The sequence below is a fragment of the Drosophila rhopaloa genome, unplaced genomic scaffold, assembly GCF_018152115.1.
Source record: "Drosophila rhopaloa isolate 14029-0021.01 unplaced genomic scaffold, ASM1815211v1 contig_36, whole genome shotgun sequence".
NCBI classification, from domain to species: Eukaryota; Metazoa; Arthropoda; class Insecta; order Diptera; family Drosophilidae; genus Drosophila; species Drosophila rhopaloa.
The window spans coordinates 849,218-993,396 of NW_025335130.1; the positions used below are offsets into that span (position 1 = coordinate 849,218).

At 37.4% G+C, this 144,179-nt stretch overlaps 3 protein-coding genes across 7 annotated transcripts; 2 read left to right on the forward strand and 1 right to left on the reverse strand.

The window, feature by feature from the left end:
- Window positions 1–10,062: 10,062 nt before the first annotated feature.
- Window positions 10,063–114,041, forward strand: LOC108052006. 5 transcript variants are annotated; one of them, XM_044461482.1, is made up of 8 exons: window positions 10,063–10,298; window positions 26,415–26,588; window positions 26,654–30,228; window positions 80,538–81,142; window positions 82,711–82,905; window positions 87,754–87,977; window positions 89,173–89,307; window positions 112,386–114,041. In XM_044461482.1, exons 1-8 carry the CDS (start codon window positions 10,220–10,222, stop codon window positions 113,699–113,701), a joined length of 6,303 nt encoding a protein of 2,100 aa, XP_044317417.1. In that variant the 5' UTR covers window positions 10,063–10,219; the 3' UTR covers window positions 113,702–114,041. The 5 variants fall into 5 exon arrangements, with proteins under 5 accessions (XP_044317417.1, XP_044317418.1, XP_044317419.1 ...); XM_044461483.1 differs by having other exon boundaries at window positions 89,173–89,317; window positions 112,386–112,416; XM_044461484.1 differs by lacking the exons at window positions 87,754–87,977; window positions 89,173–89,307; window positions 112,386–114,041 and adding an exon at window positions 82,954–83,323.
- LOC108052007 lies at window positions 56,424–57,488 on the forward strand. The gene has a single exon (XM_017134318.2). It carries the CDS (start codon window positions 56,496–56,498, stop codon window positions 57,303–57,305), a length of 810 nt encoding a protein of 269 aa, XP_016989807.1. The 5' UTR covers window positions 56,424–56,495; the 3' UTR covers window positions 57,306–57,488.
- A 15,008-nt stretch (window positions 114,042–129,049) lies between the features above and the next one.
- Window positions 129,050–133,048, reverse strand: LOC123038042. The gene is made up of 3 exons (XM_044461494.1): window positions 130,805–133,048; window positions 130,084–130,741; window positions 129,050–130,023 (listed from the first exon to the last, which is right to left on the reverse strand). Exons 1-3 carry the CDS (start codon window positions 133,046–133,048, stop codon window positions 129,050–129,052), a joined length of 3,876 nt encoding a protein of 1,291 aa, XP_044317429.1.
- Between the last annotated feature and the right edge of the window lie 11,131 nt (window positions 133,049–144,179).

Below are 144,179 nucleotides of genomic sequence, written 5' to 3' on the forward strand. Positions count from 1 at the left end.
AATTCTTCCTTCAGTCTACTTCTGATGCTTGCCTTTTTATACCCCTGCATATGGTATTATAATTTTGGTGAGAAGTTTGTAACGCAGTGAAGGAGACGTTTCCGACCCCATAAAGTATATATATTCTTGATCAGGATCAATAGGGAAGTCTATATAGCCATGTCCGTCTTTCCGTCTTTTTCAATAACGTTTGCGAGCTCAGCTTAAAAGCTAGCGATCTGAAACTTTCACAGTCGTCCTTAAATACGTGTACGCAGATCAATTTTGAAAATCGCCCCGATCGGACGTCTATATCCTATAGCACCCATAGGGACAATCGGATATACCTTGCAATAATTTATGATATTTCGCGCTGTGTAAAAGCTATTGACATGAATCTTTCCGAATTGTTTTTTATGCATACCTTGAACTTTTACCCTGATGATGCATACCTTGATCAGTGTAAAAGCGCGTGCCGATCGGAAGTCTCCCATAGGAACAATAGGGTGAAATCGGTTAAAATTTTATTAAATAGGGTGAAATCGGTCCAAATTTGATGTTTTTCAGGATATTTCGCGCAGTGTATAAGCTAATGACATCAATTTGCCAAGTCTTATTTATTTACGCATACCTTGATCAGTGTAAAAGGGCTTGCCGATCGGACGTCTATATCTTATAGCTTCCATAGGAAAAATTCTTAAAGGCTGCGAAAATATACCAAAACCAAATTTCATAAGGATCGGACGACTATATCCTATAGCCGCCATATAACTGATTGATCGGAAAAACCATAACTTTGGTGTTTGTAAAGATAGGAAGTATTTTTTATGAGTATTAAGAGTGCATCATATGAATAATTTTGGAGAATATAATTTACAGAATATTCTGCAAAGGTATATAAACTTCGGCTCCGCCCAAAGTTAGCTTTCCTTTGTTGTTATGCATGGATTTTAAGGTAATTTCATTTGATTTTGCTGGATTGAGAGGTCAAGATGGGTCGAGGAAGCGAAATTCCACTTGGAACGCGAAAAACAATTTTAAAACATTATTTGGAAGGAAAAGGAGCTTTGTCAATAGGATGCTTCAGAGGCCTCCATCTAGCGTGCAAACTATTATTAATTCCTACGGGAACTCTGGAACCTTCCAAGTAAAGCCAAGATCAAAAATTGACCGATAGGGATGAAAGCCAAATTCTGGGCTCAATAAAGGCCAATCCTAAAAATTCACCACCGAAAATACAGGAAGAAATTTTTCGAAGCTCAGGCACCCTCAAACTGTACGAAATGTGCTACACAAGGAGGGGTACAACGCACGAACACCTCGTAGACAGCCGATGAAGAGGCTGGATTTCCCATACAAATATGTAAACGAGCCGGAATCATTTTGGGACAACGTTATCTGGAGTGATGAGTAAAAATGTAATATTTTTTGTTTCAGATGGCTCCCAAAGGAGTAAACCGTTGGAGCCTAAAAATTTAACACCAACCGTTAAGCAGGGCAGCGGTAACGTGATGGTCTGAGGGTGTGTTGGGACATTTGAACTTGGGAAACTTGTTGAATGAAACTACATTTCTGTTTCGACAGGACAACAACCACAAACACACCTTATATTAACAATTTCCAAATAAACCTGGAATTGATAGTTTAGGTTGATAGTTTAGGTCGACAGCAACACAATTCAGTTGTTCTTTTGGCAATGCGCCTTATTATACCCGTTACTCGTAGAGTAAGAGGGTATATTGTATTCGTGCAAAAGTATGTAACAGGTAGAAGGAAGCGTTTCCGACCCTATAAAGTATATATATTCTTGTTCAGGATCACTAGCCGAGTCGATCTAGCCATGTCCGTCTGTCCGTCTGTCTGTCTCTCCGTATGAACGCTGAGATCTCGGAAACTATAAAAGCTAGAAGATTGGCATTTTGCATGTAGATTTTAGGAGTTCCTACGCAGCGCAAGTTTGTTTCAAAATGGTGCCACGCCCCCTCTGACGCCACAAGCAACAAGCTGTGGCCACAGTTTTGATGCTATTATGAAAATTTTAATTGATATGTATTTGTTTCATCAATACCTATTGATTGGCCTAATAAAAGTTTGCCACGCCCACTCTAACGCCCAAAAACCCATTAAACGCTTAAGCCTGACTAGCGCCTACATTTCCGCCTTACATGGCCCGTGGTACAAAGCGCCATCTAACGGATGACTTTGGAACAGCTGGCCAAGGTGCTAATTCGAGCGGCGAAAAACATTCAAGAAGGCATATTTAAATTAAGTTGTTTAGCTGAGTAACGGGTATCTAATAGTCGAGGCACTCGACTATAGCGTTCTCTCTTGTTTTGGTTAAGTTAGGACAAATAATCTTATTAATGACATATATAACTACTAGCTGTACCCGGCGCTACTTCGTTCGCTTAAAATTAGTTTTGAGTACGGTTGTCAAAACTTTTCCAATTCCACACCACCCCTGAGGTAGAGAAATTGGCTCGTTTTTTTTATGTGGTATCTCCAATTAGACCTATTCCACTGAAACTTTCTAGGTTTAATAATGTTAATTAATATGATTACTTTAAAACCTCTGTGTAAACAAAATTTTTCGAAGATCCCTTAGGAGCGAGAATAATAAGGCTACTGGCAGAGCCAACTCTAGAGCAGCCAGCTTCAAAGTTAGTTATTGCAAAGCAAACTTTTAGAGGGAATTGTAGCCTTTTAAACTGAAACGGCAGACTGGATGGTATTAATGGGATCCTGGGTATAAACACTGTTTCCCCCTTCGCGCACCCCGTAAATACTGTTGCTTCGATTACATTCTTATGAAGACCTTTTATCTGCAATCGTGTCCCATTGCATAACTTTGGGGGACTTACATTTCGCAATAACATTACGGGTGCTCCAATCCTAAGAGACAGATTATGCTGAGGAATTCCTGGAGGATTCAAGGAATTTAAAAATTCAACAGGGTAATGAACAGCATTATCAGCATCAGGAACAGAGTCGACCGATTTATAGGAGACTTCTAAACCATCAAATGAGTTTAGCAATAAATTATTAATAGTGGTTGCTCTTTCATTTTTCGTTGTCAAAATGGCGCGCTCAGATAGCCAATCTAAGCTTTTACATGATATGTTGGAAATGTCAGGAAATATTTTGGATGTAAGGTCTTGAACGTTTTTGACTACTTTTCCTAAGCGTGATGTTATAACTATTTTTCCATCAACTGTTGGATGGACGCCATTCCCAATTTTTAAAAGAGTTTCGGCAAAAATTCGTGCAGAACTGTCTCCTTTTAAGTGCACTCGCATATTTTTCGTGAGCGCTAGTTTTTTTATCTGTGGCCATAAAAATGAAGATTTTAAACAGGCTTTGTACCTCTTGGCACAACAGGAAGGGTTTGGCGAAAGTCTCCAGCTAGCAGGACTGTAATACCACCCATCAACATAGTATTCTCATTAATATCTTGCAGGGTTCTATTTATGGCTTCAAGCCCACCTTTATGTGACATTGTGCACTCATCCCAAACAATTAACTTACAATCTTTAAACATCGCAGCCATATTACATTGCTTTGAAATAGAGCAATGAGGTGTTTCTAAATTAACTAAATCCAAAGGAAGTTTAAATGTAGAATGAGCAGATCGACCTCCATTGAGCAGGGTAGCAGCTATACCGGAAGATGCTACAGCTGGGGCTATTTTTTTTTAACTTCGAACTTTTGCCAACAATAAGTTTGTCAAGAAGGTTTTACCTGTCCCTCCAGGTGCATCCAAAAAAAATATTTCACCCATCTCAGCCCCAACGCTTTGTAAAATGGTATTGTATACGACTTTTTGCTCGTTCGCTTAATATTAGTTTAGAGTTAGGAAATTGGGTTGTCAGGACTTTCTTATTTCTTATTTGGGCGTTTTTTGAAAACCTTTGTGTAAACAACCTTTGTAGAAGATCCTTCAAGAAAGAGAATCAGAAGGATACTGGCAGAGCTATATAATAAATGAAAGTGATCCAAGTAAAAGTCGTGAGCTAGTATACTTTACAATGTTATCAATGCAATTTTAATTTGCGCACAAATATGTATACTTGTTTGTAAATTGGAATTTGTTGTTTTCAAATTTCTTGTTTTGAATGAAACGAAAACCTTTGTACACACAGTAAAAGATTGGCATCCAATACAAAAACAGCAAAGTAACGTATTATTTTCAGATTCCACATTTGATCGATAAACGGGTATAATAAATCATTTTATTTGTATTTAAGCACATTATCTACTTTCGAATAGAAACATACACACACATTGTATGTATGTACATGTATTGTACATATAAGCAAATCAAAACATATCCAAATATACATATGTACATACGTATTTGGTCAAAAGTTCGAATCTTAAGATTAATATTTAACTTGGAAACATTTTGGCTTTGCTTACAGAATTTGTAGTAATTTTCTATTTTCTTCCATGGTTGAAATTAAATAAGGCTCTTACATCTGCTACAAAATGAAAAATAAAACCTAAGCATTTGATCCACAGGACTGACTATTGATCGAAAATCCTATTGATCGGAGCAGCAGTTTAAGTTTTTAAAATCCAAAACAAATTTAACTTAAATTGCCTCTTTCCCCTCCCCTTTCCCTGCAGCACTACCCCTCCCCCTCATCAGTTTTCTTGGCTGTTGCTCTCTCGGCCGTCGCTCTCTTGGCATCCGCTCTCTGGGTTTCGCTCTCTCGACAGGCTCACGCAAAATGCAACGCAATAACTTAGAAAATCTAAATAATATCGTTAAAAATACTTAAAAAAATGTTAAAAACTTGAAAAATTAAACTTAAGCATTTGGGCCATAGAATAACTATTGAGCGAAAAATCATCTTGATCGGAGCAGCGGTTTAGATTTTTTAAATCGAAAAGTTAATTTTAAGTGTAGCCCTTAAATTATGGGGGATATCGAAATTTCTTTTAGATTTCTAATTAGGCCTTTTCAAAACCTAAAATTTGGAAAAAACCAAATATCGAAATTCCAACCACTTTAGAAGTTAAGCTTAAATACATCAACTTTTTTTGCTCAGAATAATGGATGTTGGAGCTGTTTGGGGCCACTGGGGGGACATATCGGATCTTAGTGGGCGCCCACGCCCCCAATGGAATACTGTGAAAATTTGGCTGCTCTTGCTCTTACGGTTTGGGCTGTGGCCGTATCCCCTTAAAAATCGGTCTTTCATTTTATAATCTTTAGGGATAACTTACATACGTTACATTCAACTCAAGGGACAAATCCAAAATAATTTAAAACAAGAAAGGAAAGCTAACTTCGGGTGGAGCCGAAGTTGATATACCCTTGCAGAATACTCTGTAAATTATATTCTCCAAATTTATTCATATGATGCGTTCTTAATACTCATAAAAATCCCAACTTCCTAACTTTAAAAACACCAAAGTTATGGCATTTTCAATCGTTCAGTTAGGATATAGTCGGCCGATCCTTATGAAATTTGGTAGGTCGGATTGATTGGCCAAATATAAAACCCATAGAAAATCGCAACATCCTAATTTAACAAACACCAAAGTTATGGCATTTCCGATCAACCAGTTATATGGCGGCTATAGGATATAGTCGGCTGATCCTTATGAAATTAGATAGGTCGGATTGATTGGCCAAATATAAAACACATAGAAAATCCCAACTTTCTAACTATACAAACACCAAAGTTATGGCATTTCCGATCAATCAGTTATATGGCAGCTATAGGATATAGTCGGCCGATCCCGGCCGTTCCGACATATATACTGCGTGCAGTATAGGAAAGGAAAGAAGGGTGTGTGCAAAGTTTCAATTCGATATCTTTAAAACTGAGAGACTAGTTCGCGTAGAAACAGACAGACGGACAGACGGACATGGCTATATCAACTCAGGAGGTGATCCTGATCAAGAATATATATACTTTATAGGGTCGGAGATGTCTCCTTCACTGCATTGCACCCTTTTGACCAAAATTATAATACCCTCTGCAAGGGTATAAATATTATATTAGGGAAAGAGCGCTAGATGAACGCATAACTCTGCGCAAAACGACTCATTTTATGACTACTATATGATAAAGTCGGATGTCTTTAGCGCCATTTTCAGAGTAGATCTAAATAAAACTAAATTAATACATTGCCAATTATACTGGTCTGAAAGGGGCTGCACTTTTTATACCCTTGCAGAGGGTATTATAATTTTGGTCAAAAGTGTGCAACGCAGTGAAGGAGACATCTCCGACCCTATAAAGTATATATATTCTGGATGAGGATCACCTCCTGAGTTGATATAGCCATGTCCGTCTGTCCGTCTGTCTGTTTCTACGCAAACTAGTCTCTCAGTTTTAAAGCTATGGAATTGAAACTTTGCACACACCCTTCTTTCCCATATAACTGAACGATCGGAAATGACATAACTTTGGTCTTTTTAAAGTTAAGAAGATGGGATTTTCTACGGGTTTTATTTTTGTCCAACCAAATAGTAGCGAGCTAGGAGTTTATTTTATCTTAGGTGTACTTAAACTTTTTTGACATTAAATATGAAGTAATTTTATGATTTTATTTTTTTTATACATATATTACTTATTTATTATTTTGTAAAATAAGGAAAAATAAAGACTTTTATGTTCTAAAAATATATAGCCTACCAACCAGAAATTATTTGAAAATTGTATCTGTTAATAGCGTGTTGACTGCATTAAGTTGCACAGCTATGGTGTACTTAAACATTTAAAATAAATTAGTTATGCATACCGTGCATAAAAAGTAATAAAGCTGAGATTCCTTCGTTGAATGGGCCGCATGTCGACTATTTTAAAACCAGCAGGAAGAAGTTATTTTGAGTTATTTTCCAAATTAACTACTTGAAACTTTTATTATTGTTTTGGGTGAATCCATTAACGCTTAGTATCAAAAAAAAAAATGGAACATTTTTTAAAAAATTTTGTATTGAACTAGTTTTATTAATTTATTCCAACTTCGCTGTCTTTAATAAGTCGAAAGGGAGGGCTTTTTTGAAATGTAAAAACTTACAAAACTGCAGAAGGACAGCATTTAGCTTTTAATTAAACAATTTTTATTTTTACTTAGCTTTAATAGAAGCCTTTGAAGTCAATAATTTTAGTTTTGTTCTCCTGGCTATAGGATACATTTTTATACCCGTTACTCGTAGAGTAAAAGGGTATATTGTATTCGTGCAAAAGTATGTAACAGCTAGAAGGAAGCGTTTCCGACCCTATAAAGTATATATATTCTTGATCAGGATCACTAGCCGAGTCGATCTAGCCATGTCCGTCTGTCCGTCTGTCTGTCCGTCTGTCTGTCTGTCCGTATGAACGCTGAGATCTCGGAAACTATAAAAGCTAGAAGATTGGCATTTTGCATGCAGATTCTAGGAGTTCCTACGCAGCGCAAGTTTGTTTCAAAAAGGTGCCACGCCCCCTTTAACGCCCACAATCGCTTATATACGATTTAAAAAACTTAAATATTTCGGAAAAGTAAAAATGCAGTTTTATTGTGTTTATCAATACCTATCGAAATGTAGAAGAAATTTTTCAAATCGGACCATTCGTTAAAAAGTTATGCGTGATCAAAGTTTCTATCTCCATCTCCCTCGCACTCCCTTTACCTGAGTAACGGGTATCTGATAGTCGGGGCACCCGACTATAGCGTTCTCTCTTGTTTGGTACTGAATTCCCGTGAATTCACCACGCTTACCGGCTCACAAAGGAAATGTACACCAAACTCATGCGCTAGGTGATGTTTAAAAAGTTCATGAGGGTCCTCATGCGGAAAGGTCCGACTGGGGATCTATATAGTTAGGTGGTATGGATCTTAAGTTACGTAAATTGAGAAGTTTTTAATAGACAAACGCCTTCTGGATTTAAAATAAACGTCCTAAAGAAGTGTAAACGTGGTTGACTTTGGAAAAAGCAAGCAAGTCGTCATAAAGTTTTAAAGCCACGATCAGCATTCGAATCAATTGCACAAAGTTGACGTAGGAAAAAGTCCTGCATAACATCTTAGACAATTTAAAATATATTTTAATGAAATACGACGTCCTTAAGCATTATCACAGGGTTTTGTTTAAATTGGATTTGAAAAAAAAAAATTTGCTTGCTTTTTAAGTACGCAATAAATTGTTTGTGTTTTAATAAAATACATTCGAGGCCACTTCTAACCCTCGCGGATACAAGTTTTAAAATTTAATAATAACTAGATTGGATTTGCATAGTTCTTGGGATATAGTTCGGTATTGACAAATGAAAACAAGAGAGAACGCTATTAGATACCCGTTACTCAGCTAAACAACTTAATATAAATATGCCTTCTTTTATGTTTTTCTCCGCTCGAATTAGCACCTTGGCCAGCTGTTCCAAAGTCATCCGTTAGATGGCGCTACGGGCCATGAAAGCGGAAATGTAGGCGCTAGCCAGGCTTAAGCGTTTAATGGGTTTTTGGGCGTTAAAGTGGGCGTGGCAAACTTTTATTAGGCCAATCGAGATCTCAGCGTTCATACGGACAGACAGACAGACGGACATGGCTAGATCGACTCGGCTAGTGATCCTGAACAAGAATATATATACTTTATAGGGTCGGAAACGCTTCCTTCTACCTGTTACATACTTTTGCACGAATACAATATACCCTTTTACTCTACGAGTAACGGGTATAAAAATAATAATTAAATATGGCAATCCAATGATTCCAATTTCGAAGTAACAATTTTTTTAAATGTGCCTATATTACTAAAAACCATGAAGCTATGTAAATTTTGAGCTGAACTTGCCATCGTTTATATGCTGCTATATGACATTGTTGTCCGATTTTGACAAAACTAAAAGCGTAATTCTGATATTGTAAATAATAACTATATCTTAAAGGAATATTTTGATAAATAGAAAAACAGCAAAATAAAAATTTTGTTTCATATTTATTTTTTTAATTTTTTGATTTTAATCATTTTTATACCCGTTACTCGTAGAGTAAAAGGGTATATTGTATTCGTGCAAAAGTATGTAACAGGTAGAAGGAAGCGTTTCCGACCCTATAAAGTATATATATTCTTGTTCAGGATCACTAGCCGAGTCGAACTAGCCATGTCCGTCTGTCCGTCTGTCTGTCCGTCTGTCCGTCCGTCTGTCCGTCTGTCCGTCCGTATGAACGCTGAGATCTCGGAAACTATAAAAGCTAGAAGATTGGCATTTTGCATGCAGATTCTAGGAGTTCGTACGCAGCGCAAGTTTGTTTCAAAAAGGTGCCACTCCACCTTTAACGCCCACAATCGCTTACATACGATTTTAAAAATTTAAATATTTCGGAAAAGTAAAAATGCAGTTTTATTGTGTTTATCAATACCTATCGAAATGTAGAAGAAATTTTTCAAATCGGACCATTCGTTAAAAAGTTATGCGTGATCAAAGTTTCTATCTCCATTTCCCTCGCACTCCCTTTACCTGAGTAACGGGTATCTGATAGTCGGGGCACCCGAATATAGCGTTCTCTCTTGTTTGACCTATGTATATAATATAGATGTCCGATTTTAATTTCATTAAAACCGTAATTCCATAGTATATAAATATTACAAAATCCCAAAGAAGAACACAAAAAAAAAAACTACAAAGTTATACTTTTTTTCCCCTTTTTTTCCTATGGGAAAAAAAGAAAAAGTATAGCCTTAAATCTGAGAGACTAGTTTGCCTAGAAACGGACAGACGGGCGAACGGACAGATGGACATGGCTAGATCGACTCTCCTGGTGATGCTGATCAAGAATATATATACTTTATATGGTCGTAAATGTCTCCTTCACTGCGTTGCAAACTTTTGACTGAAATTATAATACCCTCTGCAAGGGTATAAAAATATAAAGCTTACGAGTTCCAACTTATTTGATAGGTTAGATTTCTAAGCAACTATGGTTTACACCAAAATTGCCCTGCAGAAAAATATTTTTTTACGTGGTTAACTATGAAAAGGGCTTTATATCTATTTATTACGCGACTAAAACTACCATGATAATTTTTGAGATGTACATATGTTATACCTGTTAGTCTTAATTTAATAATTTTGTTTGTTACAGATTTTGATAACGCTTACAAAAATGTTTTGAAAAAAGATAAAATAACTTTTTATAAAGAATGTGGAAATGTGAAAGGGGAAACTAATGAAACGATATCGGAAGACCATTGACAAGCAGCATAGCAGCACGTGAAAATTCAAACATTTTTACTTTGGAGATGGAGCATCTGGATCTGGCGCGATGTCTTGGCAACACAAACCAAATTTTGAACAGTCTAAGCACATTTGAACAGCAAGGTGAGTGCCAATAAGGAAGTTGTCAAGCAAAAGAAGCTACTGCATTGCAACCAAAATGTACAGGCATCTTAAACGCGATGACACATTCTGTCGGAACTGAAAAGATTTAATATAAATAAAATGATGCAAATGTTTTTCGTATAGATTGACCGTAATGCTGTATATCTGGTTCTATGCGTACATAATTTTTCTTTTGTCAAAAGTAAACTAAATGATTTCGAAAGTGGAATTCGACATTATATTGTACCAATAAATTGAGATAACAAGAATTATGAGGAAGTGTTTAGTTGAAAGTAGCGTCTTAAGTAATTTCAATAAGCTTAGTTTGTGCTGCCCGTAAATTGTGACCTTTATAATAATTTCGTTCCTGATGAAATTGCCAAGTAAGTCTAGTTAAGTTAAAAAAAAGCCTGATTGGTGAAAAGAATCACAATATTTTAATAATTTAAACTGATTGTACCTTAAAAGAAAATTGTTCGCTCCGCTACAAGTTGCTTTTATTAAGCTGACCGTTTCTTTGTAGCATACTTTTAAGTCCATAGTTTACAATAACTTTTTATACGACTTTAAGACACCAATATTCCTATGGATTTGCCCTGATGCAGACGCTGCACTATGGGGAATTTGCCCGATTTTTTGGAATAAATTAATAACTCGCGAACTATGTAACATATTTCAGTGAGGTTTTTTTTATAGTGTTCTACATAACTATACACACCTGTTGGAAAAGTGAAAATATACCACCCCCCCTCCCCCCATTTTTAAGAATTTTTTTAAACAAATTTAGAGCTAAATGCTCTTTATTTTCAATTTCAATGTTGTACAAAAAATTATAGTCGTTTTCTTCTTCATAATTATCAACATCTAGAGACTCGTCTCCAGGTTCATATTCGCATAATAACAATTGAATGACTTCTGGTGGAAGAGCAAGTAGCTTATGTTTTCGGACGCGCTTCTTCAAATTCATTGATGAAATGATGGGGTCTGAAGTAACCATGGCTCTCTGAAAAACATCTGTAAAGTTGGAGATTCGACTGTGGGATCAACTTGCTTGCTAACAAAAGTGAATTCGCCATCTTCTTTTTCTCGAAGACCCTTTTGCTTATGCAAAACTTCCAGCAGGGCTGCGTTTTTCATCAAGAGATTGGTTTCTAAAAAATGAAATTACGCGAAAAGTCGCACGAAGCGCACGATGAGACAACATGTTCTGAATTCGCAATTAATGACTCTACAACATGGATATAGACACTTACTGAACAAAGTTAAACATTTTTGTAAAACTCTATTGAAAGTTTAACTTTCTTTCCAAAACCCAAACGAAAACATCACCTGCTACATTTACAAATTGTTAAAATTGGACGCACATATAAAGCAATATATAAGTATTTTTACACAGAACATACCTTGAGAATTGGTAATCATTTCAAATTTGACTGTCTTACGTCATTTTGTTGCAGAGATAATGATTTGAAAGTGAGCTTCAAAGTTAAGCAAAATGTAAACAAACCATGTGCGCTTGCAACAGCTGACTTTAACAGTTGGTATTTAAATACTAGACTTTTAAGTTAACATTTGCGGTATGTTACCAAACAGCTTGATGTTTTCTTAATGCATTATAAAAAAAAAAAATTTTAAATCGGCATACTTTTAAAAAATACATTTATTCCAAAAAATCGGGCAAATTCCCCATAGTGCGCTGTTTTTCGACTAGTCTTATAATGAAAAATGTATCTACCTTACAGGGTCACAAATGTCTTTTCTGCTTTTCTACCATCTCACTATGGGGCCAACGACCACTTTTGTTGGCCAAAATTAATAACTCGCTAAACTTTAAAGATATCGAGATAAAACTTTGCCGTCGTTTGTCGTTTTTTGGTATTCTTAGGCAACATATATGTTAAAAAGAATATGATTGAACGAAAATATCCCATTTTTCAGATAATCGAATAAAATTTTTTTTTATTATATAGTTTATAAATACACCTATGTAGTAGCTTGACTGTTCTCTGCCTTTGACTAGAATTCAAAATGCAAAACAAAATTTTCTTCGATCCACAAAGGTGCAATGTAAATGCATAAAAATTGGATTAAACAAATTGTATTGATAAGTTTAAAAAAGGCACTTGCTATTAAACCTCTTGCTCTTCAGATTCAAGTCCAATATTGCATGGAAAATCAAAAAGATTATTATAATCAACGAAAATACTGTCAAAGTTGCAAAACTTGAGGTTATGAACTTAAAAAATAAAATTTCGGAATAAGGGGCAATAAGTGGCGATTGTAACAATTTAATTTAATACTCTACAAATCTCAATAGGTTTCAGAAGTAGACTACGCTCAAGTCACTTTGTTTGCTTTACTTAAAAGTTAGTTTTCTAATTAAAAAACGCGATAGATTTCAACCGTTTAAAAACACAACAAGAGAGAACGCTATAGTCGGGTGCCCCGAATATCAGATACCCGTTACTCAGGTAAAGGGAGTGCGAGGGAGATGGAGATAGAAACTTTGATCACGCATAACTTTTTAACGAATGGTCCGATTTGAACAATTTCTTCTACATTTCGATAGGTATTGATAAACACAATAAAACTGCATTTTTACTTTTCCGAAATATTTAAATTTTTAAAATCGTATATAAGCGATTGTGGGCGTAGGAACTTCTAAAATCTACATGCAAAATGCCAATCTTCTAGCTTTTATAGTTTCCGAGATCTCAGCGTTCATACGGACAGACAGACAGACAGACGGACAGACGGACATGGCTAGATCGACTCGGCTAGTGATCCTGATCAAGAATATATATACTTTATAGGGTCGGAAACGCTTCCTTCTAGCTGTTACATACTTTTGCACGAATACAATATACCCTTTTACTCTACGAGTAACGGGTATAAACACTTAGTACACACCACCATTCATCGAAATTATATCCCAAACATTTTTTTGGAACGCTTGTAAGCCTTTTTTTAAACACTTTTCGAATTTCCAAAGCACGAGGCTTGCGTCTTAAACATCTGATTTAAAAGCTGTTATCTTAACTGAAGCCCACGCTATCGAAATTCCTGAAACGTAGCATTGCAGATTGGTCTTCTGTGAATGTATCCTAACACACCTTTTTTGGTTTTGACGACATTTTAAAAATGGTGTTTGGCCAACAAAAGTGGTTGTTGGCCCCATAGTGCATCTGAACAAACCTTATTTTTCTCTGGTGGAAGCATTCGTATCAAAGACCAATGCAAAAAAAAGTAAAATCATAGTTTCAAAATAATTTTTATTACTTGAGTTTTATATTTGGTTGAAAAATATAATTATTATTTTTAATTTATATTTTTTGTTCTCAAATATAGTTTTTTTTTAAAGTGTTATAATAATAAAAGTTAGAAATCATAAAAGAAATAGATTCTCTTTGTTTTTATGTCAATTCCAAGTGATTGATTTTTTGATGCAAAAATCACTTGAACAATATCAAATCGTAAATATAGTCTTAAAAATTTTAATTATTACCCAAAATATTTGAACAAAAAAATCTTTTAGCAATAAAACAAAAGAAAATACCTTAAACTTAGTATTAGTAGTCACCAAGAAAGGTGTTAGAGACTTACATTAAGAAATAAAAAGTTGTTATCCAACTTTTAAAAGTTTCACTCAAAGTTCAACCATTATTCTTTAGGTTTCAAATTCAACTGTTGCTTTTTAATTTAAAAAACTTGGAAATAAATGATAAAATAAATAATTTATTTTGCTGCTTTAAACAATCTTGTTTGTTCATATCCGGTGTAAAAGATTACTCATAAATTAATTTATCGTCGATATTCCCAAAATATTAGTCCTAAAGATTTACATAAAAATCGCGCAATGTAATAGTAATCAAAAATTGTTTAAAACTGCAAAATAAAAGTTGTGGAAGTACGAATATGTACAATAAATGAATTAGTAACCATTATTTATTGTGCCTAATACTTGTGTTCTTACTAAGTTTAATTGATCAGGCAAACAAAAAATATACCAAATTTTAATTTAACAAATTCGTCACGAAGCATCGGTTTTCATGTGTTCAATGATATAGAGAAGGTCATTATAAATCCCTTTAACGAAAATATAAAAGCACTAGCTGTACCCGGCGCGACTTCGTTCGCTTAAAATTAGTTTTGAGTACGGTTGTCAAGACTTTCCAATTTCCACACCACCCCTGAGGTAGAGAAATTGGTGCGTTTTTTTTAATGTGGTAACTCTAATTAGACCTATTCCACTGAAACTTTCTAGGTTTAATAATGTTAATTAATATGATTACTTTAAAACCTCTGTGTAAACAACATTTTTAGAAGATCCTTCAGGAGCGAGAATAATAAGGCTACTGGCAGAGCTAACTCTAGAGCATGTGACATAAAATTGTCCATGAGAGAAGCAATCTTCTCTAAGATCTAGTCCAGCCAGCTTCAAAGTCTGCCCCTGCGATTTATTTATAGTTATTGCAAAGCAAACTTTTAGAGGGAATTGTAGCCTTTTAAACTTAAACGGCAGACTGGATGGTATTAATGGGATCCTGGGTATAAACACTGTTTCCCCCTTCGCGCACCCCGTAAATACTGTTGCTTCGATTACATTCTTATGAAGACATTTTATCTGCAATCGTGTCCCATTGCATAACTTTGGGGGACTTAAATTTCGCAATAACATTACGTGTGCTGCAATCCTAAGAGACAGATTATGCTGAGGAATTCCTGGAGGATTCAAAGAATTTAAAAATTCAATAGGGTAATGAACAGCATTATCAGCATCAGGAACAGAGTCGACCGATTTATAGGAGACTTCTAAACCATTAAATGCCAACAAAAAGTTTGTCAAGAAGGTTTTACCTGTCCCTCCAGGTGCATCCAAAAAAAATATTTCACCCATCTCAGCCCCAACGCTTTGTAAAACTGTATTGTATACGACTTTTTGCTTTCGCACTACATATTTGTGCTACTTGTTTGTAATTTGGAATTTGTTGTTTTCAAATTTCTTGTTTTGAATGAAACGAAAACCTTTGTACACACAGTAAAAGATTGGCATACAATACAAAAACAGCAAAGTAACGTATTATTTTCAGATTCCACATTTGATCGATAAACGGGTATAATAAATCATTTTATTTGTATTTAAGCACATTATCTACTTTCGAATAGAAACATACACACATTGTATGTATGTACATGTATTGTACATATAAGCAAATCAAAACATATCCAAATATACATATGTACATACGTATTTGGTCAAAAGTTCGAATCTTAAGATTAATATTTAACTTGGAAACATTTTGGCTTTGCTTACAGAATTTGTAGTAACTTTCTATTTTCTTCCATGGTGGAAATTAAATAAGGCTCTTACTTCTGCTACAAAATGAAAAATAAAACCTAAGCATTTGATCCACAGGACTGACTATTGATCGAAAATCATATTGATCGGAGCAAGTTTTAAGTTTTTAAAATCCTAAACAAATTTAACTTAAATTGCCTCTTTCCCCTCCCCTTTCCCTGCAGCACTACCCCTCCCCCTCATCAGTTTTCTTGGCCGTCGCTCTCTTGGCTTCTGGGTTTCGTTCTCTCGACAGGCTCCCGCAAAATACAACGCAATGACTTAGAAAATCTAAATAAATTCGTTAAAAATACTTTAAAAAATGTTAAAAACTTGAAAAATTAAACTTAAGCATTTGGGCCATAGAATAACTATTGAGCGAAAAATCATCTTGATCGGAGCAGCGGTTTAGATTTTTTAAATCGAAAAGTTAATTTTAAATGTAGCCCCCAAATTATGGGGGATATCAAAATTTCTTTTAGATTTCTAATTAGGCCTTTTCAAAACCTAAAATTCGGAAAAAACCAAATATCGAAATTCCAACCAGTTTAGAAGTTAAGCTTAAATACATCCATTTTTTTTTGCTCAGAATAATGGATGTTGGAGCTGTTTGGGGCCACTGGGGGGACATATCGGATCTTAGTGGGCGCGCACGCCCCCAATGGAATACTGTGAAAAAATTTGGCTGCTCTTGCTCTTACGGTTTGGGCTGTGGCCGTATCCCCTTAAAAATCGGTCTTTCATTTTATAATCTTTAGGGATAATAAAAATAGCCCTCTTCTAATTGCCTCCTTCTCACTCCCAAAACTCGAATTGTGGCAAAGGAGAGCAAGTGTATTTTTTGCATACGCCTCTTCTAATACTTGCGATATTAATTTGTTAAATCGATGAAAAAATATATCATCTTTTTAGATTCCTTAAAAACATATATTAAATTCAGATTGTTTAAACAAATATAATAAACTAGCTGTACCCGGCGCGACTTCGTTCGCTTAAAATTAGTTTTGAGTACGGTTGTCAAGACTTTCCCATTTCCACACCACCCCTGAGGTAGAGAAATTGGTGCGTTTTTATACCCTTGCAGAGGGTATTATAATTTCAGTCAAAAGTTTGCAACGCAGTGAAGGAGACATTTCCGACCCTATAAAGTATATATATTCTTGATCAGCATCACCAGGAGAGTCGATCTAGCCATGTCCGTCTGTCCGTCTGTCCGTCCGTCTGTCCGTCCGTCCGTCCGTTTCTACGCAAACTAGTCCCTCAGTTTTAAAGCTATCTGCTTGAAACTTTCCCAAAAGTTGTCTTTCTATTGCAGGTAGTATATAAGTCGGAACGAGCCGGATCGGGCGACTATATCATATAGCTGCCATATAACTGAACGATCGGAAAAGCCATAACTTTGGTGTTTTTAAAGTTAGGAAGTTGAGATTTTCTATGGGTTTTATTTTTGGCTAATCAATCCGACCTACCGGATTTCATAAGGATCGGACTACTATATCCTATAGCCGCCATATAACTGATTGATCGGAAATGCCATAACTTTGGTGTTTGTAAAGTTAGGAAGTTGGGATTTTCTATGGGTTTTATTTTTGGCCAATCAATCCAACCTACCAAATTTCATAAGGATCGGCCGACTATATCTTATAGCTGCCATATAACTAAACGATTGGAAATGTCATAACGTTGGTGTTTTTAAAGTTAGGAAGTTGGGACTTTTTATGAGTATTAAGAATGCATCATATGAATAATTTTGGAGAATATAATTTATGGAATGTTCTGCAAGGGTATGTCAACTTCGGCTCCGCCCGAAGTTAGCTTTCCTTTCTTGTTTTTAATGTGGTAACTCTAATTAGACCTATTCCACTGAAACTTTCTAGGTTTAATAATGTTAATTAATATGATTACTTTAAAACCTCTGTGTAAACAACATTTTTAGAAGATCCTTCAGGAGCGAGAATAATAAGGTTACTGGCAGAGCTAACTCTAGAGCATGTGACATAAAATTGTCCATGAGAGAAGCAATCTTCTCTAAGATCTAGTCCAGCCAGCTTCAAAGTCTGCCCCTGCGATTTATTTATAGTTATTGCAAAGCAAACTTTTAGAGGGAATTGTAGCCTTTTAAACTTAAACGGCTTCGATTACATTCTTATGAAGACATTTTATCTGCAATCGTGTCCCATTGCATAACTTTGGGGGACTTAAATTTCGCAATAACATTACGTGTGCTCCAATCCTAAGAGACAGATTATGCTGAGGAATTCCTGGAGGATTCAAAGAATTTAAAAATTCAATAGGGTAATGAACAGCATTATCAGCATCAGGAACAGAGTCGACCGATTTATAGGAGACTTCTAAACCATCAAATGCCAACAATAAGTTTGTCAAGAAGGTTTTACCTGTCCCTCCAGGTGCATCCAAAAAAAATATTTCACCCATCTCAGCCCCAACGCTTTGTAAAACTGTATTGTATACGACTTTTTGCTTTCGCACTACATATTTGTGCTACTTGTTTGTAAATTGGAATTTGTTGTTTTCAAATTTCTTGTTTTGAATGAAACGAAAACCTTTGTACACACAGTAAAAGATTGGCATCCAATACAAAAACAGCAAAGTAACGTATTATTTTCAGATTCCACATTTGATCGATAAACGGGTATAATAAATCATTTTATTTGTATTTAAGCACATTATCTACTTTCGAATAGAAACATACACACATTGTATGTATGTACATGTATTGTACATATAAGCAAATCAAAACATATCCAAATATACATATGTACATACGTATTTGGTCAAAAGTTCGAATCTTAAGATTAATATTTAACTTGGAAACATTTTGGCTTTGCTTACAGAATTTGTAGTAACTTTCTATTTTCTTCCATGGTGGAAATTAAATAAGGCTCTTACTTCTGCTACAAAATGAAAAATAAAACCTAAGCATTTGATCCACAGGACTGACTATTGATCGAAAATCATATTGATCGGAGCAAGTTTTAAGTTTTTAAAATCCTAAACAAATTTAACTTAAATTGCCTCTTTCCCCTCCCCATTCCCTGCAGCACTACCCCTCCCCCTCATCAGTTTTCTTGGCCGTCGCTCTCTTGGCTTCTGGGTTTCGTTCTCTCGACAGGCTCCCGCAAAATACAACGCAATGACTTAGAAAATCTAAATAAATTCGTTAAAAATACTTTAAACAAGAAAGGAAAGCTAACTTCGGGCGGAGCCGAAGTTGATATACCCTTGCAGAATACTCTGAAAATTATATTCTCCAAAATTATTCATATGCATTCTTAATACTCATCAAAAATCCCAACTTCCTAACTTTAAAAACACCAAAGTTATGGCATTTCCAATCGTTCAGTTATATGGCAGCTATAGGATATAGTCGGCCGATCCTTATGAAATTTAATAGGTAGGATTGATTGGCCAAAAATAAAACCCATAGAAAATCCCAACTTCCTAACTTAACAAACACCAAGTTATGGCATTTCCGATCGTTCAGTTATATGGCAGCTATAAGATATAGTCGGCCGATTCTCATGAAATTCGGTAGGTCAGATTGATTGGCCAAAAATAAAACCCATAGAAAATCCCAACTTCCTAACTTAACAAACACCAAAGTTATGGCATTTCCGATCGTTCAGTTATATGGCAGCTATAAGATATAGTCGGCCGATTCTCATGAAATTCGGTAGGTCAGATTGATTGGCCAAAAATAAAACCCATAGAAAATCCCAACTTCCTAACTTAACAAACACCAAAGTTATGGCATTTCCGATCGTTCAGTTATATGGCAGCTATAGGATATAGTCGTCCGATCCCGGCCGTTCCGACTTATATACTGCGTGCAAAGGAAAGAAGGGTGTGTGCAAAGTTTCAGTTCGATATCTTTAAAACTGAGAGACTAGTTCGCGTAGAAACAGACAGACGGACAGACAGACGGACAGACGGACAGACGGACAGACGGACAGACGGACATGGCTATATCAACTCAGGAGGTGATCCTGATCAAGAATATATATACTTTATAGGGTCGGAGATGTCTCCTTCACTGCGTTGCACACTTTTGACCAAAATTATAATACCCTCTGCAAGGGTATAAAAATGTTAAAAACTTGAAAAATTAAACTTAAGCATTTGGGCCATAGAATAACTATTGAGCGAAAAATCATCTTGATCGGAGCAGCGGTTTAGATTTTTTAAATCGAAAAGTTAATTTTAAATGTAGCCCCCAAATTATGGGGGATATCAAAATTTCTTTTAGATTTCTAATTAGGCCTTTTCAAAACCTAAAATTCGGAAAAAACCAAATATCGAAATTCCAACCAGTTTAGAAGTTAAGCTTAAATACATCAACTTTTTTTGCTCAGAATAATGGATGTTGGAGCTGTTTGGGGCCACTGGGGGGACATATCGGATCTTAGTGGGCGCCCACGCCCCCAATGGAATACTGTGAAAAATTTGGCTGCTCTTGCTCTTACGGTTTGGGCTGTGGCCGTATCCCCTTAAAAATCGGTCTTTCATTTTATAATCTTTAGGGATAATAAAAATAGCCCTCTTCTAATTGCCTCCTTCTCACTCCCAAAACTCGAATTGTGGCAAAGGAGAGCAAGTGTATTTTTTGCATACGCCTCTTCTAATACTTGCGATATTAATTTGTTAAATCGATGAAAATATATATCATCTTTTTAGATTCCTTAAAAACATATATTAAATTCAGATTGTTTAAACAAATATAATAAATAGCTATACCCGAAGCGACTTCGTTCGCTTAATATTAGTTTGGAGTTAGGAAATTGGGTTGTCAGGACTTTCTTGTTTCTTATTTGCGCGTTTTTTGTAAACCTTTATGTAAACAACCTTTGTAGAAGACCCTTCAAGAGAGAGAATCAGAAGGATACTGGCAGAGCTATATAATAAATGAAAGTGATCCAAGTAAAAGTCGTGAGCTTGTATACTTTTTATCAGTTACAATGTTATCAATGCAATTTTAATTTGCGCACAAATATGTATACTTGTTTGTAAATTGGAATTTGTTGTTTTCAAATTTCTTGTTTTGAATGAAACGAAAACCTTTGTACACACAGTAAAAGATTGGCATCCAATACAAAAACAGCAAAGTAACGTATTATTTTCAGATTCCACATTTGATCGATAAACGGGTATAATAAATCATTTTATTTGTATTTAAGCACATTATCTACTTTCGAATAGAAACATACACACATTGTATGTATGTACATGTATTGTACATATAAGCAAATCAAAACATATCCAAATATACATATGTACATACGTATTTGTTCAAAAGTTCGAGTCTTAAGATTAATATTTAACTTGGAAACATTTTGGCTTTGCTTACAGAATTTGTAGTAATTTTCTATTTTCTTCCATGGTGGAAATTAAATAAGGCTCTTACTTCTGCTACAAAATGAAAAATAAAACCTAAGCATTTGATCCACAGGACTGACTATTGATCGAAAATCATATTGATCGGAGCAGCAGTTTAAGTTTTTAAAATCCTAAACAAATTTAACTTAAATTGCCTCTTTCCCCTCCCCTTTCCATGCAACACTACCCCTCCCCCTCAACAGTTTTCTTAGCTGTTGCTCTCTCGGCCGTCGCTCTCTTGGCTTCTGGGTTTCGTTCTCTCGACAGGCTCCCGCAAAATACAACGCAATGACTTAGAAAATCTAAATAAAATCGTTAAAAATACTTTAAAAAATGTTAAAAACTTGAAAAATTAAACTTAAGCATTTGGGCCATAGAATAACTATTGAAAAAATCGGTCTTTCATTTTATAATCTTTAGGGATGAAAGTGATCCAAGTAAAAGTCGTGAGCTTGTATACTTTTTATCAGTTACAATGTTATCAATGCAATTTTAATTTGCACAAATATGTATACTTGTTTGTAAATTGGAATTTGTTGTTTTCAAATTACTTGTTTTGAATGAAACGAAAACCTTTGTACACACAGTAAAAGATTGGCATCCAATACAAAAACAGCAAAGTAACGTATTATTTTCAGATTCCACATTTGATCGATAAACGGGTATACTACTATACCCTATACTACTATACTATAGAAACATACACACACATTGTATGTATGTACATGTATTGTACATATAAGCAAATCAAAACATATCCAAATATACATATGTACATACGTATTTGGTCAAAAGTTCGAATCTTAAGATTAATATTTAACTTGGAAACATTTTGGCTTTGCTTACAGAATTTGTAGTAATTTTCTATTTTCTTCCATGGTGTAAATTAAATAAGGCTCTTACTTCTGCTACAAAATGAAAAATAAAACCTAAGCATTTGATCCACAGGACTGACTATTGATCGAAAATCATATTGATCGGAGCAGCAGTTTAAGTTTTTAAAATCCTAAACAAATTTAACTTAAATTGCCTCTTTCCCCTCCCCTTTCCATGCAGCACTACCCCTCCCCCTCAACAGTTTTCTTAGCTGTTGCTCTCTCGGCCGTCGCTCTCTTGGCTTCTGGGTTTCGTTCTCTCGACAGGCTCCCGCAAAATACAACGCAATGACTTAGAAAATCTAAATAAAATCGTTAAAAATACTTAAAAAAATGTTAAAAACTTGAAAAATTAAACTTAAGCATTTGGGCCATAGAATAACTATTGAGCGAAAAATCATCTTGATCGGAGCAGCGGTTTAGATTTTTTAAATCGAAAAGTTAATTTTAAATGTAGCCCCCAAATTATGGGGGATATCGAAATTTCTTTTAGATTTCTAATTAGGCCTTTTCAAAACCTAAAATTTGGAAAAAACCAAATATCGAAATTCCAACCACTTTAGAAGTTAAGCTTAAATACATAAACTTTTTTTGCTCAGAATAATGGATGTTGGAGCTGTTTGAGGCCACTGGGGGGACATATCGGATCTTAGTGGGCGCCCACGCCCCCAATGGAATACTGTGAAAAAATTTGGCTGCTCTTGCTCTTACGGTTTGGGCTGTGGCCGTATCCCCTTAAAAATCGGTCTTTCATTTTATAATCTTTAGGGATGAAAGTGATCCAAGTAAAAGTCGTGAGCTTGTATACTTTTTATCAGTTACAATGTTATCAATGCAATTTTAATTTGCACAAATATGTATACTTGTTTGTAAATTGGAATATGTTGTTTTCAAATTTCTTGTTTTGAATGAAACGAAAACCTTTGTACACACAGTAAAAGATTGGCATCCAATACAAAAACAGCAAAGTAACGTATTATTTTCAGATTCCACATTTGATCGATAAACGGGTATAATAAATCATTTTATTTGTATTTAAGCACATTATCTACTTTCGAATAGAAACATACACACATTGTATGTATGTACATGTATTGTACATATAAGCAAATCAAAACATATCCAAATATACATATGTACATACGTATTTGGTCAAAAGTTCGAATCTTAAGATTAATATTTAACTTGGAAACATTTTGGCTTTGCTTACAGAATTTGTAGTAATTTTCTATTTTCTTCCATGGTGGAAATTAAATAAGGCTCTTACTTCTGCTACAAAATGAAAAATAAAACCTAAGCATTTGATCCACAGGACTGACTATTGATCGAAAATCATATTGATCGGAGCAGCAGTTTAAGTTTTTAAAATCCTAAACAAATTTAACTTAAATTGCCTCTTTCCCCTCCCCCTTTCCATGCAGCACTACCCCTCCCCCTCAACAGTTTTCTTAGCTGTTGCTCTCTCGGCCGTCGCTCTCTTGGCTTCTGGGTTTCGTTCTCTCGACAGGCTCCCGCAAAATACAACGCAATGACTTAGAAAATCTAAATAAAATCGTTAAAAATACTTAAAAAAATGTTAAAAACTTGAAAAATTAAACTTAAGCATTTGGGCCATAGAATAACTATTGAGCGAAAAATCATCTTGATCGGAGCAGCGGTTTAGATTTTTTAAATCGAAAAGTTAATTTTAAATGTAGCCCCCAAATTATGGGGGATATCGAAATTTCTTTTAGATTTCTAATTAGGCCTTTTCAAAACCTAAAATTTGGAAAAAACCAAATATCGAAATTCCAACCACTTTAGAAGTTAAGCTTAAATACATCAACTTTTTTTTGCTCAGAATAATGGATGTTGGAGCTGTTTGAGGCCACTGGGGGGACATATCGGATCTTAGTGGGCGCCCACGCCCCCAATGGAATACTGTGAAAAAATTTGGCTGCTCTTGCTCTTACGGTTTGGGCTGTGGCCGTATCCCCTTAAAAATCGGTCTTTCATTTTATAATCTTTAGGGATGAAAGTGATCCAAGTAAAAGTCGTGAGCTTGTATACTTTTTATCAGTTACAATGTTATCAATGCAATTTTAATTTGCACAAATATGTATACTTGTTTGTAAATTGGAATTTGTTGTTTTCAAATTACTTGTTTTGGATGAAACGAAAACCTTTGTACACACAGTAAAAGATTGGCATCCAATACAAAAACAGCAAAGTAACGTATTATTTTCAGATTCCACATTTGATCGATAAACGGGTATAATAAATCATTTTATTTGTATTTAAGCACATTATCTACTTTCGAATAGAAACATACACACATTGTATGTATGTACATGTATTGTACATATAAGCAAATCAAAACATATCCAAATATACATATGTACATACGTATTTGGTCAAAAGTTCGAATCTTAAGATTAATATTTAACTTGGAAACATTTTGGCTTTGCTTACAGAATTTGTAGTAACTTTCTATTTTCTTCCATGGTGGAAATTAAATAAGGCTCTTACTTCTGCTACAAAATGAAAAATAAAACCTAAGCATTTGATCCACAGGACTGACTATTGATCGAAAATCATATTGATCGGAGCAAGTTTTAAGTTTTTAAAATCCTAAACAAATTTAACTTAAATTGCCTCTTTCCCCTCCCCTTTCCATGCAGCACTACCCCTCCCCCTCATCAGTTTTCTTGGCCGTCGCTCTCTTGGCTTCTGGGTTTCGTTCTCTCGACAGGCTCCCGCAAAATACAACGCAATGACTTAGAAAATCTAAATAAATTCGTTAAAAATACTTAAAAAAATGTTAAAAACTTGAAAAATTAAACTTAAGCATTTGGGCCATAGAATAACTATTGAGCGAAAAATCATCTTGATCGGAGCAGCGGTTTAGATTTTTTAAATCGAAAAGTTAATTTTAAATGTAGCCCCCAAATTATGGGGGATATCAAAATTTCTTTTAGATTTCTAATTAGGCCTTTTCAAAACCTAAAATTCGGAAAAAACCAAATATCGAAATTCCAACCAGTTTAGAAGTTAAGCTTAAATACATCAACTTTTTTTTGCTCAGAATAATGGATGTTGGAGCTGTTTGAGGCCACTGGGGGGACATATCGGATCTTAGTGGGCGCCCACGCCCCCAATGGAATACTGTGAAAAAATTTGGCTGCTCTTGCTCTTACGGTTTGGGCTGTGGCCGTATCCCCTTAAAAATCGGTCTTTCATTTTATAATCTTTAGGGATAACATTCTTGTTATGAGAGGTAACTTTTAATTTTGTAATTTAATTTGTAGTAACAATAAATAAGAATTCTTCAAATTATGAGCAACCTATAAAATGGATATTCTTCAGAGAAGGACGGCCTGATAATGTATTTTTCAAATTAACTTTTCATCAAAAATCAATTAAAAATTCGTTGTTCGGTTCCTTATTGTAAATGTTACTTAAACCTGCGCATTCTTCAGACGAAGAGGAATATTGTGAAAAGTCCGCAGGTTTTTACTTCTGAAACGCAATAGAACAAAACACATAAAAAAATTTTTTCACTAACATTTTGCAATAGTTTTCTATTGTTTTTTATTAGCATTACTTTTTTAAAAAGGTAATTTATTATTTATCATAAGTTATTTTAATGAAACCTGAATTCACTAGCATTACCTTCTTAATGATAATTAAATTTGCAACTGATTACAAATTTAACAAAATTAAAATAAAATTAAATTAGTATAGTATATAGTATATATACTATAGTTGTTGAATACTACTTATCACAATTTAAAAAAATCCAATAAGCTTTTTTATAAATTAAAAACTACACTAAAAAAACTAGTCCGAAGTGAATATGTAATGTACTTAAAAGTTAATTGTCCGGCTTTCAGGTAGGTGGGCGTTAAAGAATGTTATTTGGGAAGAAAAAAATGTTGTTTTTATTTTGCAGAGTATTTTAATTTTAGGTAGAAGTAAGCTACACAGTGCAGGGAACATTTCTAAAATATTGAAGTATATATATTTTTTATCAGCATCATATCAGCGTGTTGAGTCTCTCAGTTTTAATGCTATCTGTGTGAAACTTTCATTTACGTTTATTTTATTATTTTTATTTAATTTTTCATAAAATGTAAAACGTGTAAGCTATTAAAAACAGGACAACAACGTAATTACACTTATTAAAAAAATTAGTTATTAAGGATTTCAAAAATTCATTTTCAACTTTAAAAAATATATAATATGTATATGCCTTAGAATCGACATAAAAGTTGATGAGAAACTTAATTTTGTAATCATATATGGCTGAAACCCGATAAACTGTCCTATTTATAGAATATTACATTGTTGTTATTTATAACTGCAAGGTTATAAAAAAATCAACTTGTCAGAGTATGTTTTCTATATGCAATTTAAGTGTGATTTTTTAATAAGAGACGCTGCTTGTCGATTTTTTTTGTATTAGTTTTATGCGATGCGCAAATGACAGGCGCTAAACCAACTTGAAATTATTGCCTCGATCTTTTGCAGATGCTGTCTACCTATCCAGCTCGAGGCAAATCTTAGAGCCTATCATGGAGGAGACCAGCGAAGACGAGGAACTTGCCCAGGGCACATGGAGTGGCTGCCAAGAGCAGCAATCCAGCCTTTGGAGCTCCACAGAGTCTGAAACGGGCTCAGTGTTGCGCATAGAATTGATGAAGGGTAAGCTGGTGGAAATTTCCTGTCCAATTCTACAGAACCCCATCTTATTGCACTTTTCCTCGTAGAAGTTGATGCTAGGTCTGAGCGGGACTTTGCCTGCCCGGCCAAAAGACCGAGGCACAGTCTGGAGCCCGATCCTGGGCATAGTCTTGAGGATAGCGTCCAGATGCGCCGCCCTCACCGCCAGGATTTCGAGTCCCACAACAGTTTGGAGCGCATACTGGTCATAGATGCATGTGCCCGGGACAGCTGTGGAAGTCAGGGACAGCGGAGCAGCTTAGGCAGTAGGCGCGGTGGTTCTTTTGATGATTATAACTCGGACAACGATTCCTTCCACTCGCTTTCACGCAGCTCTTCCCTGGTTCAGTTCGAGTTCCTGGAGCGGCAGTTTACTCTCCAAGAGCAGCACCAAAGTATGAATAGTCTGGGAAACAGCTCGCCCTCACTCTTCAACTGCGAGCTCAATGTCGCAACTCGGTCTAGTGATAGTAATCCGGAGAGCAGGAGGGGATCTGCCTCGTCGCTTTCATTAATGAAGCGATTTGAGTCTAGCGACTGTCGCCTGCATCAGACGTATTACGAGCTGAACAAGCTCAACTTCGAGGATCATCAACAGCTCTTCTGCAAGAGCTTGCACCAGACTGAACTGAAGTCCGACTCGGAGACCTGCTCCAGTTCCAGCTCCAGCTCGTCCAGCGATAGCAGTAGTCACAGCCTTGTAAGCTCGTGTCTCGGCATCGGAAATGCGAGGGAAGCTCGAAACCAGGGTGAGACGGCCTCACGGCGAATGCCGCCCAACTCAGCCGAAAATCTGTCGGAAGACTCTGGGTACTGCGAACCCAGATTGCTGCAGCTGGAAAAGTCTAAATCTATACCAAAGAATTTCGACAAGCTTTGCGAGGAGGAGGAGAAGCTGCTGCTACTGGAGGAGGGTTCGCCGTTTTCCCGAAACTCCCATGATTTGTGCCACCCGAAAATAGAACAGACTGCCAATATCGCATTAACGCCCTGCTCTCCGTGCTCTCCGTCCTCTCCGCCGTTGTCTATTAATAGTTTCCCTGAGAGGGCATGCTCTCAGTCTAAATTGGATTTGCCGCTCACGTCGCCAACCGGATCGGCCGTATCAACGTCGTCCGCTGCCTCGTTCACTTGGCTGCGCAACAGTTTGCCCGACATCCGCGAGCCGCGAGGTCCACTCTCACTTGCAATTGGCGAACTGGATTCCCTTTACGGCTTCGTTCTGGCCACCAGCAGCCACCGCCGCAGCCACAGCAGGAGTTCTGCTGGCAGCAGCTCGCCCACCACGAACTCGTTGCCCAACGAGCTGCAGCAATTGGGACGGCGCCGCCGTCCGCGCAACATCCGTCCCAATCAACAGAACTATAACAGCAAAAGCAGCGTGAGTAGCAGCTCTAGCGAGGCGCTTAACTTGGAGCGAGGGGAAAGCCGTGACGACTTCTTTCTTGAGTGTTACAGTCTGTCGAAAATACGGCGGAGTTGCAGCTTGAAAGAGCGCCCCAGAAGAGCAGTGAGCGCGGCCAGTACAAGATATCTTAACGCTAGCTACCAGAACCTCACGCTTTTGGATTACACGGAAAAGCGTCCGCTGAAAGATCAGAGAAACCACAAGAGGAGCCAGGCGGAAGTCATGTCGGACGGGGTCTACGAGCAGATTATTTGCAAGGGCAATTTCTTGTTGGATGAGATCAGCAAGATATACGACAAAAATGTTTCCATACTGACGGATAAGCCGGCTCTGGAGGAGAAGTTGCAACCGCCGTCAGAGGATCATATTTCAAATGCACGAGAGGAGCCTTCAGTGCAGCACTTGCAGTTGACTATTAAGCAGCCACCGCGCCAGAAGCGTTCGACTAGAGATTCCAAACAGTGCTTCGGCAAGACCTTTGACCAGGACCCAACCAATCTGCGCACCATGTACGCCCAAAGTTTGGAGCAGTGCCACTTTGATGTGCAGAAAATTCATGCTCCGGGCTACCAACCAACCATCTTGCAGAGGCCCCTGCCGAAGCGCCGGTTCCACTCCGCCAAGCAACGCAGCTTGGTTAGTAGCACGCCAAATCTATCAGTCTGCGACAAAGGCGGGGAAGACCCGGAAGACGAAATTTATGTGAACAGTGCTCACACCTCAATGCACCACTTGCCAAAACCTCTAGGTATCCTACTGCCCGCCGGGTCGCGTCACTCCTTCGGCAAGGAGGTTAGCTTCTGCCCGGTGGTCAGCAAGTACTGCTGGCAAGAGCAGTCCTCAGAAGAGCCGTTCGAAGATCAGTGTCGGTCTAGCGAGGGCGAGCAAGGCCCATCGAACGACGATGAACTGCTGGACAATGCGGACGCCACTGTGGTGCACAACACAAAAGAGAACGAGAACATCGCCGCGCTCTTTGACCAAGAGCAATCGCATTGCTTCAGAGAGCCAGCGATCGAAGAGAGCGTCGCCACCGAACAGAAAACAAAAATCGCCACACCCGAATGCCTTCATCAAAAAACCGAAGCTAAGACCACTCCGGGAAACGAGCTCTCATTAAGCAGCGCAATCAGTCTTGAACCTTGCATCGTCGCGAGGTCATCGTTCCAGTCAGCACATCAAGCGAGCGCACTACCTCTGAGTCTAACCCTGCCTGTTCTAAGTGAGCCGCCCACTAACCGCGCCTTCCACATTCTTTACGCCTCACAGCAGGTGCTAGAGGGTTACGAGGGCCCGAAAATTTGCGAGATGCTGCCGGCCTCGAATTTGAGCAGGACGACCGACAAGACCTCCAAAGGCTTCATCTCCAGGCTCACCCATGGACTCCGCTTCTCGCTGCGCCGAAAAAAGAAACTGCAGAAGCTGGAGCAGCGGGACCAGAAGGGGGAACAAAATCAGTCGACGGTGGTGCTGGCGTCACCTATTAAGTACTCTATGCCAAGCAACGGAAACAGCAAGTGGGACGACTCTGTTCATATCCCTCTGAAGCCACCGAGAAGCTCGCAATGCACCCAACTTCACAATAGCACCGAGGCGATCACTGCCAGTGTACACAGCAGCCGGCAGCTGGAACACCTGAACGAAACACAGCAAAAAGTGGTGACCGGCAAGCCACCGCTGCCCAAGCTGGCGCCCCGAAATGGAAACCAGGCCTATGTGTCTATAGGAGCCAACGCTAGCGCCACCACCACTGCCCATACCGAGGCACTTCTAAGCGCCGAACGGAGACAGTACGAGCCAAGGATGCAAGGCACTGAGTCGCCCTCGACGGCGATTGGCGCACAAAAGACGCATAAGGTCAAGCAACTCGGCGGAAACGGACTCGCGGCCAAGCAAACTGTGGTTACCGCTGTTCCAGTGACTGTTTCTCCCGTGGAAGAGGGAGGTAAGATGGGTTTAATGGAGACCAATCTGGACACTCATGAAACGGTCATTTCGGGGAAGACGCGTTCACTCATGGATATAACATGCAACCCTCTTAGCCTGTCGTACAAGCGATACATCGTGAAGCGGCTAAATGTGACTAGCGCTGCCCACGACGAGGGTGATGTGGACGGGGAAGCTATCATTGGTGGCGTGCAAATAGCATCCGTTCGCAGGCCGCACAAGAGCATGGAGTTTCTACTGGACAAGAAAAACCAGAAGAATATTTTGGTAAGTAGATAACACCAGTTTTATTTAAATATGCCACTTTTTTTATTTGTGTAATGATTTCCCCAAAAATGACAAAAAAACTGGCTTAAATTCAACAAATGCAATATAAAAATAGTTGTTTTATAGAATATTTCATTTTGCCTAGCCTTCCTTTTTGTTTTTTAATTCATGTTCGCATTAATTGGGCCAAACCTTTTATTTTATTATTTTGTTTTGTAAAAAGTAAAAACTGCAGAAATTAATTAATTAATTAACCCACTCTTTTCCACGGTGTCATAAACTTACTTTTTTGGAAATTTTAACTTTGTAGTGAAGCTTTATACCAATAGTATTTTAATATATCTACTATTATTATAACTATAATTCGGTAGCGTTGCTATTCATTGTTATTTTATTATTTGTGGAACTTAAAATAATTTACTATATTTATAAAAATTTCTTCATTTTCGATTTAAAATTATCTATGTTGCAGGGTTTTATAGATAGTTATTGCTATTAAATTTTTAAAATTTAAGAAACTATAGTAGTAGATAATATCATCCTGTATAAATACATAAATAGTAAATAATTCGTTCGGTTTTAGGGAATGTCGTTAAACGCTTTCTATATATTTGTGAACTCACACATATTTTTTAAGGTACATTTGTATACTACAAATTAGAGGCGCTTTTTTCTACTATCTAAAATTCCAAAAAGCATTACATTTTTTCATTTTGTAAGAATCGACACTTAACAAATTATTAAAAAACAACTGGGGGAAAATGGACCTAAAAAAGGGTTTCCAAAAAAACGTTAAAACTAAATTTCGAAACAATACAATAGTTTTTGATAACTTTAACGGTATAAAAAAAGTTACATGTAAGCCAAATATTTAAATACAGACATTTTTTTTGAGTATAAAAGAGAAAAAAATGGAATCAACAACTAAAATACGCACTACTTCTTTTATTGACGTCAAAGCTTTTTTCTGCTTTTTTCTCGAGGACAGTTAATATCAAACAATTAAAAGTTATGTTTTTTTAACGAATACTTAGTATGCAGTTGGGCTTGGAATAGTTTATATAAACATAATTTTAATACAAAACGACTACATTTCGATTATCCTTTTATATATACCTATATTACTATTACTAAAAACAGCGAAGCTACATATGTCGATTTTTCGCTGCATTTTGTCAACGTTTGTCCGATTTTGACAAAACGAAAAGCGTAATTCTGATATAGTAAATAATAACTTTATCTCAAAGGAATATTTTAATAAATAGAAAAACAGAAAAAACATTTTTTATTTTTTGATTGTTTCCATTCGAGCAATATGATATATATGTCCGTTTTTAATTTAATTAAATGCGTAATTCCGTAGTATTTAATTAAAACAACAAAGTTATACTTTTTAAAATTTTTTTCCGATTGTTCCTATGGGGGCTATATGATATAGTCGCCCCATTCGGGTCGTTCCGACTTATATACTACCTGCATACTACTTTTGGGAAAGTTTCACGCAGATAGCTTTAAAACTGCTGGACTAGTTTGCGTAGAAACGGACGGACGGACAGACGGACATGGCTAGATCGACTCTCCTAGTGAAGCTGGTCAAGAATGTATATACTTTATGGCGTCGGAAATGTCTCCTTCACTGCAAACTTTTGACTGGAATTATAATACCCTCTGCAAGGGAATAAAAATAAAAAGTTTTGAAAAGTTTTTTAATAATAGATTAAAAACTGAGTGACTAGTTAGCGTAGAAAAGGACAGATGGTCATGACTGGTGATGCTGACCAATTATATATTTATATTTAATAGGGCCGGAAATGTGTCCTTCACTGCGATGCAAGCTTTTGGTTAAAATTATATTATATATCCTCTGCACAAAAATGTGCTTTTATTGCTTTAAGCATTCCATTAAAATATCCCCATGAGGTAAAAAATTGTGTAAAAAACAGTGATTTAACGATAAGCCTAGACAATAGTTCCACCCAGTTACTACTTTACCATAATTCGCTGACGTATTAAGGCTGTAGGAAAAATCAGATGGAAAGTTAATCGAAATGGATATATATATGTATATGTTTATGTGTAGAAATAACGAAGTTATAATGTTATTTCCCTTTGTTTAACGATTGTTCCTTTGGGACCTATGTATATGATAAAGTAGATTGATCCGGCACGTTCTGACTTTTAAACTACCTGCAACCAAAAACTAAATTAATATTAAACAGAAACAAAAAGTACCGACACATGCAGTTTTTTACAAAGCTCCAAGGGACATGCTTCAAAAACAGATAAAGATGCAAGAAAAAAGCTTAATTGTCTACACTACACGGGCGAAAAAAAAAACGTCTACGCCTATATTACTAAAAACAATGAAGCTTTGTCGATTTTGCGCTGCGTTTTGCCATTGTTTTTATGGCAGCTATATGATATTGTCCAATTTTAGTTTAATTAAGACCGTAATTCCTTAATATTTAAATATTACCAAATCCCAAAGAACAGAAAACAAATTAAAAACAAAAAAGTTATATATTTTTAAATTCTTTTTTCCAAATGTTCCTGTGGGAGCTATATGATATAGTCGCTCGATCCGGCTCGTTCCGACTTATATACTACCTGCAATAGAAAAACAACTTTTGGCAAAGTTTCAAGCAGATAGTTTTAAAACTGAGGGACTAGTTTGCGTAGAAACGGACGGGCGGGCAGACGGACAGACGGACGGACAGATGTACGGACAGACGGACGGACAGACGGACAGAAGGACGAACAGACGGACATGCTTATATCAACTCAGGAGGTGATCCTGATCAAGGATATATATACTTTATAGGGTCGGAGATTACTTTTTCACTGCGTTGCACACTTTTGACCAAAATTATAATACCCTCTGCAAGGGTATAAATATAAAAATGTATGGCCCGTCGGCAGTGCGGTGCTTAGATTTTTGTCTGACTAGTTCTAACCTTTAGGCTACGCGGACAAGGTTAGAACAATTTTATGGTCAGGGTGTGATATTTTAAAAAAATGTTTTCTGTGTTATGGAAAATATTTCTATACTAAGGAAAATATTACCATATTTAAGAAATCATTCTTTATTCAAGAAAATATTTCTATAATTTAGAAAACGTTTCTATTTTTTAGGGCTATCTAATTTTTAGGGTCAATTTGAGAAAATATATCTTTTTTTTGTGGTAAATTATTTTTTAGGGCAGAATTCCTCATTCTAAGAAAAAAAATTCTAAAAGCAAGTACCATTTTTACTAAAATATAAATATTTTTTCTTGGATTTATGTTGATTTTAGTTTATGGCGACCATTTCTTCATTTAAGAAACACTTTTTTTATTCAAGAAAAGTGTTATAGTTTTCAGAAAAATATTCCTTAAAATTTATAAAAATAAAGTTTTTTGCCGAATTTCTAAAATTTAGGGTTAATTTTGCTAAGAGTGTAGGACGTTAATGCACTATTTTCAGCACAAACAAGTGAACCTTTGACACCAAGCAGGGCTTGTTATGCGGGGAGACCTATTCCTATTGAGGTGCAAAAGCGAGATCGCGAGAAATGAAAAAAGTTCAATATAGAAAGGACAGACTAAGTTAAAATACATACTAAACTGAATTTCGTGCTTAATAAGATACAATTAATTCTTTTAAGTTTGGCAAAGAGTAGATAGTAAAAATATAATATTATAGTCTATTTTAGTACTTAAATAAGTAGATCATAGTTATATCTTTACACCACATTTGGGACTCCAAACTGGTAAACAGTGCTCTAGGATTGGACGGACTAGTGAAATAAATAAAATATATTTTTCATATTTTGTTTAGTTAACCTTTTCCTTCCAAGTTAAAACATTCATAATCGTTCAAACTTTTAATGATTTTATTGTTTATTCCTGGGATTGAGTAGGCATAATACCCGAAATTAATCTAATTGTCACCCAAAACAATTATATATAAAATTTGTTTAAAATTGGCGGTTGCAAATATCAATTTATCAATGGTTTATCACAAAAAAAATTTTTTTTTGAACTATACACTAATTAAACACACTTAAAAGTGGAAACAAAGTACGGATTTAAATACTTAAAAACTCCGTGGTGATATCTTCAACAATAAATATAAAAAAGGCGATATTTTCAAAATCAAAGGTAAATTTGAATACTGGTAAGACCAGAAATTCCTAAACAAATTTAATTAAAAATACCATTGATTAACAATAAAAAATAAAAAAATAAAAATATTAACAACTTAACAAATTAACAATTAATAATAATAAATAAATATAACATTAAAAAGAGAATATAAAATATTTTTTTATTTGGATTTTAATGGATTAATTTGAGAATTATAAATTATTATTCATATTATCAATATTTGTTATTTAAATTATTTGAATATCCCATTTGGTTAAAAATGTATGATTCTGGCAAAGAAAAACTAAAATCCCGCCACTGTGTTACCCTTTTTTCAAACTTTCGACTTTAAATACGTATTACTAGCTTATGCAGATATTCGACATTTGGTTTAACACCGCCATGTGAATAATAATAGACCATACCCTGCAGTTCCGAAATTCATCACTACAAAAATTCATCACTGTTTAATCAGCAGCGGACTGCGACGCCGGCAGAGCCAAAGGCAAAGTCGGCAGAGCCGAGTGCGACGCAGGCAGAGCCGAAACTCTCAGTCCCCGATCGTAGGCAACGCAGAAAAATGTCCATCTCCCTCTCTTACTCTGTCTCTCTCCCCATAAAATGAGCTGAGAGGTGGAGGACAATGTATTAAAGTCAGATCGACCTTTATACACCCTTGAAAATAAATTAGCATAAATTTGTATTGTAGTCGTTGATTCTTATTAATTATATTATTTTATGGAAATACTTTTTAAAAATAAAATTATTATGATAGTTTTGAAAGGTTCCTTTTTTAAGTGAATTTAAGTTATGTGATTATTTTGCATAGTCGGACATGCTTTTATATACCCTGCTTTGACGCGAAGCGAAATATGTAAAGACAAATAAGGCAAAGGAAATAACAATAGGATTAACAGCGCCCTTGTTTTCAACTGAAGTTGTTTTCGCGGTTTTTACGTGCACTTGCATTTGAGAGAACGGAAAGAACAGATCGAAGCTGAGATTTTTTGTGAAATTTTATAACTAAATTTATCAGAAATTTAGGTAAGTGTTATTTTACTAATATTTTGAACTGTACCTATGTACATATACTGTTAATATATTTATTCATTATTTAAGGCGAAGCTTATAATAAAACTGTTGGGCCAGCATAAACTAAGCTGGACTTGGCCGGCGGCAAAAGAAGAAACGCAGTAAGTTTTTATATACATTTTATAATAATTTTTCTAGTTTAGATATACATACTTGGTCAGGAAGAGCCAGTACATAAAGCACGAAGTCAAAAAAAGAGCACCGAAACCGAAACATCCTCAACACCTCCGAGACAACTGAAAACGTACATACAGTGGATCGCAGCTTATTTCGTGCAGTTACCTAAAAAAAGTTCAAGTCGTTATTCCTGCTAAACTAAAAAAGATAACAGAAAAATTTAAATGCAGTATTTTATAAGGGAATATAAACTTGTTTATTAAATTAAAACGATTTCCTTAATCGTAAAAACAAAATACTTATTAAATAAAAACAAAATGTGCAGGCTTTTTTCATGCCGCAGCTTATTTCGTGCAGTTCATTCTTCTTAACTTATTATTTGTAATTTAAAAGCTAATATTTGGTATGTCCTCCTATCTGCTTCAGGACAGCTTTGAGACGATTTTCCAAGGAAGAAACTAACTTTTTAGTGGTTTCCACTGGAATTTTTGGCCATTCTTCCATAAGAACACTTTACATGTCGTTTTTGTTCGAAATCTTCCTCTTCCTTATAGCGATGTCCAATATTTCCCATAAATTTTTGATCACATTTAAGTCTGGAGACTATGCTGGCGTTATGACGGCATGAGGGCAGTTCCAGACAAGATAAACCTCCACAATTCCTGCTGAATGCTTCGGATCGTTGTCCTGGTAAAATCGAAATCGATCGCGTATGCCCAGTTTTTCAGCACTTTGGAGCAGGTTTTCCTTATGAATCTGTAGGTATATCTTGGCCATCCATGATAGCTTAAAAAAAAAACGAGGTTGCCCCGCCAAAAGCTGCCATACAGGTCCAAAACCATAACATGACCCCCGCCATGCTTGACTGTAGCTTTTAAGAGTTTGTTTTCGAGCTCTGTATTAGGTGCCGCCAAACATATTAAACCAAAAAGGTTACATTTTGACTCGTCTGCAAATAACACGTCATTATAAATCGAAATCGGAAGAAGAATATGCTCCCTTGTTCCTAATACAGAGCTGGAAAGCAAACACCTATAAGCCACGGTCAAGCTTATAATAAAACTGTTGGGCCAGCATAAACTAAGCTGGACTTGGCCGGCGGCAAAAGAAGAAACGTAGTAAGTTTTTATATATCTTATAATAATTTTTCTATTTTAGATATACTTGGTCAGGAAGAGCCAGTACATAAAGCACGAAGTCAAAAAAGAGCACCGAAACCGAAACATCCTCAACACCTCCGAGACAACTGAAAACGTACATATGTAGATTGAATTAAGTTAAATTAATTAGTTATTTGTAATGAAATAAATGAAATAATAATGAAATAATGTAATAAAATAAAAAGAAATTTATATGAAAATTTACTGAATGAATTTTACTGATGAAAAAAAAGCGATGAAAAAGCGATGAATTGGCGATGAAAACGCGATGAAAAAGGGATGAATTACTGATTAAAGAGTGATGAATTACTGGTGAAAATGTGATGAATTCATCACTCTTTAATCAGTAATTCATCACTCGTTAATCACTATTTCATCGCATTTTAATCACTCTTTCATCGCATGTTCATCAGTAAACGCTGTTCAAAGAGTGATGAATTACTGATTAAAGAGTGATGAAAAACTGAAAAAAAGTGATGAATTACTGATTAAAGAGTGATGAATTACTGATTAAAGAATGATGAATTTTACACTGATTTACTCCTAGGACATGCCAATGTTAAATTCATCACTAATTTGTATGAAGATTCATCAATGATTAATCAGTAGTGATGAATTTTTGGTGATGAAAAAGCGATTAAAAGGTGATGAACGGTACTGCAGGGTAATTACAGCGAGTTGAAATAGAAAGCACAAATACATTAAAAGTCAAAAACAACCGTTTAGTGTAGCGAAATATATATCTGAGTATGATGTAATAGTCCTTTCCTGAAGCAAAAGGCTTACATTAGTTGACTTTTCTAGGAGCTAATCGTTTGTAGACAGCATCATGCAGAGCCTTTTAATATCTTTAAACCAATCCTTCCAATCCTTAACTTTGATATATGTTATACATATGTACACCCTACATTGACTTTCGTATAATCCTTACGCTTTCCCGGCCTCTCAAAGCAATGAATCGGCCAGTGTGCCTTGCATTTTGGAACGGCTCGGGTTCTTTACAATGCTGCAAAGGGCTCCGAATGGTAAAAATGGATTCTGGGCATCATTTCCCCAATCTTGACATTCGATTTGCCTTGATCCTGCTTATTAAATTTTAATTTTTGGACACATGCTTTTGATTTTATTTTTACCTTGTAAAGTCATCAACTTTTCCTTTATTTTAAGGCACTAAAACATTTTAGCTATAAAATTAATCATTATACCATTTAAAGTATAGAGGCAAATGCGATAAATAAAAAGGGGCCAAATCGATAAAAGTTTCAACAAAATAGTTAATTAAATCCAAGTTGTTCAGGGAAATTTGGTCCATTGTTTTGTTTTATATTTTTAATAAATTTTGTATAAAAGATAACTAATGAAGTCACTTTTATTAAACAAAAAATCAATGATGCTATCTAAAAATAGTTTGTTTTATTTAAATATTAGCATATTAGAAAAAGGAAAATAGCCTTAAAGTGCAACATGCTAGCTGTGCTATTAATTAAGTTTCTCACTGTACATAGCCTTGGAGTGTTATTTTCCATTATATGTATGTATTTGCATGTTGTTGGCATTCCCGATTCTCTTTCAGTTACTTCTCTGTGAAGAGGTTGAGCAAAGAGAGCACACCGAGACGTGAACGGCAAAAAGTCAGAAGATTACAACTTTTACAAAGACGCTCTCTTCTCTGCTCTTATTTATAGTAGTATATTTAAGTATTACCAAATCCCGGCACTATATATAACTCGGAAATAGCTCCCATAGGAACAATCGCAAAAAATGGTAAAAAGTATAACTTTGTTGTTTTTAATTTTTTTTTTGTTCTTCGGGATTTGGTAATATTTAAATACTAGGGAATAACGGTTTTAATTATATTAAAATCGGACAGTTTGTTTCCTATCTTGTTCTTATCTATGTATATTGGTTGTTGCTTGATATTTGACCTTGTCATTGCCTTATTAATTCGATCCGTATAATCGTCCCGATATATTTATTGATTTATTTTAAAGTTTCCAAGAAAAACTAAATTTATAAAATTTTCCAAGAAAAAAAAATTGTTTTTATCTTTATATTTTTCAACGTTTTTCAGATTTTGTTGAGCTTTAGCATCTACATTAACGAACCCATTTCCCTATATATGTTAAATATTTGGGAATGTTGAAGTATAGAAAGCTGAAGATAAACCTATTTCCGTTTAAATAACAACCTGACCAACCAAAATCGATGTCCCAGGCTTGAAAATAGGCGAAAAACTTGCTTCAAAAATATAATGGCACCATAAAAAACTTTTGAATATTATTTTAATCATTGAGACCAACTGCACCGAAAAAACAAACATTCATCTATAGAGTAAATTGTCGATTTAATTTTGTAAACTAGTGCTGTTGGAGTAATGAATTTATTAGCAAGGCAACATACATTTTTGCATTGCAATGCCTATATTTTTTAGAGGCGTTTAAATATTGGATAAATTGTATTTCAGCATAGGCGCAATCAAAAGAAATGGATAATAGTTTCTACCCGGGACTTTTTTTTGTATAATACGGTGATGTATTGAGATCTGTTTAACCAAACATTAGAGAGATACCAATTATATAAAACACATAATTCAGAAAATAGACAAACATCAGTTTTGTGTTGGTGATGGAAGATATGTTTGTTTGTTACTTTTACTCAGGAACACCCACACACAACAATTGGCTTATGAACATGTTAGGCTGTATATCTGTTTAAATTGATTACCATTTGTGAAATTTTAGTTTCGGGCCTCTATGAAATAAACTTGCAATCTAAAAATAGAGCATGTGCAAGAAAAAATTCAAACACAAATAAAAAAACCATAAAAATACAATCTTAAATATGTACATTTTAAAGGTGCTTGCAGTCTATCGTTTTTTTTTTAAATATATTGGCTTTTGTATATATTCGCCAAGTGGCGAGCAGCGTTACCCCATATTTCCCTTTCTATTTTGGTTTTTATTTGTTTATAAGACGATGGAAAATTATTTCGTTGTTGTATTTGGAAAAATAACTTTAATTTAGATTATGAGTCACCCGCAAATGGGATCTGACGTTTTTAATTAATTGAGTGATGGGGAAGTTACAAAATGTGGTTTTGTCTGAAGATTCTATGCCACCTTTAAAAAAATAAAAATTCAACCGCGAATTCCTCAGACGATAATAAATATTGTAAAAAGTCTGCAGTTTCACGAAACACAATAGATATGAGATTGTGATTGCTAACGAGGACATTAGGAAAATGCATATGGGCAAGAGCAAAACACTTAACACAAGTATTGTGTGTTACCGCTTATAGTAGCACATCGATTTTTTCATTTTTAAATAAAGGAAACCAATAAGCTACAAATATTTAATATTTTATTTTTTATTTGACAAATTTGTATTACCATTACAATTTTTAATGAAAAACAAGAGAGAACGCTATAGTCGAGTGCCTCGACTATTAGATACCCGTTACTCAGCTAAACAACTTTAGATTTTGCATTAACATAATGTGAATTAGAGTGACCACAGGAAAAAAGGACAAAAAGTTCAAATTATCAATTTGAATTAGGCGATCTCTTAGAGCTGGCAGCTTTACAGCACGAGCATCAGCACCAGCGCTGCTTTAGCGCAGGCAGCTTTTGTCCTGCACCAGCATACAGCATTGTTTGACTCCGACCTCCAATTTGGCTAACTTGATTTGATTTGCATAGTTCTTGGGATATAGTTCGATATTGACAAATGAAAACCATCGCAATTTCCTTTAATAGAAATCCTTATCGAGAATTAACGTTGACTCTTTTGAGCACCTTGGCCAGCTGTTCCAAAGTCATCCGTTAGATGGCGTTATTGTATTGCGCCATCTACCCCAAGACATTGGTACCACGGGCCATGAAAGGCGGAAATGTAGGCGCTAGCCAGGCTTAAGCGTTTAATGAGTTTTTGGGCGTTAGAGTGGGTGTGGCAAACTTTTATTAGGCCAATCGATAGGTATTGACGAAACAAATACATATCAATTAAAATTTTCATAATAGCATTAAAACTGTGGCCACAGCTTGTGGCTTGTGGGCGTCAGAGGGGGCGTGACACCATTTTGAAACAAACTTGAGCTGCGTAGGAACTCCTAAAATCTACATGCAAAATGCCAATCTTCTAGCTTTTATAGATTCCGAGATCTCAGCGTTCATACGGACAGACAGACAGACGGACAGACGGACATGGCTAGATCGACTCGGCTAGTGATCCTGAACAAGAATATATATACTTTATAGGGTCGGAAACGCTTCCTTCTACCTGTTACATACTTTTGCATGAATACAATATACCCTTTTACTCTACGAGTAACGGGTATAATAATCATTAGAATTGTCTTTTTTTCAAAGTAATAAAATATTCTTCCATTAGCAAATCTTTATAAATCCTGGCAAAGGGTATTATAATTGCAGTCAAAAGTTTGCAACGCAGTGAAGGAGACATTTCCGACCCTAAAAAGTATTCTTGATCAGCATCACCAGAAGAGTCGATCTAGCCATGTCCATCTGGCCGTCTGGCCGTCTGCCCGTCAGTCTGTCCGTCCGCTGTCCGTCCGTCTGTCCGTCCGTCTGTCCGTTCGTCTGTCCGTCCGTCTGCCCGTCCGTCCGTTTCTATGCAAACTAGTCCTTCAGTTTTAAAGCTATCTGCTTGAAACTTTCCCAAAAGTTGTCTTTCTATTCCAGGTGGTATATAAGTCGGAACGAGCCGGATCGTCTGAACGATTGGAAATGCCATAACCTAGGTGTTTTTAAAATTAGGAAGTTGCGATTTTTATGAGTGTTCAGAATGATGCATTCTTAATGAATAATAATGAATAATTTTAGAGAATATAATTACAGAATATTCTGCAAGGGTATATCAACTTCGGCTCCGCCCGAAGTTAGCTTTCCTTTCTTGTTTCGTTTAAGAAAAACAAGAGTAAATTATATTAATTGAATTTAAAACAAGAAAGGAAGCAAACTTTGGCAAGCCGATGTTTATATATCTTATCTTATCTTATTTAGTAATTCTTTATTTCATTTAGGTTTTTACAAGCCGAATCTTTTTTAACAATTACAATGTTGAAATAATACAATTGATAGGAACGCAGGCTAAGGAAGCGGAGTTCGGTTTAAAACTCGAGTCCTTCGTTGGGCAGCGCAGTCGCCTAACAACGATAACTCGTTTCAAGAGTGTCGAAGTGTAATCGAAGTGCGCTGTCAGCGAACAATTTGACAATTTCCTCCACTTCTCATTGCGCGTGTTAAATTATACCCTTGCAGATGGTAGAACAATTAAATATTGTATATTTTGATTTCGATGGTTAAAAATTAAATGATGTTCGGTCGATTATCCTATATTTTTTTATGGAAGCTATATAACATTGATTTTTTGTTAAAAATAAAACAGTAATTCGGACGGACGACGTACTTGGCTGGCTCGACTCGCCTACTAATGTGAAATGTGCTACTAACTGTGTTGCAATCTTTGGACTGAAATTATTATACCCTTTGCAAGGAACAACGTTTTTATGTTCTTGATTTCATATTTATACCCTTGCAGAGGGTATTATAATTTTGGTCAGAAGTTTGTAACGCAGTAAAAGAGACGTTTCCGACCCCATAAAGTATCTGTATCTGTATCTTATAGCTCCCATAGGAACAATAGGGTGAAATCGGTTAAAATTTGATGTTTTTCAGGATATTTCACGCAGTATATATGCTATTGACATGAATCTTAATTCGGCCCAAAAAAGCCCTATTTTCATGAATTTTTTCATGCGGTACGGTTAATGTCAGATCAATTTTCTTATAAGCATATTAAAGTACAACATTTAAACTACGTTTTCAAAAAAAAAAAAAAAATGAGCCATTTGCAGCAAAGCTCCGTAGGCGCCTCCAAGACAAAAAGTTTTGCGGTGAACAGCATAACTCGTTACTGGATCATCAGACAAAACCAAAAAAAATTGTTTATTAGTTAATATGTTTCTAGAGGTGAACAGCATAACTCGTTACTGGATCATCAGACAAAACCAAAAAAAATTGTTTATTAGTTAATATGTTTCTAGAGGTAACTAGGTTTTTTTTTTACTCAATTATTGGATTTTTGGTAACACTTTAAAGTCAAAAATGTGATTTTAGCCTAAAAAGTTCAATTTATTTGTTATTATAAAATGAAAAATAATAATTAAAAAAAAAACTCGACGCCAGTACCTGCGGACTTAGGTACAGAAATTCGTTTAGTAGATTTAGCAAGATCGTGTTTACCGACTTTGAAATTGCAACTTTTCAGGAGAGCGTTTTGAAGTTTTGGACACCGAAAAATCGCATACAAAACGAGCTAACTCACCTACTTTCAACTGCCCATAATTTCGGAAGTTTTAGTCGGATGAATCTAAAATTTTAACGCAGTATTCTTCAAATGTTGTGCATTCAGGAAAAAATTTTAAAAAGGTCCAACAAGGGGGGGGCTATCGGTCATTTTTTAAGAATTTTTATTGGCGATTCGGATAGTCTCAGCTCGATTTTTTGCATGTGATAGAGCAACATTGAAACAACATGTGTGCATTTTTTCATCCAAACATATTAAAAATTGTGTGAGATACAGGCAATCTCCGCTGGCGCCTCGAAGACAACATGTTTTGTGGTGTACACGATAATTGGTCACAGAATCATCTAATTTGAAAAAATCAAATTGCATTAGTGAAAGGGCAAGATTCCTCAGGTAACGCTTTCGAGTTTTTTTTCGATTTTTTAAGGCACTTGAAAGTCAAAACCCCGATTTTCACCCAAAACGTCGACATATTTGTTGCTCTAAAAATAATAAATTAAAAAAAAACAAAAAAAATTCCACAAGTAGAGAAATACTGTGTACACCGAATTTGAAATGGCCTCTTTTCAGGAGAGCGTTTTAAAGTTTTGGATACCCAAAAATCGAATACAAAACGAGCTAACTTACCCACGTTCAACTGCCCATAACTTCACAACTTTTACTCGGATCGATCTAAAATTTTAACACAATATTCTCGAGATGTTGTACATTCAAAAAAAAAAAATGTTTACGTTTTGATATATATATAATTTTTTTTAAAAGTGCGTCAAACCTGAAAAGATAATGCTTCTAGAACTTACAAAATATTAATAAGCATCAGAATTTTTATTCTGGGTACTAGAAAAGTTCGGAATACCACCTGCCTCTTAAATAATTTGGTGCGAACAAGTTGGTACTACCCAGGCCTATCCTGGTCTTTCAACATAAGCTGATATGTCTTCGATAAGTTCGGTGAAAAATAAGACGAAGAGGCATGAAAATTAAGTTTTTCCGCCAATTAAATGTATATAACCAAAAACAGTTATAGCTTTAGCAAGTGGTATGTTTTTTAAACGATATGGTAAAAGATGAAAGGGGTACTCAGATGGGAATACTAAAACGTACACAAAAAAAACGAAGTTTTAATAATAAAATATGTGCCAGTGGAATTGCAATGTTAGTGCAGTTTGCGGCACACGTCTTTAAAGCCAATAGCCAAAATTAAAAATAGTGAGCTAAAAATTTAATAAAAATGTAAATCAAAAAAGTTAAACTGAACTCCTCTTTTTCTTTCTTTATTACCCCTGGGCACTACGCCAACAATTACCCATGCAATACGACCTTTTAAACAATAAATCTATTTACGGCATGCGCCTCTTAAACTAGGGAGGGCGAAATAAGGAATGTGTATTTTTGGGCCACTCAGTCACACCGAGTTTGTCGAACCTTACCATTTCGTAAAATGGGCAACCGACAACAAATTTATTCAGCCATTTACCAATTAATAGGCAGACTCAGTTACATGGTACAGACTCAGATATATGGTTCCTGATTTAATTGCTTTAGCTGTGGCGTTTCGCTTACGCGGATGCCTCGATACTTACTAATTGAACATGGGTACCTTGATAAACTTTAGAATATTACAAATTTCACAAATAAAATACAAACAATTACAAAACAGTAATACATTTCTTAGCAAATTTTGTTTCCTTACGACAGTACGTTAAAATCAAAACTGTACCCTCTAGATATTCAGTCCCGCACTAAGGTGTTGGCACACCTGCAATTTTTGACTTTAAATGTTAATTTTAGGATTGTGTAGCATTTTAATGATTCCATTTTTTTTAATTGTTTCAATAAAAGATTTTTTATTTGAAAGGCACCATTAATTTTTAATTTTTTATAACGGTATTAAAGCTATTTTTAACTTTAAATAAAAAGAAAGGAACTTGTTTCGTGACAAAGTAGTCTTGGCACAGTTAAAATATTTGTTTGTTCTATTTCTATATTAATCCGGATCTGGTCATACCTTTTTATGAAATTTATAAAATAACATGTGATCAAAGTTTCAAAGAATTTTTGCTGTGTTGGGTTTTTTATGAATTTTGTTTTGAATTTTTTAAACATGGAGAATAAGCGCAAGAAATCCAACGAAGCTCAAAGAAAAATTGTCATGCATCTCTATAACGAAGGAAAATCCTATGGCGAAATCGTAAACATAATGGAAATAAGCCGATTTTCCATCCGAGTCATCGTGCAACGATTTAAAGGAGCTTCCAGTTTGGTAATTCACCTGGATCTGGACGGCCGAGGATTTTGACTGACCGGGAACGCAGCCAACTGATTCGAAAAGTGAAGGTGGATCCGAAAAGAAGAAGAAGGTTAAGAATGAGTTTGGGAAGGAAGTTAACCCCATGACTGTGCTAAGGGCCCTGCACGAAGCCAACTACCACAGTCCTACATCTCAGATGTCAATAAGATAAAGCGCTTAGCCTATGCCGAGGACTTTTTGGGCAAGCCAATCGAATATTGGGATCAGTTTTCCGATGAAAGCAAATGTAATATTTTTTGATCCGATGGCCGTCAGCAGGTGTGGAGAAAGACAAACACTGCTTTGGAATAAAAAGAATTAGGCGCCAAAAGTGAAAAACGGCGACGGAGTAGTCATGGTGTGGGGATGCAGTCATCTACGGGTGTTGAGGAGTTGGTATTTATCGAGGGAATCATGGACAAGGCTTATTACCTCAATATTTTGAAGGACAGCCTTAAAAAAAGTGCCTCAAACCTAAGCATGCATAAAATTAAAAATTAATGGTGCCTTTCAAATAAAAAATCTTTTATTTAACCAATTAAAAAAAATGGAATCATTAAAATGCTACACAAGCTTAAAAATAGCATTTAAAATACAAAATTACAAGTGTGCCAACAATTTAGTGCGGGACTGTAAATAGCTGTATTCAAAGTTTTTATAGTGTCAGTTATAATTTAAATTATAAGCCTGCCTTTAGTTCTATAAAATTCTATTCTTTTTATACTTTTGCAGAGGGTATTATAATTTCAGCCAAAAGTTTGCAACGCAGTGAAGGACACATTTCCGACCATTTAAAGTATATACATATATTCTTGATCAGCATTACGGGGAGAGTCGATCTAGCCATGTCCGTCCGTCCGACCGTCCGTCTGCCCGTCCTACGCAAACTAATCCCTCAGTTTTAAAGCTCTGCTTGAAACATTCCCAAAAGTTCCGTTCAGACTTATAGGAACGATCCGGATCGGGCGACTATATTATGTAGCCCAAAGGAAGAGTCGAACAAAATTTTAAAAAGTATAACATTGTTTTTAATTTTTTTTTGTTCTTTGGGAGTATTTAATTTTTAAATACTATGGAATTACGATTTTAATTAAATGAAAATCGGACATCTTTATCATATAGCTCCCATAGGAAAATCACAAAAAATAAAAATTAAAACTAAATTTTATTTTGCTTTTTATATATTTATCAAAATATTGCAGAATTACGCTTTCAGTTTTGTCAAAATACATATGACATATAACTGACATAGAAACGATTGCGAAATGCAGCACAAAATAGACATAGCTTCATTGTTTTTAGTAATATAGAAATCGAAATGTAGTCGTTTCATAATTACTGCAAGGGTATATAAACTTCGGCTTACCAAAGTTTGGTTCCTTTCTTATTTTTATACCCTTGCAGAGGGTATTATAATTTTGGTCAAAAGTGTGCAACGCAGTGAAGGAGATATCTCCGACCCTATAAAGTATATATATTCTTGATCAGGATCACCTCCTGAGTTGATATAGCCATGTCCGTCTGTCCGTCTGTCTGTTTCTACGTAAACTAGTCTCTCAGTTTTAAAGCTATCGTGTTGAAACTTTGCACACACCCTTCTTTCCTTTGCACGCAGTATATATGTCGGAACGGCCGGGATCGGCTGACTATATCCTATAGCTGCCATATATCTGATTGATCGGAAATGCCATAACTTTGGTGTTAGTAAAGTAAGGAAGTTGGGATTTTCTATGGGTTTTATTTTTGGCCAATCAATCCAACCTATCAAATTTCATAAGGATCGGCCGACTATATCCTATAGCTGCCATATAACTGAACGATTGGAAATGCCATAACTTTGGTGTTTTTAAAGTTAGGAAGTTGGGATTTTTTATGAGTATTAAGAATGCATCATATGAATAATTTTTGAGAATATAATTTACAGAATATTCTGCAAGGGTATATCAACTTCGGCTCCGCCCGAAGTTAGCTTTCCTTTCTTGTTAAAATAAATTCCAAAACAAATTTGTTCATTTATATTTTTACCTTACAACTCTTAAAACTGGAAAAACACATTAAATCATATTTAAAATTACTGACCACATTAATTTAATTTATAAAATTTGATGCTAATAGTGGCACAGTGAAAATTTCGCTATACCCTAGTAATCAGAATAAAAACAATTACGAGAGTGCATCAGAATTTAGTGTCTTACGGTGTTAATGTCAATCAACTGGGTTGGTTGACAAACAGTTAAAATTTAAAAATTTTATTTGAAAGAAGGAGCTTTTTAAGAGTATTCTCAACTACCTACAACACAAAAAACAATACAATTTAAATTAAAAGTTTTTTTTGCGGGAAAGAGCCTTGAAAGGATATTCTCAACTTCATGTCTGCCGCTATACAAAGAAATTAGAAAACAATATAATTTAAATTGAACACTTTTTTTTAATAATATATATATAATTGGCAATTATTTGGTAATTTAGTTGCCCTAAGTTCTTGCAGTCCATTTTGTTTGTGTTTTTGTTGGGCTTTTCTGTCAATTTTTGACCTAAGAAAGTGTTTTGAGTTCCACAATAGTTGTTTTTGGAAGATGATGTTCTTTCTCAATTTAGAAAAGGTAGTAGATCACTTTTCTGTGACCTTTTTTTAAAGGTATATAACTTTTAAATATTTATTTTAATACTTTAAATGATACAAAAATCTTTTTTTATTTAATTTTACATTTATTTATTTACATTATTTAACGTCAAAGTGGAGTCCACTAAAAAATTATGAGCTGTTTTTGGGAAAGCTCACAACCTTCCGTAGACATCTGAAATAAAAAAATCAAAACGATTATTATTGTGTAGACTTTATTCAAATGAACTAATCAATAATATACATAAAAAAAAAAACAAAATAAAATAACGGTCTTGTGAAAAAAAGTTCCCAAAATGTAATTGTTGTGTTGATTAATTAATTAATTAATTATAACTGGTTAAATTTTGAGTGCAATAGGTTTGAATAATTTCAAAAACATGGTTTCAAGAAAAACAAGTTTAAAGTAACAAATAATACTTACATTTTTTAATTAGCTATATCCGGTGCATACACACTTTCATACACTCTACGGCATACACTCTCTTCATACACTCTCTAACAAATAATACTTACATTTTTTAATCAGCTATATCCGGTGCATACACACTTTCATACACTCTACGGCGCGCTCTATTGTTTTGCCTTTAACATTGAAATAATTCAAAATTTTGGTCTTCAAATTTAAGATTATATTTTTTTAAAATCGTTTTTTCATCACACCGTACTATTCCGGAGGACGAGACCGCCGGAGTACAAAGAAATTATAAAAAAATATAATTAAAATTTAAAAGTTTTTTTTTTATTTACTGAAAATTATTTGATAATTTAGAGTTCATGGATGCAAAAAGTTCTTGCAGCGGATTTTTCTGGATTTTATTGTTGGGTTTTTCCGTCCATTTTTGATCTTAGAAACACTCTGCTTTGAGAACAAACATCTTAAAAGATTACATTTTTTAATCCTTTTGCTAGGGCCTGACGAACGTTCACCCAAACTTCCCTTCAGCAGATTGTCAGCGCTATGCAATGAAAAAGGGCCTGACGAAAAGTGTTTGCCAGCTTTTGGCCTCTCGCTCTCTGTCATAGCTGAAGCACGAATTTCGTCGAACTGAGTAGTAGTGTTTTATCTATATTATCTATTATTATCGATAGGTCGTTACAATACAATTTTAATTTTTTTTAAGTACAAGCAAATGTAAAACAGTTTGGTGACAGTATGTTGACTATTGTCGGCTTTTTTAAATGTTGAATGGTGGTTCTTCAAGAACACGAGTTTCAAATCTTTAAAAAATCATCAATTTTTCCGTCGCACTGGAGACGGCACCGGAATATGACTCAAACTCCAGTGTTGCGCTTTCCGCTACATGATTTTGCTGTTTTCATGGAAGGACCGTGCTCTCGGAGGTGGCCCTTATGCCATTGCCGGCTCGTAAGACATATTAAGCGTGTTGGTCAACAAAAAAAGTTTTTTTATACCCTTGCAGAGGGTATTATAATTTCAGTCAAAAGTTTGCAACGCAGTGAAGGAGACATTTCCGACCCTATAAAGTATATATATTCTTGATCAGCATCACCAGGAGATTCGATCTAGCCATGTCCGTCTGTCCGTCTGTCCGTCCGTCCGTCCGTTTCTACGCAAACTAGTCCCTCAGTTTTAAAGCTATCTGCTTGAAACTTTCCCAAAAGTTGTCTGTCTATTGCATGTCGTTTCTATATAAGTCGGAACGAGCCAGATCGGGCGACTATATCATATAGCTGCCATATAACTGAACGATCGGAAAAGCCATAACTTTGGTGTTTTTAAAGTTAGGAAGTTGGGATTTTCTATGAGTTTTATTTTTGGCCAATCAATCCGACCTACCAAATTTCATAACGATCGGCCGACTATATCTTATAGTTGCCATATAACTGAACGATTGGAAATGTCATAACTTTGGTTTTTTTTAAGTTAGGAAGTTGGGACTTTTTATGAGTATGAATGCATCATATGAATCATTTTGGAGAATATAATTTATAGAATATTTTGCAAGGGTATATCAACTTCGGCTCCGCCCGAAGTTAGCTTTCCTTTCTTGTTCTACTTCATTTTAAATAAGTGTTATGCTACCTTGCTTTAAGGGAAACCAGATTAGGAGGCCGAAATTCGAGTGTTGCTTATGATTTGTTTTCTAAGAGAAAAAATAATTCAAATTCACTTAAAGAGTAGTTTATTCCTATTTTAAACTACACTTTTAAACTTGTGTATGCCATTTCCGCTGGAATTGGTGAAGTTAGAGGCTGGTGTCCATTGACGATCGCTATCAGATTTTACATCTTACGGGACGAAGTTTGAAGTTCGAAGTTTTGATCTAAAAGGCCATGAATTTTTTTTCTCTTGTTAGTAACATATTTTCTAAGAATATGAACCAAACTCTGTTAATTTTCAACTCTTTGTTTTTTGGAGGTGTTTAAACAAAATGTCATGTTTTTATATTAATTTTTTTAACCATGCTTGCATCAATAAATATATTTTACTTAGTAATATCCTTTCAGAATTTGTTTTATCATTTTCAGACTTGAATATTTACACATATTTTCAAAACGATTCGTCAACAACTTTTCAAACTAGGATTCCCGAAAGTTGAAAAAAAGTCGTTTCGAGAAAAACGCATTTGAAAAATGCAACCGCTTGGGTCTAACGACCGCGCGCTTCGTCACTAAATCGACCGGTGCTTACCTGAGTGCTCATATCAACAAATTGAAATTTCGTTTTGAAACTTAAGCAACATATTCTTGAGTATTTGTACCAACAATGTATGCAATAAACAAGAAAGGAAAGCTAACTTCGGGCGGAGCCGAAGTTGATATACCCTTGCAGAATACTCTGTAAATTATATTCTCCAAAATTATTCATATGATGCTTTCTTAATACTCATAAAAAATCCCAACTTCCTAACTTAACAAACACCAAAGTTATGGCATTTCCGATCAATCAGTTATATGGCAGCTATAGAATATAGTCGGCCGATCCCGGCCGTTCCGACTTATATACTGCGTGCAAAGGAAAGAAGGGTGTGTGCAAAGTTTCAATTCGATAACTTTAAAACTGAGAGACTAGTTCGCGTAGAAACAGACAGACGGACAGACAGACGGACAGACGGACATGCTTATATAAACTCAGGAGGTGATGCTGATCAAGAATATATATACTTTATAGGGTCGGAGATGTCTCCTTTACTGCGTTGCACACTTTTGACCAAAATTATAATACCCTCTGCAAGGGTATAAAAATACCAGCAGCACCGCACGTATGCTGGCGTATTGATCGGCGTTCCTATAAGAAACAAAAAAAAACAGTGTAAACAGTGGAGCAAAAACTAACAAAAAGCTATGTTTAGTAGACTTTCGGTGTTTGTATGCCACAGCAAAGTCGAACGGGGAGATAAAACAACAACAAAAATGCAGATCGAAAAATTTGCCGTATTTATTTTTATACCCTTGCAGAGGGTATTATAATTTCAGTCAAAAGTTTGCAACGCAGTGAAGGAGACATTTCCGACCCTATAAAGTATATATATTCTTGATCAGCATCACCAGGAGAGTCGATCTAGCCATGTCCGTCTGTCCGTCCGTCTGTCCGTCCGTCTGTCCGTCCGTCCGTTTCTACGCAAACTAGTCCCTCAGTTTTAAATTTATCTGCTTGAAACTTTCCCAAAAGTTATCTTTCTATTGCAGGTAGTATATAAGTCGGAACGAGCCGGATCGGGCGACTATATCATATAGCTGCCATATAACTGAACGAAGCCATAACTTTGGTGTTTTTAAAGTTAGGAAGTTGGGATTTTCTATAAGTATTATTTTTGGCCAATTAATCCGACCTACCGAATTTCATAAGGATCGGACGACTATATCCTATAGCCGCCATATAACTGAACGATTGGAAATGCATTAACTTTGGTGTTTTTAATATTAGGAAATTGGGACTTTTTATGAGTATTAAGAATGCATCAAATGAATAATTTTGAAGAATATAATTTACAGAATATTCTGCAAGGGTATATCAACATCGGCTCCGTCAGAAGTTAGCTTTCCTTTCTTGTTATAAATAACATTAAGCAACATTAGTTTTAAACCTTATAAATCCATTCTCAGTGTAAGTTTAAAAGTATTGGTATAATATACAATTTTTTATTTGTATCCTATCACCGATTTTTTGTATCAACATTATTCCTATGGTTTATAATTTGCCGCTGAAGAAAATTCTCGCAACCTTCTATGATGCAGATTCAAAACGGTTTTAATAAAGTTTCCTACTTACATTTTTTCTAGCAGTGTATAAAGGTTTTTGTTCCGGTCAACTTGGTTTGGAACTTTATCACTATTTTTTTTGCGCCGCATTCACTGTTGCATCCCGTACCAGCTTGCAATCGTATTATGATTTCCACAAAATAGTTTTTGTGTGTGGGTAACGAATTACAAATACTGGACCGCCAATTAATCTAGTTATGACCACTGGTTGAGCTGCAAATTATTATTTTAAGAGGGGTGGATACTGACGGCCCTTCTGCTCTCCCGATGGACAGGGTGCTGGTGCTGCCAGGGGGGTAGGCTTGTTATCTGCTACTGTCAAATAATAATTAATAATTATGCTGACAGGGAACTGCCCTCATTTAACTACAAGCCTTGGGACTTTAATAGTAATAACAATAATATCAATAATTATTAATAATTTATAATAATATAAGGAGTTAGGATCTGACAGTATCGAATGTAAAACTGAACGGAATACAATTTTAAACTTAAAGCTATAAGAAGCACTTTGATTGATTCTTGGCCCGTACAAGTACCAAATTTTCAGATGGGTGCAATCTTTTCAGTGTTATTTTGTTCATAGGTCTTAAGAGTGTCAGGGCTAGTCGGTGTGTAAGTAAGGGATTTCTTGACTGTAACGTGTGGCAGTTTAGTGATAGATACACAGTAATCTCTAAATATAGTGGAGTTTTGTGTAAACTAGGGCCGTTTATTATATGTCTGAAAATTTCGGCTTGGCATGATTTAATTAAGGCGATATATATTCAGCCTGTTCAGCGAAAAGACTTTGTTTGATTAATTGCGATAATCCACCTCATTTAACATGTTCTACACCATGTCCGTGGCATCCTTTTTCAGTGCACTCGTCGCTAGAAATGCAGCGATATATTCTTGGCAAAGGAAGGTCTGACGCGTATATCGTATAAAGAACTGAGCCCAGAACACTTTCTAAAGGGGGAAGCCTGCTTTAGAAGCTTCAAAAAGTCGATTTTTCCGAGGTTTTATTTGGAATGGAAAAAAATATTCTATTGAAACGAAACTTTCAGGTTTTATTGTTATGTATTTCAACAGTCTTCTCAAATTTTTTTTTTATTAAAATATATGTACAAGCATTTCGCCAAGGCGCCTCAAAACCCGTCTGTCTGTTCCTACGCGAACTAGTCTCACAGTTTTAAAGATATCGAATTGAAACTTTGCACACACCCTTCTTTCCTTTGCACGCAGTATGTATGTCGGAACGGCCGGGATCGGCCGACTATAGCCGACATATAACTGATTGATCGGAAATGCCATAACGTTAGTATTTTTAAAGTTAGGAAGTTGGGATTTTATATGGATTTTGGCCAATCAATCCGACCTACCAAATGTCATAAGGATCGGCCGACTATATCTTATAGCCGCCATATAACTGATTGATCGGAAATGCCATAACTTTGGTGTTTGTAAAGTTAGGAAGTTGGGATTTTTTATGAGTATTAAGAGTGCATCATATGAATAATTTTGGAGAATATAATTAACAGAATATTCTGCAAGGGTATATTAACTTCGGCTCCGCCCGAAGTTCGCTTTCCTTTCTTGTTTTTGTTTCATTTATTTTAGATTTTTCAAAAAGTGAGTTGATCATAAGAATTAAATCCCAAATACAATACATTTTGTCTTGTTTCGATATGACGTTTAAATTTTTTCCTATCTTTCCCGCCAATTAGGAAAAATCGTAAAAATGAAAAGCCAAGAAATCGCACGCCAAAGCAATCCGGCCGGTCGTGTACCTGCTCAACGCTAGCATACTATTGCTCCAGTAACTATAAAAATATTTTGATATCTTTGATTCTAAAATTTTAGGGACACATTCGATTTTTTGAAGTCTTTAAAGCAGGCCCCCTTAAGTATAGATCGCGTTGTATACTTTGAGCAGCGAACATCGATTTGCAACGTTCTGCCAACAATCAAACAAACTGGTGACCGAAATTGAATTCTGGAACGGATCAATAATCAAAAGCTGTATAAGATGAATTCTCTTGAAAATCTTGGAGAAGGTCGGCTTAAAAGATTCGAAAAGAATCAGAACTTGCTTACACTGCACCGCATAATATGAAAAAACTTTCACGTCGTTGTTCGACTTTAGCCGCTTCATTTGATCTTAAATTTAGCGTCATAAATGGCTTTCGTAACGGCTATGACATGATCCAGGAGCTCAACACCTATCGATAATGTCATTTGAATTTATGTTAATGTAGTGCTCAAGCTCAAGACTTTGGCCAGTGAGTCCAAAGTAACAAAATAAAATGCGAATTTAAAGATTAGACATGACTTTTGTGTTTGGACCCAGTTAAAGGCGAGTTGCCGGTTAGATGGTTTTTGACGATGTACTTAAATAGGTCGTGAGATATAGCGGATCAAGTAGCATCTCGATTCACGATCATCACCACATTTAGAAAGGCTCGACGTTCATACGGACGGGTTAATCGACTCAGCTAGCAATCCTGATCAGGAATATATATATTTTAGAGGGTCCGAAACTTAACTTCTACCTGTTACATAATTTCCAACGAAAATAACTTTTTACTCTACGACTAATTGGAAAATTCAGAGAGCTAAGTAAAAATCGAACCGACTTTAGTCTCTAGGTATTGTAATATGCGGGCTTACCGGTATTTTTATTTTACTATTATTTTAATGGTATCTTTAGGTGAATCTATCGATACCTAAACTATGTCATTCATTTAAACCACGCCTTTGCTCTTTAAAAAATGTTCAGCAATATTTCTGTAATAAATCTTTGAAATATGGCTGATTAAGCTATGAGGCGTCCCAAATGAGGCTATCTATACGCTTATATACTCCTTTTTAAGAAATCCACTTTTAAAATCTATCACTAAAAAACACAATTTTCTTTCCAAATACACTACTTCTTGATCTGTCATCTATAATCTAAATTCTGGGTGAAAATCCAATGGTGCAGTGCCTTTTTTCTTGTCTGATGTGGTAGTTAGACTTCTCTTTTTTTGAAAGAAGCACGTCCCAATAAAATGTGTAATGGTAATAGAATGCTTTAAAAATAATAAAACGATTTTATACGTCTTTTCGTGAGAATATATAAGGAATTCGATTTCTGCTAAAAGAAATTAACATATTTTGGAACAAAAGATTTCTTACTAAAGCTTACTGGACTATCGGTACATATAAACTAGATACCATATTTTTACTCATTAGAATGCTGTCAAGTCGTTATTGCCCTTCTTAAGGCAGTACCGATATTTAAGGCCTTGACTGTAGCAGTAATTGACGATTGATTCAACAACTTTATTTTGTCGTAGATGACAGGCACTATAGGAACACACAATAAGCCAAAGCTGCAGTGACTAAAATTTTTTCTTGAAGGCCATTTCCAAAAAAAAATAAAAACAGTAAATCTAACTAATTTTACCCGATCGTTCCTATGGCAGCTATAGGATATTCCACGTATAGGATAGGATATTCCACGGATATTCCACGTACACATATAAAAAGATGGTATAATAACAGATGGACATGGGTATATAAGCTCGGGCTAAGCTAAAAAATTTTTTACATTTTTATTTTTAAACATTTTTATGAAAAACACAAGCCTTTTTGGGTTTAGATCCCGCAACTGCACGCTCTGTAGATAGATATCATCACCAATCGAGGCAAAAGTATTTTGTAGAATATTGGGAAGATTTATCTATTTATTTAGAGGAGGAGCAGATAAATAATTGTATTCTATTTTTGTCATTACCAAAAAGAATGTAAAATCTGTATGATTATATTCCATGGGTTATTAAGCGGTAAATTTATTTTCCACGAAATAGCAAAACATTTTTGCTATTTAAAACTAAAGAATAATTATTGTGCTTGAAGCGCTATGATACTAAAACAATTAAATAAATGTTATTTCGATCACTAAAAATGTTTGTTGTGTCGATAGATATTGAGCGAATACGTTTTCCGCCCAATAACTATATCTACCTTGTATTTAAAGAGTTTTTCGTTTGAGTGGGTATTGCAACATTTTTGCACGCTAAATCCCAAGTCTCAGCTGCGGCATATGACGACGTCCTGCAGCTGGTGGTCAGGTCAAATTGATTGGATTGGTATTTATCTGGGCAGGCCAATTTTACAAGGCTTGGATTAGGAAAACCCAGAAATTAAAAAACAATTAAGGAAATACCCAGGTAACATTGCTTCCCGTTGACTACCTGTGAGACATATAGTAAGATTTCAGGTATGCAGACGCTTAAACAGGCAATAATAATAAAGAGGCCATGATTCGTATAAATAAGCCATGAAGGCAATCCAACAGCATCAGTTGCCCAGCAACCAGCATAGCTACAAGAACCTGTCTTCAATTCTGTTTACAATACCTCACACCAAGATGTCAACATACACTTGCACCCAGTTCCTGAACCTAAACTTAAAGGACCTTCCCTCGATGTCCACTACCGTCACGTTGAGTGCAGCACATTTTGGACAGCGCGACCTGAACCTGTTCATCGAAAGTCTGGAAACCATAACACGCCTGGAGAAGAAGCGGCACGAGTTATGGCAGCTCCGACAGGCGCAAAAGCTTCAACAGTCGCGCATACAAGAGCTGAAGGACGAACGCTGCTCCAGTCCAAGCGCGGAAGAGGCAGCCGATGAGCCGCTTTTGTACCTAGAGGCCAAGTGCATTCCCTATGCGGTGTCAGATTCCTTAAATGTCGAAAGCATGTACTTGGCTGGTCTGCCCGAGTACTATACCTGTGTCGACGAGGCATATGATAGTGGCTCCCTTTCACCACGCAGCAGCGTCATCTACTGTAGCTGCGGGGGGAACCCCAGTCTGGATTCAGTCTCTGACGAATCGGGAGTGTCCGGTTCCGTTTCAAAACCGCCCGTGCGTCCGCGCTCCCATGTGATAAAGCATCGCTCCACGCGATCCCGCATTATCAGCATGGTGTTGAAAAGGGAGTACGCCAAGACTCCCGTCGAGTACCAAAAAAGTGAGCAATGCAAAAAGGATAGGTTGCACCAGTACCCCAGGCTTACAATCACTCCCAAAAATTCGACGGAACAGAGTTTTCTGGACAAGGCCCTGCGCTATCTGACCTTATAGTTGGTGTCGGATCCTAGGTCAGCACATTTCTTTAATATTTATACTTTGAGGCTTATTATTATACATTTACATAAATAAATTTTAAATGCAAGAAATTATAAAGTTTTTGATTATTTTGACTCTTGTGAAATCAGACGTGTTAAGGTAGCTCCCGATATGTTTTCTAATTGTGATTTCACTTCTAGTCCAGTGAATTCTTGGTGCAAAGACCGAACAACTGACACTGAAAGGGTCTACGTCTGATATGCATTCCCTCTTTCTGACTAAAATATCCGTTCTCCTAAGCTGAGTGGCAATAATAAATGTAATAATAAATAATAACAAATGTACTTTAGGAAAATAGAAGAACATAGTTTTAGGCAAGTTGCAAAATGTCTACATTTTAACATCGTGTATAATTCGATAGAAAGGTAAGGACTTTTACTTAAGCTCTGGAATCAAAACAGTTTTCCTCCAATTCGAAGAACGTCCGTTTGATTTTGTATGTGAGATGCTAAGATAGACTCGGTAGAAAAGCTCAATTAAGTCGATAGAATGCTGTTTTGGTCGAGTTCTTTTGCACAGGCTCTAACCGGTCTATATGTACACCACACTGAGGACTCCAAATTGGTGAACAGTACTCCAGGATTGGACGGACTAGTGAAATGAACAGAGTCTTTGTAATATAGGGATCATCGAATTCCTTTGAATTCCCCTGGCTTTATTCGCCATGGAAGTAATATGGTCATAAAACTTAAGTTTTGGGTCAAGAAGGACGCCAAGGTCATCAACATGCGTGATTCTAGACAACGCATCACCAACCAGCGTAAACGAGGCATATTGTGGGTTCACCCTAAAAAATGTCATTACTTAAGTGTAAAGTTATTTTATTTAAATCCAAAAGATTTTCAAAACACAATGTTTGAAAAGCATTTATTTTCGATTGTAAGTCAAACTGCTGGAATTTTCGTTATTGCTAATTGTCCAACGACTAACTTGGGTCTTCGGCTTTTGCGTCTTAACCCGGTTAATACGGTTTTTTAAAACAAGGATCAAGGATTTTAGTATTTAAGATTATAATTTTATTTAAAAGACTGATTTTTAATATTTGTATATATATACAAACAATTATAATAAAATCTTGCCCACATCATTCTGGAAAGTTCATCTTCATATTGGTTCATGGTTAGGAACAATTTTGGTATTTTTTGTTTTTTTAAAAAAAGACAGTAGAAACAAATAAAATGATGTTTACCTAGTTTCCTAGTATTTACCTAATCGTTCATGTTTTTTATGCGACTGGAAAACATACCGACGACCGCCTGTTGCTGCCCTGGATTTGTTTACATTGTCGGGCACAGCGTTGCCACAGGGCCACACCCTACGAACGGCTACATCCTTCCTCACTGCCCTACAGGCAATTTTGAAAAGCTCCTTATGGCTGACATGCGCAAAAGCTGCCATAAGTTGTGACAGCACACTGCTCGGGAACCCATTATAGCCAGTTGGGCCAGTATGTACCACAAGTCCAAACGCGAAGCATACTTTCAGTCGGAGAAAATGGTGAACGGCGCTTAGTCTGTGCCACGGTCGCCGCGAGTGTGTTTGCGTGTCGTTCTTGTGTGTCACGCACCATGTTTGCTAAAGTAAAAGATCAATTTCATTTATTAATTTTATCTAAGAGTATTAAAGAAGAGAGAGGCGAAGAAACTCCAAAAGATAATTTTCAAGACCACCCCATATCAATCGCATTTCTAGCTTGCCAACTAATTAATCAGTACGGGCCCTGCTTTGAAATATTGAATTGTAATGGGTAACAATGTTGGTGGTTGCGTTTGCACTTATTCAATGGCTTTGTGTTTCTAAGTGCTTAGCTAACTCTTTATGCCTTTCTGTGTCATGACCAATATTTTATTAGTAGGAAACCAAACCTTATAAAATAAAATTGGGGCGAGAGGTTTTTTCATCAAATATGTATACTCCAGAGGGAAACGTGCTTTGGGTGTGACTGCCTTGCTTGTAATTTTCACCCTCTCAAACTCCTTGCTTTTTTACTCTTTGCCTTGTGTCAGTGTGTCAGTGGCGGACCCAGACATTGTTTTTTGTAAGGCTTTACCTTTAAAAAAAACTTAGGCGACCCTGTTTCTATTACAGTTATTGTCGAACTTCCCCATATGAAACTTCCCAAATTCGAATTTCCTATAACTATAATCAAACTTAGTTATAGTAATATTTAGCGTTTATACTTCGATTTCGATTTGCAATTTTGTTTCATAAGGCTAACTAATTTCTATATCTGGAGTGCCGCATTTTTGGCTTTAAATAAAAATAGTTGCTTCACGTTTCCATGAAAATATAATTAATTTTCCTAAAATTTTTCCTAAAAATAAATACTTTAACTTTCCCATACTCTATTTTAAAAATTGGTATAATAATAAAGATTGGACGAGCTCCAAATTTGAAAAAGTTTGATTAAGAAAGAAGTCTAAATATCTTGCAGTTAAACAAAAATGTAGTATTCCATAGAACGATAATATCTATTTTTATAACCTAAAAGTTGGCAACGTAGTGAAAGGTACGTTTCCGACGGTATAAAGTACGGTTGGCAACGTATTGAACGGTATGTTTTCCGCGGTATAAAGTATATACATATATTCTTGCTTATCATCTGTCCATCCGTCTGTCCGCCCGTCTGTCCATCTGGCCATCTGTCCGTTCGTCTATCCATTCGCCGATCCGTCCGTTCATCTGTCCGTCGTTCTTGTTGTATGATTTATGTCTAAAAACCATAAAGTTATGTCGATTTTTCGATACATTATTTCATCGTTTCAATGGTAGCTTATCATATATGTAGCTACCATAGTTCGATTTTTAAAGCAACGCAGTTTTGTCGATTTTTCTGTTGCATTTAAAATTAAAATCTGAAGAAATCGCTGTCCAAGAAGGACAATCCTTGTCCTAATGCTTATTTATAATCCCAAACTGAATTACATATATTCATATTTTTATTTTTTAAGGAGACAAGTATATATATTCTTGATTAAATCGCGTCCTGAGTTGATACAATCATGTCCGTCTGTATGTTTCTAAGCGAACTAGTCTCCCAGTTTTAAAGATATCGAATTGAAACTTTGCACACACCCTTCGTTCCTTTGTACGCAGTATATAAGTCCGAACGGACGAGATCGGCCGACTATATAACTGATTGATCGGAAATGCCATAACTTTGGTGTTTGTAAAGTTAGGAAGTTGGGATTTTCTATGGGTTTTATTTGTGGCCAATCAATCCGACCTAATAAATTTCATAAGGATGCCATAACTTTAGTGTTTTTAAGGTAAGGAAGTTGCGATTTTTTATGCGTTTTATTTTTGGACAGCCAATATAATTTACAGAATATTTTGCAAGGGTATAACTTTGGTGTTTCGGCTCCGCCCGAAGTTAGCTTTCCTTTCTTGTTTTGTCTTTTATTGTAGTCGGCGCGGGAGAGATTTATGGTCGTAAGTTAAACCTAAGTTATTTTAGTTCAATAATAACATACCAATAAATATGTAATATTTTAAAGTAAAAAAATATTAGGTACCCGTTACTCAGCTAAACAACTTAATATAAATATGTTTTCTTGTATGTTTTTCGCTGCTCGAATTATTACCTTGGCCTGCTGTTCCAAAGTCATCCGTTAGATGGCGCTATTGTATTGCGCCATCTACCCCAAGACATTGGTACCACGGGCCATGAAAGGCGGAAATGTAGGTGCTAGCCAGGCTTAAGGGGTTATCCGGGTCTTGGAGCACGAAAAAAAACCTATTTTCGTGAATTTTTTTAAAAGATCTTACGACAATTTCACAAATTTCGTTTATTGTACATTAATTGGTATGGTTTGACCAACATTGTGTAAAAATTTGAACCAAAAATTTTTAAAATTGAGCCGTTGAGGCAGGCTTGAACTTGACCTCTTAAAAAATTGTGTCCTTGCGGTAGGCAAAATATCTCCGTCAATTTTTATCTGAAATCAAAAAACCAATATTATTCTGATAGTGTATGTGTCTCGCTTGTCCTCTACGAGCCATTTTTTTTATACCCTTGCAGAGGGTATTATAATTTTGGTCAAAAGTGTGCAACGCAGTGAAGGAGACATCTCCGACCCTATAAAGTATATATATTCTTAGTTGTCTGAGTTGATATAGCCATGTCCGTCTGTCCGTCTGTCAGTCCGTCTGTCTGTTTCTACGCAAACTAGTCTCTCAGTTTTAAAGCTATCAAATTGAAACTTTGCACACACCCTTCTTTCCTTTGCACGCAGTATATAAGTCGGAACGGCCGGGATCGGCCGACTATATCCTATAGCTGCCATATAACTGATTGATCGGAAATGCCATAACTTTGGTGTTTGTTAAGTTAGGAAGTTGGGACTCTCTATGGGTATTATATTTGGCCAATCAATCCGACGTACCAAATTGCATAAGGATCGGCCGACTATATCCTATAGCTGCCATATAACTGATTGATCGGAAATGCCATAACTTTGGTGTTTGTAAAGTTGGGAAGTTGGGATTTTCTATCGGTTTTATATTTGGCCAATCAATTCGACCTACCAAATTTCATAAGGATCGGCCGACTATATCCTATAGCTGCCATATAACTGAACGATTGGAAATGCTATAACTTTGGTGTTTTTAAAGTTAGGAAGTTGGGATTTTTTATGAGTATTAAGAATGCATCATATGAATAATTTTGGAGAATATAATTTACAGAGTATTCTGCAAGGGTATATCATCTTCGGCTCCGCCCGAAGTTAGCTTTCCTTTCTTGTTTTAAATTAAAATTTTAATTTTTTGTAGCGCTTTTCATAAAAAGTGTCTTTTTTTACGTAAATTTTGGCCATATTTTGGCTTATAAAATGAGTTGTAAGTAAAAATTAATTAATGAATTATGCCTAAAAGAAGTGTGCAAAAGCAGAAGTTGATCGGTGCAATAGTTTTTGAGAAATCGTGACTACCGACTTCAAAAAAGTGGTTTTGAGAAAAACGCGTTTAAAGTGCCGCATCTGCCCGACGCCAGAGCCGGAATTGCCTGTTGTGAGGTTCGACGCACTGGTCTTTAAATTTCTCCCATTCCTACATTTTTGCTTCGATCGACTTGAAATTTTCAGACTACATTTCTGAAACTCTGTACTATTATATAAAAAAGTTTAAAAAAAAAGAATTTTTTGAAGTGTCAAGACCCGGATAACCCCTTAAGTGTTTAATGGGTTTTTGGGCGTTAGAGTGGGCGTGGCAAACTTTTATTAGGTCAATCGATAGGTATTGACGAAGCAAATACATATCAATTAAAATTTTCATAATAGCATCAAAACTGTGGCCACAGCTTGTGGCTAGTGGGCGTCAGAGGGGGCGAGGCACCATTTTGAAACAAACTTGCGCTGCGTAGGAACTCCTAAAATCTACATGCAAAATGCCAATCTTCTAGCTTTTATAGTTTCCGAGATCTCAGCGTTCATACGGACAGACAGACAGACGGACAGACGGACATGGCTAGATCGACTCGGCTAGTGATCCTGAACAAGAATATATATACTTTATAGGGTCGGAAACGCTTCCTTCTACCTCTTACATACTTTGGCACGAATACAATATACCCTTTTACTCTACGAGTAACGGGTATAAAAACACCAAAGTTGTGGCATTTCCAATCGTTCAGTTATTTGGCAGCTATAGGATATAGTCGGCCGATCCCGACCGTTCCGACTTATATACTGCGTGCAAAGGAAAGAAGGGTGTGTGCAAAGTTCCATTTCGATATCTTTAAAACTGAGAGACTAGTTCGCGTAGAAACAGAAAGACGGACAGACAGACGGACAGACAGATTGACAGACGGACATGCTTATATCAACTCAGGAGGTGAGCCTGATCAAGAATACTAAGACTAAGATTATAATACCCTCTGCAAATGCACGAAAATAGACAATTTCCAAAACAATATGTATTTCTCATAATATTTTCATCTCAAATTTTTGTCTTTATAATCTTAGATATACCCTTGCAGAATACTCTGTAAATTATATTCTCCAAAATTATTTATATGATGCATTCTTAATACTCATAAAAAATCCAAACTCCCTAACTTTAAAAACACCAAAGTTATAGCATTTCCAATCGTTCAGTTATATGGCAGCTATAGGATATAGTCGGCCGATCCTTATGAAATTTGGTAGGTCGGATTGATTGGCCAAATATAAAACCCATAGAAAATCCCTAATTCTAACTTTACAAACACCAAAGTTATGGCAATTCCGATCAATCAGTTATATGGAATGATGTCTACTAAATAGAGGAATTTTAGCTTTTATAATCAACTTATTTTTGATAAATAATCCCCTAGCTGATAATGGCGTATAGACTTCCTTAAGCTCAGTACCTGTCTTTTTCCCTGGAAGAACTAATGTTTCGAAAAGGCTACCTTGAATTTTGGATATCTCATTTTGTAATTGATTTGGCTTAAAGATGTTTGTGTTTAATCTACCATGATTAATGTCAATTAACAGACTTATAATTTCTGCCTGCACCCTTTCACCTTCTTCAATCAATGCTTTAAGTTGTTTGGTCAGTCATATTTTCAATTCTAGTATGCATATTCTTACAGTTATCGTTAATTTCTTCAGTAGTTTTCTTTAATAAATTTGTAGTGGAATCTACCACTGAAGTTTGCTTCTGAACTAACTCATTTAAATTGTGCTGATTGTCTAATAGATTTCCCATATTTTCTTCTAGTTGTTTCCTATCATCCATTATTCCATATAAAATGTCATATAATGAACCCATGAATTCGAAAGGAGCACGTTTGCTTCTTGATCTCTTTTGCATCATGAATAGATTATTATTTTCCTTAAGTTCTATTAATTGATTTTGCATATTATCTAAAACGATATTGCATTGATCCTCAAAGCTATGAAGCTTCCCGCAAACAATTCTCATTTTTGAATTAGCACATTACTTTTCTGAATTATGTGAAAATAGGCATCCATATTATAGTAAATCACCAGGTTCCATGATGCGCTTATAATTTCTACATCTCTACATTTCTACATAGCTAAATGATTTATTCTCGTCTTTTATTGTTGCTGCTTCTGACACTTGACAGAACAATGTAAGCAATAGCATTACCATGACAGTGCCTAATTTAGAAAATCTATGTGAAACCCTCTTTTCCATAACATCCTCTGCTTGTTTTACACCAATTAAAGGTCTGATTTTTGTTATCGGTCTTTTACATGAAGCTTCTTAGGTCTTAACATTTACAACTCCCACTTTATCATCTGTACCTTCTTCTTCCTATTCCTTTTGATTTAGTGCATCCAGACACTATCCAACCAAAGTCTGTGTTTTGACCAAGAAGACGGTTTATCTTTATTACTCCTTTTTGAAGAATGTTAGCATATAAATCGGCTCCTATAATTAAGTCTACTCGACCTGGCTTGTTAAACTCAGGATCGGCTAATGGGTAGTTTTGCCACCTCGTTTTATTAATGTTTAATGAGCGCATTGGCAATGACTTCATTAATTTTGGGAGGACAATTGCCTCCACTACTAATTCATTTTTCCTTTCTTTTAAAGATTTAATGTTTAGTTTTATTTTATGCTTTGATATGCATGTTTTTATCGAGGAAACTCCACCAATCTCAGTATAATTTTTTATTTTTGGCAACTTGAGAATTTGTGAAGCTTTTTCCGATATCATCGTACTCTGAGATCCACTGTCAATCAGCGCTCTGAGTTTTTCGAAGCCTCCACTAGCTGATTTCACATGAATCAATGCTGTGGCCAATAACACTTGTTCCGTCGTCCTACACGTAGTCACTTGTTCTTTATTATAGTTAATGTGAAGAAGCGTGTGGTGCGGTTTCTTGCAATCCAAGCAAAGAATTTCATTAGTGCACTTATTATTGCTTGAATGCTTGAGACACTTTAAACAAATGTGTCTTTTCTTTGCCCAGTCATTTCTTTCTGCTGGTTCCATTCCCTTAAATTTATAACACTGTGTTATATTATGGGTTGGTACATTACAACAAGAACAATTTTCTTTGCTGCTTTTGATTTGAAATTCTTTTCTCAAAGGTTGGTTTTCCTGTGGAAAAGAGGAAATGGAGCTGAGTCTTTGCTCTAAAAACTCCATGATATCAGGTGTTTGAATTTCCTTTGTCCTTTTAACATGACTATCATATAATTTGGAGAATCCTTGTTAAATTTGCGAAGTATTATGTGGGCAAAAACTGCATCCAGATCTTCGGATAATTATGCCTTTAATCTTATAATATAAATTGACTGACAAGGACAGCAGGGAAGTGCAACAGGACCAAACAGAATGCAGCTTCATCAGCAGGAGTAGGAGAAAGGAAAGCTAACTTCGGGCGGAGCCGAAGTTGATATACCCTTGCAGAATACTCTGTATATTATATTCTCCAAAATTATTCATATGATGCATTCTTAATACTCATAAAAAATCCAAACTTCCTAACTTTGAAAACACCAAAGTTATAGCATTTCCAATCGTTCAGTTATATGGCAGCTATAGGATATAGTCGGCCGATCCTTATGAAATTTGGTAGGTCGGATTGATTGGCCGAAAATAAAACCCATAGAAAATCCCAACTTCCTAACTTAACAAACACCAAAGTTATGGCATTTCCGATCAATCAGTTATATGGCAGCTATAGGATATAGTCGGCCGATCCCGGCCGTTCCGACTTAAAAAAAAAGGGTGTGTGCAAAGTTTCAATTCGATAGCTTTAAAACTGAGAGACTAGTTTGCGTAGAAACAGACAGACGGACATGCTTATATCAACTCAGGAGGAGATCCTGATCAAGAATATATATACTTTATAGGGTCGGAGATGTCTCCTTCACATTATAATACCCTCTGCAAGGGTATAATTATTAACATTTATTTCTTTGGGAATCACAAATTACACAATTAAATATTTAAATAGGTCAGCTTATTGCAATCGGCTCGGGTAGCTCAATGTTTTGTTCGGAGCTTTGAGATTTAATGTTGGAAAAGCAATCTGATCAAAGAAATTCAGCATATTTTTAGGAATATTTTTTCAATTGTGTATGACTAAAGAATTCTTCAGTTGATGGAGTTCTATTTTATTTTTTTAATGTGATAATTTCTTAAGCGAATAATTTTAATGTAATAAATGCAAATCGAAGTTTATACGAGATTATATCCTTGCAGTTATTACAAAACGAATACATTTCTATTTCTATGCCTATATTACTAAACCCAATAAGGCTATGTCGATTTTGACCTGCATTTTGCCATCGTTTCTATGGCAGCTATATAATAGTGTTGTCCGATTTTGACAAAACTAGCAGCGTAATTCTGAATAATTTAATAAACAGAAAAACAGCAAAATATTTTTTTTTTTTTTAGTTTAATTTTTTAGATTTTTCAATTGGTGCAATATGATATACAATTTTAAAAACCGTAAGTCTATAGTATTTAAATGTTACCAAATCCCAAAGAACAAAAAAATTAATAACAACAAACTTATACTTTTTGGTTATTTTTTTCCGAATGTTCCTATGGGAGCTATATAATATATTCGCCCGATCCGGCTCGTTCCGACTTATATATATACTTGCTGCAATAGAAAAGCAACTTTTGGAAAAGTTTCAAGGAGGTAGCTTTAAAACTGAACGACTACTTTGCGTAGAAATGGACGGACGGACTGACAGGCGAACATGGCTAGATCGACTCTCCTGGTGATGCTGATCAAGAAGCTTATGCTATAAAGATGCACATAATCTGTTGTTCGATTTCTTCAAATGACTTGGTTTCCCGAATGCCCCTGTATCATCATTCTCATCAGGCGACTCAGATCTAATTTCTCCATTATCAACATTAATCATACCCTCCACCTATTACACATCGTATCCAATATTCCAATAACTTATTGTTTAAACACAATTGAGGAGGCACAGGAAATTCTTTAACAAGTTATATATCTGCTTCGCAGAGGCTCATTTCCAACGAACCATACATTCTTGCTGGAGAATAGGCAGAAGGCAACGGGAAGTTTCTTAAGTTCCATGTTGTAACCGACTTTGTCAAGCTTGGAAAATGTCTTGTTTAACTTCATACCAATACTTCATGATACGAATATCTACGAAATAAAAGTGTTTTATCAGTGCTCTTAAGAAGCTATGATCCACTTGAACTCGGTCTAATATCTCCCACTCCTAGACAAAGGAAAAATACTCTTGGTAGTTAAGCTATTACCCAAACAGTTATTGTACAGGTGGTTAGAGCTACGCATGGTTCAGAATTTTAAATTCACCAGACTCGCTATTATGGCAAACGGCTATTTGCAATGACATCAATTTTGCTATGTAAGCTTATGGAGCTTATAGTTACTTAAGAGCAGAAGTGTACAGATACGAGCCACTATAGGAACTCGCCTCCAGTTTTCACCCAACCATGTGATTGTTGGTATGAATCATAATGTCACCGGTCTGGATCTATCAGAGCGGAGACAGGTCACTCTGATAAGCTCGGCTTTGATGGATCCCTTCGAGTTCTACTGGGAATAGTAGGGGGAATCATAGCCGCTTGCCACGGTAAGCCTAATTAAAGCGTTCGAGAACTTCTACACAGTTACGACAGAAGTCAAACCACCCGTTTATCCAACTGTAATCCCTGTCCGACGGCAATGAATCAAAATGCCACTAAAATTATCCTAGATCGGATCAATGTTCTCGGAGATATCCAGAAAGCTTTTAAATCGGTTTGAAATCGGGTTTTGAAAATATTAATTGACTGGTTTTTTCGTAAAGTAACTCGTAGTCATTCGATTTATTTTTAATAATATGATTAAAAAGCTGTAAACCCTGGTTTACAAAAATAATTTACAGCAAAGTTGAAAGTTTGTTTTTTCGGTGTAGGTAGGGTCCTAGGAGTCAAAAAAATCTGACTAAACCAATTTTAAATTACTTTTTTTTAAGTTTAAGACACGTTTTTATACCCTTGCAGAGGGTATTATAATTTTGGTCAAAAGTATGCAACGCAGTGAAGGAGACATCTCCGACCCTATAAAGTATATATATTCTTGATCAGGATCACCTCCTGAGTTGATATAGCCATGACCGTCTGTCCGTCTGTCTGTTTCTACGCAAACTAGTCTCTCAGTTTTAAAGCTATCGGATTGAAACTTTGCACACACCCTTCTTTCCTTTGCACGCAGTATATATGTCGGAACGGCCGGGATCGGCCGACTATATCCTATAGCTGCCGTATAACTGATTGATCGGAAATACCATAACTTTGGTGTTTGTAAAGTTAGTAATAATCGGCCGACTATATCCTATAGCTGCTATATAACTGAACGATTGGAAATGCCATAACTTTGGTGGTTTTAAAGTTAGGAAGTTGGGATTTTTTATGAGTATTAGGAATGCATCATATGAATCATTTTGGAGAATATAATTTACAGAGTATTCTGCAAGGGTATATAAACTTCAGCAGACAGCAATGCATCAAATAACGAGGACGGAGCTAACTTCGGCAAGCCGAAGTTTTAATAGTCTTGCAGACTTTGCCGAAATTGCTAAAATTGAAAAAATAGCGAAAGGAATAAGGTATACATAAATAAACTAGATTTGCAGAGTTTCATGTCAATTGCTTTTATACTGCAAAAATGTCACATAAAAATATAACACGAAAGGAAAGCTAACTTCGGGCGGAGCCGAAGTTGATATACCCTTGCAGAATACTCTGTAAATTATATTCTCCAAAATAATTCATATGATGCATTTTTAATACTCATAAAAAATCCAAACTTCCTAACTTTAAAAACACCAAAGTTATAGCATTTCCAATCGTTTAGTTATATGACAGCTATAGGATATAGTCGTCCGGTCCTTATGAAATTTGGTAGGTCAGATTGATTGACCAAACATAAAACGCATAAAAAATCGCAACTTCGTAACTTAAAAAATACCAAAGTTTAGCATTTCCGATCAGTTATATGGCTGCTATAGGGTATAGACGGCCGATCTCGGCCGTTTCGACTTATATACTGCGTGCAAAGGAAAGAAGGGTGTGTGCAAAGTTTCAATTCGATATCTGACTTTATTTCTTCGCTTACGTAACTAACATGAAATTCTTATAATATCCTTATCGATGGAGACCACATATGTAAGCCTGAGCGGGAGCGTTATCAACGGTCTCCCGCAAGGCGACCTTTTGTGCAGTGTGAGAACTATATTTATGGTCAGGCTCAAGTGGCCTGTACTTAAGATTACAATTGTTCGGCACTGCACCCTTGTAGGTTTTAAGTTACAGATCGTTATTAACGGCTCTAGATAGATATACATGTTGACAGAACCAGAGCCCGTAAAATCTTATATTTATGATAATTAGTGTTCTTCTTGAACATTCTGGTTACAGGTTATTAATACATCAATTCTTTTCGTTAACAATGCAAACATAAAATTAGTGGACTGTATTTTTAATTCGATATATTTATTTATTTGATTTTAACTTATTATAAGACACCTTGCAACGGTCCGGCGAAAGTAATGGCTTGCAATCGTTGCATTTTCTTATGGCATATATTACCATGATTATTGTTATTATTAATCCAATTCCTAAAGAAGCATGTCCGGATATATGGTGAAAATGCAAATCTTTGAATTTAATATGATTTTCTTTTAAATATTTAATTTCTTTATTAAGGCGTGCAATCTCAACAGTATGATTAATAGAATCCAATTTCAATGGATCCCAAACAACCTTTGGGATTTGACTAATATCTCCTACATACGATGATAATAAAACTTCTTCACTTTCAGATTTAATATTATGATGGGCAATCAAAATCTTATCATCCGTTTTAGTAGTACAATCTGGCGCAATACTTAGAATTCCTTGCGTTGGTAAATCAAGTAACTGAATTTGTGCATTCGTACACTGTACTCTTATCTTGGAATTAAAAGGAACCTTAAACAACCAACTACTTTTCTTTTCTAGCTTTGTCCAATAAGATGAAGTATCTATTACTGTTTTGTATATACAGTTTGAAACTCTGTTTGGCTTAAATGGTTGCACTTCGCAAGAATTGTCATTTGCAGAATTCCAAAGAGAACTTCCTTTGCAAATTCTCTTATTTTACTGCCATCTTTGACACTGATTTAAAGTTGATTCGGACATTACGTCATAAGAATCGATTTCCAAGTTATAAATTAAATATTCCGAAGAAATCTGAACCATAATCATTCTGTCTTCGTTCTGTATTGGTAAAGGAATAATTCTAAAAAGCTTAGAATGATGTCCACTAAATAGAGGAATTTTAGTTTTTATAATCAACTTATTTTCGATAAGTAATCCCCTAGCTGTTAATAGCGTATAGACTTCCTTAAGCTCAGTACCTGTCTTTTTCCCTGGAAGAACTAATGTTTCGAAAAGGCTACCTTGAATTTTGGATATCTCATTTTGTAATTGATTTGGCTTAAAGATGTTTGTGTTTAATCTACCATGATTAATGTCAATTAACAGACTTATAATTGCTGCCTGCACCCTTTCACCTTCTTCATATTTTCAATTCTAGTATGCATATTCTTACAGTTATCGTTAATTTCTTCAGTCGTTTTCTTTAATAAATTTGTAGTGGAATCTACCACTGAAGTTTGCTTCTGAACTAACTCATTTAAATTGTGCTGATTGTCTAATAGATTTCTCATATTTTCTTCTAGTTGTTTCCTATCATCCTCATTCCATATAAAATGTAATATAATGAATTCGAAAGGAGCACGTTTGCTTCTTGATCTCTTTTGCATCATGAATAGATTATTATTTTCCTTAAGTTCTATTAATTGATTTTGCATATTATCTAAAACGATATTGCATTGATCCTCAAAGCTATGAAGCTTCTCCTAGTGGATCTAAGTATATGGCAGCCGTGTTATTAATATTTTAATAGCTAAATGATTTATTCTCGTCTTTTATTGTTGCTGCTTCTGACACTTGACAGAACAATGTAAGCAATAGCATTACCATGACAGTGCCTAATTTAGAAAATCTATGTGAAACCCTCTTTTCCATAACATCCTCTGCTTGTTTTACACCAATTAAAGGTCTGATTTTTGTTATCGGTCTTTTACATGAAGCTTCTTAGGTCTTAACATTTACAACTCCCACTTTATCATCTGTACCTTCTTCTTCCTATTCCTTTTGATTTAGTGCATCCAGACACTATCCAACCAAAGTCTGTGTTTTGACCAAGAAGACCGTTTATCTTTATTACTCCTTTTTGAAGAATGTTAGTCTACTCGACCTGGCTTGTTAAACTCAGGATCGGCTAATGGGTAGTTTTGCCACCTCGTTTTATTAATGTTTAATGAGCGCATTGGCAATGACTTCATTAATTTTGGGAGGACAATTGCCTCCACTACTAATTCATTTTTCCTTTCTTTTAAAGATTTAATGTTTAGTTTTATTTTATGCTTTGATATGCATGTTTTTATCGAGGAAACTCCACCAATCTCAGTATAATTTTTTATTTTTGGCAACTTGAGAATTTGTGAAGCTTTTTCCGATATCATCGTACTCTGAGATCCACTGTCAATCAGCGCTCTGAGTTTTTCGAAGCCTCCACTAGCTGATTTCACATGAATCAATGCTGTGGCCAATAACACTTGTTCCGTCGTCCTACACGTAGTCACTTGTTCTTTATTATAGTTAATGTGAAGAAGCGTGTGGTGCGGTTTCTTGCAATCCAAGCAAAGAATTTCATTAGTGCACTTATTATTGCTTGAATGCTTGAGACACTTTAAACAAATGTGTCTTTTCTTTGCCCAGTCATTTCTTTCTGCTGGTTCCATTCCCTTAAATTTATAACACTGTGTTATATTATGGGTTGGTAAATTACAACAAGAACAATTTTCTTTGCTGCTTTTGATTTGAAATTCTTTTCTCAAAGGTTTATTTTCCTGTAGAAAAGAGGAAATGGAGCTGAGTCTTTGCTCTAAAAACTCCATGATATCAGGTGTTTGAATTTCCTTTGTCCTTTTAACATGACTCTCATATAAATTTAGAGAATCCTTGTTAAATTTCCGAAGTATTATGTGGGCAAAAACTGCATCCACATCTTCGGATAATTGTGCCTTTAATTTTATAATCTAAATTGACTGACAAGGACAGCAGGGAAGTGCAACAGGACCAAACAGAATGCAGCTTCATCCGCAGGAGTAGGTGCAGAAACAGGATCAGAAGCAGGAGAAGGAGTCGGCGGAAACACGGGCAGCTTGGTGCTGACACCTCAGCAGATCAACGGACTACCCGTTTACAACGTTTGGCGGAAGTTCCGCGGCGGGCACATAAAGCGGACAGTTTGCCTACTTATATCCGCACGACGGCTCGGCGACCAGTGTGTTGCTGCTGGGCGAGGATTCCTACCTCAAGGTGACCGAACAGCATGAACAGCATCATCATCAGTTTGTCTAGGATGTGGAGAGAGAGAGATAAGAACGTAGGACTACGGGTCAGGTTCGCTTGCCTTGCCCATGGGCACTTTACGATTACTGTTGATTTTTTATTTATTCGGTTGGCTTCTTTCTTTGTTAACTGTATGATCAGAGGTCTATTTAATTGTTCTTTTTCTATATCTCTAATTCAATGTGACCGGCGACTGTAAGGCCTATCCACGACACTTGGCACACACACGCTCCTACTTTAATAATATAACTATACCGAGAGTTTGAACCGCAGACTGAACATCAGCAGCTGTTAGATGTTGAACAGAGACACAACCATCATTACTGACTCCCAAGAAGGACGAAAACGATTGCGAATCATACCTAATCATCAACTATTTGGCTATATTAATCGTGTTACACACAATTTACAACATCCACGTTTATTGTGTGATTAAATTTGCCTACGATAACTAAATTTTAATTTGTCAATGCTTAAAAAAAAAAAAAAAAAAAAATAATGTAAAGTCAAAATTTCCCCTGTTTTCTCGTTCTTCATTTTTATACCCGTTACTCGTAGAGTAAAAGGGTATATTGTATTCGTGCAAAAGTATGTAATAGCTAGAAGGAAGCGTTTCCGACCCTATAAAGTATATATATTCTTGATCAGGGTCACTAGCCGAGTCGATATAGCCATGTCCGTCTGTCTGTCCGTCTGTCCGTCTGTCCGTCTGTCTGTCCGTATGAACGCTGAGATCTCGGAAACCATAAAAGCTAGAAGATTGGCATTTTGCATGCAGATTCTAGGAGTTCCTACGCAGCGCAAGTTTGTTTCAAAAAGGTACCACGCCCCCTTTAACGCCCACAATCGCTAATATACGATTTTAAAAATTTAATTATTTCGGAAAAGTAAAAATGCAGTTTTATTGTGTTTATCAATACCTATCGAAATGTAGAAGAAATTTTTCAAATCGCACCATTCGTTAAAAAGTTATGCATGATCAAAGTTTCTATCTCCATCTCCCTCGCACTCCCTTTACCTGAGTAACGGGTATCTGATAATCGGGGCACCCGACTATAGCGTTCTCTCTTGTTTTGTAATAAATAATCCCAAAAACCTGAAGCAGTAATGACTTAATTTTGGATAAGCCAACCCACAGATCCCCACACCTACCATTGTATTTTTAAATAAACAAACAAACACACTCATTAATTGTGTCAATAAATGTTTTAATTTGCTTATTGGATTCCAAATTTAGATTGGGTAAATCCATAAGCCTATTAATATGATCAGAGAAAATTTTTCTTCTGTTCTCATACCGCTTGGTTAGCAACTCCCAAGCAGCTTCATAGTTATCTCCAGTGCCTAGCAGTAAATAGGAAACCACGTTCTTGGCTTCTCCTTTTAACGCTGACTTGAGATAATTAAATTTAAGAGCAGTGCTAAGGTCCTCTCTTGTATGAATGAGTTCCATAAACAACTCATTAAATAGATCCCATTCTTTGGAATCACCAAAGAAAGTGGGTACCTTAATTTTTGGCAGCTTAGGTAATTCCTCTGCCTTTACAGTTATAGATTCCTTAACTTGATTTTTTTCATCGTTAAGTCTTTCATCTATAACCTCTAAAATGCTATCGACATCGAATTCTAATTCGGTTATCTGGTCATCAAATTCCGAAGTTTCAACACAACTTTTTACCTTATCTAATAAACCAAAATTTTTAGTTTTCAAAAATTTAATTTTCTTTTTTCTAATTTTAAGGGAAAGTAGATCGGAATTTAAATTATTAAAAGTTTCCTCGAGATACCTCTTTAAATGTCCCACATTGTCGTCAAAATCTTTCATTAATTTAGCATCCCCCGGAGCGGGCTTAATCTCGCCTATTTGGGACCTAATTTGCCCGCTATTTCCCGGCCTACTCAAGTCCTTTTCAAATTGTTTCTTTAGTTTAGAAAATATTATCATCATCGCATCATAATGTTTTGATGTAAAATATTCGTGCTCAACTGGACTGATCTTTACCAAAACATTATGATTAAATATAAAAACCTTTTCTAGTTCTACAGATTTTTTAAACTCCTGTTGAGTTAAGTGCACTTTTGCCTCTAAAAGCCTGATCTGCTGCGTTAACTCGGACTGCTTCTGCAGGAACTCAATGGTCTTTTCGGACAACATTTTCTTAATTTATATATATATTTAATAATTTACGTTAAGAAAATAATAATAATAATTTTTTATTTCTAACTTATCTGAATTTTGCTGGACGCTGATGTCGGCGATTCTTGATGTCGATGTCGTTGGTTTTTTATACAGGCTGCTTGACGTCGATTATGTTGATGATGCTTAAAGTCGTCTTTTTTGGGGGTGCTGGTCTTCTTTTATAGAAGATTTTGATTTTTTTTTTCAATTTTCAATTTTTGGTTTTAGTGTTGTAATGTATTGTTGTTTTGGTGGCTTCAGTAATTTGAAGGCATTTTATTTAATTATGCTTAGCTTTTTGGCTTTTAGAATTTGTAGGCAGTTTTTCTATTTTAATCTAACTTATTGGATTTTTTAGAAATTTGTTGTTTCACTTGTGTTTATTATTATTTTTTTTATCACAAGTGTTAATTTGTGGGCACTTTTTTTAAATTTTGTTGCACATTTCACAAATTGTATTTATTTGTCTGATGTTGGCCTTAAACACGCCTTATAAACTTAAATTTTTTTTTTTTTAGTTTATATAAAAAAAAAACACACACCTTTTATGTTTTATTTTTTGCGATGTTCCAATTGGTAGCGACCTTTAGCTGTTTTAAAAAAACAGAATCTTTAAGGTGCTTTAAAAAACAAAAAAAGACTCTTTATTTATCTTTATGCTTTTTTTTTTGTTCAACACTTTTGTCTCTTAAAACTGGTGGGGAAAACAATCGTGTGAATCTATTTGCAACCTTTAGCTGCAAGTGTCTAGCACTTGACAGAATCTTTAGGGTGCACAATTTCTCTGAGGTTCTTACCATTGGTGGGGGAAAACTGCAAAGTAGTCTGGCCAATTGTTCCGCAAGGAAAAAAAGGCTCGAATGACCAAAATGTGAGGGATTCCTGTAATAAGGAAAACAACCTTCACGTTTGAGTTCTGTATAAAAACTGACTTTATTTTTCTAAGTCTTCGCTTACGTAACTAACATGAAATTCTTATAATATCCTTATCTGTGGTCTACACAGAGACCACATCTGTAAGCCTGAGCGGGAGCCTTATCAACGGTCTCCCGCAAGGCGACCTTTTGTGCAGTGTGAGAACTATGGTCAGGCTCCAGTGGCCTGTACTTAAGATTACAATTGTTCGGCACTGCACCCTTATAGGTTTTAAGTTACAGATCGTTATTAACGGCTCTAGATAGATATACATGTTGACAGAACCAGAGCTCGTAAAATCTTATCATTATGATAATTAGTGTTCTTCTTGAACACTGCCATATAACTGAACGTTTGGAAATGCCATAACTTTGGTGTTTTTAAAGTTAGGAAATTGGGATTTTTATGGGTTTTATGGTCAACAAATATAATTTACAGAATATTCTGCATGGGTATATCAACTTCGGCTCCGTTAACTTTCCTTTCTTGTTATAGTTCTTATAGTGTTCACACTTTTGTAAGTCGATTTTTCATTAACACAAACATTGCGCGAACTTAAAAAAATTGCTCTCATATGCTGGTGTAAACAAGATTGTTTTTTCTAGCTTTATGGTTTGGGGCCTGTTTGCATGCCCAGAAAAAAAATATTTATTCATAAGCACAGACTTAAAACCTTATCTATATTTTACTTTATATCTGGCATATCTGGTATATTTTTATACCCTTGCAGAGGGTATTATAATTTTGGTCAAAAGTGTGCAACGCAGTGAAGGAGGCATCTCCGACCCTATAAAGTATATATATTCTTGATCAGGATCACCTCCTGAGTTGATATAGCCATGTCCGTCTGTCCGTCTGTCCGTCTGTCCGTCTGTCTGTCCGTCTGTCTGTCCGTCTGTCCGTCTGTCTACGCAAACTAGTCTCTCAGTTTTAAAGCTATCGAATTGAAACTTTGCACACACCCTTCTTTCCTTTGCACGCAGTATATAAGTCGGAACGGCCGGGATCGGCCGACTATATCCTATAGCTGCCATATAACTGATTGATCGGAAATGCCATAACTTTCGTTTTTGTAAAGTTAGGAAGTTGGGATTTTCTATGGGTTTTATATTTGACCAATCAATTCGACCTACCTACTATATCCTATAGCTGCCATATAATTGATTGATCGGAAATGCCATAACTTTGGTGTTTGTAAAGTTAGAAAGTTGGGATTTTCTACAGGTTTTATATTTGGCCAATCAATCCGACCTACCAAATTTCATAAGGATCGGCCGACTATATCCTATAGCTGTCATATAACTGAACGATTGGAAATGCCATAACTTTGGTGTTTTTAAAGATAGGAACTTTGGATTTTTTATGAGTATTAAGAATGCATCATAGGAATAATTTTGGAGAATATAATTATAGAGTATTCTGCAAGGGTATATCAACTTCGGCTCCGCCCGAAGTTAGCTTTTCTTTCTTGTTTAACATACATTATGAAAAAAATATCTTTTTAACATTACTTACAAATTGATTAACAATTTTTATTGTCTTTTATTCTTTTAAAAAGGTTATAATAATTCTCATTCAATTTTTGTTTTAAAAATGTTTATAATTAAAAAAATATACAAATTGAATAATACGAATTTTTAAGTCATTTAACTATTTAAAGCTAGTTCTTTGTAAACTGCTGCATGCAGGGCCTTTTTGCAGGCATTTAGGTGATTATCCTTACCAAATTCCTTCTTACTTTGATCTATGTTCAGGAGATCTGGGGTTGACATTATCTTTTAATATTTACGCCTTTCTGGCCACTCAAAAATTCGACCTGTGTGCCTTGCATTTTGCAACGGCGAGTTGTTTTAAAATGCCGCAAAGGAATCCGAATGGCTAAACGGCTTTTAGGCATCCTTTTCCCAATCTTAACTTACGATTTGTCTTGATCTTGCTTATTAAATTGTATTGTTGTTGTTATACCCTTGCAGAGGGTATTATAATTTTGGTCAAAAGTGTGCAACGCAGTGAAGGAGACATCTCCGACCCTATAAAGTATATATATTCTTGATCAGGATCACCTCCTGAGTTGATATAGCCAATTCCGTCTGTCCGTCTGTCTGTTTCTACGCAAACTAGTCTCTCAGTTTTAAAGCTATCGAATTGAAACTTTGCACACACCCTTCTTTCCTTTGCACGCAGTATATAAGTCGGAACGGCCGGGATCGGCCGACTATATCCTATAGGTGCCCTATAACTGATTGATCGAAAATGCCATAACTTTCGTGTTTGTAAAGTTAGGAAGTTGGGATTTCCTATGAGTTTTATTTTTGGCCAATCAATCCGACTTACCAAATTTCATAAGGATCGGTTGACTATATCCTATAGCTGCCATATAACTGAACGATTGGAAATGCCATAACTTTGGTGTTTTTAAAGTTAGGAAGTTTGGATTTTTTATGAGTATTAAGAATGCATCATATGAATAATTTTGGAGAATATAATTTACAAGTATTCTGCAAGGGTATATCAACTTCGGCTCCGCCCGAAGTTAGCTTTCCTTTCATGTTTTCTTTTTACTTTGTATAGTCAAAACGCTTTTTCTTTAAGGGGTTACGGGGTCTTAAAGCACGAAAAAAAGGCTATTTTCGTGAATTTTTTTAAAAGATCTTACGACAATTTCACAAATTTCATTTATTGTACATTAATGTTTAAGGTTTGACCAACATTGTGTAAAAATTATTATAAATTAAAATCGTGCCCGGCTCTAAACTATAACCCGGGCTCTAATCTTGTCGAACTTTCATTGTAACATCGAAGTGGCAACCCTGAGGCAGAGATGTTTACCTCTCTATATGAATTATTTTTTTTACTTCATATATTTAAATTTATAATTCGGCAATCTCAAAAGAAAAATTCTTGTGTAGGTAGGATTATCAAATAATTAAACGAGAATGGCATTTCACAGCACAAATACGAGCTTGCGGTTCCTAGATCAACATGACATTGACGACATGCTTATATCAGAGACTCATCTAACAAACTAGATTTATTTTTATTTTATGGCTATAAATTTGCCATAATTGGCTATACTGCCCCAGCACGCTTCTTCCTTTCCGTAACAGAATTTGTAAATTTCCTTGACCTATTAGGTGGTCGCTTTATAGCAGCTGGTGAATACAATGCAAAGCACACCCATTGGGTATCTCTACTCACCAACCCCAAAGGACGACAATTATACAACTATACAGATCCTATAGGATCTTATAAGAAAAAGCCTGACTTGATTAAGTTTGCTGTTACAAGAAAAGTACCGCAGGCTGATATTTAACAGATCTGTCACAGCTTTCACGTTTTCTAACTTCGTGTGAAATTGATTGGCTTGAATACAGAATGTATGTAAAACATGCCCAAGCTTGTTCTGTAAAGAAGACACTGACAGCTCATTTGAAGAAATATTGTCTGTTATGACGCTGGCTGCATAACACTCCACTCCAATTACAACAGCTACAAAACCTTTCAACAGCAGTCGGGCTTCTAGGCATATTTAAGAACTGCTATGCAATAAAAGAAGGTTTCTGCGACAGTCGGAGGTTGGATATAACCTCATCCTGAAGTATCAAAATAGACCTAGAAGATAAATGAAATCAAGCTCAAATTATACCTTTACATACACAAACAGGAGAGTGAGCTTTGCATCAAGATAACGTTTCGAGACCACTTTAAGCTTCAAAAAGCATTGGGCACATAGTAATCAAAAATCCTGAAGCAGAAGTTAAAACATTCACAAAGTCTCAAAAGAAAAAGAAAGCCCCGGGCCACGATTTCATCTGTGGCTCTGCATGATAAAATGGCGGTATTATCCTCAACAATGAAGAAAGTCTGTCGCCACAATGATTAAAGCCGGAAAGGACAAGACCCAGCCATTCTCATATAGGGCAATCAGTGTTTAATAGGTACCAAAGATATTTGAAAAGGGGCTCTATAATGTCATCTTAATGCACCAATTTGGAAAAACGAATAACCCTCTAGATAAGAAATATATTTGAAAGTCGCGAGTATTGCATCGCATTTTGTTTAGATGTCGCACAAGCTTTAACCCTGTTTGGTTGGACGGGTTTATTTATAAATTCAAAATAATAATTCCTATAAAATATTGGAGTATTACCTTCAGCAAAGAAGTTTCGGAGTAGGATGCAAATATTTTCTCTCTAAATACCTCTCCCCAAAGCAACTGATGTAACTTATCTTGGCTTCATTGGCTTATAAACGCTCTTTAATCAGAAAAACTGGAGTATAAAGTACCTTGGTACAATAAAGTCCTCAAACCCATTTGAACATATGGCTCCGAGCTACTAGAAAACAATTGCGTTAGTAATTTAGAATAATACACATAATCTGGGGCACATTGGTACATACGGAATGAAAATATTTACAAAGACTTAAATGTAAGATCGTTCAAAAAAAATCGACAAAGTTGATGCAAATAGGCTTGCGCGGCAATAATAGTTACGTAAATTTTCTACATAATTAATTGTAATTAATTAAATAAATATATTAGATTAAGATTTGCATACTGGTCGTCAGTCCTTATGAGAGAAGATTTATTAAATAAAATAACGTTTATCAAAAATAAACTATTAAATTAAATTACCTATTATTGTTCATGTTCTTCGATTACTTACAGCCCCCTGAAAACGAGCTCCAGAAGTCGCACGATCAATATCCGGCAGCGCTCAGCGAGCACCAGCTGCGGGTCCAGGCATCGCTTCAGCGACTCAATATCCCCGACTGGTTCCGTCATTACAATAAAGGATCCGGACCGGCACCAGATGGTACCGCGGCTTTAACAGCCGGCGGATACCGTACCGGCAACTTTACCCGCAAGCCCACTCAGGAGTCGGGGCGCTGGCAGGGACTTAACTCGAAGACCACCTCTCTAAGCTCCTTGGCATGTCAGCGCTCCGACCGAAGTCCTCTACTTATGAGCCCCTCAGCGCATAGCCACCACGGTGGTCAAAGCAGCATTTATTCATGCAGCTCTGCGGCGGGTCCCGGCCAGGCGCTCGGACAGACGGGTGTGAGTGCCACGCGCTGGTCCACCTCGCACCTAAACTCTACTCAGACGTCACCCAGTGCCTCACAGCGCGGCAGCTTTGCTCGAGGCGCACCCATCAACAGCAGCTTCATGTCCGTAGCCAGCAGCAGCGGTGTATTACGCAACTCCTATCGGCAGCCGTACCTGGGTTGGCGAAGCACAGAAAAGCTGTCCCATCGGACGCCCCATGAACGGTAAGTACGAATATAGCATTTGAATTTATTTATTGGGTTTTTACGTATTTGGACGTTGGTGCACTATGATCAGCGCAAAAAAGTGGCCTCTACGACACCAAGCAGTGCTTGTTACGGGTGGCGTTACGCCCCAAGGGGCGTAAAAAAGGAGATCGCGAGAAGTGAAAAAGGACAATATAGAATTTTATATACCCTTGCAGTTATTACAAAACGACTACATGAAGCTATGTCGAAGTCCAATTTTAATTTAATTAAAACCGTAATTTCATAGTATTTAAAAAAAAAAAAAATTATACATTTTTTAATTTTTTTCCGATTTATATATAATGTAGTCGCCCGATCCAGCCCGTTTTGACTGATATACTACCTGCAATAGAAAGACAACTTTTGGACAGTTTCAAACAGAAACAGCCTTAAAACTGAGGGACTAGTATGCGTAGAAATGGACAGACGGACGGACAGGCGGACTGGCTGACAGACGGACATGCTTATATCAACTCAACTTCTTTTTGCTTTACGGCGCCTAAACTGGGATGCAAATCTTATCTAACCTTCTTATTTTAGTAGACTTATTTTGATTAATTTACCATCCCTAGCCAACCGTAGAACGATGCTTGGTACTATCTTTATTTATAACCTTATACATGGTGATATTGACTGCCCCGAATTGTTAAGTCGTCTAAACTTTTCTGTGCCAAGTAGATTAACTAGAAATTATATTCAATTAATTTTAAATCATTGTAGATCTAACTATGCCTTGCATGAGCCTTTCAGAGTATTATGTTCTGACTATAATCGACTTTTTCCTGTAATATCAAATCTTGACTCTCTGCCGCTCCTAAAACGATTAATACTTGCTTCATTGGCACAAGATTGATATAACTATTACTTTTTTCCCCGGACCTCGGTCGGTTGGGCGGGTAAGTGGGCCGTGGGACTCCGCGCGAAAAAAGAAAAAAAAGGACGCGATCCTGATCAAGAAGGGTCGGAGATGTCTCCTTCACTGCGTTGCACACTTTTGACCAAAATTATAATACCCTCTGCCAGGGTATAACAACAAAGTTATACTTTTTTACATTTATTTTTCCGATTGTTCCTATAGAAGCTATATGATATAGTCGCCAGTCCGGCACGTTCCGACTAATATACTACCTGCAATTGAAAAACAACTTTTGGGAAAGTTTAAAGCAGATAGCTTTAAAACTGAAGGACTAGTTTGCGTAGAAACGACATACGGACGGACAGACGGATATGGCTAGATCGACTCTCCTGGTGATGCTGATCATATATACGTTATAGGTTCGGAAATGTCTGCTTCACTGCGTTGTAAACTTTTGACGAGAATTATAATACCCTCTGCAAGGGTATACAAATTGTATTCGCTACAGTCCGTGGTTTTGTCAACATTGGAATTCCTAAAGCTTTTATATGTCATACGTCCCAAGCAAATAGTGCTACCTTTGTTTTATGTTTTACAAAAAACAAAAGAATTGGGTTACCTAATTAATGTATCTTTTTGCAAGAAATTAAATTTTTAAGGTTCGACTAATTAAAATCATATCTTTCAGTCTGGCCATTTCGCTGCTGGCACATCGCACAACCCCATCCCCAACGTCTACGCCCAATGGAACGCGACCCCTACAGTCTGAAACGGCTGAGGTTCAGAGCTCCATAAAGGAAGTTACATCCGCCATTGTTCACTACGTAAATGACCAGCAGCAGTCCCAAGATCAACGCAGTCGCTCAGCTAGTCCAAATTCAAGGTAAGCACGGCTTGTAGCTAGTTTCAAAAAATTAAACAATAGTTTCAGGATTATTTTGCTGCCCTGCAATTCATTACTGACTAAATTCATCACGTATGTCGACAATCGAACAAACGTAAAAAAGGAGATCAATGTTCAATCATTGAACTTTGACATATCAATCTTACTTTTTGTATTAAAATTCATTGATAAATCATCACCAGTGATGAATTTTTCGGTGACGAATGGCAAAGTCTACGTCCGCGCTTTATTTTTTCCTCCTTCTCCCAGTGGAAAGGTGGAGTTCCTGCGTGCTCCATCGATTCATACCCCATCAAGATCGATCCAATTATATTCCCCATTATAATTTTTTTTTTTGACACAATACGTAGCTACTTGTAAAGGTCTTAACCTCAGAAAGCACCACAGTTAGCAGCCTCAAAAACCAAATAAAAAAATGTCCACCATTTCATATTGAGGTAAGACTTCTGTTTAATGTTAAGTGTTCTCCTCCTGGTAGCTAACATTTGTAACTAACCCAGAACCATTCACATAAGATCATCGGTGTATGATGTTGGATAGAAAATTTCGGGGAGAGTTCATGTTTTTTAACCTTTAGTTTTTACCTGACAAAATTCATAACCTAACAACATTTAAAAAAAACTGCATGCTAGCTGTCTAAGATAATTTTTAGTAAAAAATATGAATTAAGAAATCATTGATGTCCTAATTTTTTGATAAACAAAAATTTGGTCTCTGTGTAAAAGCCCCATAAAATTTTTTTTAAAATTAAGTTTTTTCTGATGATTTAGCTATAATCTTTAATACATAGTAGACACTGCATCAACAGGTATGTCAGCATTACAATGTATGTACATATGTATAAACCTCATGCATATTCTCTGGCATTGCTGCCATTTTGTTGGATGGCGGTCGAAATGAACATTATTTTTATACCCGTTACTCGTAGAGTAAAAGGGTATATTGTATTCGTGCAAAAGTATGTAACAGGTAGAAGGAAGCGTTTCCGACCCTATAAAGTATATATATTCTTGTTCAGGATCACTAGCCGAGTCGAACTAGCCATGTCCGTCTGTCTGTCCGTCTGTCTGTCCGTCTGTCTGTCCGTATGAACGCTAAGATCTCGGAAACTATAAAAGCTAGAAGATTGGCATTTTGCATGTAGATTTGAGGAGTTCCTACGCAGCGCAAGTTTGTTTCAAAATGTTTGTTTCCTCTGACGCCCATAAGCCACAAACTGTGGCCACAGTTTTGATGATATTATGAAAATTTTAATTGATATGTATTTGTTTCGTCAATAAATATCGATTGGCCTAATAAACGTTTGCCACGCCCACTCTAACGCCCAAAAACCCATTAAACGCTTTAGCCTGGCTAGCGCCTACATTTCCTCCTTTTATGGCGCCATCTAACGGATGACTTTGGAACAGCTGACCACGGTGCTCAACAGAGTCAACGCTAATTTCATTTGTTTTCATTTGTCAATACCGAACTATATCCCAAGAACTATGCAAATCAAAATAAGTTAGCCAAATTGGAGGTCTGAGTCAACCAATGGCGTATGTGTGTATTTATGTAAGCATATACATATGTATGTATTTACATTGTACTCAGTTGCAATTGCCCGGCAAAGATAACTCCTTTCAAAAAAGCTATTCGCCATACCCGTTACTCGTGTTGTGCAAACATTTAGACTTTAATATACATAATACTATTTAAGAATGTATGTGTTTAGCCAATATAAGTATGTATGTTTAATATTTCTAGTCAATTTATTACAAGAAGGCATATTTATATTAAGTTGTTTAGCTGAGTAACGGGTATCTAATAGTCGAGGCACTCGACTATAGCGTTCTCTCTTGTTTAAGCTACCGTTAATCTCTTTACAGTTGACAAGACTAATTGCTTAGTGTCGAATAACTAGGCAAAAGCAAAATTGTTGCATTGGTTATATCATTATTTAAGAAAAATTTAAATATTCGAAGGTGAACTCATTACCAAATTGCACCGAAATCGCACAAAGTATACAAAATCAGGAATAGTTTAGTGAAAGTAAAGACTAAGGACGTTGATAGCTTGGTTAGCATAATTCAAAGTCATAAAGCTTCAAAACTGCATACGGAAAAGTCCGTTGACAGCCTGACCAAAGAGGATAAAGCGATAATCAACCGACGGAATTTCTGAACTCGCTTGTTGTGCCAGGAACTGAACAGCATCATTTAGAGCTAAGGGGGGAACGATATTTATAGTGTTTCGTCATATATTCGTTTATAGTCATAGTCATTCAAATTATTCCAACAAATCCTCCACTCCATTAAATTTTTGGGGATTGCGTTTCCAGTTCAATTGGCTTAGGCGATGACAATCAAAAATCGAAATTAATCTCAAATTTTCCTGTTTTTCGTACGGACGTTCAAAAGACCGTCTTCGTTATTGGTTTTTTAACCAGAAAATTAATCAAAAATCATTGTTTATACTAAAAATTTATATTTAGTTGTAGAAAATTAGTTCAATAAGAATGACGCCCTTTTTAACTTACATTAAGCTAATTTTAACACAATTTCATAGAATGTTATTGGATAGTTTTTTTGATTACTAAAAACCATGAAGATATTTCAATTTTGCGATTCATTTTGCCATCGTTTCTATGGCATATATATGATATTGTTGTCCGATTCTAACAAAAATTAAAGCGTAAATTTGATGTAGAAAATAATTACTATATTTCGAAGGAATATTTTGATAAATACAAAAACGGAAAAAAAAACATTTTTATTTAATTGTTAATTTTTTCAATTTCTACATTTTTTAATGGGAGCTATATAATATAGATGTACGATTTTCCTTTAATTAAAACCGTAATTCCATAGTATTTAAATATTACCAAATCCCAAAGTACAACAAAAAAATATTAAAAACAAGAAAGAAAAGTTAACTTCGGGGGGAGGCGATGTTTATATACCTTTGCAGAATATTCTGTAAATTATATTCTCCAAAACTATTCATATGATGCATTCTTAATACTCTTAAAAAATCCCAACTTCTTAACTTTAAAAACACCAAAGTTATGGCTTTTCCAATCGTTCAGTTATATGACAGCTGTAGGATATAGTCGGCCGATCCTTATGAAATTCGGTAGGTCGAATTGATTGGCCAAAAATAAAACTTATAGAAAATCCCAACTTCCTAACTTAAGGGGTCTTTTAGTCTAGAGGCTTGAATGTTGAGCTTTTTTTAACAATTAATAAAAACAAGAAAGGAAAGCTAGCTTCGGGCGGAGCCGAAGTTGATATACCCTTGCAGAATATTCTGTAAATTATATTATATGATGCATTCTTAATACTCATAAAAAATCCCAACTTCCTAACTTTAAAAACACCAAAGTTATGGCATTTCCGATCGTTCAGTTATATGGCAGCTATATGATATAGTGGCCCGATCCGGCTCGTTCCGACTTATATACTACCTGCAATAGAAAGACAACTTTTGGGAAAGTTTCAAGCAGATAGCTTTAAAACTGAGGGACTAGCTTTGCGTAGAAACGAACGGACGGACAGACGGACGGACAGACGGACGGACAGACGGACGGACAGACGGACGGACAGACGGACATGGCTAGATCGACTCTCCTGGTGATGCTGATCAAGAATATATATACTTTATAGGGTCGGAAATGTCTCCTTCAATGCGTTGCAAACTTTTGACTGAAATTATAATACCCTCTGCAAGGGTATAAAAAACAATAGATATTTTAAGTATCCGTTTTTTTATCATTTGTTTATAAAACTTAAAGGAGTACATAAAATAAATTTAAAAAAAAAAAACATTTGTTTTTATTCGTTATTCGTTCTTGAAGAAGAGGAAACAAAAAGAGGCCGTGTCCTCGTCGGCATGATTTCTATGCTTGTCGTTATTTGAAAAATAAAACAATGATAGATTCTTAATGAGTACAAATGTCGCTATGGCACCAAAAAAAAAAAAATTACTTAAAGAAAAAAGTCGATTTTTTCACTAATTTTTTCATTTTGTCGAATTTTTAAAAATATTATAAATTTAAAATTTTTTTTGTTTTGTTGGTTCCGGCGATAGAGATAAATAGAATATTCAAGCCAAATTTCAAGTAAATCGACTGATTATATCTTGAAATATAGTGGCGTTTAAAGTTTTACGTTAAGTTTCGTAACTGATAGAATATTACGTATTAATTACATTCCCTTAATCAGCTATCCCAGCTACATACAATGATCTTCAAATGATTATAGAAAGAAGGAGAGAAAGTTATTCATACTAAGGTAGCCCGGGCTTCCAGCCATTTATTGTTCCAGTCGTTCAACCGGTCTAGTGGACACGTCACTAAAACGGCTATAACTTTAAAGAATAATTTGATTTTTGAAAAATATTTTTGAATATCAAAACTATCGAATTATGAAAAAAAAAAATTTTCGCTTTTCTCAAATTTCTACACCCTCTTAACAAACACCAAAGTTAATGCATTTCCGATCAATCAGTTATATGGCAGCTATAGGATATAGGTTTGACTGGCTAAAAATAAAACCCTTAGAAAATCCAAACTTCTTAATTTTACAAACACCAAAGTTATGGCTTTTCGACGTATTTAGCTTTTGCAGTTAATAGTCTGCCAAGTTAGTATCGAATGGTTTTTTTTTTCAAACACAATAAGTCCAAAGAGCGAACTCTCGAGAGCTCAAGTATTCACCTTCTCATTAACATCTTGAACCAATTTAATTTTTCCTAATTTGTATCATATTGATTTAACTAACTTTGTAATGAAATATCCCTATTGAAAAGTTAATTAACTCAATATCCCTTACCATCTGTTCACTGCAGGAAGTGCTGGCTGGAGAGCAGCTTTGTGGGCACACGACCCTTGGACTCGCCGCAGACACCCGTGATTGACAACAGCTCCTCCGAATTGGAAAGCGACCAACAGCAGCAGCTCCATCAATTCCAGCCGCATCAACTGCATCTAGACGGAAGTCTTTCGCCATTAGTCGCCCCAGTTCAGCCGCCACTTCGCATGAACGGACTCAGCCGTATCGGCGGCGGTGGCGGTGAGTCTACCATCCATATCTGACATCTTACCGGAGTAGATAAAATCGGCGACTTGTGCTTAGTTGTTGTTAGCTCGATCAATACATTTTTTGTTACGGTTTGTGTGCACAATCAAACTAATATACTTAGAACCAAAAATACTTAGATATCGACTCCACTATTCCATAAAGAAACACACAACCCATATAAACAGATGAGAATGCACTTTTATACTTTTTATTCTCTATTTTGATTACATTTGGTGCAAAGAGCGTCGCATTTAAAATTCATCATCCAATACAAGGATTTGTAAATGTGGGTTTGCGCAAATATGATTTTCAATCATTTAAAAAAAAACTACTTTTATGTTTAGTTAATATTATATATCAGCAATAAATTTATCAGTTAATTATTGTATTATTCTTAAAATTATAACACTTTGGCCCACAAATCTTAAAAAAAATGGCTATATCATACTTTTCAAAGCCTAAGCTAACTATGACATTACTCTCATTGAAATTTTAATAAAATTTAAACGAAATGAACTTAACTTAAAGAGTTAAATGGAATTTTCTATTTTAGGCTTGGTTTTTAAAAAAGAAAAATTCACGAACAAAACTTCGAATTGGCAATTTAACAAAATATAATATATAATAAAAAACTTATTTATTTCTTTTGCGACTATACAAAAAACTATTTAAACTTCGAATTGGAAATTTGACAATATATAAACATAATAAAAAAATTATTCATTTCTATAGCGACTATGCAAATAACTTTTTAAAGAAATTACACAAAGTTAAAACTAAAAGAAATATTGGAACATTATTTTTGTATGAATTATTGATATGTTATTTATATACATTAATATGACTATATAAACAGCTTATAAACAGGCTTGTTTTTTTGTGGCATCAATAAAACGAAATATTTTTTAAATTTGTTTGATTTTATTTATTTAAAAATATTTTTAAGTTTTTTTGGCTACCCTTTGTATTATTTTTTAGTTAATATATTTTATTGAAACGCACTTTCGTTTTTGAATTAAAAAATGACTTGGTCCTTAGATATTTGACCGGTGCCCATTATTTTTTTTGATTTGTTTCGAATTGTTATATTTGGTATCCTTACTTCATATTACATGGATAGAAACTCAAAAACTAATGCTACAATTCAACTGGTGGCCTGTGTAATTCATTACTCATATTAATATAGCGCCCGAACGGTCGTTAAGCAACGCCTCGCTAGAAGATGTACTAGCCTCGCTTTTAGGACTGCCTACTATCTTATCCAGCCAGAACAGCAATCACAACAACAACAACAGACACAAAGCGTGCCCTCCGACAACAGGTATGAGCCTGTAAGTTTATGTTTTAGTATACAAAACAAGGATGTTTATTAACAAAAGATTACACTAAATACAAAAATTTCTTTCGACGTTGGTTGCTTGCATATAAACTTGAATGCCTTTTAAAGTACGCACTGGATGTCTTGCCTTATTGAACTCAAAGAAAATACGTAGACCAAATTTAGCTTCGGTAAGCCGAAGTTTTAGTGCCCTTGTAGTTATACTGAAAACTCGTTTTTTTTTTATTTTTTCAGTAGGTTGAAAACACATACTGTCAACATTATATTTAGCGACATGTTTTGCGTCACATCGAGTGGGCGGTCGCAACGATTTACAACTGCTGAGAAGATAGGCAGAGTATGTCAAGAAGTACCTTACACACTGAAAAATAAGTTAATTTCTTTACTTTATATGCAAAAACAAACTACTGCTGCTTTGAAAACGAAAAATGAAACAAAATATAAAATTACACATTTTTGACACTGTCAAGAAACTTTTTTCACATTTTAATTTTCAAGTATGTTTTGTTATTATTTTGCAAGCAACGCTATATTTGCATTCCTTATCATTTACGTGGAAAAAAGTAACTTTTTAAAATTTGTAAAATGACTTTTAAAAGGTTGACCTTTTAGGTGGTGTAGTTGATTTTCTATGATAACTAGCTAGGAGAACTTGCAGAACCGTGTTCAGTTTCACAAAAAAATTATTTTTAATGTTCTATGTGAACAAAAACCCGCCAATATCGATGCGAACCCTTGCCAAGGAGCGTCAGGAAGAGTGTGGCATAGTTGTTTCACATGGAACAGTCCGTCAAGCAGTTCTGCGCCATAAATAGTTCAAGAATTTTCCGAAAGAAACCGCTGCTATTGCAAAACAGTGAGGAAAAACGTTATACCTTCAGTCTTACTATGATTGGCCAACCAGTAGATGATTGGGAAGACAATGATTCAAAACATAAAGAGCAAAATACTACTTTATAATTGTGGGAAGGAGATTGAAACATTACCCCAATTCCCGATGGTCCGATTTGAAAAATTTCTTCTACATTTCGATAGGTATTGATAAACTCAATAAAACTGCATTTTTACTTTTCCGAAATATTTAAATTTTTAAAATCGTATATAAGCGATTGTGGGCGTTAAAGGGGGCGTGGCACCAGTTTGAAACAAACTTGCGCTGCGTAGGAACTCCTAGAATCTGCATGCAAAATGCCAATCTTCTAGCTTTTATAGTTTCCGAGATCTCAGCGTTCATACGGACGGACAGACAGACGGACAGACAGACGGACAGACAGACGGACAGACGGACATGGCTATATCGACTCGGCTAGTGACCCTGATCAAGAATATATATACTTTATAGGGTCGGAAACGCTTCCTTCTAGCTGTTACATACTTTTGCACGAATACAATATACCCTTTTACTCTACGAGTAACGGGTATAAAAATGAACATATATAATTTTTTGTGAAAAGAGTTTCTATAGTGTTAAGATCGGACTCTGGTTTGCTGTATCATTCACCTTTCCACATTTATAAAGTAGCCATGACTGCACATTATTCTCCTTATGTGTTGAGTTATTGTCCTGGATAAATTTGAAATTTAGCTTATTGTCAGTAATAAAGGGTCTTCAGAATTCAGCTCAGCATGCATTGTATTTGGGGATTTTGGTTCATTTTACGCATGATTATGTGGTCTTCCTGTTCGTTTATTTTCATTTTACATCCTTCAGCCATTTGTGCTTCCATTTTCTGTGCGACATAGAACATTATAAATAGTTTTTCGTGAAACAGAAAACAGTTCTGCAAGTTTTGCTGCATATTTATCCAGCTTAATATTAATGGAAATCAACTGGACCACCTCATTTTAAACAAGAGAGAACGCTATAGTCGGGTGCCCCGACTATCAGATACCCGTTACTCAGGTAAAGGGAGTGCGAGGGAGATGGAGATAGAAACTTTGATCACGCATAACTTTTTAACTAATGGTCCGATTTGAAAAATTTCTTCTACATTTCGATAGGTATTGATAAACACAATAAAACTGCATTTTTACTTTTCCGAAATATTTAAATTTTTAAAATCGTATATAAGCGATTGTGGGCGTTAAAGGGGGCGTGGCACCATTTTGAAACAAACTTGCGCTGCGTAGGAACTTCTAAAATCTACATGCAAAATGCCAATCTTCTAGCTTTTATAGTTTCCGAGATCTCAGCGTTCATACGGACAGACAGACGGACAGACAGACGGACAGACAGACGGACAGACGGACATGGCTATATCAACTCAGGAGGTGATCCTGATCAAGAATATATATACTTTATAGGGTCGGAAACGCTTCCTTCTAGCTGTTACATACTTTTGCACGAATACAATATACCCTTTTACTCTACGAGTAACGGGTATAAAAACACGTCACTATTTGACGCACATTCAGAAAATGTATAAATGCTTGCGTGCAAAAGCAATCCTATCTGTAAAGTACCGTTTATTTATATTTAAGAAAAAAACATAATATGTAAAGAGTTTCTTGACAGTGTTAAGAATGTGTAATATTATATTTTGCTTCATTTTTCGTTTTCATTGCATGTTTCTGCGCCAGTTAATTAAGCACAATCGACTCAATAAATATGCATAAAAAAATTGATAAAATTTAACAGAAGGTGTTAGTTTTTGTCTGCAAAGTAAAAAAATAAACTATTTTTCAGTGTGTAAAGTGTTTCTTGACAGACTGCTTAATCAAAAAGTGATACAGATAATTGTAAAGCTACCTCAAAACTCGAAACGGGTTAGGTAAGTCGAAATAAGTCGTGCATATTGCAACAAATATAGGATGGGACTCTCATATAAATTTTACAGGAGTGAAAGACTGAATATTGCTTAAAAAAGAAACAGAATCAATCGTGCCATTAATAAGTTTAAGTATTGCAAGTTCGTCTGTCCTGCAAAGTTGGCAAATCCAAAATCTCTGTTAAATCAAACAAGAGAAATTGTTTTCGTACGGATTTTTAAAGATATATTATATTCCGTAGTGGTGACCATCGTTTTCTAAGCAATAAAACCCATTTGGCCTAGACTGGTAAATATAAAGACTAAAACTAGAGGGCATCAGAGAGGAGCTTTGGCTCAGGCGAGACTTACAGAGCAAGTGCGACGAGCGAAGGAAAACGCAGCAAACGCATTAGAAATATTAGGCTCAGGTACACGTTGGAGGCTAAGACCGCTCATTCGCTCATCTGACTACGTTTAATATATTTTATAAATAAAAAATAATCTAAAGTATTTTAAAATAATTATTTTCTTTGCTGACGAAATAAAATTTGCCAGCCAATGCTTGCCAGAATGTTTTTTTTTTCATAAGGATGTTTCAGAATTTGGAACTGAAATAGGTCTAATTCGAATTCGAAAGCATTTTTCGCAAGTGAAGACTTGAACATCATAGAATTCCTAGAAGACACTATAATGTTTCGGAACTTTGAAGCAATTTCTTATACTTAGTTGTGTGGAGTATACAGCTGCGGTCATGAAAATAGAAGTGCACTTGAGCGCATCACGTTAGGCAGAAAAACCAAATCATAGCCACAATTTATTTTAACCTAATGGTGAAAATAACAATATATATATTTATTATTAATAGTTCAGATGATATTTTAATACTAGTTTATAAAGTTTGTGCGCCAGAGCTTTTTTGGCTACTTAAAATTGAAAAACTTCATCTATAACCTAAAAATATCTTCAACAATAATGATCTGCTAATATCTATATGCTAATACTTAGTAGTATAGCCTTTATTGTGCAACACGGAGTTGCAACGGCGTGGCATATAATCGGTAAGGTCCTGGCAACGCTTTACCGGAATTTCATTCCATGCTTGCTGGACCACTTGTCAAAGTTGAGATTTGCTAGATGGTTTCACAATGACTACAGCTCTGTTGACATCCCCCCATAGGTTTTCGATCGAGTTAAAGCTGGCCAAGGCATTACGTCAATCATTTCGGATGCAAATCAAGCCTTAACGTGCTCATTGATGTGCTTGTGATCGTTATCCTGTTTTTTAAAATATCGACATACATACATATTTTTGTCCATTATGTCATTTATCATATGGATGGGACGGCGGGACCCACACCAGCATAAGAGAAACAAGCCCAAATCATGATGCTCAGGCCACCGTGTTAAACTTTCTTCTTTGTGTGGTGTGGGCAATACTCCTTGTTAAGTGGACGTCAAACATACTCTCTACACCTTGTATCACCAAATAGAACAATCTTGCTCTCGTCAGTCCAAAGTATATTCACCCACTTTTCGATGGGCCAGTTTCTATGCACATTTGTAACTTGAATTCTTGCTACTAGGTGCCTCCAGGTCAAAAGTGGAACCTTTCAGGGACTTCTGGCAAACAAATTATTGTCTCGTCTTCGAGTGTTTCGAGACTAATCGTCAGACATTTTTTTTTATTTACCCTGCGGACGAAAATGGATGCATCTTGGCATATCGCAGGATCTGTCATCCAAATTTGCAGCTTTAAACTTCCCACCACGATTTCCTACAATTTCTTCAATTTCCTTGTAAGTTTTTCCTCCATTTTTTAGCTTAGAAATCAAACTTCTTATTTCGGAAGAGCAATGCTTTCCCCGACCCACTTAAAAACAATGAAGACATTTTAATCATTAGAATAATTAATTCTTTATTAAAATTACTAATATCGCTTAAAAAAAAATTAAAACATGTTATAGATCGTTTCAAATCAAGCACTACTTTTTAATGAACGGCCAATTCAGTATGCATCTTATTATCTTTAAAAATTACATGTAACTTGCAAAAACTAACGGTACTTTCTCTTTTCCCTTCCTTACATTCCATTTTGAGCAAAAATTGTATATATAGTATATATTTTCAAGCTATAACTGTAAGGAACCGAACATTTCTATTCCAATGTTGTATTAAGTTGCACTTCTATTTCCATGACCGCAACTGTATTTCTCCACCGAACGAAAATTCTTCTTAAAACAATTGCATTATAACTAGTACGTTAAAAATAAGTATTGCTTGTATAATTAATATAATGCCAATATATAAGTAAAAAGCATTAAGGAATATCCTTTTTAGCCAGTTTATGGCTAGTGGAACTGGTTGTTGAAAGTAAGCAGTGGTCTGATGATCAGGTCCTTGTGATTCACTGTAAATGATTTTTAATCCTTCGTTGAGGCTCAGTAAGTTTTCACGCAGTTCTTTTTACTTTCGTAACGGTCTTTAAGTTTTAATTTCCAGCTTTTGCAGTTGGTCCAGAGAGGTTTAGGTTTAGGGTGTAACCCCTGTTGCATAGGTGTATATTTAAACTGAGGATGACATACAAAATAAAATCTCATCTGTGGCGTCACTACCGATTACCAGACCTATGTTGGGGTCGTCTCTTTTATTGTCCAATTCTGTATGTATTTATTACATGTATGCCTAATTGTTAATAAATGGCGTTGTAAGGTTTCTGTTGTGTTCACTCCATTTATGAACAGGAAAAGAAGCAAACTTCGGCATGCTGAAGTTTATATACCCTTGCAGTTATTACAAAAGGACTACATGAAGCTATGTCGAAGTCCGATTTTAATTTAATTAAAACCGTAATTCCATAGTATTTAAAAAAAAAACAAAAAAATTATACATTTTTTAATTTTTTTCCGATTGATATATAATGTAGTCGCCCGATCCAGCTTGTTTCGACTGATATACTACCTGCAATAGAAAGACAACTTTTGGGAAAGTTTCAAACAGAAACAGCCTTAAAACTGAGGGACTAGTTTGCGTAGAATTGGACAGAAGGACGGACAGGCGGACTGGCTGACAGACGGCCATGGCTATATTGACTCCCCTATTGATCCTGATCAAAAATATTTACACTTTATAGGGTCGGAAATGTCTCCTTCACTGCGTTGCAAACTTTTGACTGAAATTATAATACCCTCTGCAAGGGTAAAAAAAATATGCCATAAGTGCAGGAGAAGCTGGATTACTATGGTGGAGGTTTAGATGCCTTAGTGACATCCGCAATATTTCCCTCTACTACTATAACGCTTTTTTCCTTGTTTTAGCTGGCAACGCTCACATCGGCGACAAGTCGGTCGATTTGCCTTTAACACCAGTTTGATTGGGTTGCCGACAGAATTTTTGTAAATCTTGTATAAATATATATGAAATTAAAATTTTGTTAGGTCAGCGAAACGCTGGCTGCCCCAAGGCCCTAACACCAAGCGACCTTACAGAGCTGCCTCTTCGCCTAGTAGTAATATGCATTTAATGGCTTATTGGGTCGATTTGCCGTTCCCCGACGAAAACACGAGTTTGATTGGGTTGCCGACAGAATTTTTATAAGTCTTGTATATACATATAAAATTATAATTTACTTAGGTCAGCGAAACGCTGGCTGCCACAGGGCCCTAACACCAATCGACCTTACAGAGCTGGCTCTTCGCGTAGAAGTAATATGCATTTAATGCATATTAATTTGCTTATTGCATATGATCTCCGTCAGCCCCTTTCTAGACCGTAGCACAGTCTTTGTCCAATTACCCTATTCAGACATTCACATTTTGAGATTTTGTTAGGTAATGGGCGTGTATAATGTATAGAGCAACTATTTATATGCGGCTTAATAACGCTTGACGTCCTCAGGGGCTCCTTGGTTTCCTTCTAAGGCGTTCCCCATTTTCAACATTTTAATTTTTGACAGTCTAAATTTATAATTTGATCGAAAATTGTACTTTCTTCCAAGTTGGCTGCTGATTTCAAAATTTTACTTGGATGAACTACCCTTTGACAATCCATGCTTTTGCGTTGAATATTAGTCACTATATCCTATTTAGATATGTAAAAGTGTCTGTGTAGTGTCTTAGTGACTCAGATTGCCTGTGTATTTATTAAACTGTTTAATGTGTTTAATAGATAATGCCGTTTTTTTTATCAACTGAATTGCGATATAACTCTTTTTGGTCTAAAATTCGTCCGAAACTTAACAAAAAGAACGCTATAGTCGAGGGTATCGACTATAATATAACTGTTGCTCAGGTATCAGCAATTCAAAAATTTAAGGTGGCGCCATCTTCTGGACAGCAGTCCCAACACCCCAAGCTGAGTGCAAGCAGCATCCTCGTCTCCGCTAACAGTTTCTTAGTTCCTTACCGCTCTCTCATATATAGTATATAAACTCCGTTTTTAAATTAAATCTTTTTATACCCTTGCAGAGGGAGACATTTCCGACCCTATAAAGCATATATATTCTTGATCAACCTGACCAGGAGACTCGATTTAGCCATGTCCGTCTGTTCGTCCGTCTGTTCATCCGTCTGTCCATCCGACCGTCCGTCCATCCGTCCGTTTCTACGCAAACTACTTCCTCAGTTTTAAACCTATCTGCTTAAAACTTTCCCAAAAGTTTTTTTTCTATTGCAGGTACTATATAAGTCCCATAGGAACAATCGAAAAAAAAATAAACAAGAAAGGAAAGCTAATTTCGGGCGGAGCCGAAGAATACCTTGCAGAATACTCCGTAAATTATATTCTCCAAAATTATTCATATGATGCATTCTTAATACTCATAAAAAATCCCAACATCCTAACTTAACAAATACCAAAGTTATGGCATTTCCGATCAATCAGTTATATGGCAGCTATAGGATATAGTCGGCCGATCCTTATAAAATTTGGTAGGTCGGATTGATTAGCCAAATATAAAAATATAGAAAATCCCAACTTCCTAACTTAACAAACAACAAAGTTATTGCATTTCCAATCGTTCAGTTATATGGCAGCTATACGATATAGTCGGCCGATCCTTATGAAATTTGTTAGGTCGGATTGATTGGCCAAAAATAACACCCGTAGAAAATCCCAACTTTCTAACTTTACAAACACCAAAGTTATGGCATTTCCGATCAATCAGTTATATGGCAGCTATAGGATATAGTCGGCCGTTCCGACATATATAGTGCGTGCAAAGGAAAGAAGGGTGTGTGCAAAGTTTCAGTTCGATAGCTTTAAAACTGAGAGACTAGTTTGCGTAGAAACAGACAGACGGACATGGCTATATCAACTCAGGAGGTGATCCTGATCAAGAATATATATACTTTATAGGGTCGGAGATGACTCCTTCACTGCGTTGCACATTTTGACCAAAATTATAATACCCTCTGCAAGGGTATAAAAAGTAGAACTTTGTTTTTAATTTTTTTTTTATATTGCTATTTTGGCTATTTATTAAAATATTCCTTTGAGTATAGAATTATTTACTATATCAGAAGTACGTTTTTAGTTTTGTCAAAATCGGACAACAATATCATATAGCTGCCATAGAAACAATGCAGCGCAAAATCGACATAGTTTCATTGGTTTTAATAATATAGGTACAGAAATCGAAATGAAGTCGTTTTGTAATAACTACAAGGGTATGTATATAAACTTTCCGATGTTTGTTTCCTTTCTTGTTAATAATTTAAATTTGAAACTTTCTCGGTGTGCCGATAAATATTGACCCAATAAGTTTTAAAGTACGGTGCCAACATATTTCACGCCCAACCGCCTTTACCATTTCTCTACATGGATAGATTCGTATATAGCAACTATATATTTGCGACTGACTCCTTAATCCTTTTCCGTGTAAAGTAATCCATCTGTGTAAGGGATTCCTGTAATAAGGAAAACAACCTTCACTTTTGAGTTCTGTATTAAAACTGACTTTATTTTTCTAACTCTTCGCTTACGTAACTAACATGAAATTCTTATAATATCCTTATGAGCGGGAGCCTTATCAACGGTCTTCCGCAAGGCGACCTTTTGTGCAGTGTGAGAACTATATTTATGGTCAGGCTCAAGTGGTCTGTACTTAAGATTACAATTGTTCGGCACTGCACCCTTGTAGGTTTTAAGTTACAGATCGTTATTTACGGCTCAAGATAGATATACATGTTGACAGAACCAGAGCTCGTAAAATCTTATATTTATGATAATTAGTGATCTTCTTGAACATTCTGCCAAGGGCCGGCAAGGTGAGGTGTACAGGTTATTAATACATCAATTCTTTTCGTTAACAATGCAAACATAAAATTAGTGGACTGTATTTTTAACTCGATATATTTATTTATTTGATTTTACCTTATTATAAGACACCTTGCAACGGTCCGGCGAAAGTAATGGCTTGCAATCGTTGCCTTGTAGCACATTTTCTAATGGCATATATTACCATGATTATTGTTATTATTAAACCGATTCCTAAAGAAGCATGTCCGGAAATATGATGAAAATGCAAATCTTTGAATTAAATATGATTTTCTTTTAAATATTTAATTTCTTTATTTAGGCGTGCAATCTCAACAGTATGATTAATAGAATCCAATTTCAATGGATCCCAAGCCACCTTTGGGATTTGAGTAATATCTCCTACATACGGTGATAATAAGACTTCTTCATATTCAGATTTAATAATATGATGGGCACTCAAAATCTTATCATCCGTTCTAGCAGCACAATCTGGCGCAATACTTAGAATTCCTTGCGTTGGTAAATCAAGTAACTGAATTTGTGCATTCGTACACTGTACTCTTATCTTGGAATTAAAAGGAACCTTAAACAACCAACAAAAAGAAAAGTTTCTTTTCTAGCTCTGTCCAATAAGATGTTTTGTATATACAGTTTAAAACTCTGTTTGGCTTAAGTGGTTGCACTTCGCAAGAATTGTCATTCGCAGAATTCCAAGGCCAACTTCCTTTGCAAATTCTCTTATTTTGCTGCCATATTTGACATTGACTTAAAGTTGATTCGGACATTACGTGATAAGAATCGATTTCAAAGTTATAAATTAAATATTCCGAAGAAATATGAACCATAATCATTCTGTCTTCATTCTGTATTGGTAAAGGAATAATTCTAAAAAGCTTAGATGGATGTCTACTAAATAGAGGAATTTTAGCATTTATAATCAACTTATTTTCGATAAATAATCCCCTAGCTGTCAATAGCGTATAGACTTCCTTAAGCTCAGTACCTTTTTTTTTCTCTGGAAGAACTAATGTTTCGGAAAGGCTACCTTGAATTTTGGATATCTCATTTTGTAATTGATTTGGCTTAAGGATGTTTGTGTTTAATCTACCATGATTAATGTCAATTAACAGACTTATAATTGCTGCCTGCACCCTTTCACCTTCTTCAATCAATGCGTTAAATTGTTTGGTTATCATAAAGAAATTAATCGATTCCTTATAAACATAATAACTTTTTTTAAGAACTTCAGTCATATTTTCAATTCTAGTATGCATATTCTTACAGTTATCGTTAATTTCTTCAGTCGTTTCCTTTAATTAATTTGTAGTGGAATCTACCACTGAAGTTTGCTTCTGAACTAACTCATTTAAATTGTGCTGATTGTCTAATAGATTTCTTATATTTTCTTCTAGTTGCTTCCTATCATCCTCATCCATTATTCCATATAAAATGTCATATAATGAACCCATGAATTCGAAAGGAGCACGTTTGCTTCTTGATCTCTTTTGCATCATGAATAGATTATTATTTTCCCTAAGTTCTATTAATTGATTTTGCATATTATCTAAAACGATATTGCATTGATCCTCAAAGCTATGTAGCTTCCCGCAAACAATTCTCATTTTTTGAATTAGCACATTACTTTTCTGAATTATGTGAAAATAGGCATCCATATTATAGTAAATCACCAGGTTCCATGATGCGCTTATAATTTCTACATCTCCTAGTGGATCCTAGTATATGGCAGCCGTGTTATTTATATTTTGAATGCTAAATGATTTATTCTCATCTTTTATTGTTGCTGCTCCTGACACTTGACAGAACATTGTAAGCAATAGCATTGCCATGACAGTGCCTAATTTAGAAAAGCTAGGTGAAACCCTTTTTTTGTTTTCAACTGCCTTTTCCATAACATGATCGGCTTGTTTTGCACCAATTAAAGGTCCGATTTTTGTTATCGGTCTTTTACATAAAGCTTATTGGATCTTAACATTTACAACTCCCACTTTATCATCTGTACCTTCTTCTTCCAATTCCCAAAATCTTTTCAAGTCCTTATACTCTATCTTGGTTGCAACTACCGTGTTACTTCCTTTTGATTTGGTGCATCCAGACACTATCCAACCAAAGTTGACCAAGAAGACCGTCTATCTTTATTACTCCTTTCTGAAGAATTTTTGCATATAAATCGGCTCCTATAATTAAGTCCACTCGACCTGGCTTGTTAAACTCGGGATCGGCTAATGGGTAGTTTTGCCACCTCGTTTTATTAATGTTTAATGAGCGCATTGGCAACGACTTCATTAATTTTGGGAGGACAATTGCCTCCACTACTAATTCATTTTTCCTTTCTTTTAAAGGTTTAATGTTTAGTTTTATTTTATGCTTTGATATGCCATTTTTTTATCGAGGAAACTCCACTAATCTCAGTATAATTTTTTATTTTTGGCAACTTGAGAATTTGTGAAGCTTTCTCCGATATCATCGTACTCTGAGATCCACTGTCAATCAGCGCTCTGAGTTTTTCGAAGCCTCCACTAGCTGATTTCACATGAATCAATGCTGTGGCCAATAAGACTTGTTCCGTCGTCCTACACGTAGTCACTTGTTCTCTATTATAGTTAATGTGAAGAAGCGTGTGGTGCGGTTTCTTGCAATTCAAGCAAAGAATTTCATTAGTGCACTTTTTATTGCTTGAATGCTTTAGACACTTTAAACAAATGTGTCTTTTCTTTGCCCAGTCATTTCTTTCTGCTGGTTCCATTCCCTTAAATTTATAACACTGTGTTATATTATGGGTTGGTAAATTACAACAAGAACAATTTTCTTTGCTGCTTTTGATTTGAAATTCTTTTTTCAAAGATTTATTTTCCTGTGGAAAAGAGGAAATGGAGCTGAGTCTTTGCTCTAAAAACTCCATGACATCAGGAAGTGTTTGAATTTCCTTTGTCCTTTTAACATAACTCTCATATAAATTTAGAGAATCCTTGTTAAATTTCCGAAGTATTATGTGGGCAAAAACTGCATCCACATCTTCGGATAATTGTGCCTTTAATTTTATAATATAAATTGACTGACAAGGACAGCAGGGAAGTGCAACAGGACCAAACAGAATGCAGCTTCATCCGCAGGAGTAGGTGCAGAAACAGGATCAGAAGCAGGAGAAGGAGTCGGCGGAAACACGGGCAGCTTGGTGCTGACACCTCAGCAGATCAACGGACTACCCGTTTAAAACGTTTGGCGGAAGTTCCGCGGCGGGCACATAAAGCGGACAGTTTGCCGTTTACTTATATCCGCACGACGGCTCGGCGACCAGTGTGTTGCTGCTGGGCGAGGATTCCTACCTCAAGGTGACCGAACAGCATGAACAGCATCATCATCAGTTTGTCTAGGATGTGGAGAGAGAGAGAGAAGAACGTAGGACTACGGGTCAGGTTCGCTTGCCTTGCCCATGGGCACTTTACGATTACTGTTGATTTTTTATTCATTCGGTTGGCTTCTTTCTTTGTTAACTGTATGATCAGATGTCTATTTAATTGTTCTTTTTCTATATCTCTAATTCAATGTGACCGGCGACTGTAAGGCCTATCCACGACACTTGACACACACACGCTCCTTATTTAATAATATAACTATACCGAGAGTTTGAACCGCAGACTGAACATCAGCAGCTGTTAGATGTTGAACAGAGACACAACCATCATTACTGACTCCCAAGAAGGACGAAAACGATTGCGAATCATACCTAATCATCAACTATTTGGCTATATTAATCGTGTTACACACAATTTACAACATCCACGTTTATTGTGTGATTAAATTTGCCTACGATAACTAAATTTTAATTTGTCAATGCTTAAAAAAAAAAAAAAAAAAATAATGTAAAGTCAAAATTTGCCCTGTTTTCTCGGTCTTCATTTTTATACCCGTTACTCGTAGAGTAAAAGGGTATATTGTATTCGTGCAAAAGTATGTAACAGCTAGAAGGAAGCGTTTCCGACCCTATAAAGTATATATATTCTTGATCAGGGTCACTAGCCGAGTCGATATAGCCATGTCCGTCTGTCTGTCCGTCTGTCCGTCTGTCTGTCCGTATGAACGCTGAGATCTCGGAAACTATAAAAGCTAGAAGATTGGCATTTTGCATGCAGATTCTAGGAGTTCCTACGCAGCGCAAGTTTGTTTCAAAAAGGTACCACGCCCCCTTTAACGCCCACAATCGCTAATATACGATTTTAAAAATTTAATTATTTCGGAAAAGTAAAAATGCAGTTTTATTGTGTTTATCAATACCTATCGAAATGTAGAAGAAATTTTTCAAATCGGACCATTCGTTAAAAAGTTATGCATGATCAAAGTTTCTATCTCCATCTTCCTCGCACTCCCTTTACCTGAGTGAACGGGTATCTGATAAGTGGGGCACCCGACTATAGCGTTCTCTCTTGTTTTGTAATAAATAATCCCAAAAACCTGAAGCAGTAATGACTTAATTTTGGATAAGCCAACCCACAGATCCCCACACCTACCATTGTATTTTTAAATAAACAAACAAACACACTCATTAATTGTGTCAATAAATGTTTTAATTTGCTTATTGGATTCCAAATTTAGATTGGGTAAATCCATAAGCCTATTAATATGATCAGAGAAAATTTTTCTTCTGTTCTCATACCGCTTGGTTAGCAACTCCCAAGCAGCTTCATAGTTATCTCCAGTGCCTAGCAGTAAATAGGAAACCACGTTCTTGGCTTCTCCTTTTAACGCTGACTTGATTATGTTTTATTTTTCCGATGTTATGGCCTCGGAAACGCTCAATGGGTAGCGACCTTTAGCTGTTTAAAAGAAAACAGAATCTTTAAGGTACTTTAAAAAACAAAAAAGACTCTTTATTTATCTTTATGCTTTTTTTTTTGTTCAACACTTGTTTCTTCTTAACACTTGTTTCTTAACAATCGTGTGAATCTATTTGCAACCTTTAGCTGCAAGTGTCTAGCACTTGACAGAATCTTTAAGGTGCACAATTTCTCTTAGTTTGTTACCACTGGTGGGGGAAAACTGCAAAGTAGTCTGGCCAATTGTTCCGCAAGGAAAAAAAGGCTCGAATGACCAAAATGTAAGGGATTCCTGTAATAAGGAAAACAACCTACACATTTGAGTTCTGTATTAAAACTGACTTTATTTTTCTAAGTCTTCGCTTACTTAACTAACATGAAATTCTTATAATATCCTCATCGATGGTCTACACAGAGACCACATCTATAAGCCTGAGCGGGAGCCTTATCAACGGTCTCCCGCAAGGCGACCTTTTGTGCAGTGTGAGAACTATATTTATGGTCAGGGTCAAGTGGCCTGTACTTAAGATTACAATTGTTCGGCACTGCACCCTTGTAGGTTTTAAGTTACAGATCGTTATTAACGGCTCTAGATAGATATACATGTTGACAGAACCAGAGCTCGTAAAATCTTATTTTTCTTCTTAAACAACCTGACTATTACGACCTGCTAATAACAGCTGACCTTGTTATTTATGTATAAACTTTTGTCAACGTCTCAGTTAAAACCTTAAATTTTGTGGAATACCTTGCTAAAGTGAACCGTATTTAGTAATATTAGGATATGTTTTTTTATATATTTAAATGAATACGCAAAAATAATGATAATTAATTTGCATGTGTAAAAATTAATGTAGTTGTCGAAATTTGAGTACGCCCATAGAATGCGAATTTCTGAGTGTACAAAATAGTGGTGCGCTAAACTGAACTAATAAATGTATATAAATGTATTAATTAATTATTTCCTTATTAGAGTTTTTACTTAAGACGCGCGGTACTGCGCGAATGAGAAGACTTGGTTTCGGGAGGCGATGACCGTCACGATTTATTTCCAAAATTCAACTAAATACTAAGTACATAAATTCTTATAATGAAAGCTAGTCCTATGCCCTGAAAGTGCTGACCCGGCGTCCCGTGTGTGGTGTTGGGTAGCCGTCGGTTGCGTCGCAGTGCATTGCCCGCTGATAGCGCTGACCGAAGCTTGGGCTTCTGCTACCGTCGTTGTGCAATATCCGCAGGTGTCGCTCCCAGTTACCAGTTGTCCATTGACCGTAGCTGTTCCGTCATTGAGAATAATAACGCCGTCATCGATGATTGTTAGTGGCTCGAGGTGGCTGGTGCGAGTCGAACAGTGTGCGTTGCCTCCTGAGTGGAGTTGTTGTGCGCATGTTGCATAGGGCAGTTCTCTGCAGAATGTTGTCGTAAGGGCAGCGCTGCAGTTTCCAATCGGCATGATTTTGTTACCGCAGTCAGCTATACTATCGCCTTCAGCAAAATTAAGAATAGTGCCGTTGTGTTCAACGGGGTGCAAGATTATTTTCTTACAAGCTATGTAGGGCTTAGGATATTTTAATATAAAGTGTAAAAAGTTATTATTTAATAAAACTTTAATTTGAGCTACTTCCATTAGATCGGTTATAGTAACATTTGTGGAATGTTCATTGATTAAATTTTGTAAGTCATTTGAGTCTAAAATCGCGGGATTGATTATTCCAATTTTTGCAAGAGTAACCGACAACATTAAGGCCTCGAGTTCGGAAATAATAATTATATTTCTTGATAGCAAGTTCTCATATAAATTTTCTGTATTTATCTGTTTTGCTTTTGCATTTTTTACTAAAATGTTTACCGTGTTTGTTAGGATGTTTATTTGTTCCTGGGTCTTTGTGTTAATGTTTATTTGTCTACTTTCTGATTCTATGAGTTCTTTCTGCCTAAATTTAATGTTCTCAAAGTCATCAAAATCTGGAGTACCGGCTACGATTTTTAATGCGGTGCCTAATAAATTTATGCTTCTAACGTGTCTATGATGAACATTTACGGTATCTATGAGAGTCTTAATGTGTCGTAAATCTAAGTCTAATATCTGCCTCATATGTGACTGGGGGAAATGGTTTCACTTTTCTTCTGTTTCTTTAACTATTTCCGAGTACATGGTTAAGTTGGTTGAGTGTTTGAGGTATTGGAAGTCTCTCCAAATAGTCACATGCCCGTCTATGATTGGTATGTAATTTGAGGTCGTGTAGTCGGTCATTTTAGCTGCTATTGGTACGGCGAGGAGTAGAATCATCCAAATCCTAGTGTGTCGAAGATAAAAATAAAAAGAAAAATAAGATTTATTGTAATTACCTCAAATTGTCCTTATGGACCACCATCCCTTTTATTAAGACTGTGGTCCCTAAGTCTGCTTCGACGGTTTCCTCGGAGTACAAATCTGAAAGTTTGTTTCCCAACCTCTTATTTGATTTCACAAGAACCTTGTCTCCTACCTGAAAATTTCTGTCTTGTCTTGTTTTGTTCAATCTTTGTAGTTGAATGTTCTGGGCATTTAAGACTTTATCCCTAATTTCTGTGTTGAGCTCAATGGTCGATGAGTGTATTATGTCAATGGGTCTTTTATTTGTTACTGAGTGAATAGTTCTATTATATTCTATAGCCGCGAGAAGTATTAGTTCAACAGTGTCTTCAATACTTCTTTCAATTTTTAAGCACCGTGCAATTTCTGTCAGTGTACTGTGGAATCTTTCCACTTGTCCGTTCGATGTACTATGAAGAGGCGGTGCATTAACGATTTGTACGTTAAACCGGTTATTTAAAAGGGACTTAATTGTTTCGGATTTTATAGAAGGCTCATTATCGCAATAAATTGTTTTTCGTCGTTAGATAGAAATTTATAAGTTGTAAGATCGCGGTTTGTACGTCTGGTTCTGGAAGCAATTGGTTGGACAATTGAAAATTTTGAAAATTTATCTACACAAGTAAGAAAGTATTTTTTGTCGGTCGAAAATATGTCAATATGTAATATTTCGCCCGTGTATGAGGGAATAGCTGTTTCCCCGAGAATCTGTTTCTGAGGGTGTCGATCATATTTTGCCTTCTGGCACATTTTACAATTTGCGACGACCTCATTTGCCATATGAGTCATTTTGGGAAAAAAATAGTCCTGCATGATCTGCTTCACGTTTTCCTGTCCAGCTCTATGAGCCCTGTTATGTTCTGACACAGTAATTTCTTTTTGTTCGTTTTTGTCTAAGATGTCGGTCACCATGCGGTTTGTGTAACGAAAAGTGGTTGTCGGAAATGTTTCTATTAATTAATGTTGGATAAATGCCAGTACTGGTAGTTTGCAAAAAATTGCATTGACTACGTCCTTCTTGACCACATCACATATTTTCTGCATAAGTGTTTCTCTATCCGAGAAATGTAAGAGATGTCGAGTCTTTTCACCAAACATAATGACCGTTCTAACTGAAGCAATTCCGCTTTCTTCTATTATTATTTGGTTCCGAAAGTAGTTGACCGGCTTGTCCGTTTTTTCGATGGTGTAGGTTAGTGATCATTCGCTATGTATTGTGGCAATATCTGACTGCGCATCTTCTTCTAGCGAATGAATGTGCTGTCGGGACAGCGCGTCAGCAACGTAGTTCTCTTTTCCTGGCTTGTAAAAAATTTGTGCATTGTGCTCGTCAATGAAAGCTTTCCAGCGCTTAATTTTTTCGTTTGGATTGCGATCTGAGACGACGAAAGTTAGTGGTTGGTGGTCAGTAAAAATGTTTAAATTTTTTACGCCGTATAGGTAATTTCTGAGGCTCTTTAAGGCCCACACAATTGCCAACAACTCTCTTTCGTTTGTTGCAAAATTTAGTTCCCTGTCTTTTAAAGTTCGTGATATCATGGTTATGGGTTTACCGTCCATGTTCTTATGCCTCCTCGTGAAACTACGAAACCTAAATACTCTACGCTTTCTTTAAAGAAATTAGATTTTTCACGCGAAACCCTCATGTTGGCCTCATATAATTTGTCCAAGACCCATGCTATGTGTTTCACATGATCGTGCATATTTTCTGAAAAAATAATTACGTCATCGACATAGACATAGCATGATTTCCCTATTTGTTCTCTGAGCACATCATCGATGGGTCTCTGAAAAATGCGGGGCGCGTTCTTCAATCCAAAGGGCAGTCTGCAAAATTCATATTTCCCATTTCCTACTGAGAAGGCTGTTTTCTCTCTGTCGTTTTCGGCGAGAAGTATCTGGTGGAAACCAGACTTCAAATCCAATGTGGTAAAGTGTTTCGCCCTCCCTAAATTTGCCAGGATAAAAACAACATTCGGGATAGGGTATTTGTCGTCTATTGTATTTAAGTTAAGTTTTCGGAAGTCTATTACTAGGCGTTTTTTTGTGTTTCCCTGCTCATCGGTCCTTTTTTATCTACAACCCAAACAGGGTTGTTATACGGAGACCGAGATGGTCGGATTATGCCGTCTCGTAACATGGCTTTTGTTTCTTTATTTACAAAGTCGGACACACCCATCGGGTATGGGTACAATTTTGAATATATTGGGTCTTCGTTCTCTGTCCGGATAGTACCAATGATATTAGTATTGTAAGGCAGCGCCTCGTTCGGCTCTGCGAATACTCCTGTGCGATTTCCCAACATGTCCTGGAATTTTTCTGAAATTTCCTGGGGTACCTCAATATCCTCAACCTTTGTAAAATTAACATTTGCACATTTTAAAAATTTAATTTCTTCTGCACTGCTATTAGTTATTAATTTCTTGTCTTTTAGGTCGAGTACGACATCAGTTTTTTTTAGTAAGTCTAGTCCGATTATTCCGTCAAAGGTCGTTAAGTTCGGTAGTAAGAAAAATGTTGTAGTTGTGTTAAAAAGGTGCATCATACATTTTTTATTTATGGTGTTGTGACCATGGATTGATTTTACAGAAAAAGGTTTATTGACGTAAATAATGTTTTTTAATTCTTTCATAGGCTTGATATAATTTTTGGAAGCCCCTGTGTCTATCAAAAGTTTGATTTTCCTCCCTGCGATATCCCTTTCTATGAATGGGAGCAGGGAGTTATGCCTAAAAAATTTATTTCGTCATATTCTACAAGGTCATCGTCTACATCTTCTTCCTCTGCTACTGTAGGGTATTCGTCATTGTTTTCGTTCGATAAATCGTTGTCTAACGCTAAATGGTTTATTCTTTGATGTTTCGGTCCTGTGTACCTAGCGCTACTATTTTTAGGCTTTTTACTTGCCAGTCCCTGGTTATTGTAAGCGTTCGCTTGGAAATTTTGTGGACTTGTCTGCCATTGACTGTTTTGGGGCTGTCTTTGAAACGGACCACTTTGTTGGTTTTGAGTTGGCTGTCTAAAGCGAGATGAGCTATCGACGTCCATTGGCTGTACCGGATCTTGTCTAAGTGGCTGTCTTGGCCTTTTATTAAAATGGGGGTTTTTACCCTCCGGGTGGAATCTAGATTCTGTTACCGGATTTCTTTCTCTGGCCAGTTGTCTCTGTTCGGAACTTTGGAGTTTTTCCTCCGTGCTACGGGTAAAATTACTTGCGAACATATATCGCTCATGGTTAGCCTCTACTTCCTGTGCTAGCGCTAGAGCGGAAGGAAGATCAGATGGTCTTGCTGAAAAAAGAACATCGCTTAGCGATTTTCTTGTTCCAGAAATAAAAACGCGTAGCGCATCCGCTCTGTATTTTTCGTTCAGTGGAGCAGCTACGGTGTTGTCATAATTGTCTTATTTATAAGCAGAGTCAGTTTTTTCTCTACTTCGTCATAGTACTGTAAGAGTGTCATGTTTCCTTGGCGGAGCGTTGACATCTCCTGTTCTATTAAATATAGCGGCCGCTTGTCCGCGTATGTGAAGTCTAGTCAATTTATTATGGCCCTAAAGTTCAGAGGTGTGTCGAACGACGAAAGAACCATATCGGCTGAATTTTTTATTTTATTTCTTAGTATCCCTAAAGCTTGGTAATGTTTGGAACTACCATCGTATTTTTCGTACACTTTATATGCGGTGTGCGCCGCTTTTCTCCATGAGACGTACGTCTCATTTTTACCCTCGAAGTCCGGCAGGGACTTCATAATATCTAAGGTCTCATTACATGTAATACCTATTCTGATATCTGCATCTCTGTATGTTTCAACTTCTGGTGTACCGATATTAACACCACCTAGGCGCTTCTGAACGTCCTGTAATTTTTGTTCGAAATTTTTTTCCTGTGCGGCGAGTGCGCTTGCAACCGCGCCCTCCATTATGGCCTTTAATTGGTCGTTGGTCATTGCCATATTTAAGTTGTTTTGGTCTACTTGAAAATTATCCGCGCTTTTTAGCTTTCGGAATTTTTTTAACTATTCTTCTATCTCACTATCACTCATATGTTTTAACACAAAGAACAACAAACAAAGAATTTTGTTCCCACTGTATTTAATTTCTTTGTCGGAAAAATAAAATTTTGAAAAATTATTTCCCGAGCTTGTGCCTTTTTTATTTTTTAGACTCTTGAAATATTTTTATTTATTTTGTTATTTTATAATTGTCAAAATTAGTTTTTGGAAAATATTCTGATTTTAAAAAAAATTCGGGGAAAAATATCAATGAACACTCCACTTACATGGTTTTTATTTAATTGTAGAAAAATTAAATTGCTGCTGATGCTCCTGTTATCTTCCTTCTTTTAATTGCTGCTGCCGGTTTGACGGAGTTGGCGAATTGGTTTTTAAAATGTCTTTATTTTTAACTGTTCGAGGGTCTTACGAACTCGTTTTTTTTATTTTTTATTTTAACGGATCGAGGGTCTTACGAACGCGTTTTTTATTTTATTTTTTATTTTAACGGATCGAGGGTCTTACGAACGCGTTGGGTGCCAATTAATTATTTCCTTATTCAGGTTTTTACTTAGGACGCGCGGTACTGCGCGAATGAGAAGACTTAGGTTTCGGGAGACGATGACCGTCACGATTTATTTCCAAAATTCAACTAAATACTAAGTACATAAATTCTTATAATGAAAGCTAGCCCTATGCCCTGAAAGTGCTGACCCGGCGCCCCGTGTGTGGTGTTGGGTAGCCGTCGGTTGCGTCGCAGTGCATTGCCCGCTGATAGCGCTGACCGAAGCTTGGGCTTCTGCTACCGTCGTTGTGCAATATCCGCAGGTGTCGCTGGCTTTGCATTATTCTCATGCCGGCTACGCGTGATCAGTTTGGCAACTTCTCTGTTGCCGGGTGACCGTGTTAACTTATATAACTAAAAATGAAGTGGTGTCAGATAAATCGGACTTGGACTTTTACAAAGTCTTACAGAAAGTTCGACGAAATGAGGTTCGAAAAACTAACTGTGTTACCAGCATATGTGTAACTTTCCTTTTGTGGTTAAAAACTACCATATAAAGGTGTATCAGCTTAATACGGTGACCTACAGTGTCTGAGCAGCTCCTTGCCATTCATAGTTTGTTTCATATGGCCAATTTAAACGAACCAAAATGTCATCTCGCATCCGCAGTATTACGAACTGATCTATCAGATGAAGTCTCAAAACTGCTAAGAAAGGCTGGGTGGACGATGACCAAATTCATCAGCAATTCATCCATATTAGGCAATTCATCAGACGACAAGGTTTCAATGCAGCTGGAGGAATTGATGTCAACGAATATGCTTGGACTAGGATGGCATCCATCTGAGGATATATTTGTAGACGGACTGTCCTATCTGAAGTCTCACGAATATTCTACTCGCTTGGACTTATCACATTCAGGATCTAGTTATCCGAAAACTATCTTGGGGTGAACCAATTCCAAACGATTTCGGTATTGTATGGGACAACTTGAAAAATTACTTGCTTAACCTACCTACAGTGAAGCTTCCACGTTTTTTTATCAACTTCTCAAAAAGACCAGAGCAAACTTCACGGGTTTGCCGACTCCTGCAAACGTAGATACGACTGTTGTCTTTACCTTCGCAGCATAATCAATGGCGTCGTAAAGCTCAGCTTACTGGTTGCAAAACCAACAGTCGCTACGATTTAATCCTTGCCGATAGCAAAGCTTGAGATCAGTGCCGTGCTGCTTAACAACTGGTATCAAAAGTTCAAGCACATACTCGAGCCTTACATCTCCCAGATTCCCTGGGAGTGTTCCTTGGGAGCCACCTCCTTCACAGTGTGCGCGAGCACCTTCTTCACACATTGGACCATTCTTTCTAAAGTGCCTACTGCAGCTGGGTTCGCGGGACAGTTAAAGATCCATTCGATTTCTTTGACGGACAGCTCTTCCTAGCTTCACGATCGGCTCCGATAAAGTTGTTTTCGTGGTCGCTTCTTATAGCGATGATGCAGGAATCTGTTGACATGGGCCATCTGCAGGTGGTTAGACAGGTAAAAAGAGCGACCCACCTCTTCTCGGTTCCACGTCCAATCGTCCCGTACAGCGGCCTAAAGTAATTCGCTGTAACACTTCGTAAAACTTTCTTTAAATTGGTTAAGAAACTATCCACCTAGAAACTATTCACGTAGTCGTCCTCATGGTGGTACTTATTAAAAGCCTGCACCGCGCGAGGATGTGCTTGGGCGTATCTTGAAACGTTTATGGTCTTCACCCTCACAAGAAAACTCCTGGAATCGACTTTTACGGGTTTCTTGATTTTTTCCCTCCATTTTTTAAAATGTTCAGTGAGAAGCGCACGCCAAAAGATTAAATTTTTTATTATTTTTGCTAGGGTTCACCCAAAGTTCATTTCCGCAGACTGGCAACGCTATGCAATTTTCTGGTATTTTTTCGTCGATCTGAGGACCGAGGTGAAAAAAAAACGTTGACGAAAAGTGAACACAAGCTGTTTGCCTCTCTCTCTCAGTAGTAGTAGGTTAAGCTTTTAGGAACTTCGATTTTATGAGCGACCTCCATAGGTACTTTTTGGTAAAGTGTCAAAGAATCAAATCAAGTCTACATTAAAGCAAAGGCAACAATGCGTATGAAAAATTTAATTTAAAGGTATTTCGCAAAAACAATTTTTTTTTGTAAAATGTTATATATTTTTTCAAAAAAGTTCTCAAAAAGTCAATAAAATAAGTCAATAAAATAAGTCAACAATAAATGTACATACATCTGTGTTTGATCCCGCCCCCCGTAATGATCCTTGTTGTTGTTAATGTGTAATAAATCCACCAGAAACTTGGTCAAACTAATCCCAATATTATTTCTTTTCACAGAAACAGACATAGCTAGTCGACAGCAATTGGAAGTCCAATCGTCGGCCGAGCAGCAGCGGCTACGCCGTCGCAGCGAGGGCGACGCCCCTCAACAGAAAAAGCAGCCTCACAAAGGCCAGCCCCAATCGCATTCACAGTCCAATTCGCAGTCATTTGTGGCAGGATCAAGTGGCCAGCCAAATGTCATTCGGGGAAGCCGGCGGGTCTCGTTAGGCGACTCCGCGTCCACAAATACACATCAGGACTTGGAAAGCGGGACTCAGATCAACGGGGAGCTGAGAGCGGGATCGGAACAACAAATCCGTTGCCGGAACACAAAGTGCGACAAAATTGCCTCTGCAATCGATGCAAAGAAGGTCTTCAAGTCCTGCCACAATTGTTCCCATCTATACTGTTCTCGTGAATGTCGGAGAGCCCACTGGGAAAAACATCGCAAGGCGTGCCTGCACTCGCGCGCCTCTAACCTGTGTCGCCAGGTGCTAGCTACTTGCAAGGACGACGTCGATTCGCAACGCCATCTTAGCCTGTTGGCGCGCAAAGGAAGCCTTTCACAGGGGCGTGGCGTGGTCCGGGTGCTTTTTCGTAGTGCCGAGGCTGCAGAGGGCTTTATTAAAAACGGGTTCCAGTGCATTGGGGAGGCCACGTACGTGCGCTGGCCAGACCTTATGCCCGCCGAAATGGGCCTAGAGCTGTACTCTGAACTCCTTAAGCTAAGCACAGAGTACAAACCGAAGACCAAGATGCTCATTTACGTGGCCATTTGCGTGGTGTCCGAGGCACCAGGCATGGGACAGACGCCTGTGCGCTGGGAGCGCCAACTGGTCAGCCGTTGCGCCAAACTGAAGCTCTGCAAGACGATGCTGGCTGAGCTGGAGCAACAGCAGACTTCGCTCATGCATCCGCTTTCGGGAGTGGACAACCCGGAGCGTACCGAGATCCTCATCCTCACTTTTAACTGCGGACAGCGCTCAGTGCAAGGGAATCGAGAGCTGATCCTCTCCAACATTCTAGAAATCCTATCTAGGCGCGGAGTCACGTTACGAAAACACTATCCCGAGATATTTCACCGCCTGCAGACCTACACCGAGGGCCAAAGCGACAAATTTAACCCGGTGACTCTGCATCCACGGGATACACAGACCGGACAAGGCTTCGTATGCATCATCATGCCTGTGCACTTGGACAGCGAGTTCATCAAGCTTCCTTCAGCGGCAGACGGTGGCAATCGAGTGACTACAATAGACGTGGGATCTCCCGCGGCTCTCGCCCACCTAGATGACGATGACCTGCTCAAGCCCACATCCAAGGAGAGCTGATTAAGGGACGACGACAACATCTGCAGCAGCAGCAAAGGACGTCAAAGCGGAAGGAGTGGCAGCATCTCTACGCACTCCTCAATTCACAGCATCGCCTTGGGATTTAGCATGGAAAGCACCCGCATGTGAGGCATCTTCTAAACCCAGTTATTTAGCTGATCTTTCGCATTAGGCAACATTCTAATTTTTATTAAATTTTTAATTTGTAAAATGTTGCAATTTAGACTTAAACATATGAGTTTAATTAAAAATTATTTAATTTAAAATTAACTTACAAATAATTAATTTGTTAACGGCAAAAATTGCCATAATATATTGCAGTGCACTACCCAAAATTTAATTACTTTGCATTATGAATACTTTTTGGGGTAACTACACTATAAATGTCTTTTAAAAGTGTTTTATAAAACACTTTCTAAAATGGAAATGCTGGAAATAGATTTAAGATATTTGGTGTTTTAATAAACAAATATTGAATATTCGATGCCGTTAAAATTGCACAATTTTGTAGCGATCTTATTGGGAAAAATAACATTGTTTCACATCTACCTAAGAAAATACAATTAAAAATGTATTGGCTTTCAATATATGTAGGCAGGCTGAGTGAGAACCGAAGAATGTCTTCTTACTGGCAACGTTTTTTCGAAAGATAAAATGTATTTTCTTAAAAATGGTCACACTTTTTTGTAAGTCTTAGGTAGATGTGAAACGATCTTCTTTTGCCCAATAAGATCGCTACAAAATTGTGCAGATTTCGAGATCGTTCAAAAATGAACAAATGTTTAATACAAAACTTATGATGCAGTTTTGTAGCAATATATATATTTTGTTTAAGTATATATATCTTTGTTTTGTAGCTATGATAACAGGTGATATTTTAATCGGTGGCCCGGCAGACTAATGGATTCTCGGCTGTGACAGACACACATCTTGATGAACTTATGACCGGCTATGACCAGACCTGATTTGTCCAAAAATGGAGCACCCGCTACCCTTTCTATTCTTTCTTTCTTGGAGGGTAGTTTATTTCTATTTTGAACTACACTTTCAAATTTTGATAAGTCATTTCCGACGGAATTGGGGGAGTTAGAGGCTGGTGTCCATTGACGATCGCCATCAGATTTGACCCCTTGCGGGCAACCTGGAGGTCGCAGTTTTGATCTGAAATCATTAATTTTTTGTTCCTTTGACAGTAACATATTTTCTAAGAATATGACCGAAATAGTTCAAAATTTAATGTTTCGGAGGTATTTAAATTTTTGTATTGCTTTTTGTTTTTTTGTTTTTTTTTTTAATGCACAACATCTTGAGAATATTGTGTTAAAATTTTAGATCGATCCGAGTAAAACTTGGGAACTTGTGGGCAGTTGAACGTAGGTAAGTAAGCGCGTTATATATAATATATATTCAGTTTTTGGGTGTCCCAAACTTTCATCATGTTAAATTTAAACCCCGAAAAGAGCTGACGTGCTTTGCGCGAGCTCCGGAAAAATTTGAAGAAAGTGGATTATTAAAGAAAAATCAAATTTAAAAAACTAAATTGGTGTATTACAAAATAGGCGAAAAGACGCTAAAACAAAAAAAAAAAAAATTAGTGATATGATTAAATCAAGTGCAAATTATTTTATAATAGTGCCACGCTAAAAGTTTAATGACCGACGAACTCGGTGTGCCGAAGAGACGGGTACTTCTCGTATATCTCTACGCGCGATAGCGAGTGCAAAAAAGTCTACAAAGACCCATCGGCTCTACTGACAGTCGATACCCAAAGAGCACGATCGTTGTCACCCTCTTTATTCACTGTTACTCCCACTCCAACGGCGTGGAGTTCTCTATGTAAACAACAATTACAGCAACAAAACCAATAACTTCTACAGCAACGGCTCTTACCGCGGAATCGACTGCGATGTCGTCGACTGCAGGCCAAATATACCGTCAACTATAATTATGACAAAACAGACCGGCATGGATGGTTTCATCCAAATTAAGCGTAAGCTTAGCCCGCAGAACACCGCGCTGGGTTATAACGTAAAAATATACCGAGTCCAAAGAGACAACGAATTACCCGGGAGATCCAACAGATTTGCGCTCCTAGCTGAAACTTCTCCAGAACTGGGTAAAGAGACCCAACCGAAATCAAAGACCCCACCAATTTACATTAGGGAGAAAAGCTCGAACGCCCTGGTCAACAAAGTTGTTGCGCTGGTCGGAAACGAAAATTTTCATGTTGTTCCGATCACTAAAGGGAATATTCACGAAACCAAATATTCAGACCAAATCCGAAGAACATTTCCGAGCTGTGTCTAAATACCCGTACCAACTAAAAAGCAGCAAGGGCTTGCAAGTTGTACTAAAAGGGATCGAGCCCGACGTAACCCCCAATGAAGTTATCGATGCCCACAAAGAAAATAGTTTTTTTGCAAAGAACGTTAGTAACATCATTAACAGGAACAAAAAGCCGCAACCACTCTTCAAAGTAGAGCTGAAGCCAGACAGCAGAGTCTTGAAGAAAAATGAAGTGCACCCCATCTATAACATGCAATACACCGAAGAATTAAGGTGGCAGAACCAACAAGGACCCCCAAAAGAAGAAATGTGGAAACTGCGGAGGAAATCAAACGCAAACTACAGGGGCTATATAGTCTATAAGGAGTTGAAAGACCGCATGCGACGAGTGACAACAACGCGCCACCAAAACACTCAAAAACGACGCCGGAAATATTTTTCAGGACGGGTGCAAGATCCTCATTTGGTCAGCTAAATACACAGAAGGGATTCTCATACGCCGATGCCCTTCGAACAGGAACGGAAATCCCACTCCAGTCTTATCTAGGAAACGTTCAGCAGGTCCCAGGACAGTCACAAAGCTCACTGGAAGCTATGATGGTTACTATGCAACAAAGTATGATGGAATTCATGTCCTTCATGAAAACGACCATGCAAACACTGGTTCAAAACCAGAACATGGTGTTACAGTTGCTTGGAACAAAGCAGTCCAAATAATTGATGGCAAATCTACAAATAACACAGTTCCTGAATGAAAATCATATCGACATTATGGTACTGATAGAAACGCACCTACAAATACAAATTTTTAAATAAGAGACTACACTTTCCACCGCTCAGATCATCCAAATGGTAAAGCCCACGGCGGAACCGCATCCTAATCAGGGAATGCATCAAACACCACTTTCACGAAAGGTTTGCAACTAATTACTTGCAGGCCACGTCTATCAAAGTGCAGTCGGATAGCGGACCCCTTTCCATAGCTACTGTCTACTGTCCGCCTCGTTTTATAATTACTGAAGGACAATTCATAGATTTTTACAACTTACTTTATAACAGCAGGAGATTATAATGCCAAACATACCCACTGGGGATCACGACTCGTGACTCCCAAAGGAAGGCAATTATATAATGCAATTATAAAACTGAGCAACAAATTGGACTATGTTTCCCCAGGTAGCCTCACATACTGGCCAGTAGATCCCAGAAAGGTCCCAGACTTAATACATTTTGCGGTGACAAAAAACATTCCACGCAATATAATAAGCTCCAGAGCGCTTTCGTACCTTTCATCTGACCATTCACCAGTACTAAAAACTCTTCTTCAAAGCCAAGAAACTACAGATCACCCCCAGAGACTGACAACGCACAAAACAAATTGGTTAAAATATAAAATGTATGTAAGTTCCCACATCGAACTTACCCCGCAGCTCAACATCGAAGCATACATCGACTGCTCCACCGATGGTCTTGAAAATGTACTCGTGGCAGCAGCCACATCTTTAAAACAACGTCTTAAGGAAGAAACTTGCACACTAAACCGAGTGCTGAAGAAAGACGCTGCGGTACATCGGAAAACTTTCGCCAACCAGTACAAAACATCCTCTGTGGAGGGCTCACCCAAATGCACAACATCCTGAGACATTCAATGGGATCATACGTCTCGGCTACTATTCGAGCAAATAGAATCATAATGATACCCGGAAAAGACCACACAATTGTTTCATCCTACAGACCAATAAGCTTACTATCGTGTCTGTCTAAATTGTTCAAAAAATACCTTCTTACACGGAGTCTGGAGTCTTGCAATGAAGCGCACTTGGGCCTACTCAGTTCGTCCTATATACAGCGGATATTCCTACAAACAAACAGCTAACAACATATACGTTCGCTGACGACACTGCAATCCTAAGTCGTTCGAGGAGCCCAAGCCAAGCAACAACACAACTAGCCAGTCACCTCATCGTAGTTGAAAGGGTGCTATTAAAATAAATAACCAAAAAGGTAAACACATAACGTTTACTCTCAACAGGCAAACATGCCCTCTACTGTCATTGAATAGTACTCCGATTCCCCAAGTCAACGAAGTAACGTATCTCGGCGTCCACCTCGACAGACGACTAACCTGGAGAAGACACATCGAATGTAAGAAACTACATCTAAAACTAAAAGCCAGCAGCTTCCACTGGATATTAAACTTTCGATCGCCCCTGCGTCTGGACTACAAGGTCCTGCTCTACAACTCTATTCTCAAGCCTATCTGGACATATGGCTCCCAGCTATGGGGGAACGCGAGCAGCAGCAACATTGACATCATACAGTGCGCACAATCGAAAATCCTGAGGACTATCACTGGGGCACCGTGGTATATTCGCAACCAAAACATCGACAGAGACCTCGGTATTCTTGCAGTAAAACATGAAATTGACAAACAAAAGACAACCTACAAATAAAAAGGCTCCGTGCACCAAAATCATCTCGCAAGAGGCTTGTCTCGGGTTTCCAGCAGAACCTGCCTTCAACGCAACGACCTTTCAACCCAGAAATAATTCTCAGGGCCGCATTACTCAGTACCAGTCATATGACTGTTAGTTAGATTACTATATGATTTTATACACTTATATAAAGGAGAATTTTCAATAAATAAATAGCAAAGCAATTAAAAAAAAAGAATCAAAAAACTTTAAAACGTTATCCTGAAAAGTTGACAGTCGGTGTACACGATCCTGCAAAATCTATCGGACGGATCTCTACTAAATTCCTCAGGTAACGCTGTCGAGTTTTTTTTTAAATTAATTATTTTTAGAGCAACAAATATCTCGACGTTTTGGGCGAAATTCGGTGTTTTTCTACCCGTTACTCGTAAAGTAAAGTATTATTCGTGCAAAAAGTATGTAACAGGTAGAAGGAAGCGTTTCCGACCTTATAAAGTATATACATATATTCTAGTTCAGGATCACTAGCCCAGTCGATCTTGCCATGTCCGTCTGTCTGTCTGTCCGTATGAACGCTGATATCTCGGAAACTATAAAAGCTAGAGGATTGGCATTTTGCATGTAGAGTTTAGGAGTTAATACGCAGCGCAAGTTTTTTTTCAAAATGGTGCCACGCCCCCTCTGACGCCCACAAGCCACAAGCTGTGGCCACAGTTTTGATGATATTATGAAAATTTTAATTAATATGTATTTGTTTCGTCAATAAATATCGATTGGTCTAATAAAAGTTTGCCACGCCCACTCTAACGCCCAAAAACCCATTAAACGCTTAAGCCTGGCTAGCGCTTACATTTCCGCCTTTCATGGCGCCATCTAACGGATGACTTTGGAACAGCTGGCCAAGGTGCTCAACAGAGTCAACGTTAATTCTCGATAGGGATTTCTATTAAAGGAAACTGCGATGGTTTTCATTTGTCAATACCGAACTATATCCCAAGAACTATGCAAATCAAATCTAGTTAGCCAAATTGGAGGTCTGAGTCAAACAATGGCGTATGTGTGTATGTATGTAAGCATATACATATGTATGTATGTATTTACATTTTACACAGTTGCAATTGCCAGGCAAAGATAACTCCTTTCAAAGAAAGCTATTCGCTATACCCGTTACTCGTGTTGTGCAAACATTTAGACTTTAATATACATAATACTATTTAAGAATGTATGTGTTTAGCCAATATAAGTATGTATGTTTAATATTTCTAGTCAATTTATTGCACAAAAATTGTAATAAGAACCACCGAACCGCGTAGACGTGTCTTTCTGCTCGCCCTGCCGAAAGACTTCCAAAAATCTACAAAGTGACCACCAAAATAAGAAAAATAGCGAAAAGACGCTGACAGCAATGCCATATCCCAAGGTCAACATCTCATTGTGATTAAAACTAAATTTAAAACCGATCTAGCTAATCAAAAACAATTTAAAATATCGAACGCAAATAAAATATTAACAAGTGCAACCGGTAAAGCCACGAAGCCAAGTCGCGATCGGCAACAAATACAACTAGACGAACGACGGCTGTCTTCTGCACGGAACAATGCTTACATTTCAATTGACTCATCGGAGGCAACAACAAAATCAACGTCACTGACCGCTACCGAAAGAGCCCGCTCACTGTCAACAGCGATTTTATGCTCAAGCAGCGCTGCCGTTACTCAGTCGTGGAGTTCACAATGCCCGTCACCTCTCTCTCTCATCGATGCACCGACTACTTCGGCTTGTGCGCCCACCAGCACTGTACCTTCTCTTACTACAGCAACGGCAACGACAACAACAACTTTAACGTCTGCGGCTACCCAGTGGCCTATCTCAACACCACAAGCAAAACTTAGCTCTACTGACCCTCTTACGAATAATACTCTCGTACAGACGGGGATCGATCGGTATGTACAAATAACAAGAAAGGAAAGCTAACTTCGGGCGGAGCCGAAGTTGATATACCCTTGCAGAATATTCTGTAAATTATATTCTCCAAAATTATTTATATGATGCATTCTTAATACTCATAAAAAATCCCAACTTCCTAACATTAAAAACAACAAAGTTACGTCATTTCCAATCGTTCAGTTATATTGCAGCTATAGGATATAGTCGGCCGATCCTTATGAAATTTGGCAGGTCGGATTGATTGGCCAAAAATAAAACCCATAGATAATCCCAACTTCCTAACTTTACAAACACCAAAGTTATGGCATTTCCGATCAATCAGTTATATGGCAGCTATAGGATATAGTCGTCCGATCCTTATGAAATTTGGTAAGTCAGACTGATTAGCCAAAACTAAAACCCATAGAACTTCCTAACTTGCTAACTTTAAAAACACCAAAGTTATGGCATTTCCGATCGTTCAGTTATATGGCAGCTATATGATATAGTAGCCCGATCCGGCTCGTTCCGACTTATATACTACCTGCAATAGAAAGACAACTTTTGGGAAAGTTTCAAGCAGATAGCTTTAAAACTGAGGGACTAGTTTGCGTAGAAACGGACGGACGGACAGACGGACGGACAGACGGACATGGCTTGATCGACTCTCCTGGTGATGCTGATCAAGAATATATATACTTTATAGGGTCGGAAATGTCTCCTTCACTGCGTTGCAAACTTTTGACTGAAATTATAATACCCTCTGCAAGGGTATAAAAAGAAAGCTTAGTCCACAAAAAAACTTAAACTCAAATTTGCCAAAAGTACCGAAAACTTTAGGCAACACACGAACATCCGAAAACCGATTTGCCATACTTGGCGAGACCGAAGAAGACAAGGGTCAGGCGCCTCAAGTCATGAAAGCTGTAAAGCCACCGCCATTATATATTAGGAAACACAACAGTGTCGATCTGATCAATAAGCTTAAACAAGTAATCGGGCCTAACCACTTCTATATCAACACCCTAAAAAGAGGAAACATATTAGAAGCAAAACTCCAGGTTAACAACGAAGACAACTTTCGTTCTGTAACAAGATATCTCGACAATGAGCTTATAAATTACTACACTTACCAACTAAAAAGTAAGAAAGGCCTACAAGTTGTACTTAAAGGTATAGAATCGACTGTTGCGGTAGCAAAAATAGCTGAAGGCCTCACGGAAAAAGGCTTCGACGTTAAGCACATCGTGAACATAGTAAACAGGGATAAAATTCCTCAACCACTGTTTAAGATTGAGCTGGACCCAGAGACGAAACCTCTAAAGAAAAATGCAGTGCATCCTATTTACAGTCTGCAATATCTCCTTCACCGAAGAATCACCATAGAGGAACCGCATAAGCGGAACGGCCCCGTACAGTGTACAAACTGCCAGGAGTTTGGGCATACAAGAACTGCCCCCTGCGACCAGTTTGTGTCGCCTGTGGAGATTTGCATTGCATTGAAGCATGCCTGGGAAACAAAGAATACCCTACTCTGAGGAAATGCAGTAACTGTGGGGGAAATCATACTGCCAACTACCGGGGCTGTCCCGCCTACAAAGAACTCAAGAGCCGCCTAAATCAGAGACGCAGTAATCCATTCGCCGCTCAACACTCTGCACAACCAAACAACAACTCAATCTTCTTCGCAGCAAAACCAAACTCTTCCCCCACAAACACTTAGCGGTCTAGAATCTACACTACCTACTCATGCAAACGTCATGATGACGATTCAAAGTTCCCTTCAAGAACTACTGCGAAACCAGAGCCTTCTAATGGAACTGCTGATCAAACAAAAGTCTGTATAAATGGACTCCTTAAGAATATGCTTCTGGAACGCAAACGGCGTTTCCCGGCATAAAAACGAACTCCTACAGTTCCTAAACAGTCACAATATCGATATCATGCTACTTTCTGAAACCCATCTAACTAATAAAAACTACTTCCATATCTTCGGCTATATACTCCACGCGACCAACCACCCGGACGGAAAAGCACACGGAGGTACCGGTATACTCATAAAACAACGCATAAAATATCATCCCTTGGAGACATTCGCTACTAACTACCTGCAGGCCACATCCCTACGTATAAACCTAATTGGCGGCCCACTTACCTATCCGCCATATATTGCCCCCCACGCTTCAGTATTGCAGAAAATGAGTTTATGAATTTCTACAACTCACTAGGACGCTGCTTTATAGCTGCCGGTGATTATAACGCAACCCAAAGGCCGCCAATTATATAACGCTATCATCACTCCTGGTAATACGCTTGACTTTGTCTCACCAGCTAGGCCTACATACTGGCCCACAGATCCAAATAAACAACCTGACATTATCGATTTCGCTGTTATTAGAAGAGTCTCGCACAGGCTGATAAACATAAAAACCTTAGAAGAGCTTACATCGCACCATTCGCCAGTTCTCCTCTGTCTATCTGAACAGCCGCAGCTTCTGGAACGCCCCCAACATCTAACATCAAACAAAACAAACTGGCTGAAGTACAAAAAATATGTAAGTGCACACATCGAACTTGATCCTGAAATTTCCTCTGAATCTGACATTGATAAGTCGCTTAAACACCTCACGGACGTAATGTCCTCTGCCGCCAAACATTCTACGCCAGAACCCTCATCCACAAACCCGCTAAGAACTGGACGCTCAAGTATCCAGATCGAGTCTCTCCTACTTGAAAAACGTAGACTTCGCAGAGACTGGCAGACTCATCGGTCCCCAGCTACTAAGAAAAGACTTATTGAAGCATCTCGAAAATTGTCGAAGGCCCTCTCTACCGAAAAGAACCAGGCCCAACGGGCCTACATTGCGAAACTATCCCCGACGGGTAATAAATTCCCACTATGGAGAGCTCACCCAAACATGCAACCACCAATAGATCCCGATTGTCCAATTCGATCACAAACAGGTGCCTGGGTGCGTTGTGACGAAGAAAGAGCTAACACCTTTGCCCATCACTTGGAAAACGTCTTCAAGCCTCACCCGCCATCCAACCAATTAACTCTACCGAATGTCTCGCCAGCGTCGCCGTCTTCCCCAGTTACCCTTGAAACCAGCACAATACTTAAGGCCATTAAATAACACATAAACACAAAAAAAGCTCCTGGTCACGATTTTATTTCTCCGAAAATGATAATTGAATTACCTGCATGCGCAGTCAGATGCATCGCATTTATATTTAACTCAATATTGAAATGGGGCTACTTTCCTGACCAATGGAAAAAGTCAATGATCCCGAAGCCAGGAAAAGACAAATCCCAGCCTTCCTCGTACCGGCCCATCAGTCTGCTCCCATGTCTATCAAAGCTATTTAAAAAACTTGCTTCTTCAAAACAACAGAACGATCCCTCTGCTCCAATTCGGATTTATGGAAAAGCATGGAACTATCGAACAGGTAAACCGCTTAACATCTGAAATTCGCACGACTTTCGAACACAAGCAATATTGCAGTGCCTTATTTCTGGACGTATCACAAGCATTTGATCGCGTCTAGATCGACGGTCTGTTATACAAAATCAAAACCCTCCTACCGGAAAACACTCACAAGTTGCTGGAGTCATACCTCAGAATCAGAGTTTTCACCGTGAGATGTAAAACCTTTACTTCAACCATCCGTAACATCGAAGCTGGAGTACCCCAAGGAAGTGTGCTTGGACCAATCTTGTACATCCTTTACACGGCAGACATTCCAACAAGCCGCCAGACCCTCATCTCAACCTTTGCTGGCGACACTGCCATTGTCAGCCGCTCGAAATACCCAAAAACAGCTACAGCCCATTTAAAAGAACACCTGGTAGCTGTAGAAAAATGGCTCGCAGACTGGCGTATCAAAGTCAACGAGCAAAAGTGTAAGCACATTATATTTACACTAAACTTGTCGAAATGCCCACCACTGGCGCTAAACAACAAGCCGGTTCCACAAGCAGACGAAGTCACCTATCTCGGCATACACTTAGACAGGAGGCATACCTGGAGAAAGCATATAGAAGCAAAGAAGACCCATTTAAAACTAAAGGCCAGCAGCCTTCACTGGCTCATGAACTACCGCTCCCCCCTTCCACTCGAATATAAAGTACTACTGTATAACTCGTGCTTAAAGCCGATCTGGACCTACGGTTCCGAGCTCTGGGGAAACGCAAGCAGCAGCAATATAGAAATTATTCAAAGAGTACAATCAAAGACCCTACGAACAATAACTGGAGCCCCCTGGTACATCCGCAACGCAAGCATCCAGAGAGACCTGGATATAAATCCCGTAAAAGAAGAAATTGTTTCCAGAAAAATTAAATATGAAGCCAGATTATCAAATCACCCAAACCTGCTAGCCAGACAACTCAACCGGCTAAGCTATCATTCCCGTCTACAGCGGAATGATTTCCCATCCCTCTTCAATAACATAAATTAACGTAACATAGATTAAGATTTGAAAACTTATTGTTAGTCTCTTAAGTAATAGAGAAGATCCAATAAATGAGAATAAAGTATAAAAAAAAAAAAATTTATTGCACTCAAAAACATAAACATAAACACAGCTGCTGGTGCAGGACAAAAGCTGCCTGCGCTAAAGCAGCGCTGGTGCTGATGTCCTTTTTTCCTGTGGTCACTATAATTACCATTATGTAAAAAAAAAAAAAAAAAAAAAATTTGTAGGTCGGATTGATTGGCCAAATATAAAACCCATAGAAAATCCCAACTTCCTAACTTTACAAACACCAAAGTTATGGCATTTCCGATCAATCAGTTATATGGCAGCTATAGGATATAGTCGGCCGATCCCGGCCGTTCCGACATATATACTGCGTGCAAAGGAAATAAAGGTGTGTGCAAAGTTTCAATTTGATAGCTTTAAAACTGAGAGACTAATTTGCGTAGAAACAGACAGTTGGACATGGCTATATCAACTCAGGAGGTGATCCTGATCAAGAATATATATACTTTATAGGGTCGGAGATGTCTCCTTCACTGCGTTGCACACTTTTGAACAAAATTATAATACCCTCTGCAAGGGTATAAAAAACATACAAGAAGGCATATTTATATTAAGTTGTTTAGCTGAGTAACGGGTATCTAATAGTCGAGGCACTCGACTATAGCGTTCTCTCTTGTTGACTTTCAAGTGCCTTAAAAAATCGGAAAAAAAATTTTTTAAATAAAAATAAAAACTACTAAGGACTTGTTTAAAATAATATAAGTGTCTTGCTGATTAAATAAAAGTGTATCCATAAGAGTTTTTATAAGCCAAATATAAATAACAGTTTTTTTTGAATTAAAAAAAAAATCGAAAAAATAAAAATAAAACTTATAACTGATATTAGGGGTGTTAAAATTAATAAAAAAAATTTTGAGATAAACGTTTCAAAAAAACCTTTAAGGAAACGGCGATAACCCATTTTAGGCGAGGAGGAGACTTTTGAACAACATTTGTTTGTTTGTCCCGTCCTATACAAATGATATATTGAACGTTAGAACAAGGTTTACTTTTGTGGCTTAGTTAAGGAAAAAAGTTTTTGTACCCGCAATCTTTCAGGACAGGTGCCGGGCACTAATTCTACAACTGAGGGTATCACTCCGTGTTTAAAGCGATTTCCAGACGCAAGACTTTTCTTTAGATCCAAGGCTCTTTATTTTTATACCCGTTACTCGTAGAGTAAAAGGGTATATTGTATTCGTGCAAAAGTATGTAACAGCTAGAAAGAAGCGTTTCCGACCCTATAAAGTATATATATTCTTGATCAAGGTCACTAGCCGAGTCGATATAGCCATGTCCGTCTGTCCGTCTGTCCGTCTGTCTGTCCGTCTGTCTGTCCGTCTGTCTGTCTGTCCGTATGAACGCTGAGATCTCGGAAACTATAAAAGCTAGAAGATTGGCATTTTGCATGCAGATTCTAGGAGTTCCTACGCAGCGCAAGTTTGTTTCAAAAGGTGCCACCCCCCTTTAACGCCCACAATCGCTAATATACGATTTTAAAAATTTTAATATTTCGGAAAAGTAAAAATGCAGTTTTATTGTGTTTATCGATACCTACCGAAATGTAGAAGAAATTTTTCAAATCGGACCATTCGTTAAAAAGTTATGCGTGATCAAAGTTTCTATCTCCATCTCCCTCGCACTCCCTTTACCTGTGTAACGGGTATCTGATAGTCGGGGCACCCGACTATAGCGTTCTCTCTTGTTTTTAATGCTCTTTCCGATAGCCTTGGTAGAATTTTTGGACGTTCTTAAGCTCTCTGGAGCTGCTGCCCTCATAAAGCTCCGCGATTTTGTCGGACCAACCGACTGCTTAATGGTATCTTCTGTACGCCGTGAGTAAATAAAGGGCATACATTATAGGCATCTTAGGTATCATTTAGGGACCCATGTGAGGGTCCGAATAGTCTGTCCGTCCAGGTGGGATAAACACTTTTGAAACACACTTGAAGTAAAACTGAATTGAAGTTGTTTGTTCTTAGCATTATCAAAGCTTAAGCTACATGGGAGTAAAAGGTAAAGTATATTTTTTTCAAAAAACAAGCCTATTTGCCCTTTTTTGAAAATTTTTAATATACCCAAATTTTGTCCGTAGTCCTCATAGTAGCTCTTTTGCACTTTTGATTCAATCGAGTTGACGCCGCTCAAACGACGGTCACTGGGAGTTGCCTTTAACCCGATATACCGCACCGAAACAAGAAATAGCCAGATCTTGTAGCGTAAAATGGTATTGAACAGACGGAGGGGGGTTTTATTCTGTAGGAATATTACAAGTTCATGATTTAACTCTACACATATAAGTTAACTTTACCGCAGTCTCGCCTCCCAGCTTCTCTGACCTCGTTGATTGGAATAACTTGGAAGCGGGAAGCTCTTTTTCCTAACTTCAAGCTGTGTGACCAGATTCCCTAAACAGCGAGAATCCTCAACCGGTTACATTGTACTAAATATAATCTCTAATTTGTGGCGCTACATTTGAATTGCCCGACAATCGATAATTGGGTTAATCCGTTCCGCGACATCCCCACCCCCGTGAAGCAGCTGCATTCACCACGTCCAAAACAGCTAACTTGGAGACGGGACGCATAATTAATCTAGTTCGATCGTCGCTGGTAATTCGCACCGCTGCTCGTCGTGGAACTCCGTCAGCTCCTGGGTACACTTCCTCCACGACGCCTTTCCTCCATTCCCTGCGAGGGACGGCCGGATCACATATGTACACTAGATCCCCACGACGCATTGGCTCGACGCGCTCACACCACTTCTGTCTGCGAATGAGCGTTGGTAGATACTCGTGTACCCAACGCTTCCAGAATCGGTCTCTCATCATCCGCGCTATACGCCACTGCTTCCTTGTGGCGCACTTCTCTGGCGGGTGTCCACGATTTGAAGGGAGGTCCGGAACGTTTGCTACTCCTCTCAGCAGGTCGTTCGGCGTCAATGGAGCCTCCTGGTCCACCGTGACTGGCAGATGGGTAAGCGGACGAGAGTTGACAATATTCTCCGCCTCGATAAGGAAGCTTTCCATCACGTGTTCCCTTAGGGGCCACCTCCTTCACGGTATGCGCCAACACCTTCTTAACGCATTGGACCATCCGTTCCCATACGCCTCCCGCGGACGGGTGAGCCGGGCAGCTGAAGATCCATTCGATTCCTTTGGATGACAGTTCACCCTGGATCCTCTCTGGCTCGAAGACTTCATCGAACCTTCTGGCTTCACGGTTGGCTCCGATGAAATTCTTCCCGTTGTCGCTTCTCAATCTAATCACTGGTCCTCGGCGGCACATAAAGTTCCTCATAGCGATTATGCAGGAATCTGTCGACAGATCGTGGGCCATTTCCAAATGGATAGCCCTGGTGGTTAGACATGTAAATAGTGCCACCCACCTTTTCTCTGTCCGACGTCCAATCGTCACTTGCAGTGGACCAAAATAGTCCAGACCGGTATATTTAAATGGCCAACCGTTGGCCTCGAGCCGGTCCTTTGGCAATGGACCCATCAGTGGCGGAGCTGGTTGCGCTCTCCGAAGTTTACATAATTGGCATCTGGTTATAACCTTCCGCAAAAGTCTCCTTAAATTTGTTATCCAGAACTTCGTCCGGATTTCGCTAATGGTCGCATCTAGGTTTTGGTGCTTCATCTTCCTGTGGTAGTGATCGGTGATCATCTCTGACAGTGCGTGCTGGTGCGACAGTATGATGGGGCGCCGTGTGTTAACTGGGACACAACCGGCGGCATCGATTCTTCCACACGCACGTATAATTCCATCGTTGTCAAAGTATGGCGAAAGTCCTCGTAACTGACTGTCTTTCGCTACGGCTTTCCCTTGAGTTTCATCCGCGAACGCCTCTGATTGCGCCCGACGGATTAATAAGCGCTCTGCCTCAGCACACTCAGCAGCAGAAAAACCGTATTCCTCATGTACGTCACGCAGCCCACGGCACCGTCGAATGAACCTCAGGACCCATGCTGTCGATCTAACCAATCGATCGTAGCTCGAAAACCTGTGCAAAGAAATAAAGCTATTTGCTAAAACCAGTGCGAACTCACACGGCATCTCTTCCTCCTCCGTTGTCTGCAGGCTGCTACTATCACCCGGAGAACTCTTGGGCCAGAGCTCCTCAGGCTCCCGCAGGAACGATGGTCCGCTGAGCCACCGCGATTCTTGGCTAAGGTTCACGTGGCGTTGCGGTCTCGTGCGTCATCAGCCACATTTTCGGCAGATGGTATCCATTTCCATTGGGACACCTCCGTGGACTCTAAGATCTCCGCCACCCGGTTTCCTACAAACTGCTTGTACCGCCGGTGGGTGCTGCTAATCCAGTGCAGCACAGTCTTCGAATCAGTCCAAAGAACGCAGCCACTGATCGTCATACCGTGCGTCTGTTTTACGGTGTCCATCAGCCTGGTTCCCAATACAGCTGCTTGGAGTTCCAGTCGCGGGATCGACATCGTCCTCATCGGGGCACATTTGGTTTTCGCACACACGAAATGTGCCCGCACGTCGCCGTCGTCATAAGTGGTTCTCCAATAGGCCACCGCGGCAAACGCCGATTGGCTCGAATCCACGAAAATGTGCAGCTGTAGCTCACGCACTCGTCCTACGCCGAAATAGTGGCGCGGACACCGGAAGTCTCTCACGTAGTTCATCTCCTGCCGCCAGCTCTCGAATGCTGTGGCTAGCTCATCAGGCAGGGGCTCGTCCCATTCCACTGATCTCCTCCAGGTTTCAATCATTAACAATTTGGCGGTCACCGTGTAGCAGCTCAAAAATCCGAGCGGGTCAAATGTTGACATAACGAGGCTGAGGAATTCTCTTTTGGTGGGGACACGTTGCCCTGTCATCACGCTGCTGGGTACCCTGTGGTACTTTATACTGAATTTAAAGTCGTCAGTAGCCGGCTGCCAGTACATGCCCAGAATCTTCTCCTCAGCTTCGGTCCACTCGACGTTCTCGCTGGATCCTAGTGGGTTCAACGCTCTGACCACACCTTCCGAACTGGAGGAGAACCGGCACAAATCGAAACCAGCACTCGCATGAATTTCCTTGATCCGGGTTGATACAGAAATAGCTTCGACATCGTTTGAGAAGCTATCTACGTAGTCGTCTACATAATGGTACTCGTTGATGGCCAGGACCGCGCGGGGGTCTGTACGTGCGTACCTTGAAGCATTAACTGTTTTCACATGATGCGCTCAGCACGGCGAACAAGCTGCTCCAAACGTCATCACCATCATTTCATACAGATCTGGATCCCGCTGGTCATCTCCATTTCTCCACAGGAATCTCTGGGCGCATTTGTCTTGAGGCTGTATCAAAACCTGATGAAACATCTCCTTAATATCTGCGCAGACCCCGACTGCTCCTTCCCGAAAGTGGAAGAGCACGGCTGGCAGACTCTTGTACTGCTGTGGGCCTTTGAGCAGCGCTGAGTTGAGGGATATGTTGCCGACCTTTGCTGCGGCGTCGAAGACTAGTCGGATCTTACCAGGTTTATTTGGATTCTCGACCCCGAAATGCGGCAGATACCAGACCCTGTCGTTGTTGGCTGGAGTGACTTCCTGCGGCTCTAGTCGTCGTGCATACCCTTTTTTGACATAGTCCTCCATAATCCTATTGTAGGCCTGCGCGAATTCCACGTCGCGCTTCATTTTTCGTTCGATGTTGACGAGTCTCTTGAGAGCCATGTCATAACTGTTTGGCAGTCTCACCTCGTCATCCTTCCATAGCAGCCCGGTTTGATATCGTTGGCCCACTCGCTTAGTCGTCCCGTTAAGTATTCCCAAAGCCCGTGCGTCGCCACTAGCTGCGACTGGTGGCGCCGGCTTTACTCCAAAGTTTTCTGTTTCGAAGTAGTCGGTGACCATCTAGTCCAGAAGACGATCCTGAGGGATGGCTAAGAGGCACGATGTATGAGTCGGTGAACTTACTTGTCCTTTCACCGGCCCGAACACCACCCATCCAAGCGTCGTGGCGGCTGCATATGGTCCTCCTGTTCCAAGGCTCCTATTTTTCATAGGTATTCCCAAGTGTGCATGGTCCAGTCCAATCAAAATCCTCGGGGCCGCATTACTGTAGGGCCTCATCGGCAGGCGTGCACCAGCCTTCGCCGTCTTGACATCTTCTCGGCGCAGACTTTGCATCGGCAGATTGAGGTTTGGGACTGCAAACACGTTCCTTAGTCCATGGCGTTTTGGCTTGCCTGCTCCACTGATCTGCAGGCTTACCATTTTGGTGCGCTCGCTGGATGACTTGCCACCAAACCATTGGATATTGAGCTGCCGATTCTCACCTTTCAGGTCTAAGCTTCGAATAAGCTCGTCATCTATCATGGTTACGGAAGATCCCTCGTCGAACAGCGCGTAGGTATCCACTTGCTTGCATTCGCCGTACAGAGTCACGGGCAGAATACGGAAAAGTAAGTGACCACCGTCTGACTCGACGCAGCTTAGGTTCCGATGTGGTCTTTCTGTATCACCACTGCGCAAACGTCCCTCATCCTCACGCCAAGCATCTTGACTCGCTTGTGGCGTGGGGAAACTACTCGGTGCCGCTGGCTGAGGTACGTGTGCCTCGCCTTTCCGTCGACCACTGCCAGTTTGCAGTGCCCGGTTGCGGCTGCTCATTTGATCCCTCCGAGGACCACCGTATGCCTGTGGTGGCCGTGTGTGTTGCTCGTGAAGTAGGTAGTGATGCCTCCTCTGGCATCCATATACATTGCAGCTAACATCTTTTTTGCAGAACCTTGCCATATGTCCACTTTCCAGACACAAAAAACATATCCGATGCTTCTTCGCGATATCGAATCGCACAGTTGGAGACGCATGGTTGAAGTCCTTGCAATCCTTGATAAGGTGTTGCCCCTCGCACACTGGGCAACTCCTAACTTGGTTGTCAGCTGCGCTGGCGTGCAGCACCCTTCCCTTGGGTTCCTTGCTCTCGAAGTCCGATATGGTACACACCAGCCTGGCGAGTTCCTCCAGCCATCCGCTGAGGTGTACGACCGTGGGGAAGCATCCTATTCCAGTGGCATGCCTGGCCCAGTCCAACCTTTTGCTCAGCGGTAGCTTGGCGATCAGCTCCTCCATCAGGATGGGGTTTCCTAGGTGCTGCTCTCCGTTCGGGGTTGCCTGTAGAAACGCAGCGAGATTGCTGACCCGTGTGGAAAAGTGCACGATCTTGCTGATGTTGTGCTCCTGGATCGGCTGCACACTTCGCACGTTTTCCAGCTGGCTGCGTATCAGCTGCTCCGGACGACCATATCGGGAGCGTAGCTGCTCCATTACAGCCTGAACATTACTCGGGTGTATAAGCAACGACTTGACGGATGCTCGCGCTTCACCCTTCAGGGCCTTGACTAGTCTCTGGTTGTTTTCTAAAGCTGTACACTGGTACGCCGCTGTTGTCTCCGTGAACGCGCATTGGAATATTGGCCAATCCTCAGGCTGACCATCAAACTCGGGGAGATCAGGCAGTCTGTGCGGCGTCCATCCATTTAGGCTCGGCGATGCTATTCCATAGGACCCAGCCGACTGTGTGGGTACCATGGTTATGTGTTGAGGCTCCCGAAATGCTTGCACGTTATTGTGCGCTGGCTGCAGTTCGGCCGTTACACATCTTGGCGTGGAGTAGCTTGCCGTTGTACAACTTGCGCTACTCGTGACTGGTTGCCCTATTGCCAAATGTCCACTCAGTTGTGGCGGCAAATCTCCACTCAAATATGGCGGCAACTGTCCATGTAAAGATGGAGTCACAAGTTTTTCACTCAAATTCTGTCCACTCAAACATGGCGTCGCATTCGCCGTCTCACTCACTCTATTACCGCTCGACCCGATTCCAACGGGATTCCTGGCGGCTGCATCATGCCCTTCACTTGCCCTTGCCCTTTGTAGCTCCTCTTCCAAGCTTGCGATCCTTTCCATTAGGGCCGTAACTTGTGCGGACGTGGGAACCGATTCTTGGCGTGATCCTCCAGCTGGCTGTAGATCTGCACTCGGTTTCTTCCCCTTTTGCCCGCTGTCCTTAGGAGCTTGTGCCCGCTGCACCTTACCGCCAGCCGCGGCATCCGTTATGGCTCTCGGAGTGCCGGCTGGTTGGTTTCCAGTGGTTGCAGCTGCGGAAGTCTCTGGCTGTCCAAGCCGAGGACTGCGCCGGGGTGAATGTGAAGTTGGCATAGCACGATGATGATGTGAGCACGTAGTGCGAATGAAGAGTGCGAATGAAGAATGCGAATAAAAGAAATGACGCCGCTCAAACGACGGTCACTGGGAGTTGCCTTTAACCCGATATACCGCACCGAAACAAGAAATAGCCAGATCTTGTAGCTAAAATGGTATTGAACAGACGGAGGGGGTTTTATTCTGTAGGAATATTACAAGTTCATGATTTAACTCTACACATATAAGTTAACTTTACCGCAGTCTCGCCTCCCAGCTTCTCTGACCTCGTTGATTGGAATAACTTGGAAGCGGGAAGCTTCGCTTTTCCTAACTTCAAGCTGTGTGACCAGATTCCCTAAACAGCGAGAATCCTCAACCGGTTACATTGTACTAAATATAATCTCTAATTTGTGGCGCTACATTTGAATTGCCCGACAATCGATAATTGGGTTAATCCGTTCCGCGACACGAGTTTTTATTTAAAGAAATAATAGTTCAAGATTTATTTTCAATAAAAACTGAGAGACTAGTTTGCGAAAAAACGTTCGGACGGACGGATCGCCTCTTCTGGTAATACTGTTGATCAGCGAATTATTTTCAATAATAAAATAAAATTCAAGAAATAAATTTTAATTTAAAAAGTTTTGATTACAAAAAAAGTACAAGGCTAGCATTATTTGTGAATTTCTGTCTAAGGGTATAATTGTTTATATTTTGTGTCTGGGGTGTTAGGTTCTCCGACCGAGTGTGAGGGGATCTGAATATGTTACTCCCCTATACTAAAAAATTAGCTTGTCCACAAGCGTTTAAGGCATGGTACAAGATTAGTTATGGTGTTTCTTGATGAATAAGATTTACGGGTTCTAATTCAGATGTGTGATTGAAGTGTTTCTTCTATTATGTTTCCTTCTATTATGGTTTTCGATTCAATACTTACTTAGGCAAATTATACAATACAATATTTGGTTTAATAAAATGAATTTGAAAGTTCTTTACTGCTTTTGTATATTTACATTCTTTGGGTATTTGGTTTAAAATGCCTGTTATACATTTGTTATTTACTTCTTGGTACTTCTTTTGTTTCTTTTGTTTTTTTAATGATATATCTTTCGTGAATATTCTCTGTAAGAATGTTTTTTTTTCATCTCGAATTGGTATTATTTCGAAAATTTGAATTTGTTTTAATTCTTTGGGATATGAGATATTATCATATATTAGATTTCTTGAGTATCTAATTTTAACTGGGTTGAAGTTTTAATATTTAGTAATTTTTCTAGTGTTGTATTTTTAATAAATCATGTTTTAATAATATGTGGTTGAAACAGTCTAGTCTTGTGAGCTGCTTTCCTAACTCAATGTCTTCTATGTATTCTGTGAAGTAGTTTATATTGAAAATAGCTATTCTAATTTTTTTTCTTGTTCGCTTTGTAATTTGAGTTCATTCATTACTATTATTTGCTTGGACAATAGTTGCTTATAAATTGTTTATATTTTTTTCTTTTTCTTCTCTGTCGTTATTATCAAGTTTACCAAATAAGCACACCCAAAAAAAAATAGTCATAGAAACGAAACTATTGTTACATGAATTCTACACTATTCAGTATAAAAAATTTCTCAATAAGATGAGTATTAAATAAAAACTTTGAAAGTATTAAAATACAACTTTCGATGTTATCAATTTTATACTACTGAGTATAAAATTTCAACTCACTCGGTATACTTTTACCCATACTCCTAGTTTATTTTTCATACTATTTAGTATAACAAAAATACTGTGCTACCGGCATGTAGTATATGTCGGCGCACACTAAGAGTGTGTGAATGTTGGTATGAGTGTATGGGTATATTCTCGGGAATTTAATATTGCTTTAGCCTCTAATTGTGCTGTGTCATGTTGTCGCTTTAAGAAATTGCGTTTTAGCGGGGCGACAGCGTAGTGTCGCTGTCGCCGAGTGTGGTTCGATGGTAAGCACAGAAGGAAGAAGGGACGAAGCAGTTAGTTGCGTTTAGAACTTGAGGTGTGCGAAACCGAAACTCGCTGCGCTACTACGATGTCGGACGAGAATAACCCTGCTGCAACATACATATACTTTTCATATTATTTCGTATAACACCTATACTATTGGCTGCGAGCTGTAGTATACATTTTGCACCCTGCCCTTAAAAATAAATCCGAATTTTTATTTATTTTTATTCCTTCATCAAATTTAAAATACACGTGTTTTAAAAATTACATTTGTATAATTTTTTTTTTTACTTAGCTAACAAAAAAATTTTAGTTTTTAAAAATCTGAAAAAATAAATTTGTCGTTTAAATGTACATGTAAATATAGAAATTAATTTTTTTTTTATAATCTCCCAAAATGTTGTGCATAAAGAAACGTATATCTTATGTAACGACCTGTTTCTTTATTTTCTGCTCACTACGCAAACTTACGGCTAGCTCAGAGAGGTTGTTCCTCCAAATTTATATTGAGTGACTGCCCGTAACCAAAGGATAACGCCAGAAAGGATTAGGTTGGTGCTGGTTTATTGATTCTCTAAACATAGCCTTTTTGCTACTGTTTTGCTACCCGTTGTCGCTGACTTCTGCTGCGTTGCTCCTGGCTCGCTGCTGCGCTGGGATCGGGGATCGGGGCGGCTCCACCAAAACTCTGGATCTTATGCGAACTTTCCTACCGGGGTCGGCAAGGTGTATCGCCTAGCAGATAGAACAAAGTTCTGCCTTATCGCCTAGCCACCTTTATCGCCTGACACCGCGCAACGACTCCCTAAGTTTGATTTTACCACTACCTCAGCGTTGTAGCCTCAGCCTTGTAGACTTGTCGTCGTTCGGCATCTCGACTTTGCGATCTTGATCCTTGGGCACTTCGGTTTCGATTCTTACTTATTCCGCGTTCAAGCACTCGCTCTGATTCTCTGCGCCGTCCTTTTATAGGCGCTATAGGTGCCGTTATTTCCCTCGCCGTGCTCGGGTCCAAGGTCCACTGAAGTACCGTTCATTCTCGGTGTGTCCTCTTTAGGCGGGTCCGAAGTCCGCCAATTTACCGTATGACCTCGTTGCCCTTGCCATATGAGGGTCCAAGGTCCGAATATTTCCCGTTTGACCTGGATGCCCTTCATTTCTCCAGCTTTCTCGCCTCCTCCGCTGTTGCTAGGCCGATCTCCTGCATCGGGATTTGTGGGGAGTTTAAGACTTCTCACATTTCCCCCTTCCTTCGGAAACGTAATGAAAGTGGTGAATTCTCCGCCTGAATTGCGTGTTAGATTTAGACCGTTTTCCTAAAAGACTTTACTCGTACAGCTCCTTAAAAGACTTAAACTTTCCCGCGACTGTTTCCCTAAAAGACTTTTTCATACAGCTCCTTGAAAGATTATTTCCCCAGACTGTTTCCCTGTTCCCCAGACAGTTCCCCGTTCCCCAGACAGTTCCCTGCGTGGAATTCGAATTTTCCTGCAGAGCCCTGGAATCTCACCACGATCGCGTTTATCGATTGTGGGTTCCAGTGTTGCCATCGTCGTTGCCTTTTTGTTGTCTTAAGTTGCCTTTTAAACAGAGCTCGCATTTAACTGTCGACCGTTTCTCGTTGTCTGCAAATAAGTGTCTTCTCCTGACTCTTTACGAAAAGACTCAAAGAGCAACCGATTTATGGGTTCTTGAATGAGCTCGCTCGCGCTCAGAGCGAAACCGTTTATTTCTATACTGTTTTGTTCTGGTTGTTCCAAGACCGTTTTGTCGTGTTAAGTGAAGCAAAAGGTCTTTTGCGTATGTATTGGTTTACATTCACACGCATAGCATAGAGTAAGAAACTATATAGAGGTTTCATTTGCTCTGCCCGGGCCTCTGCCAAAGCTCTGCTGAGAGCCATGTTCGAAGCTAACTTCTTCTAACTTCGGTTTCTCACCACTTCTAACATGTGCGAAGCACAAGCAATAGTATGGGGAATTCTCGTACCAAACCATAGGAATAAGAGCGACCAGTGCAGCTGCAGAAACTCACCGCGGGACTCGATTCCAGTTCGATCGAATAAATGAAAAACTCTCTTTTTTTCCGTTTTTCCCCTACGTGGCATCACTGGCAAAGTCACTCGAGAGCGCGGGCAGAGCAAATGAAACCTCTATATAGATTCTTACTCTATGCGCATAGGCAAGCAAATCGTTATTTTTCTGTTTTGCAGACGAAATATATCAATTGTGAACGGGAATTGGTGTGTCAAGTTGTGAAATAATTTTCGTGTAAAATGGGAAGAGAATTGAATAAAAATGTGCATCAATTCTTGAAATTTAATTTGGAAGACTTCTCGCGATCTCGTTTTTACGCCTATTGGGCTCCGCGCGTAACAAGCACTGCTTGGTGTCGTAAGGGCCACTTGTTTGCGCTGATCATAGTGCATCAATGTCCGAAAAAGAGAAGAAGTAAATTTGTAGTGTTTGCGGTGTTAAATTGACCGGCAATCATTCAAAAAACTTAAAACGCCATTTAACAACGAAACATATGGAGATTTTCAATGAGTGGAACAATTCTGGAAATTCAAAACTAACCGAAGGAAAACGAAAAATATCGTATCAAACGAGCGAAGAAGCAATTGTTTCTACTTTGATTAAAATAGTAACCACGGACGGAAAACCATTTATATTTCTAGACAGTGAAGGGTTCAAAGAAATAATGGATCCAATATATAATTCACTTGGCATGAACCCTGTAACGTCTAGATGATTACGGAATATCACTAGATCAAATCTACAGGTAAAAATTGAAATACATACAATTTTTAAAATATGTGATTTTTTCAAATAATTTTGATATTCATGCACACAGCATTACGTCTGATAATGGTCGAAACATGATAAAAGCCGTCCAAGTTTTAAATGATGCCACAGAGTAATCCCTTTTTGAAGATGACACAGAAAGTGAGAATCTTGTGAATGAACTGGATGCCATTGAACTTGCTAATATACACCTTGTGAGATGTGCAGCACACGCTCTGCAACTGTGCGTATTCGATGTGAACCAGATGAAGGAGATCGCCGACAAAATAAGTTCCTGTCACACATTATGCAAATCGCTTCGCACAGAAACATATAGGTAAGTAATGATAAGTTATAAATATAAAAATATAACAAGAAAGGAAAGCTAACTTCGGGCGGAGCCGAAGTTGATATACCCTTGCAGAATTCTCTATAATAATATTCTCCAAAATTATTCCTATGATGCATTCTTAATACTCATAAAAAATCCAAACTTCCTAACTTTAAAAACACCAAAGTTATGGCATTTCGAATCGTTCAGTTATATGGCAGCTATAGGATATAGTCGGCCGATCCTTATGAAATTTGGTAGGTCGGATTGATTGGCCAAATATAAAACCTGTAGAAAATCTTAACTTTCTAACTTTACAAACACCAAAGTTATGGCATTTCCAATCGTTCAGTTATATGGCAGCTATAGGATATAGTCGGCCGATCCTTATGAAATTTGGTAGGTCGAATTGATTGGCCAAATATAAAACCCATTGAAAATCCCAGCTTCCTAACTTTACAAACACCAAAGTTATGGCATTTCCGATCAATCAGTTATATGGCAGCTATAGGATATAGTCGGCCGATCCCTATGAAATTTGGTACGTCGGATTGATTGGCCAAATATAATACCCATAGAGAGTCCCAACTTCCTAACTTAACAAACAGCAGAGTTATGGCATTTCCGATCATTCAGTTATATGGCAGCTATAGGATATAGTCGGCCGATCCCGGCCGTTCCGACTTATATACTGCGTGCAAAGGAAAGAAGGGTGTGTGCAAAGTTTCAATTCGATAGCTTTAAAACTGAGAGACTAGTTTGCGTAGAAACAGACAGACGGACAGACGGACAGACGGACATGGCTATATCAACTCAGGAGGTGATCCTGATCAAGAATATATATACTTTATAGGGTCGGAGATGCCTCCTTCACTGCGTTGCACACTTTTGACCAAAATTATAATACCCTCTGCAAGGGTATAAAAATAAAGATAAATATAAATAATATTATTATATATATAATAGTATAGTTTATGTTTAGGTCAGTGGCCCACTGCATCGCCGCTGTTCACTAAGCTCTCCGAGCTTTCGCTCTCCGAGCTTTCGCTTCTCGCAACGTCCGCGCTCCAGAGTTCTAGCTTCGGGTTTCGCATCCGAACTCCTCGGACGGCCGCTGCCGATCTCCCGCTCTCGCTTCAGCGGAGTAAATCTGGCGGGAGCGCGGTTTTAGGTTTAAGTCACCAGTCTCATGTATGCAGCCGAATAAAGCACTTTGAATTATACCACGACGCCCCCGCCTTCTTAATTTCGTCTCCATTTACGTTTGCGCCGTGGGAATTTTCTTGTGACCACCAGTTCTTTTTTGTGGCAGGATGGCCCCCCTTCAACATTTTGGTCCATTCGAGCCAGATAAGGATATCCTTCTTACCAGCAACTCCTGTGATTTTTTCCGCAAAAAAGATAAGTACTAGCATTTTCCGACTTTCTCTCGCTGCCGGTCTTCAGCAGTGGTTCGAACATTGAATTGCGTTCACACTGCAGCAAGATCAATTTTTTTGTGTCAACTCCACGTCCGAGTTTTCCCGACACAACGGCAGTCGAGAAATTTAACATTCCTTCAATTCCAACAAATTTTCTATCCGTCTCCGCTTTGTGTGCGTCGCCAAAATCCTTGCCGTTTTTTTCGTTCCCCGTTTTACATCAAGTTGCCAACGGTAAAGGCATATGTGCATCCAGACATACATACGCGCGTGAAATTGTGTGTCTTTTTTTGTGTTTTTTTCTCTCCACATAATTTCATCTGTTCCGTCACTTCAAATACAGTCCACTCCTCGACGCTCTACTGTACCGATATACACTTACACATATCCATAAACGCATGCATGCCCATATCTACATAAAACTATTTTCTGCCTCCACATACAGGAACTTACACATATCCATAAACGCATGCATGTTATCCAACCCATGTATATTCTTAGCTTATGAGTTTCATAAACAAATTTTCAATCGTAGCAACCGCTGAAAAATCTAAGCTTCGCTAGAAAAATCTTCCCTCACTCAAACCGGCCACATTCGGGCTATTATAAACAAATGACCCTTTCCAATCTTAGCAACCGCTGGAAATTCTAGCTTCGTTAACAGAACCTCCCCTCACTCAAACCGAGCCCTGTGAAAATGACCCCAGTCATAAACAAAGCTTCCAAATTTTCCACTTAGGGTCCGATCTAGTCCGAGCCAGTTGCTAACCAAATTTTTGTCAAATAATCAATTTATTGAGTTTCAATTACTTCTCAATTATTTCATCAGCCAATTGTCCTACTCTCTTAACTTTGCCTAATCTCTTTTAATCTCTTCTGAGCAAGATTCTCTTAAGCCGAGGTTTCATGATTAATATTTTATCAAACAAAGGGAGTTCTTTTTTGGAGACGACTCGATCGGACGCGAAAATCAAAGTTTAAATCTAATTATATGATAAGTGACTTGTGAAAGTGAATTGAATAAAATAAAAGGTGAACATCAAAATAAAAATAAAAAATTAATTTTTTTATAAAAAATTATCAACTAATAAATTTAATTGGCGCCCAACGTGGGGCCGCGTCTTCAAAAGTTCCTAAATTTTTTTAATGAAAACAAATTAAAAATACAAAAAAACGGAACTCGCGCGGTCAAACAACTCGAATATTTTGTGGAAAAATCAAACCGTCCACAACCGACACAAACCCAAAGTGATTGTGATCGTTAAAACATTTAAGTGGAAAATAATAAATAAAAAATAATCCATTTAAAATAAATAAAAGTTGATAAAAAGGTGTACCGAAATTTAAATTCACTAAAAAGCAAGAACACTACAAATAAAATAAAGAACTCAAAAAAAGGGAAAAACACAAGTAATAAAAACACATAAATTAAAAAATATATAAAAATAAATAAGCCAACACACAAAAAAAAACCCAAAAGAAGGAAGGAAGGGCCGAGGGCATTCCCTCGCCACAGAGCTACACTAAAAAAAATCTATTCACTGACAGGAAGGAAGGGCTGAAGGGCAATCCCTCGCCACAAAGCTACACCGGAAAAGTTTTAATTTTTTTACCTCAGGAGAAAACAACAATCAACCACGACCAACGGATCAAATCCTGACGACGATCAACAGGAAGCAGCAGATCGTGAGGAATTGAAAATTAATTATTTTTTTTACATATATAACTATATCATATAAAGTTAGCCGATAGTTGATAATCTTGAATACTTATTGAACCTCTCGAAAAACAATCTGGAAAATTTATTAAAAAACTTTGGAAATTTAAATTTGAATATGGCAACCGGTGGGACAGGTCAAAATCTTGCCCTAACTATTTTACGGAACAAAATCATGGGAGCGGCGCACGACGCCTTAACTAACAATGGTACCGTATTAAATTTCAAGGCCATACTTTCGAGACTGGATTTTACCTACAATGAGTAGACCAATCCACGTTCTCGAGTCAGAATTAAGTATTTTGAGACAGGGTAAAATGACAATTACAGACTTTTATAACGAGGTAAACAAGAAAATGACAATGCTTATCAACAAAACCATAATGACCTATGGAAAAGAAAGCGAAATTACCAGGGAGACTACAAGAACAATAAGACCAACGCCTTAAGAGTTTTCATTTCTGGACTGAATGGTTCAATCTCCGAAACTCTATTCTCTCTAAACCCACCAGACTTACCGAACGCTTTAGCGAAGGTACAAGAACTAGAGTCGAACAACTTCCGAGCTCAGTTCGCAAATAAATACTATGGATTTCAGCATTAGACCAAGAAACAGGGAAATTATCTAAGATTCAACCAGGTGCAGCCCAAGCAAAACGTCAACCTTAAAACGGGAAATAATTGGTATCAAAATAGAAATTATAATCAAAACAATTTTCACCAAAAACAAGCAGTAGAACGTAACATAGAACCAATGGAAGTTGATCCATCAAATCAAATTAAACCCTTTAAAAATTGGCAGGAACATAATTAAAGACAGGGGAATTACAATTATTATAATTCCAACAAAAACTACAACCGACCGTATTTAAGCCGTCCGAACTATTACCAACAAAATAGTAACGAGCCAAAACAAACACATTTACCACTAACACGCGAACCAACTAACACTATAAATTAGCCCCAAAATAAAACCATGCGAATGACAAAATCGAAGAGAATCATTTTTTAGACCACGAACAAAAGTAGGGTTACCCTACTTGACGAGGATAGATAGGCAATCAAAGCAAAAATTAAAAAAATTGATTGACACAGGAGTAACATCCTGCTATATAAAAAAGGGGATCTAATCAAACAAAAGTGAACTCCCCATATACAAAAGAGTCTCCACTGTAAATGGATACTCAATAATAAAACATTACCACGTAATAACTATTTTTAATACAAAACAAATATTCTACGAAATTGAAGGGTTAGACGCCGATTTGTTAGTAGGATTTAACCTACTCAAAACAAGAAAGGAAAGCTAACTTCGGGCGGAGCCGAAGTTGATATACCCTTGCAGAATATTCTATAAATTATATTCTCCAAAATGATTCATATGATGCATTCTTAATACTCATAAAAAGTCCCAACTTCCTAACTTAAAAAACACCAAAATTATGACATTTCCAATCGTTCAGTTATATGGCAACTATAAGATATAGTCGGCCGATCGTTATGAAATTTGGTAGGTCGGATTGATTGGCCAAAAATAAAACCCATAGAAAATCCCAACTTCCTAACTTTAAAAACACCAAAGTTATGGCTTTTCCGATCGTTCAGTTATATGGCAGCTATATGATATAGTCGCCCGATCTGGCTCGTTCCGACTTATATACTACATGCAATAGAAAGACAACTTTTGGGAAAGTTTCAAGCAGATAGCTTTAAAACTGAGGGACTAGTTTGCGTAGAAACGGACGGACGGACGGACAGACGGACGGACAGACGGACAGACGGACATGGCTAGATCGAATCTCCTGGTGATGCTGATCAAGAATATATATACTTATAGGGTCGGAAATGTCTCCTTCACTGCGTTGCAAACTTTTGACTGAAATTGTAATAACCTCTGCAAGGGTATAAAAATAGGCGCCGTAATCGACACAAATATAAGCGTCATTAAATATCACGGAAAGGAAGAAAAATTAGTTTTTCATAATAAAGTGAGCGGAAATAAAGCATCCCCCACCGAGGAAAAAATTAATCTTCCCCTAAGTGAATTCATTATAAACAAGAGAGAACGCTATAGTCGGGTGCCCCGACTATCAGATACCCGTTACTCAGGTAAAGGGAGTGCGAGGGAGATGCAGATAGAAACTTTGATCACGCATAACTTTTTAACGAATGGTCCGATTTGAAAAATTTCTACATTTCGATAGGTATTGATAAACACAATAAAACTGCATTTTTACTTTTCCGAAATATTTAAATTTTTAAAATCGTATATAAGCGATTGTGGGCGTTAAGGGGGGCGTGGCACCATTTTGAAACAAACTTGCGCTGCGTAGGAACTTCTAAAATCTACATGCAAAATGCCAATCTTCTAGCTTTTATAGTTTCCGAGATCTCAGCGTTCATACGGACAGACACACGGACAGATAGACGGACATGGCTAGATCGACTCGGCTAGTGATCCTGATCAAGAATATATATACTTTATAGGGTCGGAAACGTTTCCTTCTAGCTGTTACATACTTTTGCACGAATACAATATACCCTTTTACTCTACGAGTAACGGGTATAAAAATACTTCAATGAATTAGCATTAAATAAAACCGATTCACTTTACGCTGAAAGAAGTAATTGCAGCTCGAAAACCGAGCTTTCCGACGTTAAATTATCCGTCAATAGTGAATTAAATAATATCCAGTTGGAATTTTCAAACCAAGTGGAAAGAATGAAAGAAAATATAATAAATCAAATCGAAACAAAACATTCTACGATCGATATCCAAATTCCATTTCGAACGGATATAAGAGGAGAAATTATTACAATTCATGACAGACCAGTTTACAGCAAACAGTATCCCTACGCTCTGTCAGTCTCAGATTTTGTTAATAATGAAATAAGTCGAATGCTATCGGAACAAATTATAAGGCCAAG

Excerpts from the sequence above, each read along its gene's own strand:
- LOC108052006 (XM_044461482.1), top strand. The coding sequence starts at position 10,220 with ATGGAGCATCTGGATCTGGCGCGATGTCTTGGCAACACAAACCAAATT. Across the intron at positions 10,299-26,414 it reads AAGCACATTTGAACAGCAAG|ATGCTGTCTACCTATCCAGC; the intron begins GTGAGTGCCAAT and ends GATCTTTTGCAG. Across the intron at positions 81,143-82,710 it reads CATCGGACGCCCCATGAACG|TCTGGCCATTTCGCTGCTGG; the intron begins GTAAGTACGAAT and ends CATATCTTTCAG.
- LOC108052007 (XM_017134318.2), top strand. The coding sequence starts at position 56,496 with ATGAAGGCAATCCAACAGCATCAGTTGCCCAGCAACCAGCATAGCTAC.
- LOC123038042 (XM_044461494.1), bottom strand. The coding sequence starts at position 133,048 with ATGCCAACTTCACATTCACCCCGGCGCAGTCCTCGGCTTGGACAGCCA. Across the intron at positions 130,742-130,804 it reads TCGGGCCGGTGAAAGGACAA|ATGGTCACCGACTACTTCGA; the intron begins GTAAGTTCACCG and ends CTTCTGGACTAG. Across the intron at positions 130,024-130,083 it reads GATGACGTTTGGAGCAGCTT|ACCCCCGCGCGGTCCTGGCC; the intron begins GTTCGCCGTGCT and ends ACGCACGTACAG.